This window comes from Podarcis raffonei, chromosome 2, assembly GCF_027172205.1.
Source record: "Podarcis raffonei isolate rPodRaf1 chromosome 2, rPodRaf1.pri, whole genome shotgun sequence".
Lineage (NCBI taxonomy): Eukaryota > Metazoa > Chordata > Lepidosauria > Squamata > Lacertidae > Podarcis > Podarcis raffonei.
The window spans coordinates 122,269,539-122,402,985 of record NC_070603.1 but is presented as its reverse complement, the minus strand read 5'-3'; the positions used below and the strand labels follow the sequence as shown (position 1 = coordinate 122,402,985).

Sequence of the window (133,447 nt, the reverse complement as noted above, 5' to 3'; positions counted from 1 at the left end):
TTTCCGTTCTGTAGCAAGATCAAAGCGAAAGGCATTCAAGCTGTAACTGTTTGAAAGGAGAGTTGCGGGAACTAATAAATCCACCACCAAGCAAAGAACTCCCTCCCCGAAGGCAGGAGGGGGGGGAAGAAGATTTTAAAGTGTTTTCCTGCCATTTTAAAAGAAATTGAGCTATTCACCGCTGCTCCTATACCTGGGGATCGGACTGCCGGAGAAAAGGAACCGGCTAAGGACTGTTGTTACAAGAAGGTAAAAAAGTATCTTTAACTGACTTTGGCTACTCTCAACTTGAAACATTTACTTTGTTGCATAGTAAAGTTACTTGCAGGACATTATTGATTTGGATCCTTTAGAAAGAGAAAAGAACAATTGAAAAGGACTAGGAGGACTTTTGTTTATTTTCTGGAGAGTGTGGGATCAACTGGAAGGTAAAGAATTGACTTTACGCCCTCTAGAGGACTTATAAATTGTTTCAGCAACAAGTGGAGTTTAAAATTTGAGAATTTTTGTCTGACAGCTCAAGAGTGTGGGAATGACCTTGAGTAAAAGACTTTGTTATGACAGATGGTAAAGAGAAAATTCACAAGAAAGAGGATTTACAAGAAACAACCTTGAGGTCTGGCAGACAATACAAAGTTGATCTTTCCATGCAAAGAAGGGCTTCTGTATCAGGAGCCCCTGGAACCACAGTTGTCCCAAAGGCAAAAGTGAAAATAATGTCTTCAGAAGAATCTTTTGCTAAGGTATTGGAGAAGATAAATGACTCTTTAGAGGAACTAAAAAAGCAAGGCACAGAAACTAAAGTACAAGTTGCTGAAACAAATAAGAAAATTGAAGAAATCTCTGGGAAAATTGATTCAAACACAAAAAGTATAACTGACCTTGGGAACAAAGTGAACTCAAACGCAGAAGCAATTGGGAAATTATTGGAAGAATCATCTACAACAAGAAAGATAGCTGAGGAAGCTAAAGAAATTGCATCTGCTGCTGAGGGAAAGTTTCCACCAGTGTTCAAGAAACTAGATGAGTATGAACTGGCACTTTCTATGCAGGATATGCAGCGCAAGGAGAGGAACCTAAGGATCAGACTTGTGCTGGAAAAGGAAGGAGACAACCTGGTGGACTACCTGACAAAAGAATTTTCTGACTTTTGGAAGCAGGAGCTGGACAAAGAAGAATTTAAGATAGAAAGTGCATTTAGACTGGGAGCAAGGCAGAGGAAGAACAGACCCAGAGACTGTCTAATAACTCTAAGATCAAAGGAGGAACGGGACAAAATATTGAACCTGCATTACCAAACAACCCTTCGAATTGAAGATTTTTGCATTGAGATCTTTAAAGACATTCCCAAAAGTATTTTGGACGCAAGAGGACACTACAAGGACCTGGTGATATTGCTGAAAAGGAACTACATACAATTCAGGTGGGAGTTTCCCCAAGGCTTGTCTTTTAAATACAAGGGGAAGAAAAGAAGAATAAAGACAGTGAGTGATAAAGACAAGTTCTTAGGAGAACACGAAGAAGACCTACAGAAAGAGACGTTTCCAGGGCAAGGGCATCCTTCACTAGATACGGATACGGAACCACCGACAAACGAGGAACAAAAATTGGGAGCTGTAGGAGGAAAGAGTAAATAACCCCATCATGGCTCTGCAACTTCTAACCTGGAATTGTAACGGTTTGAACATTCCCAGAAAAAGGAAAAATATATTTCATGCTTTAAAGAAAGACCAATTGGACTTGATTTGTTTACAAGAGACCCATGTGACAAGAGCACATAGAAAATTATTAATAAATAAAAGACTGGGACAAGAATTTATATCTTCAGACAGAGTAAAAAAGAGAGGAGTAGTGATTTATGCAAAGGAAAAGTTGCAACCGAAACAAATCTTTAAAGATGACCAAGGAAGATATTTGGCAATTGAAATCCAATTTCAAGGAGAAAAGTATCTGATAGTGGGAATCTATGCACCAAATGAAGGGAAAGCTGAATTTTTAAAGAAGTTGCATGAGACTTTGATGGACTATATGGATTATAATCTAATCATGATGGGAGACATGAATGGAGTAGTTTCAACAAATATGGACAAAGCACAAAGACAGGTAGTAACAAAAGATGGAAGACTACCAAAGACTTTTTTTGAAATGACTGACAATATGGACTTGATTGACATTTGGAGAACAAAACACCCATTAGAAAGAGAGGGAACCTTCTTTTCTGAAGCCAAAATGACATGGACAAGGATTGACCAAATCTGGGTGACTAGCGGTATGGCATCGAGTATAAAGAAAGTGGAAATCTGCCCAAAAACTTTCTCCGACCATAACGCAGTAAAGATGGTGATGAAGCAAACAACAACTGGTTCCTTCAGATGGAGAATGAATGACACCTTACTTGGAGATGAGGAGACTTGCAAGAAGGCCCAAAAAACTTTGAAAGACTACTTTGAAATCAACCTAAGGACTAAAGTAGAAAAAAGAATAGTATGGGACGCAAGTAAAGCCGTGATGAGAGGGTTTCTGATACAACAAAATACATTAAAGAAAAGAAAACAAAATGAGAGGAAGGAAAAAATTCTGGAAAAGATAAAAGAAGGGGAAAAGAAACTAAGATTGAAGCCAAAATCACAAGAGATTTTAAGAGAAATCAAACTTTATCAAACACAATATATGGAACTGACGAATCAAGAATTAGAGTGGAAAATTAAGCAAATGAGACAAAAGACTTTTGAATCTGCTGACAAATGTGGCAAGTTATTGGCTTGGCAAATAAAGAAGAGAAAAAAACTCAACACGGTTACAAATATAGAAGTGGAAGGAAAGAACATAAGTAACCCAGCGGAAATTAGGAACTGTTTTCAGAACTACTTTAGACAATTATACACACAAGGGCCGCAGAAGGAAATGGATATACAACAATTCCTCGAGGAAAATGGGCTGAAAAAGGTCTCGCAGGAAAGCAAGACGATTTTGAACCAGGAGATATCAGCACAAGAAATAGAAGATGCCATTCAAGGTATGACGCTGGGCAAATCCCCAGGACCGGATGGACTGACTTCCAAATACTACAAAGTTCTGAAGGAAGGGCTGATACAACCTTTGAAGGAAGTCTGTAATGAGATTATGGAGGGGAAAAGGGCACCCGACACGTGGAGAGAGGCCTACATTACACTTATACCAAAGACAGAGACTGAAAAGACCCAACTTAAAAACTACCGACCCATCTCGTTATTGAACGTGGATTACAAAATCTTTGCTGACATTTTAGCAAAGAGACTGAAAAGAGTTTTGATGGAGGAGATTCATGGGGACCAAGCAGGCTTTCTCCCGAAAAGGCATTTGGTGGGTAATGTAAGGAATATAATTGACATTTTGGAAAAGTTGGAAGTGAGTATAAACACTAAGGCTGTTTTGATATTTGTGGACGCCGAGAAAGCCTTTGACAATATTTCTTGGAGCTTCATGTTGAAGAACCTCCGGGGGATGGGGGTAGGCCAAGGGTTTGAGAATGGTATAGGTGCAATATATTCTGAACAGAAAGCAAAATTAATTGTAAATAATGTGGTTACAGAAGAGTTCAAGATTGAAAAAGGGACACGACAGGGGTGCCCTATCTCCCCATTACTTTTTATATCGGTTCTGGAGGTTTTGCTTAATATGATTAGGAGGGACCAGTTGGTTAAAGGGATTCAGGTCGGAGCTAAACAATACAAACTGAGAGCATTTGCAGATGACCTAGTACTTACATTGCAAGAGCCAGAAGCTAGTACGAAAAGAGTTCTGGAAATAATTCAAGAGTTCGGTCAATTGGCAGGATTCAAATTGAACAAGTTAAAGACAAAGGTATTGGAGAAAAACTTAACACAGGTTGAAAAAGAAAGGTTTCAGAATGAGACAGGGTTGACTGTGGTTAAAAAAGTGAAATATTTGGGTATAAATATGACAGCTAAGAATGTGAATCTATTTAAAGATAATTATGAAAAAACTTGGACAGAAGTGAAAAAAGATTTGGAGATTTGGTCAAACTTAAAGCTTTCCTTGTTAGGTCGAATTGCAGTTATAAAAATGAATGTATTGCCAAGAATGTTGTTTTTGTTCCAAGCATTGCAAATAATGGATAAAATGGACTGTTTCAAGAAGTGGCAAAAAGATATATCTAAATTTGTCTGGCAGGGCAAAAAGCCCAGAATTAAATTCAAGATACTAACGGATTCAAAGGAAAGAGGGGGGTTTGCCCTGCCAGACTTTAAACTGTATTATGAAGCGGCAGCTTTCTGCTGGCTGAAAGAATGGCTGCTTCTTGAAAACACAGACATTTTGGATTTGGAAGGCTTTAATAACATTTTTGGGTGGCATGCATATTTGTGGTATGACAAGGTTAAAGCACATAAAAGTTTCAAAAACCATATTGTCAGAAAAGCATTATTAAATGTCTGGATTAGATATAAAGACTTGCTGGAAAATAAAACTCCAAGGTGGCTATCGCCAATGGAAGCAAAGGCAGTTAAAAAGTCTAACATGGAGTCGAAGTGGCCAAGATACTGGGAAATTCTGGAAAAGGAAGGGGACAAACTGAGATTGCAGAGTTTTGAGAAATTAAAAGGGAAGGTGAGAGACTGGTTGCACTACCACCAAATAAATGAAGTGTTTAAAATGGACAGTAAAATTGGCTTCCAGGTGGAAAAATCAAAATTGGAGACAGAATTGTTAGAACCCAGTACTAAGAATTTGTCAAAAATGTATAATCTGCTGCTGAAATGGAATACACAAGATGAAACGGTTAAATCAGCTATGATTAAATGGGCTCAGGACATTGGTCATAATATTTTGTTTGCTGATTGGGAAAAGTTGTGGACCACCGGGATGAAATTTACGGCATGTAATGCCTTAAGAGAAAATATTATGAAAATGATATATAGGTGGTACATAACCCCAGTCAAGCTTGCAAAGATTTACCATTTGCCTGATAATAAATGTTGGAAATGTAAAGAAAAGGAAGGTACATTTTTTCACCTTTGGTGGACGTGCCCGAAGATTAAGGCATTCTGGGAAATGATCTATAATGAACTTAAAAAGGTATTTAAATATACTTTTCCTAAGAAACCAGAGGCCTTTCTCTTGGGTATTGTCGGCCAGGGGGTGTTAAAGACAGATATAACTTTCTTTATGTATGCTACAACAGCAGCTAGAATACTCATCGCGAAGTACTGGAAGACGCAAGATTTACCCACACTGGAAGAATGGCAGATGAAGGTGATAGACTATATGGGCTTGGCAGAAATGACGAGCAGAATCCGAAACCAGGGAAGAGAAGCAGCGCAAGAAGAATGGAAAAAGTTCAAGGACTATTTAAAGAAATATTACAAAATTAATGAAAGCTAGAATGATGTTGGACTGGAAAGTAAATGGTTACTATCAGTAATGGTTAAGACAAGGAGAATAAGGAAGATTAGTTTAAATTATAATTAAAATAAGGGAAGATTTGCTGAGTAATTGATAAGAACTTGGAATACAGAAAAGGGAGGCATGAGAAAGTCGGGGAAGAAAGGTATAAGAAACTAAGATATGAAATGGTACATGTTTTTTGTTTTGTTTTTGTTTTTTGTTTGTTTATGTATTTGTTATATGTTTGTGTTGTTATAAAATCTGTAATAAAAAATTATTATAAAAAAATAAAAAATAAAAAAAAATAGAGATGCTCCTTTGGGTCTACAGGACCAAGCTGTTTAGAGCTTTAAAGTCAGCACCAACACTTTGAATTGCACTTGGAAACATACTGGGAGTCAATGTAGTTCCTTTAAGACCTGTGTTATATGGTCCCGGCGGCCGCTCCCAGTCACCAGTCTAGTGGGAGAGGGCATTCAGGGGCGATTGTGTAAATAGCCTGTGTCAAACCCCCTCCCCCAGAGCTGTTTGGAATCCCACTGGATTCATCAGCCTCTGATAGCAGACCTTCCTTACAGGTCCCCCGCCTCCTAAATTTCAACAGGAAGTGATCTGACCATGACAAGGGATTGATGTCAATGTCCCCCACCTTTAAATCACTCTCTTCCTGCCCATTCGAGAAAACAAGGTCTAGAGTGTGGTCTGCCATGTGTGTTGGGCCGGTGACAGGTTGGGACAGCCCCATGGTTGTCATGGCAGCCATAAAGTCCTGAGCCACCCCAGAGCCAGCTGCCTCGGCATGGATGTTGAAGTCTCCCTGAACTAGCAGTCTGGGAGTCCCTAACACTGCCTCTGAGACCAGCTCTGTCAGCTCAGGCAGAGACACTGCTGGGCAGCGAGGCAGGTGGTAAACCAGTAGAATCCCTAATCTGTTCCGATTGCCCAACGCCAGAGACGCACACGCTAGATTCACACACCCCGAACTGGACAGGGAGCCTGGAGACAGAGAATCTCTATAGACCACAGTAACTCCCCCTCCCCAACCCTTGATTCTGGCCTGATGCTGCACTGAGTGGGTACAGCTGGGTGAGACCAACCCCACCCTGTTCACCCACCCAGGTTTCAGTGATACACACCAGATCAGCTTCCTCATCCATAATCAGATCATGGATGAGGGAGATTTTATTCTGGGTGGACCTGGCATTCAGCAGTAGCAGTCGCAGACCCAAGGGCTGGCTGATATGACAACCACAATTCCCCAGGATGGGGGGCAGGGCGGGCCTGGCACACCGTACAGCCACTAACTACCTGTGCTGTGTGCCCTTTACCCAGGCTGCCCCTCCTCCCACACCATACCTCCCCCTACCCAGAACCCCTGAAATTGGGCCTCCCTCTGCTCATCCCATCCTAGACACACCCCACAAAATGCCCTTATAACTGTTAAAAACAGTTTAAACACTAAAAAACAAAAACAAACCCAATTCCAAAGCATATAAAAAACAGGCTCTCAGCAGGGGGGTTTCTTTTATCTCTCACAGCCCAGAGCTCTGGCCCTTTTTTTGCCAGATTGCTTTCCCACAGCCAACATCCCTCCATGTCCCCATCTCCCCTCCCCTGGGACTCACCAGATCTCTCTGAGGGTCCTGGGAGAGAACAGTCAGAGGTTGTGGGGAGGGATGCAGGAGGCAGCCTGACCAGGTCAACCGTCCATCTTCCTCCTTCCATCCTCGCTAGGTTTGCAGGACCAGTCTCTTCCATCCTTCCTGAGGAGCTCAGAAGCTGCAGGTTCCTGGGAGGGAGATAGAAGCAAAGGCAACCTCAGAGGCCCTGCAGCCATTTTCCCACCCAATACATTTTGCTGGTGAATGATAACCCAGCCTAGGTGTGGTGCTCCCACCTGCAGTTTCCATGGGAAAAGAGGGGCCCCTTCCTCCTGGACCCCACCATGCGAGGAAAGTGGAGTCATGCCTGAAAGAGGATCTTCTTCCCACCACCATTAAAAACATCCCTTCCCTTTTTTGCCAACCTGGAGCTGTGACACGGCTGCCTCCCTCTGTTCCTCCTTGTTCTGCACCCCCACTTGAGGGGAAGGGGCTGTAGTTTGAGGGCAGAGCATCTTCTCAGCAGGCAGGAAGCCCCAGATTCAGTCCCCAAGCAGGGCTGAGACTCCGCGTCTGAAAACCCGAAAGAGCAATTGCTGCCGGTCCGTGTCGACAAGAGTAGCCCAGGTGGAGCAAGGCTAAGTGTAGGCAGCTCACTGCGCTTGGAGCCCCCAGTTCTGCTGCAGCAGTTGCTGGTGGTGAGAAACTGATGACATTTTAGGGCCAGTGGTTCTCCTCTTCCCATCCTTAAAGTCGTCCCTCCTCCATCTCTCCCAACACCTTGGTTCCTTCCTAGGGCTGGTCTGCTATACAGAGAGAGTGCGCCCTCCTTGGGGGCTTTCCTCCTGAACCCCCCCAGACAGGAAAGGCATCTAAGATAAAAGAGCCCATGCCTTTCTAGAGCTGAAATGAATTTACCTACCCCTCTTTTTCCAAAACATGAATGTCTCCCTCCTCCTCTTCCCAGAGCCATCCTGCCTCCTTTCCTTTGGGGGGTTTCATAGCCCACCCTAAAACTGCCTCCCCCCCGCCCTGCCTTCTTGCCGTGCTCTCCTCCTGGGGCACCCCTGCACCCCTAAAAGCCTTTTACACTCATCGCAGCTCTTTGGGGGCTGATTTGGGGGTGCAACCCCACGCATGCGCCCTCCCACCGCTGCCCCTTTGCAAAACTGCCCTCTCCTGGAGGGCTTCTCTCCTGCGAAGCAGCTGCTCTGACACGGGAGCCCCCCCAATATATCCCTCTCTTTCTTACCTTGCAGAAGGCACAGTCTTTGGTGCTGCAGACTCTCCTCCCTGGATGTGACAAACGAAGGAGGAAGTGAAGCTTTCCCCCTCCCCCAGGAAGTCCTCTGTGGTTAAACCACAGAGCCTAGGACTTGCTGATCAGAAGGTCGGTAGTTCGAATCCCCGCGACGGGGTGAGCTCCCGTTGCTCGGTCCCTGCTCCTGCCAACCTAGCAGTTCAAAAGCACGTCAAAGTGCAAGTAGGTAAATAGGTACCGCTCCGGCGGGAAGGTAAACCGCGTTTCCGTGTGCTGCTCTGGTTCACCAGAAGCAGCTTAGTCATGCTGGCCACATGACCTGGAAGCTGTACGCCGGCTCCCTTGGCCAATAAAGTGAGATGAGTGCCGCAACCCCAGAGTTGTCCGCGACTGGACCTAATGGTCAGGGGTCCCTTTACCTTTACATACATACATACATACATACATACCCCAACCACCCATCAGACTGGGTTTCCCCAGCTCCTATGTGCAGCTTCCAACATATAAAAACACAATTAAGCATTAAACATAAAAAACTTCTCTATACAGATGTTTTCTAAAGGTTGTATAGTTTCTTATCTCCTTGGCTCAGGGGTCACATAACTCCAGATCCTCCATCATAAGGATGTCCTAAGGAAAAGTGGGACATTATTGGATCAAATCAGAAACCGCGGCGGCTTCTGTAAATCCGGGACTGTCACTGGAAAATAGGGACACTTGGTGGGTCTGTTTGGTATCTGATACACCTTTTAAAGAGACTGATGAATGTATAAATTGTCTTTTGGGTGGGTTGTGTTGTTGCAAGCAAAAATCCCTTAATTCTTGTATCGAGCCAAAAAGACACAAGAGATTGAAGAGGATGAAGAATCCTGGTGGCTAAGTACTGGAAAGGGAATAAGTTACCCACTAGGGGAGAGTGGCTATGTAAGCTCTCAGAATACTTAGAATTAGCCAAATTGACAGACATAATAAGACAAAAACCAAAAAGTGAACTAAAAAAGAATGGGAGTGCCTAAATGAATACCTCAAAAGTCAAGGTTCGAGGGCAGAAATCTGGCTGAGTCTGGAATAACCTTGTGAAGTGAAAGGATATGAAAGAAGGATTTATATCTAGATGTTAGGATAGAGAGGATAAAGAAAACAGGAAAACAGGAAGACAGAATGAGAGATAGAGGAGGTGCTGTGGGATTGGTGGAAGTCAATGTTTTGTTGTTGTTGTTTTAGTGTTTATAATATTAACTTGTAAGATATGGATTTGTTTGTTTGTTTTGTTTTGTTGTTGTCTTTTTTAGTTTTTGAATGTTGATTTTTGTGTGTTGTGCATCGTTATCTTTTGATATATTTCGTGTTCTTGTTGTGTGGAAAATACTAATAAAATTCATTTTTTTTAAAAAGAAGAGGATGAATTCCAACATTGTTTATTGCAAAGCAATAGGTTACAATAGGATAGCTCTGCAAAAGTTGCAACCGCGCCCAGTGGTATTTATAAAGTTTCAAACAAAGCAGTCCAGTTTCCACCAATCATATACACTGTTACCTTATTTAAATTGTTAGACCAATCATATGCATAAGAATTGGCTGTTTCTGCTGACTAAGCTCTGATTCCCACTGTGTTCTGCTATGACCTTGCATGAATACATTTTGTTAGTGTGCGTGTTGGGAACCTGTGTTACGTGTCGCCATTTGCATCATGTAGCAGCTTATGTTCTAGCTTTGTGCTGTATCTTTGTGATTTACATATTAGCTGTATTTCTACCCCAATGGGGGGGGGGCAACTTGCAAAATCAGCAGTGACAGGCTACCATAACTTTTCTATTAAAAGGACGTTTAAGGATTTACAGGGGTACACATTATCACATTTATTGTAGCCATTTGGGCCACTCCCACAGTGCAACCTCTCTATGTGGTCATCTCACTATTTAAATAAACCCCCAATAAACCTAAATGTTGTTTTCTGCGTGGATTGTGATCGTGGACAGCCAGATATACTTGCCTCGGACTTCAGAGATCTAAGCTGGCCAGGGGGGCCTTGCCAGGGACCAACTGCTTTTTTGTTTGAGTTTATAACTTTATTCTAACAATGGGGGGGAAAAAGATAAAGGACCCCTGGACTGTTAAGTCCAGTCAAAGGCAACTATGGCATGTGGCGCTCATCTCGCTTTGAGAGTGAGGGAGCTGGTGTTTGTCCACAGACAGCTTTCTGGGTCATGTTGCCAGCATGACTAGACTGCTTCTGGAGCAATGGAACACTGTGACAGAAGCCAGAGCGCACGGAAATGCCGTTTACCTTCCAGCTGCAGTGGTACCCACTTATCTACTTGCACTGGTGTGCTTTCAAATGCTAGGTTGGCAGAAGCTGGGACACCACCATCAAGCGGATTCGAACCACCGGCCTTAGAATCGGCAAGCCCAAGAGGCTCAGTGGTTCAGACCATAATGCCACCCGCATCCCTTATTCTAAGAAGACTGCCACCCTGAGCCTCAGACATGCTCTGCATGGGCCTGAACTCCTCTACTATTGCCAGATGCCTAAAGATATGTAACGACAAGTCACATTGGGGAGAGCATTCCACCAGTGGAATCAAGTGTGACTCAGGTTATGATGAAACCATGCACGTTGAACATTAATCCTAAAGGGTGTGTGGCTGCTGGAGTCATTCTGTATTCATTTTCATCATTTATGATTTATGCAAAATAAAGAGAGATTGAACTTCAAGGAGCTATATTCTACAGACAACTACATAGCTAGCATTACTGTTGTGCTCATCATCAACTGTCAAAACAGAATACAGTGGTTCTCAAATGGCTTGGCTCCTGAACAAATTGACTCCCGAACGCCACAAACCCGGAAGTGTTCTGGTTTGTGAACATTTTTTGGAAGCCAAATGTCTGACATGGCTTTCACGGCTTCTGATTGAGTGCAGGAAGCTCCTGCAGCCAATCGGAAGCTGCACCTTCATTTTCGAATGGTTCCAGGATTTGAACGGACTCCCGGAACAGATTAAGTTTGACTACCAAGGTTGGTAGAAGGCTGATCGCCGAAGAATTGATGCTTTTTAATTCTGGTGCTGGAGGAGACTCTTGAGAGTCCCATGGACTGCAAGAAGAACAAACCTATCCATTCTGAAGGAAATCAGCCCTGAGTGCTCACTGGAAGGACAGATCGTGAAGCTGAGACTCCAATACTTTGGCCACCTCATAAGAAGAGAAGACTCCCTGGAAAAGACCCTGATGTTGGGAAAGATGGAGGGCACAAGGAGAAGGGGATGACAGAGGACGAGATGGTTGGACAGTGTTCTTGAAGCTACCAGCATGAGTTTGACCAAACTGCAGGAAGCAGTGGAAGACAGGAGTGCCTGGCGTGCTCTGGTCCATCGGGTCACGAAGAGTCGGACACGACTAAACGACTAAACAACAACAACAACCAAGGTACCACTGTACATTAAGAATTAGATGCCATCTTTACTTTTTGTCGTCAGGTGCTCCTTTGTATTCAGATCAGGCCTGAGTATGATAATGTAGCATTTGGGAAGGAAGATGCAGCCCAGAAGCCCAGCACTGGAGGCCAACATAGAGAAGACCTGCACGGCCACCATGTACTTCCCCTTTGTGCTCAGGTAGGTGGGCACAAAGGACACCCAAACACTGCAGAAGACCAGCATGCTGAAGGTGATCAGCTTGGCTTCATTGAAGGCCCCAGGCAGCTTCCTGGCTAGGAAAGCCACCGTTAAGCAGATGGCAGCCAGGAAGCCCATGTAGCCAAGGACAGTGTAAAACATGGCAACAGAGCCTTCATTGCATAGAAGGATGATCTTTCCAGCTTGGGAGTGCATGTCAGAATCTGGGAATGAGGGAGAGATACCTAGCCAGATGGTGCAGATGACAACTTGGACACTGGAACAGGAAATGACAATGGAGTTGGCGAGACTCTTCCCCAGCCATCTCCTCACCTTGTTCCCTGGCTTTGTGGCCAGGAAGGCCAGAACCACAGTGATGGTTTTTGCCAAAACAGAAGAGACGGCAACCGAGAAGATGATACTGAAGGCTGTTTGTCGGAGAAGGCAGGTCACTTTCCTTGGCCTCCCAATAAAGAGGAAGGAGGAGAAAAAGGAAAGTAGAAGGGAGAAGAGGAGGATATAGGAGAGGTCTCGGTTGTTGGCTTTCACTATGGGAGTCTCCCTGTATTTAACGAGGATTCCTAACACAATGCCTGTTGTTAAAGACAAGAATACGGTAACAGAAGTTAAGATGATCCCCAATTGTTCTTTATAAGCCAGGAAGGTGATAATCTTGGGGACACATTGATCTTGGTCCTTGTTTGGATGCTGATCTTCTGGGCATTTGATGCAATGGTCTGCATCTGAAGGGGGCAAAGAATGGCTTCAGCATCATGTACAACCAAACAATATATCCTATTACTTTTTTTGGGGAAAAGAGTCTTATGGGGGAGGTGACACCTGTTTATTAGGGAAGGGGAGGCAAAATTCTTTATAAATGCTCATAAATGTTTTTAGAATCTTCACTGAAAGTCTCTCTAAGTGATTCTCCACCCTATTTATATTCTCCTAAGGAATTTCCTAACCTTCAATTCACTCACCTTCCTCAGTGGAGATCATCCCTTCCGCACATGGAGCACAAGCATAGCAGCAAAGTGGTTGTCCTTCTTGAACCACCTTGGTATAGCCCGGCAGACAGCTTTTGGTACACCTGGAGAGAGGCACAGCCTAGCCATGCAGAGAAGAAGGTGCACTGAGGAGAAAGTGTTAGGAGCATCTGTGCCTATGGAGCACTGACGGGGACCTCACTGAGTCCATGTGCTTTTTTTCAGGGAAGCACTTTTGAAGCAAAACAGCATGGAAGCGAAACCTCTTTGTGTCAGGAGCTCAGCCTACACTCTAGTAGGACCCTGGTAGAGACACATGCCCGACTGGCATGTTCTCTCCCTCCTGGTCGATTGTTCGGGAGCTTCAAAAGCTGTCTTCAGCCCGAACATCACAGCGACCGATGCCAACTGACACTGGCACACTTAGGGATGGGCAGAGTTTGTGCACCTTGCGTGACAGACCTCAGCAACTCAGCATTTTGGCTAATCTACTTTATTTACATATAAACACACACAGAGCACTGCAATATGGTTCCCTCTCTCTCTAGCATTAGACAGCAAAGAGAAAAAGAACAAAGGACAATAGTTCCACTTCATGGAACACAGTAGCACAAACATCCTGTCTCCGTCACTTCCCACTCTGTGGAAGTCAAAACATACCACAGCATGTGAAAGACAAAAATCCCATGACTGCAATCATGGAGCAGGAATTCTAACACCTTGGTGTGTCTGGTTTCAGCATTTATACCTATCATTTCTAAAGAAACTTACGCTCAAGGCAATGGACAATATAACAATGGCAGAATAATAGCACAAAACAAAATGCTGCAATGAAACACACTGATAAAGAGCAGAAATTAAATATACCATCACCTGATGATGCTAACTAAAAAACTGTCTCCTGAATTATTATTATTATTAGTTCTGGGTCCCGGGAAAGAAGGGGAAGATGAAACTATTATGGGATGTCACTACATTGTGGTAAAGGGCCTTTCTCTTCTACCACTATATTAATACTGTGACTATTGTTACTACGGTGGTACCTCGGGTTAAGAACTTAATTCGTTCTGGAGGTCCGTTCTTAACCTGAAAGTGTTCTTAGCCTGAGGTACTACTTTAGCTAATGGGGCCTCCCGCTGCTGCCACACCACCGCCGCACAATTTCTGTTCTCATCCTGAAGCAAAGTTCTTAACCCGAGGTACTATTTCTGGGTTAGTGGAGTTTGTAACCTGAAGCGTCTGTAACCTGAAGCATCTGTAACCTGAAGCATCTGTAACCTGAGGTACCACTGTAGTAACATTAACACCACCTTTCTCCCAATTAACTAAAAAAGAAAACTATTATATCCACCCCTAAAAAGAACCTTGTGTGCTATGCTAGGCGGAGATACTATAACTAGCCCAAGGTCACGCAGTGATGTTCATTTTGGCTGAGCAGGGATTTGAACTATGATTTCCCAAGTTGTATCCCCTACACAATTATGCCCTACTAAGTACTAATTGGATTTTAATATTTGTCATGTGACATAAGGAGTCTCATACCTTGTTAAACTGTTGGGGCCAGACAATGGCTTTTGCGTTAATGGTAAACTTTACGTCAGGGGAGGCGCCCCTCTCTATGCTCCCAATTTTCCCTCTAACACGAGACTTATTGGGAAACATAATCCAGTTCTCAATATTGTAGGTGCCTGCCAGCTCTCCATTCTCACCCAAATATAGCCTGCCCATTGAAGTATTCAGAAATGGAATTTCTCTTAAAAAAAGGTGGAGCTGAAATGGAAAGGATACAGTAGCATTAAGGAAATATAAAACTATACTGACTATCTCAGCATTGCTCACTTTGAGCTGTTATGAATTGGGGCCAGGGGTTGGGTCTTCCCAATTTCAGCAGCACCCTGTGGAAGCCCAAAATTTGGTGCCTCTCACTTCTCACCTTCCATTCTGCGTGTGCCCAGCACAGGGGAACCAGTTACATTGCCCCAAATCTGCCTCTGATAGCTCAACTAAACTATATCCCCTTTTCAGGCATTCTATTTATTTAAACATTTTTAGACCACATTTTATATAAAATCACAAATCTTTTTACACAATAGGTTCATTACACAAAATAAAGTTTAGATCTTGATATAACACATTTAGCATTTAGATCTTTTTGTATTATATTATCTGTAGTTTCAAAAAATGATTTGAGCTGTATTTTATTATCTTGTTTTACTGTATCGAGAACTGTCCTGTGCTCTTTTGACAAATAGCTGTATATAAATGTTTAAGGTCTGTATATAAATGTTTGAGGTCCAGCACCAAGGGCCTTCTGGCGGTTCCCTCACTGCGAGAAGCCAAATTACAGGGAACCAGGCAGAGGACCTTCTCGGTAGTGGCGCTCGCCCTATGGAACGCTCTCCCACTAGATGTCAAAGAGAACAACTGCCAGACTTTTAGAAGGCATCTGAAGGCAGCCCTGTTTAGGGAAGCTTTTAATGTTTGATGCATTACTGTATTTTAATATTTTGTTGGAAGCCACCCAGTGTGGCTGCGGAAGCCCAGCCAGATGGGTGGGGTATAAATAATAAGTTATTATTATTATAAATATAAATTTACTTGGGCACGGTGGAGGAAGCATTGCACTGGGAAGAGAGTTCCCATATAAGCATAATGAGTAATTATTATTTTTTTACCTCTACCAGGAGCCTCACGAATTGGATTTGCCTCAGAAATGGGTCTCACTTGTAAATTTGATGTCACTTTTGGGGCAATGTACTGCAGTTTGCAGAAAGGGGGAGAAAATACCTGCCATGGCTGTAGCCTTTGATGTTCCAACCTGTCTCCTCCACCAGCCACCAACATCCACTTTGATCTAGCTGAATATGCAGCATGTAAGGCATGTGCCACAGCTTGGATATTGAAGTAATTGATGTAGCTGTTTTGAGACAGGGCTCTCTGTAGCTCCTCTTCAGGGACCATCTCCAGTTTCTTGTTCTCTGTGCATCTTCTCCAACCTTTCACAGCCAGCACATGTTTTGAATATGAACAATGAAACGCTTTCTGCCAGAAGTGATGAAGAATATAGGAAGATGGGTTATAGTAGTCACGCTTAGTCCTTTCCCCCAACTTCATTATGAAGGACAAAGAGCCATGGATGTACTGGAATAAATCAGGAGGATAAGATAAAAACACATTGATGTCCTTTAAACCTATTGTGATCCAGACTTTTGGCCCAATTTGTTCCCCAAGTGCTGCTTGTAGTGTCATGATTGGGAGCCACCCCATGCGAGTATTTTCATAGTAAACAAATACACCCAGTTGTCTCCATAGGACAAAGGGTTCATTCAAACTGAACATTTGATGTGGATTCTTTTCTGGAATTCTTTTTGACAGAGCAATGCAAATCCCATTGCTGATCATCAGAGGTGTCAAGCCACTGATAAATCTTTCTGCATCATCGTTCTCTGGCGCTAAGAGGCCAATCCATGTCCATCTGAAATGCAGGAGCAACTTGATAATACCCAAGTATTGACTTTCTTCTTTGGGGACCATTCGGTATAGAAAAGGGAACTGAGTTTTATCATCAAGAACTTGAGGAACCAACCCATAACTGATCTAGCAAGAAAAGGAAAAGATTAGTGTTTCGTTTTGCTTCCAGGATAAAGACCAGATATTTATTAACCTGAAATGATTAATATCTAACAACATTTGTGCTGGCTGTGACAAATTGGAGTTGTAGTCCACAAAATCTGGATGATACCGGGTTGGTGAAGGCTGGATTTGGGGGGGGGGGAAAGACCCCTGAACTTTTCCATACTTTTCTCACTTTCTGATGCTCTTTCTTAGCATTCCCTTCATACCTGTGGGATTTTGTAGATGCCTGACATGGCAGAAATCTCTTTTGAGAGTGTAGAATCGGCCCCCTCCAGAACAGCCAGAAGGTTATTCCATTTCCTGCACTTATAGTTGGGAATGTTGCTCCTGCCACCTGCAACCAGGTCTAGCATGGCCTCAGAAGTGATCCTGGCATCAAAATAGTTCTCATAGAGGTTGTAGCCCAGGGTGATGTTGGGTAAGAACTGGGGATTGTGGTTTATCTCCTGGATGGTGAACAAGAACGACAAGATGTGCCAGTGGAACCTATATGATGGACTGCAAAAATTGAAGCAATTAAAAACCGTCAAACTGCTTATCAGCATTTAATGAAAAAAAGAAGTCGTCACATCTAAGGGGCTATTTAGGCAATATGAATCTCATAATTGCTGACCCCAAAATAATTGTCTTCCTGTTGGTGGCAGTGTGTGAGAGGGACTTATCCTTTTTGTAAGGTGAAAACTCACGGACCACTTAAGAATAAAAATGGGGAAATTCACGCTTCCTTGCAGAAGAGGAAAAGAACACAGTCTTGAAAAAAGAAAATTATGATAAGGTCAAAGCACATAAAGCGTTTAAAAACCATATTGTCAGAAAAGCACTGTTTAATGTTTGGATAAGATATAAGGACTTGCTTGAAAATAAAACCCCAAGGTGGTTGTCACCAATGGAAGCGAAGGCTCAGAGAAAGCTCAATATGGAGGCCAAATGGCCGAAATATTGGGAAATTTTGGAACAAGAGGGAGACAGATTAAAACTGCAGAGTTTTGAAAAATTAAAAAATAGAGTGCGAGACTGGCTTCATTATTACCAGATAATGGAGGCATATAACTTGGATAAAAAAATTGGCTTCCAGGTGGAAAATCAAAATTGGAAACAGAACTGCTAGATCCTAAAATTAAGAAAATTAATAACTTTTTTTTGGAAGACTCGTGAAATTTCCACAAAGGCTGCAGTTTATTCCTTAGTCTTTGTTGTTTCAAAGGGCTGTTTCGTAAGTTCCACTTTGTTAAAATAGAGAACTTTGTCCATACTCTAGAAGGGGAATAAGACTGCAACCCCAAATCCATATACTTAGCAGAAAGCTCTATTCAATCAGTTGGACTTAGGACTTGTTCATACTTCTGCCTGTCCTGGTCCACCCGCTTACAATCTAATGATACAAAAGGAAAGGGGGTTAGGAGGGGGGCGTAAAGCTTTCATTTAGCTAAGCAGGATTTTAAAATAAGCTTCTGGGCTAGGAAGGAAGACCTCCCACATTCAAATCCTGGCAGCTACTTGCCTGTAGCAGCCACTCCACCACCCACCTGCCAGTGCTATAAGTCAATGTGTCACTTTGATCTGCGATAAGGTTGAATTGCATTCTAGCACTACATCCTTCAAAAGGCATCACGGTAGCACAGCACAGATAGATCACTTCACCAGGGACGACCAAGGGAACCAGAAAGTAAAATGGGTGGGAATATTAGAACACCAGCTGTGCTTTGACTCCAACTCCCATCTGCCCCAGTCAGCATGCAGTGGACAACCTTGGAGTCTCAAATGCCAGTGGCACCCCATGCAATGCCAAATTTTGGTGCCCCTCCACCTCTCACACTCCATTCTGATCAGCGGTTGAGGCATCCAAACTGGTCGTGTGCTCCCCTAAATCTGCCTCTGCAGCATGGCCAATGTTCAAGGATAATGAAATATCACCCCCCAACAATATCTGGATTGCTACAGGTTCCCCTTTCCAGGCTATTTCCTTGGTAAACAGGAAACATTGGAGGCAGAGAAGCATAACCTGCACATAATTACTTACACATGAAACCTGGCGAATGGAGGCTGGGAAAAGTTGTATGGTTGCTGTTCAGAGAAATATTTTGGAGATATGATCCCACTAATGAGGAAGTCTCCTGGCCGGTAATAATTGTGTGCTTCATTTTCTTCCCTGATCAGATTCAAGGGGCATTTTGTCTTTAGGTCTCCAAAGACTCCATGGGGCATCAGCAGAAGAAGTAGCAACAGAAGCAGCAAGGATCTCATTCTGGCTCTGCTTCCTTACACGCTTCTTGTGAGTGGATCCTCTCACCTCCTGAACCAGCTAATCAGAAGAAGACAGAACGTCTTGCAAGACCAAAGCTGCACCACCAATATGGGTGGTGTTCAGCTATGGCTTCAGAGCCATTGGACTTCACGTAGTATTTCCCACATCCCTTCTGCCAGTTCTCACTCAATGTATCTCTGACACAGGAGATGTTCTGTGTGCCACATTACCAAGGCTCAGTAAGTAACATCACACCGATCTTGATTCTGATGTTTAGACAGTTTCCCAAAATGTCTCTTGAGCTTTGGCAAGAATGAGGATAGATCACTATGATTTTCATAATGATAAGGGGAATAAGGTTCACTTCTGTAATATACTGGAGCCCTTGTGTGGCTTGAGGGGCAGGTGCAGAGGTGTTGAAAAACATGTCTGCAAGAAACCACAGATGTTTATCCAAAATTTGACATGAGTTGAAGGTTGGGGGAGTTGGCCTGGACTTTGATGGTGAGGATCTGGACATTCTGATGGAGGATACCAGAGGTCATTCTAATTTGGTGTTCTGCTTCCCACAGTAGCCAAGACCCTGAGATCCTTTTTACACATACACCTGGCAAGCCAGGTGTCCCCCACCTTATATTTGTAACCTTACATTTGTCCCTATTGAAATTCATTTTGTTAGGTTGGGCCTAGTTCTCCAATTTGTTAAGGTCATCTTGAATCCCGATTCTGTCTTCTGTGGCATTAGCTACCCTTGCCCTACTCTTAAATTCCTGAATCATATCTCCTGAGTCTTGGGATTGCAGATGAGGTTCTACCAATGATTTGCAGAATAACAAACCCTTTCTTGCATACAAGTATCAATCAATCTTTATTATTGCCATCACAGAGCAGCCACCAAGTTACAATATGATTTACAATTTGCAATTTTCAGGCCAGGAGAAGGCCATAAGGAATTAAAACCATGACAAAAGACAAGGCTATATGTGGGCATTGTTACACATTCACATTCAATTCATAGTTAGAATAGATTACTGAGTACTAGTGTGGTTGTAAAGAAATTTAACCATTCAATTCCTAGTTATCCATTTTGATGCATGTAATTCAGCCACTTGTGGGTGAAGTTTGACAAAAGGAGGGAGGTATAAAAATTATCATATCTGTCTAGGAATTTTGTTCAGATGGATGTAATATGTAAGGAGTGAATGTCTTCATAGTATGAATAGTATAGTACTATGTGCTCAACTATTTCCACACCCAATTAACAACAGATGGCACGTTGGTTAAGGAGTGTGTGAACATCTCCCATCCAAAGTGCACATGGAAAGGCGTCAAAGTGGGCCTAAGTCAAATTCCAAAGCATAATCTGCTGGAACAAAGCTTTTGCTATAATTTCCCTGAATCATACATCGTAAAAGGATAGAGTGAACCTGACTCAGATGAGGATTAGCAGCGTAAAAGTCAACGTGGCTAATCAGGTATCTAATGGGAATCAGGGAGTGACAAAGCAGTTATAATACATTCATTTTAATCATTCATAATTTATGCAAAACAAAGAGAGCTATATGGAACTATAATCTGAAGACTACGTGCTCACAGTGCTACCCATTGTCAGCCTGGAATGTTTCAAGCATTAGGTGTCATCTTAAATTTCTCTTGTCAGATGCTGCTTTGTATTCAGATCAGGCCTCAGCAAAATAATGTAGCATTTTGGCATGAAGATGCAGCCCAGAAGCCCAGCACTGGAGGCCAACATAGAGAAGATCTGCACAGCTACCGTGTATTTCCCCTTGGTGCTCAGGTAGGTGGGAACAAAGGACACCCAAACACTGCAGAAGACCAGCATGCTGAAGGTGATCAGCTTGGCTTCATTGAAGGACCCTGGAAGCTTTCTGGCTAGGAAAGCCACCACGAAGCAGATGGCAGCCAGGAAGCCCATGTAGCCCAGGGCAATATAGAACATGGCAGCAGATCCTTCATTGCATTGCAGGATGATCTCTCCAGCCCGGGAATGCATGTCAGAGTCAGGGAATGGAGGAGACAAGCACAGCCAGATGGTGCAGATGACAACTTGGACACTGGAACAGCAAATGACAATGGAGTTGGCCAGACTCTTCCCCAGCCATCTTCTCACCCTGTTTCCTGGCTTCGTGGCCAGGAAGGCCAGCACCACCGTGATGGTCTTTGCCAAGACAGAAGAAACAGCAACTGAGAAGATGATGCTGAAGGCTGTTTGTTGGAGAAGGCAGGTCCCTTTCCTTGGTTGCCCAATGAACAGGAAGGTGGACAAAAAAGAAAGCAGGAGGGAGAGGAGGAGGATGTAGGAGAGGTCCTGGTTGTTGGCTTTCACTATGGGAGTCTCCTTGTATTTAATGAAGATTACTAACACAATGCCTGTTGTTAAAGATAAGGAAAGGGCAATGGACACTAAGATGATCCCCAAATGTTCTTTATAAGCTAGGAAAGTGATAAACCTGGGGACACATTGATCTCTGTTATTGCTTGGATGCTGATCTTCTGGACATTTGGTGCAACCTTCTGCATCTGAGGAAGAGAAGAAGAGTGGCTTCAGCATAAGGGCATTATTTGTTTTTCAAAAAGATGTTGAAGCGGGGGAGGTCAAGGAGTAAGACAGTTGAATAGGGAAAGTTTGGCAAAAAAAAAATGCTTGTTCAATTGCTTATTGAAAGTTTACATTTGTATCCTGACTTTCCTCTGAGGAGACAGTGGTGGGGCACAAAGTTTTCCTCAGGTTTTTATTGCCAAAACAACCTTGTGATGTAGGGCAAAGCTTTGATGCAGTGACCTCCCCACAGATGTGTGTCCAGCAACTTCACCAAACATTTTTTTTGCCTAAGAATAAAGACGCACCTCTTTACATTGACCTGTGACAGTTTATTATTATTTGATTATTTATTTTTACATTTATCCACTACCTTTCCTACAAAGGGTTCAAGTTAGTGTACATGAATATCCCCCTGCCCTTTTTATATTTACAACAAACCTGTGAGGTACGTTAGGCTGAGAGAGACTTGTCTAATGAGCAATTTGCTACTGTGTTTTTAAAAACAGTGTAAATGATAAATTTATCCAACATCTCAGGTAATTTTTATGTTAGCTGGACTGGAAGAAGATTGTTATAAGTTTAACTGCCTTCTCATATTTCACTTTTTCTGTATGATTTCTTGTTATATCTTTGGTAGCTAATGCAAACGGTTTCCTCTTTTTTCTGTGCAATGCTCCTGGTAGTCAGATCAAAATTGTCCACCGCTTGTTTTGTAATCATTTTCATATAATGCATCATATATTTTTTGTTTGTGTTTCTGCTTTACTGTTTCAAATATTTCCTTTTAAAAATTATTCCCCTTTTGTCTTCTATTACTTACACACACACACACACACACACACACTTTAAAAATAAATTTCCTTTATTGTGTGATTCAGTTTCTTTGATCATTGAGAGCATAGCTGAAAATAGTCAAAGACTATGTACAGTGGATTGGATGCTTGGGTTGCAAACGTGATCCGTGCGGGATCACGCAATGTTTGCAACCTGCAGTGGCGTATCTGTGCACGCACAGGTTGCGATTTGTCGCTTCTGCGCATGCATGCATGTATACTAAGCTGTCTCCCTGTTACCCACATGGTTCTGCAATGATTGCTTCCTTACTTTCAGCTTAATTCCTGGAAGAAAGGATGGTGATTGAAAATAGAGAAACCAATAAAACACCTATGTTCAAAAATGTATTACTGGTCTGCACATAGTATTTCTGAGTGACTCTTTTCCCTGTTTCTATTCTCTAAAGGAATGCCCTCTCCCTCGGAATGACCCACCTTCCTGAGTGGAGATGGTCCCTTCTGCACATGGAGCACAAGCATAGCAGCAAATTGGCTCTCCTTCTTGAACCACCTTGGCGTATCCAGGCTGGCAGCTTTTGGTACACCTGGAGCGAGGCACAGTCTAGTCATGCAGAGAAGAAGGTGCACCGAGGAGAAAGTGTTAGAAGCATCTGTGTCTATGGAATTCATAGGGTTTGGCAAGGACCCAACAAGATCTCTGGTTCCACTGAACCCATTTATGTGCCTGCCTTCTGTACAGAAATATGCTCAAGGAAGAGGACAAACTATACCAAAACAGCTTTCTGACCATGAAAGCTGTTTACCGTATTTTTCGCACCATAGGACGCACTTTTTCCCCTCCAAAAATGAAGGGGAAATGTGTGTGCGTCCTATGGTGCGAATGCAGGCTTTTGCTGAAGCCTGGAGAGTGAGAGGGGTCGGTGCGCACCGACCCCTCACGCTCTCCAGGCTTCGCACACCTCTCTGCAAGCAGCGGGAGCCCAGCGCTGGGCTCCCGCTGCTTGCGGAGAGTTGCCTGCATGCTCAGGCCTGCGCGCGCTGAGCTCAGCGCATCCAGGCTTCGCGGACCTCCCCCGCAAGCAGCGGGAGCGCTCCCGCTGCTTGCGGAGAGTTGCCAGCATGCCGAAGCCGGCGCGCGCTGAGCTCAGCGCGCCCAGGCTTCGCGGACCTCTCCGCAAGCAGCGGGAGCGCTCCCGCTGCTTGCGGAGAGTTGCCAGCATGCTCAAGCCTGCGCGCGCTGAGCTCAGCGCGCCCAGGCTTCGCGGACCTCTCCGCAAGCAGCGGGAGCGCTCCCGCCGCTTGCGGAGAGTTGCCAGCATGCCGAAGCTTGCGTGCGCTGAGATCAGCGCGCCCAGGCTTCGCGGACCTCTCTGCAAGCAGCGGGAGCGCTCCCGCTGCTTGCGGAGAGTTGCCAGCATGCCAAAGCCTGCGCACGCTGAGATCAGCGCGCCCAGGCTTCGCGGACCTCTCCGCAAGCAGCGGGAGCGCTCCTGCCGCTTGCGGAGAGTTGCCAGCATGCCGAAGCTTGCGTGCGCTGAGATCAGCGCGCCCAGGCTTCGCGGACCTCTCTGCAAGCAGCGGGAGCGCTCCCGCTGCTTGCGGAGAGTTGCCAGCATGCCAAAGCCTGCGCGCGCTGAGATCAGCGCGCCCAGGCTTTGCGGACCTCTCCGCAAGCAGCGGGAGCGCTCCCGCTGCTTGCGGAGAGTTGCCAGCATGCCGAAGCCTGCGCGCGCTGAGATCAGCGCGCCCAGGCTTCGCAGACCTCTCAGCAAGCTGTGGGAGTGCTCCCACGGCTTGCAGAGAGCTGTCTGTTTGGGGGCTGGGGGGAAAATAATTTTTTCCCCTTTATTTCCCCCCCAAAAAACTGGGTGCGCCCTATGGTCCGGTGCGCCCTATGGTGCGAAAAATACGGTAACTATGGAAGACTCTCGCAAGAGATTGTTGTCTCTCCAAGCAGAGGTTGGATGGCCATCTCCCATACATGATTTTGTTGAGATTCCTGCATTGCAGGGAGCTGGACCAGATGACCCTCAGGGTCTCTTCCAACTCCACAGTTCCATGATTCTAATCATAGCAATAAGAAAACACTGATAGAGAGCAGTTATTAAAAGTACTGCCACTTCAAAGCAGTTACAGTGGTACCTCGGGTTAAGTACTTAATTCGTTCCGGAGGTCCGTTCTTAACCTGAAACTGTTCTTAACCTGAAGCACCACTTTAGCTAATGGGGCCTCCTGCTGCTGCCGCACCACCAGAGCCCGATTTCTGTTCTTATCCTGAAGCAAAGTTCTTAACCCGAGGTACTATTTCTGGGTTAGCGGAGTCTGTAACCTGAAGCGTATGTAACCTGAAGCGTATGTAACCCAAGGTACCACTGTACTTAAAAATGATTCCTGGATTATTATTAAAAGGACTTTGCGTGCGGAGAATATCCTTTTGAACTATATACACCTATTGTATGGAAGCTGACAACTGGACAATGAAAATGGATTCTACATGCCCTAACTGTGGCCAAGAGACTGATATTTATGAACTGGAAGAATGAAGATAAGATACCCTTTAATCAACGGATCAGTAAGATGACACTCACAGCTTATGAATGGATCACTTAGAGGTGTTGACTACATGACTTACATTCTGTATATACTCATTCCAAATATCAATTTATTTGTCAAAACAAAGACAAATACATTGATATTTGCAATGAGTATATACAGAATGTAGTAAGTGATGAATAACTACATTTGTATCAGGAGTATAACATTTATTTCTATAGAACAACGTACAGAAATGTACTTATTTTATCTATTGTATTACTTTTGCACCTTTGGCCAGACATTGTAGCAAGGGCGCTGACTTGGGCCCCAGCTTATGGGTGCCCAATGGCGCCCACGACATAATGTGACGTTATGACGATGTGACGTCGTGATTTCATGACGTAATGTTATGTCGGCACACCGTAGCGGCGCTTTCAAGGCCTTGCGGGAACTCAGAGGTCATGCTGGAAGTCTCATGAAGCCTCCAAAGCAACTTCCAGTTTCTACCGGAAGTTGCATTGCACCTAGGGCCCCCTAGAGTTGTCGTAAAGCCTCCTGTGAACCCTGAATTTCCAGGGTTCCAAAATATGTGGAGATATAAGATGCTCTCCACTTCACATAGTCACATGCAAATTATTCAAAAATTATTAGAGCTCCACAGATTTTTTATGCTGTGAACTGCCCTGATATATATATGGTTTGACTTCACCCCAAAGGTGCCATTGTCTCCCTAGACAGAGTAAATTCCCAACTCCAGAAGTAAATTGAGAATGATCTGGTGTCTCTTCTCAGGATCCCAGGGCTCTATCTGTTCCTTCAGAACGCCAAATTCCCTTCCTGTCTCAGCTGCCGTGGCAAGAGGGAGTTGTTGTGGCAGCTGTTACTGGATAGCTGAGACACAATGGATTCACCTTCTAATACCGTTTTGCAGCACTTGCTCAAGGAAGAGTGTAAACAGGCTCTCCTAGCCTCCCTGCTCCTTTACATCCCCTACCTTCTTAAATTGGTTGGGCCACTCAATGTCTTTTGAGTCAATGGTGAACTTCATGTTGGTTGATGCCGCTCCCCTTATATTCCCAATTTTCACTCTAGTACGAGAGTTATTGGGAAACATCAGCCAGTTCACAATGTCGAAGTCAGGTGGCAGCTCCCAGTTCTCATCCAAACATGGTCTGCCCATGGAAGTATTCAAACACTGGATTTCTTTTAAGAAATGGTAGAGCTGAAATGGCAAGGAAAATACCAGCATTAAGAAACAACGAGACAATGTGGAATATGTTGGTGGGCGGGAAAAGATACAGAAAGGAAAAATCCAGGAGGCAAGTGTGGTTTGGTGAGAGAACTCCAGCAGAGATTTGAAATCACAAAACATGCAGCAAAGTAAAGCATGGAAATATAGGCTGTAAAACCTTTAAAATATGTTCCTCCAAAACGTCCCCTTTAAAAGTATCTTTCCAAAATTCCCTTCATCCCACAGCATAGGAAAATACCACATGTTTGGTAAGTTTAAAAATGGTTTACTTACAAACTCCCCAAAGGTCAGATTCATGTGCTTCAGAAATTTGCACAGGAAGTAAAGCATAGCTTACTTACAAAGTGGTGCAAGTTCCTAAATCATTGGTATAGCAACTCAAGAAGTAACCAGCTCAAACCTCTTCACACACTGAGCTTCCCAAGTGGAGGGTGTATGTGAACAATAGGCTTGATTACCTATTTCCTCCCAAAGTGAGGAGAAGTGACCTAGGCTAAGCCTGGCAGGACCATTAATTAGACTTAAGCATGTTGGTTATATGAGGCTGGTTATCCCACAAATCCACTCACTTCAAGCTCTTATAAATTGGGGCCAGTTTGCATCTCATCTAGAGCATAAGTCCTATTCATGCAATCTTTTCTTAAATTGATGATAACATTTATAGAGCACCTTTCATATAAAATAACAAGGAGCTTTGCAGAACAAGATTAGTACAAAGGACAATATAATTCTTGTTTTAAACCGAATAATAATAATAATAATAATAATAATAATAATAATAATATTTATACCCCAACCATCTGGCTGGGCTTCCCCAGCCACTCTGGGCAGCTCCCAACAGAATATTGAAAACACAATAAAACATTAAAAACTTCCTTGAAGTCTTCTAAAAGTCAGATAGTTGCTTATTTCCTTCCACAGGGCGGGCGCCACTACCGAGAAGGCCCTCTGCCTGGTTCCCTGTAACCTCACTTCTCGCAATGAGGGAACTGCCAGAAGGCCATCAGCGCTGGACCTCAGAGAGGTCCTAAAAATCAGTGCTCAGGAATGTGGTTATGTATAGGCATATTGGAACTAGCTGACACCCATTTTATCTCTAGTGAAGATTATTCCACAGTACAGGGCCCACTGCAAAGAAGGCAGACACAGGTCTATCCAAAGTCAACATCATCATAGGTGTAGGACATGCATCTTTGCCAAGAACCTCCTTTGCCTCATGCAAAGATATTTAGGGAAGGGGTTTTTCTCACGTACAGGTTTCCATGTGACCTGGAACCCCGAAAGAGCCATTTTTTTTAAAAAAATCTCACTACTACATTGTATTCCACAGTTGGACTACTGCAATGAACTCTATGTGGGGCTACCGTTGAAGTTAACCCAGAAACTACAACTAATCCAGAATGTGGCAGCTAGACTGGTGACTGGGAGCGGCTGCCAAGACCACATAACATCGGTCTTGAAAGACCTACATTGGCTCCCAGTACGTTTCCAAGCACAATTCAAAGTCTTGGTGCTGATCTTTAAAGCTCTAAAGGGCCTCGGTCCAGTATATCTGAAGGAGCGTCTCCACCCCCATCATTCTACCCGGACACTGAGGTCCAGCACTGAGGGCCTTCTGGTGGTTCCCTCACTGCGAGAAGGCAAGTTACAGGGAACCAGGCAGAGGGCCTTCTCGGTAGTAGCACCCTCCCTGTGGAATGCCTTCCCACCAGATGTCAAAGAGAACAACAACTACCAGACTTTTAGACGACATCTGAAGGCAGCCCTGTTCAGGGAAGCTTTTAATGTTTGATACATTGCTGTATTTTAATATTGTGTTCTCTCGGCAGAACTCTATTAGCCTTTGCCCTGCTTCATTTTGAACTCCAAGGCCAAACTTGCCAGTTGTTCCTTTTATCTCTTGATTCCCTACTTTAGCATTCCAATCCCCTATAATGAGAAGAACATTTGAATTATGGTGTTTGAGGAGACTCTTGAGAGTCCCATGGACTGCAAGAAGATCAAACATCTCCATTCTGAAGGAAATCAGCCCTGAGTGCTCACTGGAAGGACAGATCGTGAAGCTGAGGCTCCAATACTTTGGCCACCTCATGAGAAGAGAAGACTCCCTGGAAAAGACCCTGATGTTGGGAAAGATGGAGGGCACAAGGAGAAGGGGACGACAGAGGACGAGATGGTTGGACAGTGTTCTCGAAGCTACCAGCATGAATTTGACCAAACTGCGGGAGGCAGCGGAAAACAAGGAGTGCCTGGTGTGCTCTGGTCCATGGGGTCACGAAGAGTCGGACATGACTAAACGACTAAACGACTAAACAACAACAACAACAACAACAACATTGTGTTGGAAGCCGCCCAGAGTGGCTGGGGAAACCCAGCCAGATGGGCGGGGCATAAATAATAAATTATCATCATCATCATCATCATTATTATTAAGACAATGGTTTGTGGCTTGCAAAAGCAGGAAGAAAATACTTGCCATGGCTGTAGCCTGTGATGCTCCCATTCATCTCCTTCACTCAGCACCATCATCTGCTTTGACCTAGATGAAACGGCAGCATTTAAGGCCTGAGCCACAGCATGAACATTGACGTAAGTGCTGTAGCTGTCTTGAGACAGGGCTCTCTCCAGCTCCTCCTGGGGCAAAGTCTCAAGTCTCTCCTCCTCTCTGCAACTTTCCCAGCTTTTCATGGACAAAGTATGTTTTGAATAAGAGCAATGGAATGCTTTTGCCAAAAAGTGATCAAGAAGCGGGGAGTTTGCTTCATAGTAGTCACGTTTGTTGCTCCTTATTTTGGTCTTCATTACAAAGGAGAGAGAACCATGGATGTACCGGAAGTAAGCAGGAGAAAATGACGAGCCAGAATTGATTTCCTGAAAAGTTGTTGTGATCCAGACTTTTGCCTGTGTTTGCTTCTCAAAGAATTGGTTTACTGCCATGATGAGTGCCAATCCCTTGAGACTGGTTACATAGCAAACAATTACACTGACTTGTCTCCGCATGAAAAATAGCTCACTCAGGCTCATGAATAGATATAGATTATTTTCTGATATTCTTTTTGAGAAGGCGATGCAAACCCCACTGCTGATCATCTGAGGTGTCAAAGCACCCACAAACCTTTCTCCACTGTCATCCTCTGGAGCAAGGAGGCCGATCCATGTCCATCCAAAGTACAGGAGCAACTGAACAATCCCCGTGTACTGAGCTTCTTCTCTGGGGAACATCTGGTATACAGAAGGAAACTCAGTTTCACCCTCAAGAAGCCGGGCGGTGAAGCCATAACTGAGCTAGTGAGGAAAGGAAAATATTAGTGCTTTGTTTTGCTTTCAGGATAAGCACAAGATATTTAATGGTTGCATAGCTGCCAGCTTGCTCCCCCCTTAAGAACCTAGCTGCTGCATCTGATTGGCTGGCATCTATCTGTCTCAGGAGACAATGGAGAAATGCGCCTTTGGATGTGAAGTCAAACGGTTGGAAGGTTACAGTGCTTGCTGTGGCTGTGAAAACCAATACAGGAGAGACATGTTTTGTTGCAGCTGGGGCAGATGCACCATTGTTGCAGGTAAAAGCTTGCTCTATCTCATGGATATGCCAGTAAACCACATGAGACCATGAGTGAAAAAGTAGTCCAAAGTATTTATTTCTTTTCTGTGCAGAAAGGACCAGCAGGGATATTTTCCCAAATTACGTGGCCACGCGCCAATGGATTCCATACCATTTTATACATTGACAATGCACATTCCATACATTCCATTAAGTTTAAATTTCCTATCCAGTCAAAATACTGAGTTTCCCTCACCCTATTTCCTTTCAAGGCACTTCAAGCATATGCCATGCTATCTCTCTATGGCTGGTCCAAAGGACAAACAGTGTGAGCATGCGTACTAACTATCCTCTTAAACAAAGAGAGCATTGTGTGATTGGTTACCCTTACCAAATTCTTTGGGCATGCTCAGTATGCCAGGATCTTATTTCGTAAGTGCCCCACCCCCGTTGCGCTGCCGCATTTATAGGTCCCCAGGATCACGCCACTCGCCCCAATTGGCCCAAACAGCCAAGTGCGATCCTGGGGCCCAACAGACAACGCTTGGGCCATGCCTAGCAACACACACCCCATGGGGGTGGCTTAAGGGTCTTGAGCACAACCAGGACCCTTGATTTAGGAGGATCCCATTTCTACTCCCCTCAGACTGTCCTCCTTCCTCTTTGGATTCTTCGCTGTCTGAGTGGGAACGCCCCTGACAGGAGGCTTTGAAAGTCTCCTAAATTAAAACGCAAAAGCCCACAGAATGAGGCACCAAGTCTCTGGTCTTCAATCACACACACACACACACACACAGAGAGAGAGAGAGAGAGAGAGAGAGAGAGAGAGAGCATCTGATTCCTCATTTGAACTCAGGACCCAGACACTGATTCAGGGGTTTTCGTTGAGGGAGGCGCAGATCCGGCAGGGGGATGAGGGTGGGGAAATCACAGTGGGAAGACTTGCCCACCCAAGCGCTGGAGATGGATAGGGAGATCAGCCACATCTCCCAGCTGGCCGCCTTCACGGGAACAATCCAATTGGCTTTCAAGGAGACTGGCGCTGGTGCTCTTCCTGGTGAAAGCAGCTTGGTCACGCCCCATCAGGGATGCTGACATTTCAGCACCCATCACTGGAGTGGCACGACAAAAATGGGAGGAAGAGCTAATTTGGCTATGGGGTGCAATCTGGACGGTTCTGCCAGGGGTGCAAGATCACCTAGCTGTGGTTCTGGTTGGGTGGCATCTTTTGTGCTTCCTTCTGGCAACTCCTAGTGCCAAGCTAGTGCCAAATGTATTGCTTTCCTTTCCTTTCCTTTGGACACATCAGCGAGGCCATGGGGGTGTGTGTGTGTGTCTTGTATTCTGGGCAGCCCAGATATTCATTAATCTGAAATAATTACTATCTAACAGTCAGAAACACTGGAGGGTACAAGTTGCTGAAGGGTTTCGGAAAAAAGAGCCTTGGATCTATAGCTCAGGATTTTCTCCCCCACCCTGCCCCCACGTCCCACATTGACTGGCCTGAAGAGAAAGTGGAATTTTATGCAGTTAACTTTTTATTCTGCCCTTGCATGCCACACCTTCATACCTGTGGGGTTTTGTAGATGCCTGACATGGCTTGAATCTCTTTTGCAATTGCAGATTTCCCCCTTTCAAGGACAGCCAGGAGGTGATTTTTCCTCCCACAGTTATAATTTGGAATATTGCTATCCCAGCCTCCAAGCAAGTCTATCATGGCATCGGAAGTCATCCTTGCATCTAAATAGTTCTCATAGAGGTTGTAGCCCAGGGTGATATTGGGTAAGAGTCGTGGATTCTGGTTGATCTCCTGGATGGTGAACAAGAAGGACAAGATGTGCCAGTAGTACCTAACTGTCCCACTGCAATAAATAAACCAACAAAAAGTGTCAAACTGCTATTCATCATCATCATCATCATCAAATGACAGAAAAAAAGAAAGGACTTGGATTGGAGGAGGAACGCTTTCATTTCACTGAGGAGTTGCCCCATGATCTTCTGTATGTTTACTGTTGCATTCCTAAAGGACAACTGTGGTCAGGCAGTTTATATATTGCCCAAATAGAATAATAATAATAATAATAATAATAATAATAATAATAATAATAATAATAATAAAATAAATAAACAAATAATTTTATTTATACCCCGCCCTCCCCAGCCAAGACTGGGCTCAGGGCAGCTGACACCAGGTATAAAAACAATTGATTGAAATACAACTTAAAAGCAAGATTAAAATACGACATTAAAACATTAAAATGCAGCCTCATTTCAGTAGGAACTCAAATCAAAAACTTTTGGGGTGATGAAAACGTCAAGTCTTCACCAAGGCCAACTATCCAGACTGGTCCTACGTGGGCCAGAAAAAAGCCAGGGAAGTCCCCAAATAGGAGCTCCATCACAGAAAGAGAAAGGAAAGAGGGGGAAGGGATCAAGTTGATTCCAAATAAAACCTTGTCACCTTGGAAAGTGCATGAGTTCCATGCCACCCTCATCTCCCTCCTGCAGGTGAGATCATTTAATGTTTCCTTTTCATTCCTGACCAGATTCATTTGTATTTTTGTGTCACCATCTCTAAGGGGCAACACAGCAACATTGATAGAGTTATTTTACTAGGGAAGACCCAGGGGGTGAGGAAATAGGAGAGGTGGTGGTGGGGAACCTGTTGCTAGATTCCCAACTCCCATCAGCCAGAGCCAGCAAGACCAGTGGTTAGAGAAAATGGGAACTGTGGTCCATTGACGTCTGTAGAGCCACAGGCTTCACAGCCCTGAAATATGGGCAATTTCATCAAAAAATAGGAACCATTGGAATGATACATGATACTGGTCTGCATATAATTACTCACCCCTCAAACTTGACTACCGGGGTCTTGGAAAAGTTGTATGGACGTTGATCCATAATAATATTTGGAGATATGATCCCACTAATGATGAAATCACCAGGCCGGTAGTAATTGCGTGCATCAGTTGGTTCCCTGATCAGATTCAAGGGACATATTGCCTTCAGGTTCCCAAAGACTGAATGGGGCATCATTAGCAGTTGGAATAGCAATGGAACTAGGAGGAATCTCATTCTGGCTCTGCCCTCTACACTTCTCTTGTCACCTCCAGAGCCAGCTAATCCAAAGAAGCCAAAAATTCTTGCAAGACCAAAGCTGCAATGGCTTTCCTAATCGAGGAGGTGTTCAGCTATGACTTCAGAGCTATTAAACACTATGCAGGCGTATCCACTCCCCATCCAGCATTTCATCTGTTATAAATCTTGACAAAGTCTGTCTCTGACACAGGAGATATTCTCTGCAAAGACTACCCCGTCTGGCACTGTGCAATTAATAATGGCATCCTGTTGTTGATTCTGATGTTTTGGCAATCTCCAGAAACATCTCTTGATCTTTCAGAAGACTAAATCACTATGATTTTGATAATTAATAGCAGAAGAAGTTTTGCATTTGCAACTTCCTAGGGTGTTTGCATGACTTAATGGAATAGAGCAGAGCCAGAGAAAAACATGTTTGTGATATGCATCTCGAAAGTTTGTCATGAGTCCAAGTGAGGGGAAGGGGGAGTTTGGCCTGAACTTTGTTCGCAAGAACCTTTGAAGAGCCCTGCAGCTGGATTAGAACAAAGGCCAGTCTTGTCTTGCAGCCTCCCATTGGTGCTCTGGAATGCTCACAAGCAGGGCAGAGGGTTCAAAAGGGGCTGGTCACATTTTCTCAAGGGATGGGGTGGGCTTTAAAGTTATTAATGGCCAATAGCCACAATGGCCACACTCTTCCTCTCCAGTTAGCTTCTGAACCCAGTTGCTGCAAACCTTGTTGTTGTTGTTTAGTCGTTTAGTTGTGTCCGACTCTTCATGACCCCATGGACCAGAGCACACCAGGCACTTCTGTCCTCCACTGCCTCCCAAAGTTTGGTCAAACTCATGTTGTTAGCTTCGAGAACACTGTCCAACCATCTCGTCCTCTGCCGTCTCCTTCTCCTTGTGCCCTCCATCTTTCCCAACAGGGTCTTTTCCAGGGAGTCTTCTCTTCTCATGAGGTGGCCAAAGTATTGGCGCCTCAGCTTCAGGATCTGTCCTTCCAGTGAGCACTCAGGGCTGATTTCCTTAAGAATGGATAGGTTTGTTTTTCTTGTGGTCCATGGGACTCTCAAGAGTCTCCTCCAGCACCAGAATTCAAAAGCACCCATTCTTTGGCGATCAGCCTTCTTTATGGTCCAGCTCTCACTTCCATACATCACTACTGGGAAAACCATAGCTTTTACTATACGGACCTTTGCTGGCAAGGTGATGTCTCTACTTTACTTTGCTGCAAACCTTAGGAGTGGAGAATTCTGTTCTGCTCAGGGGCTGGTAGTGATATTTCAAATGAAGCACTGGGTTGGCTGCTGTGAGAGCAGGCTGTGGAATGATGATGATGGACCATTGAACTGATCTAGCAGGCAGGATCTTATTATATTTGAGCAGACCATGCCTTACATTAATCCATGAGTTCAGTCCATAATTGCATTGCCTTGCTTTGTCGTTTTCTGCCCTGGACTCTTTTGAGAGGAAAGGCAGGATAGGAATGTTAATAATAACAATAAGAATTAGAATAAACATTGTGTACAGATAAAACTTTATTCGCATTAGCCAATGGCCATAGCAGCAGTAAAACATTACAGTATATGCAGAATTTTTTTTATATATAAGAGCACAATTTAAAGTCCTGAATCAGCAGTCAGTTAGTGGCCCTTATTCTGATTGCCCCAGCTATGAACCTAGCAACCTTTGCTGTTATCTGCTCATTTTGATCTGATAGAAGAAAGGACATTGTGGCAGTGGTGGATAATAGCAATAAGAATTAGAATAAATATTGTGTAGAATTATCATAAGAAAAAAGGAGTCCCTCAGCCTATTAAAGGATTGAGATGCATGCAATGTTTGGTGCCCGATGGAGGTAGCTTCTATAGTTCTGTGTTCAATAAGGAACCAAATTCTGCCTTATTTTTGGGTGGGCAGTGTGGGATAACCAGCCTCATATAACCACAATGCTTAAGTTTAATTTATGCATAAAGGGGTTAAGAGCATAAAGTAAGCTGTCCTGCTAGGCTGTGTCACGCCCCCTGAAGCCTTTGTTTCTCTCAGTCCGCATGCAAACTCCTACCTCCACGAAATTAAAAGGCGCCTGCTTCTTAGGAGGTAAGTGAAGACAAACCTAGACAGCATCTTAAAAAGCAGAGACATCACCTTGCTGACGAAGGTCCATATAGTTAAAGCTATGGTTTTCCCAGTAGTGATGTATGGAAGTGAGAGCTGGACCATAAAGAAGGCTGATCGCCGAAGAATTGATGCTTTTGAATTATGGTGCTGGAGGAGACTCTTGAGAGTCCCATGGACCGCAAGAAGAACAAACCTATCCATTCTTAAGGAAATCAGCCCTGAGTGCTCACTGGAAGGACAGATTGTGAAGCTGAGGCTCCAATACTCTGGCCACCTCATGAGAAGAGAAGACTCCCTGGAAAATACCCTGATGTTGGGAAAGATGGAGGGCACAAGGAGAAGGGGATGACAGAGGACGTGATGGTTGGACAGTGTTCTCGAAGCTACCAGCATGAGTGTGACCAAACTGCGGGAGGCAGTGGAAGACAGGAGGGCCTGGCGTGCTCTGGTCCATGGGGTCACAAAGAGTCAGACACGACTAAACGACTAAACAACAAAACAACACAGTTTAAAGGTCTAGCAACCTATGTTTCCACATTTTACAGTGGTACCTTGGGTTAAGAACTTAATTCGTTCGGGAGGTCTGTTCTTAACCTGAAACTGTTTTTTATTATTTACATCTCTGCTGCGGTTTTAAACCCAAAAAGTAGTTGCCCCAAATAAGGATCTTGGCATCCAGGAATTCTCGTTTATACCTATTTTTCCTTACCGACCACTGGGCAGGAGAAGATTCATGGATGAAGGATGCTGAGAAATACCATCCTTGCAACTGGGAATGGAAGATGCAGAGAGGGCTGAGGTTCAGAGGGAACTTGGTGAATCTGCAGAAACTCTACTACAAGACCAGAGCTAAGTTGTGTGCAGGAGGGGCACAGATTCCACTCTCCACATCCTTCATCCTAGGGGTTCACAAATTCCATGGAATGAAAGAAATCAGAATATTTGGAAGGGCAGTGGGACAAAAAAGTGTACCTCCAGGGGTGAAGTCAAACCACTGTGATAGCAGCACCCAAGTGACCTCCCTGGGCCACAGGCTTGCGAAATGGGTATGGAGGTCCTAGGCTGTCCAGATGACAAGACACCCCTCTTGGCCCCATTGATGTGGTCCAAAGGAAAGCAGAGCAATGTGTTCCAGCTTGGCTGCAGGAGTTGCCGGAAGGAGGCGTACAAGACATCATCCATCCGTCTTAGGGACTCCGGATTTGTGTAGGGTTTCCTCCTGAGCCTTTTCCTAACCTGAAGATGTCCCACAAGTCAGGACACACAAAGACATTTATGAGGCCCGTGGAGCCTAGCTGGACTTTTTACCTTCTCTTTGAAAGAGGAGAACACATATTCTTTTGAAAATGTCTCCCCTTCAGCTGCTTTGAAGCTGCTGTTGTCCATATGTATACCTGAAGGAGCGTCTCCAACCCCATTGTCCAACCCAGACACTGAGCTCCAGCTTCGAGGGCCTTCTGGTGGTTCCCTCACTGCAAGAAGTGAGGTTACAGGGAACCAGGTAGAGGGCCTTCTTGGTAGTGGTGCCCTCCCTGTGGAACGCCCTCCCATCAGATGTCAAGGAAATAAACAACTATCTGACTTTCAGAAGACATCTGAAGGCAGCCCTGTTTAGGGAAGTTTTCCATTGTATAAGTAAAGGTAAAGGGACCCCTGAATGTTAGGTCCAGTTGCAGATGACTCTGGCGCTGCTGCGCTCATCTCGCTTCACTGGCCGAGGGAGCCGGCGTACAGCTTCCGGATCATGTGGCCAGCATGACTAAGCCACTTCTGGCGAAACCAGAGCAGGGCACAGAAACGCCGTTTACCTTTCCGCTGGAGCGCTACCTATTTATCTACTTGCACTTTGACGTGCTTTTGAACTGCTAGGTTGGCAGGAGCAGGGACCGAGCAACGGGAGCTCACCCCGTTGCAGGGATTTGAACCGCTGACCTTCTGATTGGCAAGCCCAAGGCCCAGTGGTTTAGACCACTGTGCCACCCATGTCCCATTGTATAGGAACATACAAATAGAAAAAAGCAGGGATTCAGACACAATATATGGCAAACAAAGTACCATGAATGTATTTGTCACAGTATACCCACTATTTCAAGGCATGCAGTACATGCAAGTGGTACTCCATAAGAATCAAAATAAGTACAACATTACAATAAATGATATGTTTTCATTATCTCTGATGCAAGGAATTATTGGAAGTGGCAGAGCAGCTGTAGCAAACATGACTAGAACCCGGTGATCCAAGTTTCGAAGAGAAACTCCTTCTTCAGCTGACGATGCAAAAGAAAATGGTAGCAACCCAAGCCAAGCAATATAGTGTAAATGTTTCCAGACCATAAGCAGGCTGACTTACCCTGTGAAGTTAACAAGGTTAACTAGCAGAGCACAGAGAAAGCCCACTAATGGACATTTGAGAGTAGAGCAGTGGTTCCCAACCCTTTTTTTGGCCATGCCCCATCAAAGCATCTCTAAAATCCTGATGCCCCACCCTGTGACATATAAATGTTATTATTCAAAAAGTGAACTCCTATTCATGTCGAGGAAGCCTAAAAGGCCATTAACTTGGTCTAACTCATTTTTGAATTGCCTCCCATAAAATTAAAATTGCCCTCCCTTGGTGTAGAGACTGTAAAGCTTCCTTCATTAGTTCTACTTGCTGAAAGTTTTTTTTTTAAAATTGACGTTTTACTACAATAAACATCCCGTCAAAAGATGTGTTCAGCCCATGTGGTGTGAGTGTGTTGAGAAAATGAAGCACTTTTATGGTGATGGCTACCAACTTAGATGGGACGCGGGTGGCGTTGTGGGTTAAACCACAGAGCCTAGGACTTGTCGATCAGAAGGTCAGCGGTTCGAATCCCCGCGACGGGGTGAGCTCCAGTTGCTCGGTCCCTGCTCCTGCCCACCTAGCAGTTCGAAAGCACGTCAAAGTGCAAGTAGATAAATAGGTACCGCTCCAGTGGGAAGGTAAATGGCGTTTCTGTGCGCTGCTCTGGTTCGCCAGAAGCGGCTTAGTCATGCTGGCCACATGACCCGGAAGCTGTACACCGGCTCCCTTGGCCAATAAAGCAAGATGAGTGCCGCAACCCCAGAGTTGGTCATGACTGGACCTAATGGTCAGGGGTCCCTTTACCTTTTACCAACTTAGATGGTTTTGAAAAAGAATCCTAGGATCAGAGGCTCCCGACTGTCAGTTACTGTGGAATAACACTAGAAGGGGGCTGTTCCTCTTTTGCATCCAGGGCTGTCAGTTTTCTCTCAGCAAAGTTCAGGCCAAACTCCCCCCCCCCCACGCCGACTCACATCATACTTTGAAGCCACACCTGTGATTTCTCACAAATACATTTTTTCCTCCAGCTCTACACCTGCTCCTCAAGCCACACAGAGTCTCCAGGATATTGAAGGGACGAGTTGCCTTGGCTTTATAATTATTACAATCATAGTAATTATTATTTCTGAAGCTTGGAAGACATTGCTGGAGGTTTCCTACACATTAGGATCAAAGGCAGCCTGAGGTTAATTTTTGCACTGCGCCTTGGGAGGGAAAAAGTTGGAACCCGGAATATCTTTTGCATCAGAGACAGAGTCAAGATTTAGAGTAGGGAAAAGGGTGAGTGGGTGGGGAAGGCTTGCATAAATTTATTGCCACTGCAGCTTTGGTCTTCCAATAGCTTTTGGCTTCTAATCAGTTAACTGAGGAGGAGAGAGGAGGGCTCACAAGAAAGGTGCAGAAGGCAGAATGATCTCTCTGGTGGTTCTGCTTCTACTTTTGCTGCTAATGCCTCGTGGAATCTGTGGTCACCTGAAGACAAAATGCCCCTTGAATCTCATCAGGGATGAAAATGATGCAAGCAGTTACTACCGCCCTGGAGACTTCCTCATCAGTGGAAACACATCTCCAAATAAAATTCTTCTTCATCCATACAACTTTTCCCAAACCCCATTAATGAAGGTTAAGCGGTAAGTTAGTAGGTGCAGGTGGATGTCTTTGTTTCTGCAGCCTCTGCTCCAGGTGTTCCTATTTACAAGGGAAACAGTCCCTATTTCAGCTTTCTCCACAATCACCAGCATTACTACCTAATACAAAGATTGCAAGTGTGGTTGAATGTGTGCAGACCCTCAGAGTGTCTCTGTTTTCCAGGGAAAGTCCTGGATTTACACAAGATGTCTCAGTTCCTGTTTTGATCCAGGAGTGTCCCACTTTTCCTTAGGATGTCCCAATTTTCATCGGAGAACTGCTAGAGGGTATGGAATTATCTGACCCCGAGCCAAGGAGATAAGTAACCATACAACCTTTAGAAGACATCTGAAGGCTGCCCTGTATAGGGAAGTTTTAAACCTTTTGCCGTGTTTTTATATAGGTTGAAAGCTGCCCAGAGTAGCTGGGGCAACCCAGTCATTCTAATACTAATACTAATAATACTACTAATAATGGTCGTCCCTATTTTCATTGGAGAAATGTTGGAAGGTATGTGTGTGTGGATTATATGTATTCTATAGCAAGAAGATCTGCATGCATTGTACAACTGAACATTTGGAGAGAGGGGAAGGGAGGGTGAGAGCTCAGCCAGTGCTCATTGATGTGTTAGTTACAAAGTATTTTGTGCTGATAATGTGGGAGGGGATGTGATTTTTTTTTATTTAAAAAAAAATGTTCCTCAGTCTGAAATAAAGTCCTGGATCAGCCATATTCCAGTATCCTGCTCTCACCAGTGTGGTGTAGTGGTTAAGAGTGGTGGACTCGTAATCTGGTGAAGCGGGTTCGATTCCCCGCTCCTCCACATGCACCTTGGGCCAGTCACACTTCTCTGAAGTCTCTCAGCCTCACACACCTCACAGAGTGTTTGTTGTGGGGGAGGAAGGGAAAGGAGATTGTTAGCCGCTTTGAGACTCCTTAGGGTAGTGATAAAACAGGATATCAAATCCAAACTCTTCACAATGGCCAACCAGATGTGAGCAACCAGAAAGCAGGATTTGAGCAGAAGAGCCCTTTCCTCCATGAATTTGTCTAATTCCCTTTTAAGGCCATCCAGGTTGGTGTGAGTTCTATAGCTTATCTATGTGTGTTGCACAAAGTTTTCTCCTTCTACCGATCTCTCCATTATAGCTGGGTCAGTTTGAGAGAACATTTTTTCCCCCATTGCATGCTTAGGCAAGTGCAATGCATCTGGTGAATATATTTGGGTCTGAGTATCAACCCACTTTCTGCTCACTATTGACTTCACTTGCACAAAGGAGACTCAAAGTAAGAGCAAAAGAAGTCCTTCTGGCCTCATGATATCTTTTTATTTTTAAACCGAAGGACTCAACCGCCCACAATTTGCTGGGCTGAAAGTGATATTTACTGACTTACAGTGCAATCAACCCATGAAAAATAAGTCTGAATGATTGAACAGGGTTTCCTGCAAGGCAAGTGGGTTTGGGATTGCATCCTTATTCCCTTTCTAGAACACAAACTGAGCACTCAAAGGGGCATTTATGTGCCCACATTGTTCAGAGTTGTGATGTGACATTTTGTTTTCATGTACTGGCGAATAGCAGCTTCACACTTTTTAACGTATCTTTTTATTACAGCGCAACGAAAAAGTTCTACTGGCACATCTTGTCCTTCTTGTTCACCATTCAGGAGATCAACAGTGATCCCAGGCTCTTACCCAACATCACCCTGGGCTACAACCTCTATGATAACTATTTTGATGCCAGGATCACTTCTGATGCCTTGCTAGACCTGGTCGCAGGCGGGGAAAGCAATATTCCCAACTATCACTGTGGAAGACAGAATAACCTTTGGGCTGTTCTTGAAGGGGGCAATTCTGTAAACTCAAAACAGATTTCAGCCTTGTCAGGCGTCTACAAAATCCCACAGGTATGAAGGGTGGGGCCTGGAGGGGGAGAGGAGAAGCTCGACTGCAGAAAATTCCACTTTCTTTCCAGTGAAGTCGAGACAGAACCCCCCCCCCCAAATTAGATAATGCTTAGCTATAGCCAGTGCTTTTTTCTAGAAAAAGAGGTGCTCACAATGAACTTCTCCCTTGTTCTCTTAGAATGGCAATGGCTCCCACCTGAGAGGTGCTTGAGCTGAGCTCTGATAAATTCTGGTGGGGTGGGGGGGAAGCCCTGGCTATAGAATAAGATGACTGCAAGAAGATCAAACCTATCCATTCTGAAGGAAATCAGCCCTGGGTGCTCACTGGAAGGACAGATCCTGAAGCTGAGGCTCCAATACTTTGGCCACCTCATGAGAAGAGAAGACTCCCTGGAAAAGACCCTGATGTTGGGAAAGATGGAGGGCACAAGGAGAAGGGGACGACAGAGGATGAGGTGGTTGGGCAGTGTTCTTGAAGCTACCAGCATGAGTTTGACCGAACTGCGGGAAGCAGTGGAAGACAGGAGTGCCTGGCGTGCTCTGGTCCAGAGGGTCACGAAGAGTCGGACATGACTAAACAACTAAACAATAGCATGACTGGATCCAGGAATCTTACTTTCAACCTTCACCCACCTGGTGCCCTCCAGATCTTTCTTTTTTTAATATAATTTTTTAATTTTGGATTCCCTGAATCCTTAGACTTTCCTCTACCCCTCCATGGTTTTCATGGAGGTACCACTGTACATTAAAATCCTGTCAAAGTTTTTAGTTGTTTACAGTATTCTCTTAAGTAATATATCCCCCCCCCATTCCTTATTAAAGTTTCTATCTTCCTGGTTTCTGATTTTCCCGTCATTTTCACCATTTCGGCATAGTCCATCAAATTCATCAACCATTTGTCTCTGGTCGGGTCAGGTGTCATTTCCCAGAATGCTTTTGTTATTTTGCACGTCAAAATCTTTCAGCCTACAACTCCAGCCAGCTGAACCAGGACAAATTGTGTATTACAATGATAATAATAATTTCAGGTTAATAAATATCTGTTCATTATCCTGGAAGCAATACAAAACACCAATCTCTTCCTTTCCTCACTAGATCAGTTTTGGCTTGGTTACTCAACTTCTTGATGACAAAAGAGAGTTCCCGTTTCTCTACCAGATACTCCCCAGAGAAGAAACTAAGTGCTGGGCGATTGTCAAGTTCCTCCTCTATTTCCGATGGACGTGGATTGGCCTCTTTGTTTCAGACAATGACAACGGCGAAAGGTTCTTGAGTGCCTTGACTCCTCCGCTGATCAGCCATGAAATTTGCATTGCCTTGTTAAAAAGACTACCAGAAAAGTATACAATAGACATGCTCATCCAGAATGAACCCTTTGCCAAATGGAGACAAGTCAATGTATTTGTTTACTATGAAAACACTCACTTGGCATGGGTAACCATCACAATACTACAAAGAAAACTGGAGGAACAAATTGGGGCAAAAGTCTGGATCTCAACAAATTTTCAGGACATTAATTTGAATTTTTCTCTTCCTCCTGATTACTTCCAGTACATCCATGGCTCTTTTGCCTTTGTCATGAAGCCCCCAATAAGGAAAGAATATCAATTCTATAAACCAAATTCTGTCCTTCTTAAACAGTTTTGGGATAAAGCATTCCATTGTTTCTATTCAAAGCATTTGTTGGCTGTAAGAGGTTGGACAAGATGCACGGAGAATGAGAAACTGGAGATGGTACCTGAAGAGGAGCTGGAGAGAGCCCTGTCTCAAGACAGCTACATCACTTACTTCAGTGTCCAAGCTGTGGTTCAAGCTTTGAATGCTGCATATTCATCCAGATCTAAGGTCATGCTGATGGCGAGTGGAGGAGACAGGTTGGAACATCTAAGGCTACAGCCATGGCAGGTATTTCCTCCCCCCCCACTTAATTTATTTATTATTAATGTTGCAATACATATATGAAATCTTTACATATTGATACATATACATTATATTCGTAAATTCACATTTCATTATGTACCAACATTTATCCATTTCTTATTTCTTGCCCTATGTCTTCCCTCCACCCGTGCGTGACTTCCTTGTTATTATTTTGTAACTTTATTATTGATATTGTAATTCTGTATCTTAATAATTAAGCATTCAATCTTATGTATCTGCTTAGCTTAACTTGACTTAACTTTGTGAAATCAGTCTATACATATCAATAAGTTCTTGTTGGAGCATCTTTTGGTTATGTATTCTTCTAGACATTTCCATTCTCGTTTGAGATTTTGATTAGATTGCATTCTAATTGTTGCCGTCATTTTTGCTAATTCAATCATTTCAAATAATAATAATAATAATAATAATAATAATAATAATAATAATAATAATTTATTATTTGTACCCCGCCCATCTGGCTGGGTTTCCCCAGCCACTCTGAGCGGCTTCCAACAAAGATGAAAAATACACTAAAATGTCACATATTAAAAACTTCCCTGAACAGGGCTGCCTTCAGATGTCTTCTGAATGTCAGGTAGTTGTTTATCGCTTTGACATCTGATGGGAGGGCGTTCCACAGGGTGGGCGCCACTACCGAGAAGGCCCTCTGCCTGGTTCCCTGTAACTTAGCCTCTCGCAGTGAGGGAATCGCCAGAAGGCCCTTGGAGCTGGACCTCAGTGTCCGGGCAGAACGATGGGGGAGGAGATGCTCCTTCAGATATACTGGACTGAGGCCGTTTAGGGCTTTAAAGGTCAGCACCAACACTTTGAATTATGCTCGGAAACGTACTGGGAGCCAATGTAGGTCTTTCAAGACCGGTGTTATATGGTCTCGGCGGCCGCTCCCAGTCACCAGTCTAGCTGTCGCATTCTGGATTAGTTGTAGTTTCCGGGTCACCTTCAAAGGTAGCCCCACGTAGAGCGCATTGCAGTAGTCCAAGCGGGAGATAACCAGAGCATGTACCACTCTGGCGAGACAGTCTGCAGGCAGATAGGGTCTCAGCCTACGTACCAGATGGAGCTGGTAAACAGCTGCCCTGGATACAGATTTGACCTGTGCCTCCATGGACAGGTGTGAGTCCAAAATAACTCCCAGGCTGCGCACCTGGTCCTTCAGGGGCACAGTTACCCCATTCAGGACCAGGGAATCCTCCACACCTGCCCGCCTCCTGTCCCCCCAAAACAGTACTTCTGTCTTGTCAGGATTCAACCTCAATCTGTTAGCCGCCATCCATCCTCCAATCGCCTCCAGACACTCACACAGGACCTTCACCGCCTTCACTGGTTCTGATTTAAAAGAGAGGTAGAGCTGGGTATCATCCGCATACTGAAAAAAATTACATTGCCAATCTTTCAATGTTGGTGCTTCTTCTGATTTCCAATTTTTTGCAATCCATAACCTTGTGGCAGCTGTTGCATATAAAAAAGATTCACTTCATGTCTTTTGGGATGTCATTTGTTATAATTCCTAAAAGGAATGTTTCTGGCTTCTTACCAAGTGTTGTTTTAAACATTTTTTTTTCAGTTCCTCGTGTATATTTCCTCATTTTTTTTTAAATTTTATCACATCCCCACCATACATGATATAAGGATCCCTCTGATACCTTACATCTCCAACACAGATTCGATTTTAGTTTATAAATTTTAGCCAGGGCAGGTATTTCCTTTCCTTTGTTGTTTCCTTTGTTTCCCATTGCAATATTTTCCCATCTCTGGAATCAAATTTGGTGGTGAAATATTTTTTGTTTTGTTTTGCCCATTTTGGACAAAAATCTAAATAGTGACACACTTGGTGGAGGTAAACCTTTCTGCCTATTCTGGTTATGACAGAACACTCCCCTACAATCTAGTTCTTGCACTCTGGTGCCCTGAGAGAGATGCAAGTCGTAAATGGCCTCAGCCTAGTATACCTGAAGGAGCATCTCCACTCCCATCGTGAGATCCAGCACCAAGGGCCTTCTCACTGCGAGAAGTGAAGCTGCAGGGAACCAGGCAGAGGGCCTTCTTGGTAGTGGCACCCACCCTGTGGAACGCCCTCCCGTCAGATGCCAAGGAAATGAGTAACCATATAACCTTTAGAAGACATCTGAAGGCAGTTCTGTATAGCGAAATTTAACGTGTAATTTTTATTATGTTTTTACATATGTTGGAAGCTCCCCAGAATGGCTAGGGCATCCTAGTCAGGTGGGATAAATAATAAGATTTTTATTTTTATTATGCAGCCTTCGTATATGACAGTCTACAGGGCTGAGATATTCAACACGGTTTTCTATTTCCTTAATGCTGGTGTTTTTCCTGCCATTTCAGCTTCATCCTTTCTTAAGAGAAATCCAGTTTTTGAACACTTCCATGGGCAGCCTCAGACTGGACGAGAATGGGGAGCTGCCAGGCAACTTTGATATTGAGAACTGGGCCATGCTTCCCAATAAGTCTTGTTTCAGAGTGAAAGTTGGGAGTATAGAGAAAGAGACACCTACTTATTTCAAGTTCACCATTAATTCAGAAGCCATTGTGTGGCCCAAGGGTAGTAACAAGGTAGGAGACAACTCAAGCCACATGGTAAGTGTTGAAGCTCGAATAACCTGTCGAGTAGTTCCAAGGGAACTTCAATCGTAACCCAGGGCACACTTATCTGGGCGTAAGTCCTTTTGAATAGGTAGAGCAGTGGTTGGAACCTGCAGGCCGCCTCATATAGCAAATCAGAACTCTTTGGTATATTATTATTAAGAACAACAACAACAACAACAACAACAACAACAACAACAATAATAATTAATTCAGAAGGCATTTTAAAGTCAACTTCTTCAGGTGATGGCTTGTTTAGCTACTGCTCTTCGTAAGTGTGTTTGCTTATTGCAGTCTTGGATTGCTATATTGTTTTTGTATCTTTTGTTCTCTACTTTGATGCAAATAGGGACACGTCTCACTCCCCTCCAACAGGCTCTTCTCAACCGCCCTATCTTTGTCTCCACCCAACAGGACACAGCACACACCCTCCACCGTCATGAGAAAACCCCTTAATCCATGTTTTAGTTTATTTTACTCTTTGGTAGATTTACAAAAAGAAACACACACCCCCCAATAAATACATTTTAGAAAGGGGCAAGATTAGACATGGCATTTCTTTTTGACTACTGCAATGCACTCTTTGTGGGGCTTTGAAGGTGACCCAGAAACTACAACTAATCCAGAATGCTGCAGCTAGACTGGTGATTGGGAGCGGCCGCCGAGTCCATATAACACCGGTCTTGAAAGACCTACATTGGCTCCCAGTACGTTTCCGAGCACAATTCAAAGTGTTGGTGCTGACCTTGAAAGCCCTAAACGGCTTCGGTCCAGTATACCTGAAGGAGCATCTCCACCCCCATCATCCAGCCCGGACACCAAGGTCCAGCTCTGAGGGCCTTCTGGCGGTTCCCTCCCTGCGAGAAGTGAGGTTACAGGGAACCTTCTCTGTAGTGGTGCCCGCCCTGTGGAATGCCCTCCCATCAGATGTCAAGGAAATAAACAACTATCTGACTTTTAGAAGACATCTGACGATAGGCCTGTTTAGGAAAGTTTTTAATGTTTGATGTTTTATCGTGTTTTTAATATTCTGTTGGGAGCTGCCCACAGTGGCTGGGGAAACCCAGCCAGATGGGTGGGGTACAAATAAATTATTATTATTATTATTATTATTATTATTATTATTATTATTAAAGACTATTTGTGCTCCTCTCCACTTCTACTTCCTTCCTTCCCAGGGCATCTCTGCCCTCTGCCTTCAGCAAGAGCCAGCACATCACACAGGGCTGGGCCTCAGTGGTGGCAGCCTCTCCTCCTCCTTGCCTGCTCTTCAGAAGCCGCTACGAGCTGCCAAAGGGCTGGCAGAGGCAGCCATGGAAAGGCCACAGAGAGGCAGCAGGATGCTCCCTCACTGCCGCCCCCACTCAGAACAAGCACTGACTCATTCTCTTCCCTGAGATCGGCAGCAGTGGCACTGGCGGGGGAAATTAGGACATTCCAGGATTAAATCAGAAGCCAGGGTGGCTTTCGTAATTTTGGGACTGTCCCTGGAAAATCGGGACACTTGGAGGTTGTGATAGAAAGGTCAGATACAGTGGTACCTCGGGTTAAGTACTTAATTCTTTCCGGAGGTCCGTTCTTAACCTGAAACTGTTCTTAACCTGAAGCACCACTTTAGCTAATGGGGCCTCCTGCTGCTGCCGCCGCGTGATTTCTGTTCTCATCCTGAAGCAAAGTTCTTAACCCGAGGTACTATATCTGGGTTAGCAGAGTCTGTAACCTGAAGCGTATGTAACCTGAAGCGTCTGTGACCCAAGGTACCACTGTATATAATTTTGGAACAAGCAAGCAAACACAGCCAGGAGGTTTCCTTACCATGTCATTCTGCATCAAAAGTGCTTCCCTGAAAAAAGTGCATGTGATAAGAAGGACAAGAGATCCTGTAGCGTCATTTCCAAACTCTGTAAGTGAACTCTGTAGACACAAATACTCCCTTTATTGTCCCTTTAATGCAGCATCTTCTCTTCATGATTAGACCAGGCCTCGGTCCAGGTGCACTGAAAGCTGTCGCCCGGGATACGCCAAAGTAGTTCAAGAAGGAGAGGCAGTTTGCTGCTATGGTTGTGCTCCATGTATGGAAGGGACCATCTCCACTTGGGAAGGTGGGTGACTCCAAGGGAGAACTAGAATGAGGTCAGCAATTAATTCAGAGGCATTTTCTGATAGAGCTATTTTTAAATGTGGATCGTTTCTTGACATCTCTATTTTTAATCACTTTCATAAATTATAGGAAGTAGGCTGAAACAAATGACCTCAAGGAAGCGAACTGTGGGCTACAAACTGGTGATCATGGAGAGGGCATTATTCCCCTGTTTTAAAATTCAGTGGCCAGATATAATTTATATTAAATGAATCTGTTTCAGGTGGAACAGGGCAGTATAACAACAACAACAACAACAACAATTTATTATTTATACCCCGCCCATCTGGCTGGGTTTCCCCAGCCACTCTGGGCGGCCTCCAACAAAACACTAAAATACAATAACCTATTAGACATTAAAAGCTTCCCTAAACAGGGCTGCCTTCAGATGTCTTCTAAAAGTTTGGTAGTTATTTTTCTCTTCGACATCTTGTGGGAGGGCGTTCCACAGGGCGGGTGCCACTACCGAGAAGGCCCTCTGCCTGGTTCCCTGTAACTTGGCTTCTCACAGCGAGGGAACCGCCAGAAGGCCCTCGGCGCTGGACCTCAATGTCCGGGCAGAACGATGGGGGTGGAGACGCTCCTTCACGTATACTAGACCGAGGTCGTTTAGGGCTTTAAAGGTCAGCACCATCACTTTGAATTGTTCAGTGGAACAGTTACGCCCCACAAAACAAAACACCATAAATGTCAAGGGTCAAGGTAAAGAGGTGTGTATTCAGCATTTGCAAAAGCTGTACAATCAAGACACCAGAAGCATCTCTGGGGGACAGTCACTGCCTTTCATCTTTATCTACGTCACAAGGAATTTCTGGCAATAAAATTTGAGGAAAAAATTATGTGCCACCTCTGTTACCTGAGGGGAAAGGAATGGTACAAGGGTAAACAGTAAATACGCAAATTAAGAAACCAATGTCATTCATTCCTTATTGCACATCTTTACCTCCTGACTTCAGCATATTTTGTCAAAATGGAATAGAACAAAGATAGTAATGGATGTAAATGATGCTAAGGCACCCTTTTTCTTCCCCTCAGATGCAAAACATTGCACCAAATGTCCAGAAGATCAGCATCCAAACAAGGGTCAAGTTCAATGTGTTCCCAAAGTTATCACTTTCCTGGCCTATGAAGAATCTTTGGGGATCCTCCTGGCTTCCTTTGCCTTCTTCTTTTCCATCACCACAGGCTGTGTGCTAGGAATCTTCCTTAAATTCCTAGAAACTCCGATAGTCAAAGCCAACAACCGGGACCTCTCTTTCATCCTCCTCATCTCCCTCCTGCTTTCCTTTTTGTCCTCCTTCCTGTTCATTGGCCGGCCAAGGAAAGTGACCTGCTTTCTCCAACAAACAGCCTTCAGCATCATTTTCTCAGTTGCCGTCTCTTCTGTGTTGGCTAAAACAATCACTGTGGTCCTGGCCTTCATGGCCACAAAGCCAGGGAACAGAGTGAGGAGATGGCTGGGGAAAAGTCTGGCCAACTCCATTGTCATTTCCTGTTCCAGTGTCCAAGTGATCATCTGCGCTATCTGGTTGGGATCCTCTCCCCCATTCCCAGACTCAGACATGAGGTCCCAACCTGGGCAGATCATCCTGCAATGTAATGAAGGGTCTGTTGCCATGTTTTATGGTGCCCTTGGCTACATGGGCTTCCTGGCTGCTATCTGCTTCATGGTGGCTTTCCTAGCCAGGAATCTGCCTGGGGCCTTCAATGAGGCCAAGCTGATCACCTTCAGCATGCTGGTCTTCTGCAGTGTTTGGGTGTCCTTTGTGCCCACCTACCTGAGCACCAAGGGGAAGTACATGGTAGCTGTGCAGATCTTCTCTATGTTGGCCTCCAGTGCTGGGCTTCTGGGCTGCATCTTTGTTCCCAAGTGCTACATTATTGTGCTGAGGCCTGATCTGAATACAAAGGAGCATCTTATAACAAAAAGCAAACAGTGAAACAAAACGCCAGGAGGTTTTATTTCATTCAGCTACTCTTTTGCAAGTGACACCTGTTGAGGGGCACAACAGTGCAGGAGGAAATCTTAGGAAACTGGCTTGACGCTGCAGGTGAGAGAACTCCCCAGAACCTAATTGATCACCCAGATACATTATACCTGCCTAACCATGCAATTGCCAATACCAACTGGGTATCTGGGATCTGGCGGGTAGGTGGGGATTTTTGTGTATTTCTAATTGGGAATGTTCTCTCAAACTAACATTGCATCCAGTTATAAAGCAGAGACAAGGAGTTCCTGTCATTAATGATCCCACCTGTGTGATCTGTTGTCTCCTCAATTTCATTGCAATGACAATTGCAGTTTGTGGAATAACTAGCCACATATAACTGACCCAAACACTTTGTTCATCATCTGAGGCCATTCTTTGTTTTCCCACTCCACGAGAGATCTGGTAGTTGGCAGCATGAGAACAGGTGTTTTCTGCAGTGACTCCCCTTTTGTGGAAAGCTGTCCCCAGGGAGGCTTGCCTGGTGCCATCACTGTATATCTTTACCTTCCAGGCAAAAACTTTCCTCTATAACCAGACCTCTTTTCTTTAACTATCTGCGGTCTTTTAAATGTCGGTGGGATGTTTTAATGTATTTCTTTTTCCTCTTGGCTTTAATGTATTTATGTGGGGTTTCTCCCCTCTTTTGTTTGGTTGTAAGTCGTTTTGGGTTGTCCTGAGCAAGATAAAGTGACTAACAAATTTAATAAATAATAAAAATCGTAAAAATCACAATACTGGCTGTGTTTGATGATGTTTGCAATCAAAATCTACTACCAGCATCATAGCCCCTCCTGGTCTTCTCTTCCTAACGGTTCAGCTTGCTCAGAGCTAACCACCAATTCTGGTACACTATGAACCACTGATGCAGTTGCTTTGGATACTGGCATATCTTGTATCAAATCCTGGCCACACTCTGAACATAAGCCTTTCATAACAATAGGATGGCTGCATCCTCCTAGCCACACCAGAACACTTCTGATTCTCCCCTTTCCTGAATTCAGTGCCAGATCCATTGGATTTCCTAATGTGCTTCAGTGGAGACCCAAGGAGGGCAGGTGGGCTGAAGGGCCGGTGGAAACCATATTGCATTGGGACCTTTTAAAAACTGGGGGTGCATTGGGGTAGAGGAGGGATCTGGGCTGTCACAGGAACCACAGTGGAAGAGAGTGAGGAAGAGACCGACTCCTCTTCATATAATTTCCTGCCTCTCTTCATCTTGTCCTGCAATCCAGACCTTTGGAGGAAAGGGAAGGGTGGGTGCTGGTGCGCTTCAAGCTGTCATCCCAGATACAGGAGGCACCTCCCAAGTCCAGGTGGAGAAGTTAGATGCAGAAGTCATCATCACTTTGAGGAACCAAAGGTGGAGCTTTCCCCTGCCCAACCCAAGAACCAGCTGTCCCCTCTGCCACCAGCGCCTTCTCACTTTGTAAATCCAAATGTTATATGTAGGGTCACCACTAAAGATGAGGTGGAAACTGGGAGATTTTTCAGTCAGACCTAACAGCGCATGTCTATGCTAGTTAGTAAATGAAAGGGTTAAGGACCACAGAGCTGTAAATTTATAGAGGTGGCATGGCCTGGACACCCCCCCTCATTTGGGGAGGGAGGGAGGCATTACAGTGGTACCTTGGTTCCTGAACAGCTTTGATCCCGAATAAATCGGCCCCCAAACACCGCAAACCTGGAAGTAAGTGTTCCGGTTTGCGAACGATTTCTGGAAGTTGGATGTCTGTTTCGGCTGTCGGCATTGTTTCCCAGGCCAATTAGCCAATCAGAAGCTGCACCTTGCTTTGCGAACAGATTGAGTTCGAGAACCAAGGTACCACTGTATTTGTTTCCTGTTCCTCTCTTTTTCTTCTTTTTGACCCATGTAAGCTGAGCAGGCATCTGAGGCAGGGGCTCCAGACTCTAGACTCATGCTGAGACTAACGTCTGTATTTTGCAGCAAAATTATCTTCTTGTTTCTGCTGTAGCATTGAACTGTGTTGTTTCTGCTGTAGCATTGAACAATGTGTGAGTGAGACTTCTGATTACTGTAAGTAAAGCATTTAAATTTACTTAGGTTTGCAGGAATTACCAACGATTGAGGAGTGGCAGACGAAGATGATGGACTATGCGGAATTGGCCAAACTGACAGGCAGGATCCGGAATCAAGACAACCAAAAGTTTCAAAGAGATTGGAGTAAATTTATTTGGTATATTGAATAACTATTGTAAAAATGTGAAGACACAAGTGGGATTGATATAAATTCTGCAACGAAAAAACTGAAATCTCAAAACTTTATAGACCATTGAGGCAGAGTTGATCATAAGGATATAAAGGTCTGAAGCAGAGGATATAAAGTGCGACACAAAGATTCAAAAATTAAAAACCGGTTGAAGGGATGGAGGGAAGTCACGAGCTCAGTGGAGCAAAGAATTTATTTGTTTTGTTCTTGGTATGCTGAAATATTGTGTTAAAAAAGAAATTAATAAAAATCATATTAAAAGAAAGAAAGAAAAGAAATGTCAAGTGAAGGGTTGTTGGGGTGACACAGATTGACCATAACAGCCATACAGGTCAAAAGGGGAGGGGGATATAGAGCAGAGTTTCCTCCCCACTGTCTGAAAACCAAATGTTGACCCTGACTCTTGTGAATGTGCTTTTCCACAAAGTTTAGATATGTTCAGCTGTCACTTCCCTTCGCCATCTCAGAGTCTAGAGTGACATCTGAGGGCTGTTGCAAAACATGTTTTTCTCCAGCCCTTCACCTGAGCATGGAGCCATGTAAAGATTGCAGGATGTTGCAGAGCCAATGCTTATCTGCCTTATGATTATCAAAATCGTAGTGATCCTCCTCATTTCTACACACCAAAACTCCTGGGATTTGTCCAAAGATCATATCTGATGGCATTAAAATAAAAACCAAAAACAAGAGCTACGTGAGGTGACATTGTGCATTCAAGGTGGAAAGGACAGGGACATAAATGTCATCAACAGCTTGGACAGAGGTTTAGGGCAGGTGAGTCAGAATATATAGTCATGAGCTTGTCTTCTATACCTTCAGATGTGAAGTCTTGTTTGGACTCCATCAGCTTTACAAGAAGGGTTTGGCTTCATTTAATGAACTGAGGGGAGAATACACAACAGAGAGGGCTGTTCCAGGCAGTCCCAGAATGACAGTGATTCTTCTTCTTGTTGTTCTTTTGCTGCTGCTGCTACTGCCTTATGCAGACTGTGAGATGCAGAAAGCAAAATGCTCATTAACTTTGGAGAGGAGTCAGATAGACCCATTCAACTATTACAGGCCAGGAGACCACCTCATTAGTGGGATCATCTCTCCCACAAAAGCCATATTTCATGAACCAACCTTCAACAGGACTCCCTCTTCCAGCTTTAAATGGTAAGAGATTTTGTGGGGATGGAGTTATTTCTTTTCCCCACAATCATACCTTCGAGCTACATTTGATTATAGACTGTAGGTTCATAAACATACTAAAAATCAAAGAAGAGTCAGATGACTGCCAACCAAGATTTGTCCTAGAAAACAAATCAACCCCAAATGTCCCCAAACAAAATAAATACAATACGTTTATTCCTTTTTAGCAGTGCAGTTCCTTCACAAAGGCTATCCTCTCCCTCTTCCAATGATATATAATTAGGTGAGCTTTTGAGCTGCTGGCTTTGGTTCTGAATCAGTGTAAGCACAAGTAAAATTCTGGAAATAAAATCCAGGTTTTTATATCACCGGTTAAAGCTTGCTTTAAAAATCCCTCAGATAAATCTGCTACATCACACCTGCAGGATGACGACACAATCTGTATATTTTTGCAGGAAAGGGAGCACAAAGTACTGGGAGTTGCTCTCCTTCTTGCTTGCCATTCAAGAGTTCAGCCAGAATGCCAGGCTCTCCTTCAACATCACCCTGGGCTACAGCATCCATGAGAACTTTTTTGATGGAAGGGTGACCTATGACGCTTTGCTAGACCTGCTGTCTACTGGGAAGGCAAATATTCCAAACTACAAATGTGGAAGACGGAATGATTTACTGACTGTTCTGGAAATGGCTGACTCTCAAAACTCCATCTTGCTTTCAGGCACATTGGGCATCTATAAAATCCCACAGGTAGGAATGCAGAGGGATATGGCATTTTCTGGCCGAGCCTCATTGCAGAGAACTAAAAGAGGGGGTAAAAGAGATGCGCAAAGTGAGACAGAAGAGTGATTTGGGAGGGATTTCTCTTGGTGGACAGACACATATCTAGATTCTCTCGAACGAGCATCTCTTCTCAAAGGAGTTCTTTCAGAATTTGTAGCAGAATCACGATACTGACTTTATAAAAATAAACAAGATGATATCCCATTGGTGATAGTTGTGCTGCACACTCCTTTGGAGACATACCACTTCAGTGGCTTTGAGGTTCCTGCTACATTCATTTCCTCTCGCCTATCTATTTTCCCTATGTTTTTAGCTGTTTGTATCTATTAAAAATGAAGCTACAAGACAATCAATCTCATTAATTTGAATTATTATAGGTATCTTGGGCACCATTAAAGGCTTAGTTATATTCTTTAAAAATTCTATTAAATCCAACTTCTACTTCAAATCAAAATCATAGGTACAGTGGTACCTCTGGTTAAATACTTAATTCATTCTGGAGGTCCATTCTTAATCTGATACTGTTCTTAACCTGAAGCACCACTTTAGCTAACGGGGCCTCCTGCTGCCGCTGCGCAACTGGAGCACAATTTCTGTTCTCATCCTGAAGCAAAGTTCTTAACCCGAGGTACTATTTCTGGGTTAGCGGAGTCTGTAACCTAAAGCATATGCAACCTGAAGCATATGTAACCTGAGGTACCACTGTATGGTTTTATTTTTTTTTTCTCAATACATTTTTATTCAAATTTTTGTAAATAAACAGATTCTTATAAATGTAGGGTACACAAATAAACATGCTAATAAATCTTACAATATATGTACATATCTTTCATTTACATAGTTTATTATATCCCTTCCCTAAACAAGCAAACAAAAAACCTTTGGACTCCCCTCTACCCTTTTGGTAAGTATCAAATAAAAATTCTATAATCATGTACTTTGTTTTTAAACTTATATATTAGCTGCTGTTAGCGTTACTCCATCCCCGCTAATATCATCTACAAATTATTTCCAATATATTTCCAATATTTGTTCCAGTTTTTATGAAATTCCTGTTCATCTTGATCTCGTATTCTTGCTGTTATCCTGGCAAGCTCTGCATAATTTACCATTTTAAGCTGCCATTCATTTATATTAGGTATAACTTCCGTTTTCCAGTTTTGAGCCAACATAATTCTTGCGGCTGTAGTGGCATAGAGAAATATTATCTTATCTTCTTTTTTGATTTCTTTACCCAGAATTCCTAACAAAAAGGCTTCGGGTCTTTTGGGAAATGTATATTTAAGAATTTTTTTAAGCTCATTATATATTAGTTCCCAAAAACCTTTCACTTTATTGCATGACCACCATAGATGATAGAGATCGCCCTCCGCCTCACCACATTTCCAACAACTTTTGTTCTTTAATCTATACATTTTGGCCAATTTCACCGGTGTATGGTACCACCTATATATCATTTTCCATACGTTTTCCCTCAGTGCCGTACACGCTGTAAACTTTATATTTTTATTCCATAATTCCAGCCATCTTTCAAATTCAATATTATACCCGAAATCTATCGCCCATTTGGTCATTGCCTCCTTCACCTCCTCGTCTTTTGTATACCACTCGAGTAGTATATCATATATTTTAGACAGTATTTTACTCTTGCCTTCAACAACCTCCACATTAAACTTAGATTTTTTATCCTCAAAACCTGCCTTCTTTTTGTCTTCTTTTAGCAAATCATTCACCTGGTGGTATTGCAACCAACCAGTAAGTGAGTCTTTTATTTCTTCATACGGTCTAAGTTTAATACCTTGTTCTGTTTTACTTATGAGATCTTCATAGGTGGCATTTTTTTCTTCCATATTAGATTTCTTAATAGTTAGCACCTCTATTGGTGAGATCCACCAGGGGGTCTTCCTTTCCAATAAGTTTTTATTTCTCTCCCATACCTGAAATATTGGTCCCCTGAAAATGTGATTTAGAAAGCCCTTGTGCACCTTCACCTTTTCGTACCATAGGTACGAGTGCCACCCGTACCTATTATCGAAGCCCTCCAGATCCAATATATCTCTATTTTCCAGTCTAATCCAATCTCTTAGCCATAGTAGACATGCCGCTTCATAATATATGCTCAAATCCGGTAGAGCAAAGCCCCCTCTTTCCTTTCTATCAACCAATATTTTCATTTTTATTTGTGGTCTTTTTCCCTGCCAAACATACTTCCCCAGGGCTCTCTGCCATTCTTTACATTGTCTTAAACCTTTGAGTACGGGTATAGTTTGAAATAAGAACAGCATTCTGGGGAGGACATTCATTTTCACCACTGCTATCCTCCCCAAGAAGGATAGCCTCATTCTCCCCCAGATTTCAAGATCTTTCTTAATATTCCTCCAAGTGACCTCATAATTATCTTTATAGAGATTAATGTTCTTTACCGTAATCCACACTCCAAGGTATTTCACTTTCTTAGCTATCATAAGTCCCGTCCTTTGCTCTAAATCTAACATTTCTTCCTTTGTCAAATTTTTAACCAACATTTTAGTTTTGTTCTTATTGATCTTAAGTCCTGACACTGCACCAAACTCTTCAAATTTTTTTAAAGCTTCTTTTACACTGTGTTTTGGGTCTTCCAGTGTTAATACAATATCATCGGCAAAAGCTTTTATTTTGTGTTCCTTCTTTCCTACTCTGTATGGTTTTAATGATTTTTTCCTATGTTTTTAGCTGTTCTTATTTTATCTGGAAACTACCTTAAGTTCTCATCAGTGAAAAAGATGGATAATTAAAATAGTAGTAGTCATACTGAGAACACAACTGAGGAGTTCATGTAGAAGAAGCAATTTAGACTAAGCTCTGCTTCAAGGCATTCTTTGGTTCAAACTAGGGAACTCGCCATGAAAATAATACATGGCTGGTACTTCATACCACAGTTAATATCTTTTGCACAAAGGAGTGCTTTCCCCTTATGCTGTAGGGGCTGTCAAAACATTATAACCTAGTGGCATGCGTGGTAGGACTGCTCCAAAGTAAAAGAAATCTGGACAAAAGTATTTTCTGTGATCTCCTTCATAACTAGACACCCCACCGCTTCTCTGGGTCTTCTGAACTTGTTTGCAGATTCAGATGGATACCTAGAAACATTGTGGTACAGGTGTCTTTGTATCTAAATACTAAGGAAAGTAGACTGGTTTCCTCTGAGTGAAACACTGAATTTTTATTTATTTAAAACGTTTATAACCCACTTCATTTTTTAAAAAAAAAATCCACTTCATGTTTTAAAAATATCTTTGTGTTGCCCAACATCAAAACGGTAACAATATCATTATATTAAAAATGCAAGATGAAAGTAGTATAAAAGCATATAAAAACAGAAATTCAAGAAATCCATACTAAAAGTGGGCTTCTATGTTCTGGATCTGGGAAGATTTATCTCTACATGGGAAGTGTTTGCTATCTGGTGTAAGAAATATGTGGGCTTTGAGCCAAAACAAGCCAACAATCTTTCTTTTCTTGCCAGGTCAGCTATGCTTTTGTCTCTCATGGTGTGAATGACAAGAGCCAGTTTCCTTTTTTCTACCGGATGGTCCCCAAAGAAGAAGCTCTGTATCCAGGGATTGTCAAGCTGCTCCATCACTTCAGATGGACTTTTATTGGCCTCCTTGTGCCAGAAACTGACAACGGAGAGAGGTTCAAGAAGACCTTGATGCCTGTTCTCATTGAAAGGGGGATTTGTGTTGCCATCCTACAAAATATCCCACTGGGGAATAAGAATGGTGCAGTGATCAATTATCTTTCCTTCTTCAAGTGGAGACAAGTCCATGTATTTGTTTACTACGTGGACACGAATTATATCTTAATTGGAATACAAATGATACAATTTGTATTTGGTATGTTAATAAAACCTCTTGCAGGGAAAGTCTTGATCACAACAGCTATGGGGGAACTCACTTTGGACTTAATGCACAGTAGCATATCTTTCCAACATATCCATGGTTTTCTTTCCTTCCCTATTATGATAAAGGAATGGAGAAACTATGATATTCTCCCTCACCTTTTCCCTGTTATGAAAAAGATTGTGGAGACAGATTATAATTGTTTCTATTTAAGGCATGCACCATCTGTGAGAGGCTGGACCAGATGCAGAGAGAGAGAGAAACTGGAGATGCTGCCACAAGATGTTCTGCAAAGAATCCTCTCTCTAGACAGCGGCAAGATTTACAATACTGTCCAAACTGTGGCACATGCCATAAATGCTGCGTATTCTCAGCAGAGGGCGATGAAGCTGGAAGCTCAAAGGCTACAGCCATGGCAGGTATTCCCTTTTCCAATATAGACACTTGTCACTTTTTTTCAAGATGACAAGGAGCCATTAATGAGCTCTCTTTCGGTACAGTCAGTCAATCAGCTCCAATCACACCTAACAGTTAGCTCAGCCAGCCCACATTTAATGCTGAAGGAAGAGAGTTGTGTCTTGCCGTGTAATAAAAGTACAGGTTTTCCTTCACATTGCTGTGTAATAAAATTACAGGTTTTCCTCCTGGCAGCCTTAGTCTTTCTTACCTGTATGTTCCCTTGAATTAATGTAGCCAACTTTTTAAGGACACACAACTCTCAGCCACTGTTCAAAGGAGAGCCAAGCAAGAAATGGGCGAAATGGAGTAGCCAAGGTGGGTTCCTGTCTTCTAAATGCTGCTGTTCTCTTTGCCATTCTAGCTCCACCCTTTCCTGGGAAACTCCCAGTTCTACAATTCTTCCATGGACAGAGTGTACTTGGATGAGAATGGAGAGTTGGCAGCTGACCTGGACATTGTGAACTGGATGAAGTCTACCAATAAGTCCATTTCTAAACTGAAGCTTGGGAGTATCAGCAGACAGGGATCCTCAGATGTACAGTTCACCATCGATCAGAACGCCATTGCATGGTTCAATTGGAACAATAAGGTGGGACAAATTATCTCTTTCATTTCACAGTTTTTCCAGTTCTTCAAGGTCTAATAAGTGTACCAGGTTGTTTGTTTGTGTGTGTGTGTGTGTGTGTGTGTGTGTTCCTTCAAATGCTTTCCAATGCCAACATTCAAGATCTAACAGTGAGGCTTGGGGCAGGGTGTCTGTTTATTTAGGATGCGTGTAAAATAGGTAATGAAATATTCTATTGAATGCAAACTTGAAAATAGCAGTTTCCACTGTGTTCACCCTGACCACATCTATTTTGACCTTAGAGGACAGATATGCACCATAAAATTGGACCCAGGAGAATCAACAGAAGAAGGGAAGTGGACACAGGAATGAACAGGGAAGCAGTATAATTATTTATTATACTTTTAGCTTGCCCTTCCTTAGAATTCCCACATCCAGGATGCCACAGAAGACAAGGCCCTGTTGTGTGTTAGCATGCAGATTGTTCTGCTAGTCTGTTGGACAGCAAGCAAGGCTTCTCTTATACATCTCCTTTAAGTCCTTGGGTCCTGAACATTTAAGGACCTTTCATACAAGTTCCAGCAACATGGATTGGGTTCCATACCAAACAGGCAGCCAATGCAGCTCTTGGAGCACTGGGGCCCTGTGACCCCATTTGGCTGCCCTGCACTGAACAGACCTCAAGTGACAATGGAGTTGTTATATTTTTGCACACTTACCAGCTTATAGGTAAACCATGGTTGTGGAGTCCACATTGAATCCTTACCAACTCTGTGCCTTATTTCAATAGATAAATTAGCTCTAACACATTTCGCTTGGCACTCCTTGTTTTTATGTCTAGCCCCTGCCGCCTTCCAGGTGTGTGGAAAGATGTCACCCTGGGTTCCTCAGGATGGTTCAGGAAGGAAAGCCACTTTGCTGCTATGACTGCATTCCCTGCCCAGAAGGGGCCATCTCCACTCAGGAAGGTGGGTGGCTTCAGTGTAAAGGACCACACTTCAGGAAGAGGGCATAGGTCTGAAGTTACTTATGTCTATTTTCATGATCTCTTCTGAGTTGGATTAACACTGGATAGCCACCATCTATAGGAAGAGTTTTCTTGATTTCTAAAATGGCCTTATGGACTTGGAATGCAGTCCACTTCTATACAGATTAGTATTTTATTTGTTTGCTAATATTGCAATCTGCTTGAAAAGCAGGATAGAAACACATAAATCAATAAATGCCTGTCCATCGAGAAGCAGGAATGAATGCATAAATTCACAAAAGCCTACGTTTCTCACTGTAAATCACCTGATGGAGTTATTGTGAGGTGTGCAGAAAAACCCTCTCAATTGTGATACCATTATGCATGCCCCGCCCCAAGATTTCCTTCTATAAAGTAAAAAAGGTCCCGTTAGATATAAGGCTGTTATTAGTCTTGTTTTTTGCAGATGCAGAGCGTTGTGTCAAATGTCCAAACGATCAACATCCAAACAAGGCCCGAGATCAATGTGTCCACAAGATTATCACCTTCTTGACTTATGAAGAAAACGTGGGGATTGTCCTATCTTCCTTTGCCCTCTTCTTGTCCTTAACCATAGGCTTTGTGTTAGGGATCTTCATAAAATACCAGGAAACTCCCATAGTCAAAGCCAACAACCGGGACCTTTCCTACACCCTCCTTCTCTCACTCCTGCTTTCCTTTTTGTCCTCCTTTCTCTTCATTGGCCGGCCAAAGAAAGCCACCTGCCTTCTCCAGCAATCTGCCTTCAGCATCATCTTCTCAGTTGCCGTCTCTTCTGTGTTGGCCAAAACCATCACTGTGGTGCTGGCCTTTCTGGCCACCAAGCCAGGGAACAAGGTGAGGAGATGGCTGGGGAAGAGTCTGGCCAACTCCATTGTCCTTTCCTGTTCCAGTGTCCAAGTGATCATTTGCGCTATCTGGTTGGGAACCTCTCCCCCATTCCCAGACTCTGACATGAGCTCCCAACCTGGGCAGATCATCCTGCAATGTAATGAAGGGTCTGCTGCCATGTTTTATGGTTCCCTTGGCTATATGGGCTTCCTGTCTGCCATCTGCTTCACGGTGGCTTTCCTAGCCAGGAAGCTTCCTGGAGCCTTCAATGAGGCTAAGGTGATCACCTTCAGTATGCTGGTCTTCTGCAGTGTTTGGGTATCCTTTGTTCCCACCTACCTGAGCACCAAGGGGAAGTACATGGTAGCTGTGCAGGTCTTCTCTATGTTGGCCTCCAGTGCTGGGCTTCTGGGATGCATCTTCATGCCAAAATGTTATATTATTGTATTGAGGCCTGATCTGAATACAAAAGATTACCTGACAAGAACATCTAAAACTGGTACCTGAGTCAAAGTATTCAGTTTTAACCCTTTATGTTCAGCATAGTAGTAATAAAGCTCACATACTTGTCCAGAGTCAGAAAAAGGTAAAATAAATTGGAAATATTCATTTAGATGAAAGCACAGAAATAATGACACCAGAAATCTTCCTGCTGGGATGTATGGATATATAATTAGGAAAAGATTATCGAACTTCGTTGTAATATATGATTGCTTCTGTGAGACTTTTATATGCACACAGATAGAAGGACACATCATTACCAACAATGGAAGAATGACTATTAAAACTAACAGACTTATCTGAGATGGTAAACTGACATGTTTAATCAAAGGAAAATTAATGTTAACACACATCATTACCCTGGCTCCTTCAGATGGAGGATGAATGACACCTTGTTTAGAGATGAAGAAGTTTTAAAGAAGGCCCAAAAAACCTTGAGAGACTATTTTGAGATAAATATGAATACTGATGTGGAAAAAAGAGTAATCTGGGATGCTAGTAAGGCGGTGATGAGAGGGTTCTTGATACAACAGAATGCACTAAAAAAGAGAATCCAGAATGAGAAGAGGGAAAATTTTTTGGAGAAAATAAAAGAAGGCGAAAAAAATTTGAGAGTTAAACCCAAGTCGCAGGAGATATTGAGAGAAATAAAGTTATACCAAGTGGAACTCATGAAAATGATGAATCAAGAGATTGAATGGAAAATTAAACAAATGAGACAAAAGACATTTGAGTCAGCCAATAAGTGTGGGAAACTCTTGGCTTGGCAAATGAAAAAAAGACAAAAACAAAACACAATTACAAACTTAGAAGTGGAAGGAAGGAATATACAGAACCCAGCTGAAATTAGAAATTGCTTCCAGAGGTACTTTAAACAACTATATACACAAGGGCCACAGAGAGAAATTGATTTAGACCAATTTTTGGTGAAAAACGGATTACAAAAAATCTCTCAAGAAAATAAGTTAATGTTGAGCGATAAAATAACTGAACAGGAGATAGAAGGTGCCATCCAGAATATGCAATTGGGTAAATCTCCAGGACCGGATGGACTGACTTCTAGAAACTACAGATCTTTAAAGGAATGGTTAGTGCAACCTCTGAAAGAAGTCTGTAATGAAATAATGCAGGGGAAAATGGCACCAGAGTCGTGGAAAGAAGCATATATTACACTTGTACCGAAAACAGAGACTGAAAAGACTCAGCTCAAGAACTACCGTCCCATATCACTGCTTAATGTGGATTATAAAATATTTGCAGACATTTTAGCAAAAAGACAAAAAAAGGTGTTAGTGGAAGTGATACATAAAGACCAAGCAGGTTTTCTCCCAGGAAGACATCTTTCTGATAATGTGAGAAATATAATTAAAATTATAGAGAAATTGCAAGAGAATATAAACACTAAGGCAGTTTTGATATTTGTGGATGCGGAGAAAGCCTTTGACAATATTTCTTGGACTTTTATGAAAAAGAACTTACAGGGTATGGGGGTAGGCCAGGGTTTTGAAAATGGTATAAGTGCAATATATTCAGAACAAAAGGCAAAATTAATTGTGAACAATGTGGTGATGGAAGAATTTAAAATAGAAAAAGGGACACGACAAGGTTGCCCAATTTCCCCATTGCTTTTTATATCGGTTCTAGAGGTTTTGCTGAATATGATCAGAAGGGACCAGTTGGTCAAAGGTATACAGGTCGGAGTTAGACAGTACAAACTGAGAGCATTCGCAGATGACTTAGTATTGACTCTACAGGAGCCAGAATCTAGTGCTAAAAGGGTTTTAGAGCTGATACAAGAATTTGGTCAGGTCGCTGGGTTTAAACTGAACAAGTCAAAAGCCAAGGTTTTAGAGAAAAATTTAACACAAACCGAGAGAGAGAGGTTTCAGAATATGACAGGTTTAACAGTGGTCAAGAAAGTTAAATACCTGGGGATCAATATGACAGCAAAAAATGGGAATTTATTTAAAGATAACTATGAAAAATGCTGGGGCAAAGTGAAAAAAGATCTAGAAATATGGTCAAATTTGAAACTTTCTTTGCTGGGCCGTATTGCAGCTATAAAAATGAATGTATTGCCGAGAATGCTGTCTTTGTTTCAGGCATTGCAAATTGTGGACAAGATGGATTGTTTCAAGAAGTGGCAGAGAGATATTTCAAGATTTGTCTGGCAGGGCAAGAAACCTAGAATAAAATTTAAAATATTAACGGATGCAAAGGAAAGAGGCGGATTTGCCCTGCCGGACCTTAAACTTTATTATGAATCAGCAGCTTTCTGCTGGTTGAAAGAATGGCTACTTCTTGAAAACACAGACATTTTGGATTTGGAAGGTTTCAATAATGTATTTGGATGGCATGCATATCTGTGGTATGATAAGGTCAAAGCGCATAAAGCATTTAAAAACCATATTGTTAGGAAAGCATTGTTTAATGTTTGGATAAGGTAAAAAGATCTATTGGAAAATAAAATCCCAAGGTGGTTGTCACCGATGGAAGCGAAAGCTCAGAAAAAGCTCAATATGGAGGCTAAATGGCCGAAATATTGGGAAATTTTGGAACAAGATGGAGATAGATTAAAATTGCAGAGTTTTGAGAAACTAAAGAATAAAGTGCGAGATTGGCTCCATTATTATCAGATAATGGAGGCATATAATCTGGACAAGAAAATTGGCTTCCAGGTGGAAAAATCAAAATTAGAAACAGAACTGCTAGATCCCAAAACTAAGATACTTTCAAGAATGTATAACTTGCTGTTAAAATGGAATACGCAGGATGAAACGGTTAAATCTGCAATGATCAAATGGGCACAAGATGTTGGACATGACATAATGATTGCTGACTGGGAACAGTTGTGGACCACAGGTATGAAATTCACGGCATGTAGTGTCTTAAGAGAGAATATTATGAAAATGATTTATAGGTGGTACATGACCCCGGTCAAGCTTGCGAAAATTTATCATTTGCCCGATAATAAGTGTTGGAAATGTAAAGAAAATGAAGGCACATTCTTTCACCTTTGGTGGACGTGCCCAAGGATTAAGGCTTTCTGGGAGACAATATATAATGAACTGAAAAAAGTATTTAAATATACCTTCTTGAAGAAACCAGAGGCCTTTCTTCTGGGCATAGTTGACCAATCGGTGTTAAAGAAGGACAGAACTTTCTTTATGTATGCCACAACAGCAGCAAGAATACTTATTGCAAAATATTGGAAGACACAAGATCTACCCACTTTGGAAGAATGGCAGATGAAGGTGATGGACTATATGGAATTGGCGGAAATGACCGGCAGGATCCGAGATCAGGGGGAAGAGTCAGTGGAAGAAGATTGGAAGAAATTTAAAGATTATTTACAGAGATATTGTAAAATTAATGAATTTTAGAATAATGAAGGTTTTGTTGGCATAGTATGTAATGAATTTTAATATTTTTAACTATTGTAGTGTTGATGTTTGTGCACAGGCATGGTCCTCACAATAAATGGATTTGATTTGATGTTGGATTAAAATTAAGAGGTTTCTAGCTGTAATGGGTTAAAAGAATATGAAAAAATGGGTTTATAAAAGCAAAATTTCAAGATCACAACAATTTAAGAATAAAGATTTGGGTAGAATAAAGAGGGAAACAAATTGCTGAGTTAATAAATTGAATTGGAATACAAAATAGAGAGGTATGAGGAGGTCCAAGAAGCAAGTAAATGAAAAATAATGTGATGGAAAGATTTTTTTTCCCTGTTTGTTTTTATTTTTTGTAATGTAAAAATCTTAATAAAAATCTTATAAAAAAAACCACACACATCATTACCAACAATGGAAGAATGACTATTAAAACTAACAGACTTATCTGAGATGGTAAACTGACATGTTTAATCAAAGGAAAATTAATGTTAACAGTGGTTAAAGATTGGTAACTTCTCACAGACTTTTTACGAGAAAAAAAGACATCTGGATTTGAGGATTGAACATAATGTTTGTTTATAAAAATGGCTTTGTGGGGTTTATAGTCAATTGGATGAAGTAAATATTGTTTTGTATGACGAAGTGATGAAGAATCAGAAGTTTTCTTTCTGAATCTTATTCATCGATCTTTCTTTTAAAACTTCTTTTCTATTCTTAAAAACATTTCTATCTTTTCCCTTCTTTATTCCTCCTCCCTTTCTGTGTCTTTATTGTATCTATTTAAAGTCTTGGCTTGGTAAAGAAATGTGAATATATATCAGGTTTTGTATTTTCTTCTATAAACCTTAATAAAACTTACAGAAAATGAAAAGAGCACAGAAATAATGTAACCATATGGACTTGGCAATCACTGAAATGTAAGAAAGTGTTCATGAATATAAAGGAGCCATTTATAAATGGAAAACTGTATTTGATTGGCATATAAAAACAATTAACCAACGGTACTGAATGAAACATGATCATTCCTAAGCTCAGATTGCATCTCACTGAAACTTCCACAAGCTCTAACTATTTAAAAGCTTAATAAATGCCCTCCCTTTTCACAATTTAATCAAAATATTAAGTGGGGTGTCAGGAGGATGAGTCAAGGAAATGGCTTCTGGGGATTAAGGTGGGAAGTTTTGGAAGATGAATGCAGGATCCAGAGTGATCCAAATGAGAAGGAAGTTCAAATAAGAATAACAGGTAATGTGAAAAATTAGAATAGGAAGTCTGAAACTCACAAGGGAATAAACAGCAAGCAAAACATCAGGTAGATGCCTTCACTGCACTCCTTTTGGTGCCTTATGAAAACATTGATCCCAGTGAAGAGACAATTCAGATGGTTCTCTAATGCAATTGCCCATCCAGACATGCAGAATGTTGACATGTTGTTTTTCAGTGTTGTTTTCATCTGCCCTAGATCTTAATTAATTTCACCATTTTATTCTTTTGTAACCTACTTTAATTTTATTACAATCAAGTGGTATATGAATCCAGTGAAATAAATAAAATATCCCAGAATAAAACATATTTGGTAGATATGTATATATATTCTGGAGTGTGGGATACTTCAATTATTCTTTCACACCGATTCTTTCACACCTTCCCTGTACCTTCCAAAGTTGATGAACCGCATCTGCCCTATTTCCCTCTATAGCCTTTGCACTAACCGCCTTTTGACGGTCTTGTCAGCTCAATGCACCAGAATCCCTAACTCAGAGTGGCTCATAGAATATGTCAAATTTGTGCACCCCAGTGGCCAGCATCTTAGTCAACTAAATCATAACTCTTCTTGAGAAAGATCTGTGTCTTTCAGAGAAATATGTAATTCTCTTTACAACCTCATTTTTATATTTCCAGATGCCAACAAGTTCCAAATTGTCCATCATTTAAAGAAAAAAACTTTCTTTAGTTTATCCAGGGATGTTTTAATATTTTTATGTGAAGTTCTGTCCTGCACTGAAGACTCCACTCCATTTCTGTCTTCCATGAGGCACCAATTTTCAGATGCAAAATCCGTCAACCTATCCATAAGTCCCTTATACTGGTTTGTCTTCATTGGGAGCATATATGCCTACAACCAAAATTTAATTTCCTTGGATATTAACTTCCATCTCAACATATCTACTTTGTTCATCAGAGAATATCCATTTGGGGCAGAATTGGGAATGTGTATATAAAGAACAACTCCATTTACCCCCTTCAGTCCTGCAAAGATAAATTCCTCACCTAATCTATCTTAATCAAATATCTGATACCCTTTTTCCTAATGTGTGTTTCATATAAACAAATTTGAACCAAATTCAGTGTTTTCCCCCCAATAACTAAATATCTCTTTTCTCTTTTGAGGAGCATTTGCATCATTTATATTCCATGTTAAGTATTGGTAATCCATATCTGAGCAGATTTCTTTGTGACACCTGTACCTGCATCCCACATTTTTGATTGGCTAGTGAAATCTGTTCATCCAGAAATGGAGGTGTAATTGAGGAGGTCAAGTATGGGAGAGGAGTTGGGGGAGATCCTTCTCAGCTTGAGATCTCAATTACCTCCTGTTCGTCAGAGCAGACAATATTGATTCTTGATGGTTCCATGTTCTGACTCGAGAAAGCAGGGCTGTGGAACCACTGGCCAAGGTGGTCCTCTCTATCTGGTCCTCTGTAGGCCACATACCCCTCCCTAGCCATGCCCCTTATTGGTCCTGCTTTGTGACATTCTTGTGTGTTTTTGCATGACTGAAGTGCTGCCTTGAACTCTTATATTGCTCCTTGCTTGTCTGGATAGAGGATAGAGAGGGGTGTGCATATGTATGCAGGAACTAGGCTGCAGCAGAAAAGGTCAAAGGGGGGTTTTCATTGTGCTTTCCACTTTTCCCTTTAGCAATACCCGCCATTGGCATATCCCCCCCCCCATAAGGTTGCCCAGAAGGGACTGTGGCCTGGTTTCATGAGCTCAAAGTAGCTACTCCATGTTGTGTGTGTCTGTGTGTTCACGTACATCCTAAAGGAATATCTTGGTCCTGGCGCTTATGAAGGTACTTGGTTAGTTCAAGGCCAAGCTGACCTTTTCCCCACACTGACCCATGTCAAAACCAGGGAGCTATTTCTGTGAATTCTCATAAACATGTTTTCCTTCACCTCTGCACCTGCGCCTCAAGCCACATAGAAAATCTATGGTGTTGCCAAGGTGACGTTTCCTCTCGTACAATTATCCTTACTCTAACCAAAGCTCTAAGGATTTAGCCAAAGAATGCCTGTGAGAAAAACCAGCCCAATATCGAAATCAAAGGCAAGGTAAGATAATTCATTGCATTGTGTCTGAAACTCCTGGTGTGTTAAATAGCCCCTCTGCTGCTGAGAGTCTGTCTGGTCCATTCCCCAGTGCCACGAATGATCATGTTTGAGCATCTGAGGTCTAGACTTTGAGTTTTGATATTTCTTTTCAGCTGCATTGGGATGAGAAGTTTTCTTTGTTTCCGAATTTTGTCCCATCATATCCTAAGTAGTTTTGCTAGTAAGAAAAATAAAGTACATGCTCTGTATCACAAACAAAAAGCAAGCAGTGCTCCTCACTGCAAGTCTCACCCCTTGTTAGGATTGTGCTTGTCTTTAGGAATCCTCAAATGGGCTATTTTAGGGTGTCAACACAAACATTTTGGGGGGATCCATGAAGAAGGGGAGCTGGGTCATTCAAATTGTCAGATCACCCACATCCACAGAGGGAAACACCACATCTAAGGAATGTCCACAGCGATGGCACAGGCCAGATTTATTCAGGGACAGCCCCATGGAGGCCATGTTTTCCGCGAAGTCTGAGCAGTCCCTTGTAAGATCGTGTCAGCATGCATGTTAAAATTCCCTTGGACCTCCAGATGAGGTTTTTCCAGGAGAACATCTGACACAACCTGAAGCATCTCAAGCAGGGAGTCCTTGGTGCAGCAGGGAGGCTGGTACACCAACAGGAATCCTGCACTGCCCCTATTGCCAGAGTTCCAGAACATGCACTCAGAAAACTGTGTCCTCCTAATAGGTCGCTTGGTGAAAACTAAAGACTTCCTAAAATATCTCTGCAACCCCACTCCTTGCCAACATGACCTGAGTTGCTGTGCGTAAGAGAAACCTGCCGGACAAGCAGTGGCAAGAACAGGCCAAGCTGCTGTGTCCAACCAAACCTGGGTTACTCATACCAGGTCATTTCCCCCATCCATGATCAAGTCATAGATAGCACCGGTCTTATTGGTGGAGAAAAGGTTAACCTGCAAAAGAAGTCTTAACTGAGGGTGGGTAGGGTGGGAGAAGCTCTGGAGCCAACTGACGATTCCCAGATAAGATCCTCCCCCTATTGTGTGGGCAAGTATTCCCTCACCCTACCTGGCCTGGTCACCTTGGCAACGCCTCCCCAGGTGGGATTGGGCAACTGACTGAGGTAGGTGGAGACCTCTAGGTATCCCATCTGGGGGGAGGCGAAGCCAAGCCTGTGCTAATGGTGCCATATAGGGTCCAGGGGACTACATGTGACCACCCAAAGGGCGCCCCCCATTTAATGTGGGGAGCGGTCATTGGGGTTTTCACAAACCCTGTAGCCCTAACACATGCACTTTTATTCAGGTTTATTTCCTAAATTGTACCCTAAATATATAAGTTAAATAGGACAATCAGCCTCTATAAATTTCAGATAGGCTAACTTTTGTCACCTTGCCAACAAAGACCTGTTTGGTTAAAGCTATGGTTTTCCCAGTAGTGATGTTTGGAGATGTATGGTAGTGATGTATGGAGTAGTGAGAGCTGGACCATAAAGAAGGCTGATCGCCAAAGAATGGATGCTTTTGAATTATGGTGCTGGAGGAGACTCTTGAGAGTCCCATGGACTGCAAGAAGATCAAACCTATCCATTCTGAAGGAAATCAGCCCTGAGTGCTCACTGGAAGGACAGATCCTGAAGCTGAGGCTCCAATACTTTGGCCACCTCATGAGAAGAGAAGACTCCTTGGAAAAGACCCTGATGTTGGGAAAGATGGAGGGCACAAGGAGAAGGGGATGATAGAGGATGAGATGGTTGGACAGTGTTCTTGAAGCTACCAGCATGAGTTTCACCAAACCGAAGGGCATGATGAGATACTCAAACGCCCCCAGCGGGGTGAACATGGTGGTCTTCCACTCATCACCCTCTCGCACTCGGATGAGGTTGTATGCCCCCCGGAGGTCCAACTTGGTGAAAATCTTCCCTTTCCGCAGCCGGGCCAGAACATCGTCGATCCTCGGCATTGGGAAAGCCATGGGTTCTGTCAGAGAATTCAAAATGCCAAAGTCCATGACCAATCTGCGCTCGTTAGTCGATTTCTTGTCCACGAAGAACACGGGGCTCCCACCTGCCGCCTTGGATTCCCTGATGAATCCCCTTTTTAGATTTTTCTCAATAAAATCCGTCAGGTCCTTGATCTCTCCCTCCAACATGGAGTAGGTCTTTCCCACCGGCAACGTGGCCCCCGGGACCAGGTTGATCTGACAATCATATGGTCGATGAGGCGGCAATGCGTCAGCCTCCTTCTCGCTGAACACCTCCTGTAGATCCCTGTAACACGACGGGATTTCGGTCATCCCCGCTCTGCATGCTGCTGCCATCCTGGCCTCCGTTTGTCGAGGTTGCTCTAGATCCAGGCAGTACTCCATGCAGTGCGTCGAACCGAACGTCAGGGACCGTTGATGCCAGGAAACCACCGGATCGTGCAAAGCCAACCAGCTCATGCCCAGTATGATAGGCGGACCTGCCAGCGTGGCCACGTGAAAGGCGATGACCTCGGAGTGGGTAGACACCCGCATCCGCATTGGAGGCGTTCGATGGGTCACTTCACCTCCCAGCAGTTCTCTCCCATCAACTGTAGTGACTTGCAGGGGGAAATCCAAAGGCCTCAGGTTCAGTTGGTGCTGCGCTGCAAACTCCTTGCTAAAAAAGGAGGCAGAGCTCCTGAATCCACTAAGGCGAACTCCTCCACCGCCTGGCCATTTGGCAGCTCTAGGACCACCTTCAACATTATGCTCGCTTTGGGGTGTCCGAGCCGAGGACTTTCGCTGTTGTTCCCACCTGGCTGTTGCCCCGGTTCACCACCAGCCAGGCTTCCCCGTTTCCTGAGGTCTGGGGTGCCTCTGCCTCTGCCTGTTGGGTGGCCCTCGCCATCCCCTGCCAGTTACGATGCTCCGGACGCACTCTGGCAAAGTGCCCTGTTTTCTGACAGACAAAGCATCTCTTGGCCGCTTGCCAGTCTTTTTTCTCCTTGCCGCCTGACCGTTGAGCTTTCAAACTCTCCCGTGCGCGGGCTGTGCCTATTTCCATGGGCTCTGGCTCTTGTTGACGTTCTGAGGCAGCTGCCGGCATTTCAGGAATGCGGTCACCATGGAAACACCGCTCTTTGCCCTGCTTCCTTTCCTGCCATCTGGCTTCCTGTCTCAAACCCACCGCAAGAGCAGCTTTCGTTAACTCATCCATGTCTTTAGGGCGGGGGCCCCTCACAAGCTCGTCCTTAATTTCAGCGTTCAAACCAGCCTTAAACAGCCCTTGCACAGGCTCTGATTTTAAGTCCCATCCCAGTTTCTGCACGAGCATAGCAAATTCTGACCAGTAACTACATACCGTGGATTTGCCTTGTCTCAAAGCCAAAAGCTCCTCCTGCGTCTTGTCAATTAAACTTTGATCTGCGTAGATAAAGTCCATCGCTTGCCAAAACTTGGGCAGATTTCGGAGCGCTTCATTATTAGAGGCTATTAACGGCCGGATCCAACTTCTAGCCCCCCCCCGACAGGTGGCTAATTATGTGAGCAACTTTCTGAGCATCGCCTGCAAACTGAGCACTTTGAAGCTCCAAAAAATATCTCATTTCCGTTTTAAAATCCAAATAAGCCTCCGGATCGCCATTAAACTTTTCCACCCACGCAGCCTTGCCCTCATTTGCCAGGAGCCCACCTGTGGCTCCTTTCTGAGCAGCTCTGGCTTCCTCAAGACGGGACTGCAAGTCTGAAGCACGCTGTTCCAGCCCAGCATTTCTCTTCCTCAGCTCCAAAATCTCTTTCTCCATTTTGGGACATATTCCTTCTTTCACTAGCTTTCAGCAGCAATGGATTCGAGGCATGCTGTAAGGGGTTGGTGCTGCCAAAGCTAGCATAGATAAAGCTCCAGGCTCGCAGCCAGTTTCTGTCTTTACGATTTATTTACAAAGTTCAAACGGTTCCAAGAGCCTCAAAGGCATGTCCGTGCCTGTCTCACTCAGATGCCTCGAATGGCTTTTTCTTACTCCTCCTCCCCCAGCAGGCCAATCGTCGAAAGACCCGTCTCTTGTTTCCTCTGTTCAGTGAATAGCTAGTTCCGGGCTCTGAATCCCCCCTTCCTGTCTCTTCTTCCGATTCAGATGAGAAACTGCTAATTAGCTCTTTTGGCTCTCTATAAGTGCTAGTCTCCCCCCTCGGCTCTCTAGCCGTTTGCACTTCCCTGACAGCGCAGTTGACAAATAGCCTGAGAGGCAGCTCAAACATTTTTTTTTATGGAAAAGTGGGATAGATATAAGATATATGTTCAAAAATACAGTAAAGGTTCACTATCCATGCTAGCATTCAATTGACGTTGGAGAGAGACGGAATTGAGAAATAAGACCAAAGGTACATATTGATACAGGAATGTATTAGATAAAACGTAAAGAAATATACAATAATAAGAGTACATTCGTTTGTAAAAAAGGGAATATACAAAGGGATAGACAGGAAATCCAAAGTATTGGTACATATATGATTTTGGAATAGTTTTTTGTCCTTGTTTTTGCTTCTTCTTCTTATAGTATATAAACTTTGTATACATGTTGAAAATTATAGTACAATAAGCCTTGTGATGTAATATGATAATATTTACCGATGAAACATAAGAACTTTAATAAATAAATAAAATTCAAAAATAAATAAATAAAATGTTTCATTTGCAGCTGTGTAGCTGAGCCCTTAGAGAATCATATGGTATCTTTAATTTGAGTTGTCAGATGCTGCTTTGTATTCAGATCAGGCCTGAGTACAATAATGTAGCACTTGGGAACGAAGATGCAGCCCAGAAGCCCAGCACTGGAGGCCAAGATAGAGAAGACCTGCACAGCTACCATGTACTTCCCCTTGGTGCTCAGGTAGGTGGGCACAAAGGACACCCAAACACTGCAGAAGACCAGCATGCTGAAGGTGATCAGCTTGGCTTCATTGAAGGCCCCAGGCAGCTTCCTGGCTAAAAAAGCCACCATAAAACAGATGGCAGCCAGGATGCCCATGTAACCCAGGGCGCTGTAAAACATAGCAACAGACCCTTCATTACATTGCACAATGATCTGTCCAGCCTGGGAGTGCATGTCAGACTCTGGGAATGGAGAAGAGATCCCTAGCCAGATGGTGCAGATAACCACTTGAATACTGGAACATGAAATGACAATGGAGTTCATCAGACTTTTCCCCAGCCATCTCCTCACTCTGTTTCCTGGCTTAGTAGCAAGAAAGGCCATCACCACAGCGATGGTTTTTGCCAACACAGAAGAAACTGCAGTGGAGAAGATGATGCTGAAAGCTGTTTGCCGGAGAAGGCAAGTCGCTTTCTTTGGCTCTCCAATGAACAGGAAGGAAGACAAAAAGGAAAGCAGGAGAGAAATGAGGAGGATGTAAGAGAGGTCCCTGTTGTTGGCTTTGACTATGGGTGTTTCCTTGTATTTAATGAAGATTCCTAAGGCAAAGCCTGTTGTTAAAGACAGGAATAGGGAAAGGAAAGCTAAAACGATTCCCAAGTAGTCTTCATAAGCCAGGAAGGTGATAATCTTGTGGATACATTGATCTCGGTCTTTATTTGGATGTTGATCTTCTGGACATTTGATGCAATGATCTGCATCTAAGGAGGAGGAGAAAAGAGTGTCCAAACATCATCCATATGAATAACCATCTGTGTTCTATAATACCAGGAAGAATAATGCAAGGATGATCAGGGAAGGAGGCATTGTAGGGAGGGAGAGGCAAAAGTTTGTTTATTTCCTTTTTCAATGTTTACCATAGCATCCTGACTTTCTTTCAAGGAGAGAGAGGGTTTCCTTGCTTTTTATCACCCAAACAACCTTGGGATATAGGTATAGCTGAGAAACTCTCACCTCCACAGACATGTGTCTGGTGTCGACATTGTACAGCTTTCACCAAATACCAACGACATGCCTCTTTACCTTGAGCTTTTACCGTTCATATTTTGTCTTCTGGGGCCCATATCATTTGGGTGTGTTTTTTCACTTTTATTCTTCTGGTCTATTTGCAATTATTTACTTTTATATATTTCTGATATATACGTTTCCGAGCACAATTCAAAGTGCTGGTGTTGACCTTTAAAGCCCTAAACGGCCTCGGTCCAGTATACCTGAAGGAGCGTCTCCACCCCCATCATTCTGCCCGGACGCTGAGGTCCAGCGCCGAGGGCCTTCTGGCGGTTCCCTCCCTGCGAGAAGCAAAGCTACAGGGAACCAGGCAGAGGGCTTTCTCGGTAGTGGCACCCGTCCTGTGGAACGCCCTTCCAGCAGATGTCAAAGCGATAAACAACTACCTGACATTCAGAAGACATCTTAAGGCAGCCCTGTTCAGGGAAGTTTTTAACGTGTGATATTTTACTGTATTTTTGGTTTCTATGGAAGCTGCCCAGAGTGGCTGGGGAGGCCCAGCCAGATGGGCGGGGTATAAATAATAAATTATTATTATTATTATTATTATTATTATTATTATTATTATTATTATTTATCCAACACCTCCAGCAACATTTCAGTTAGCTGGATTGGAGAAAATTTGTTAGAAGGATAATTGTTCACTATTAAGTTTGTACATATGTCTTTAAATAGGTAGCACAAACATTTTTGTATTTCTTCCATGTAATAATTTTAATATGATTTATTTTATTTTGTATTGTGCTTTCACTAAGTGAACATTTACTATTGTATTTTTAATATATATATTTTAAAAAAACCTCATTTTCTTTTTGGTGTGGTTTTGGTTCTTTACTCACTGAGGGCACCGTTTAATAGCCCTAAATAAATGCATTGTGGGCACTGCACCCAAAGTTCTCCACTTTGCTCTCCGCTTTTTGGCCAGAGATTCCTACTCCTATTCTCCTTCTAACTTGGAGTCACCCACCTTCACAAGTAGAGATTGTCCCTTCTGCACATGGAGCACAAGAATAGCAGCAAATTGGCTTTCCTTCTTGAACCACTTTGGTGTATCCAGGCAGACAGATTTTGGTACACCTGGAGAAAGGCACAGTCTAGCCATAAAGAGAAAAAGGAACATCAAGGGGAAATTGTTAGGATTTTTTGTGTCTATAGAGGTTATTCATAGAGTTTGGAAACAAACCAACTGGAACTCTGGTTCCACTGGCTCCGAACACTTTGTTCACAAGAGTGCTTCTGTTGCAGAACAACATGGCAGGGAAATCTCTTTGGTGTGTTTCCTTCAACATTCATATCCCAGATAAGTATATTTAAGGCAAAAGATACAGTAACAATCTCTGAACAGCAGCAACAACAAAACAACAGCAATTAAACAGGCAATAAAACATACCAGCTACTGAAGGTGCTAGCTTAAAAAAAAAAGATTCTAGATTCAGGTAGGTAGCTGTGTTGGTCTGACGCAGTCGAAATAAATAAATAAAATCAAAAAAATGTCCAGTAGCACCTTAGAGACCAACTAAGTTTGTTCTGGGTATAAGCTGAAGTGTGCATGCACACGAAAGCTTATACCCAGAGCAAACTTAATTGGTCTCTAAGGTGCTACTGGATAATTTTTTAATTTTATTATTTTTTAAAAAATGCTTCCTGATTTGTTTTTGTTCTTTGCCCAATCATGGAATCAAGTGTCCCTTACCTGGTTAAACCGTTTTGGCCACACAATGGCTTCTGGGCTAATGGTGAAGTTGATATCAGCAGATGCCTTTCTCTGTATATTCCCTATTTTCACTCTGACACGAGACTTATTGGGAAACATCACCCAGTTCTCAATATCAAACTCAGCTGGCAGCTTCCCATTTTCATCCAAATGCAGTCCATCGATGGAGCCATTTGAAAACTGGATTTCTCTTAAGAAAGGGTGAAGCTGCAGTGACAGGGAAACATCAGATATCCTGCCTGTATTCTGTACGGTGTTTTATACTATATTCAGTTCTTTTGTATCATTTTTAAAAACTGTTTTGTTTTGCTTTACTGTATTGTAAGCTGGCCTGGCAGCTTTTGACAAATGGCAGTATATAAATGCTGAGATAAAAATGAAAAGAGAGCCCATCTCAACCAAGTGTAGAATCCTATGGCCAGGAGACCTTGTGCCTGTGCAGTCTGTTTTCTAGGTGCTACTAACTGTTGATGGGCATCTTCAAGACTCAGCAGGGACAGAGGAAGAGGTGAGCAGGGCCCAACTCCAGCTGAGAAGGCTGGATCTCTCTGTGGGCAGCAAGGAGGAACCACCAGAAAGTGTGGGGGTCTTCTGACAAAACTTTGACCTCTGCCAGAAGCCTCACAAAACTGGATTTGCTTCAGAGAGCCAGTGTGGTGTAGTGGTTAAGAGCGGTAGTCTTGCAATCTGGGGAACCGGGTTCGCGTCTCCGCTCCTCCACATGCAGCTGCTGGGTGACCTTGGGCCAGTCACACTTCTCTGAAGTCTCTCAGCCCCACTCACCTCACAGAGTGTTTGTTGTGGGGGAGGAAGGGAAAGGAGAATGTTAGCCGCTTTGAGACTCCTTTGGGTAGTGATAAAGCGGGATATCAAATCCAAACTCTTCTTCTTCTTCTTCAGTAACAGACAGACATTTTGTCTCACTACTCAATTTGATTCCAGTTGGTTTTGGGGTTTTTTAAGTGTATACAAAATGTGGAGTTGGGCGGGGGAATGTCATACAGTTGGAGTGCTGCATTTAAGAGGCAGTCAATGTTAGGGACAGTACGTACACAACTTGTTTAAGGGTAGAATTCACTGGAGTGTGTGGTGTGTTAGGGAAGGTAGTTTGTCCACCTTTGATCCTCAGCTCTCCCTCGTGGCTCCTAGAAGCTGTCAGCATGTGACAGCAGCCACACTCTGGGAAATGGCTTTGACTAAACCAGGTGAGGGGGGCTGATGGCTCTCAAGCTCTTGGTGAGTTAGGGACCTCCTCTGTATACAAAAAACCAGGCTCTGGAGGATTGAGCGGGTGAGACCAAGAATGGGTCCTATAGTCAAGAAGGTGGTTACTGCATGTGCTATAGAGGGAAATGAAAGCTGGATGGGGTTTTTGCAACCTGAGAAAGTAGCCAGGGCCGTCTTAAGTATATCTGGCGCCGTGGTGCAAAGATCCCTCTGGCGCCCCCCCATCACCCCATATCCCAGAGTTGCTGACCTTTTTACGGCGCTGCCAGTAGCTTTGTGGGGCTGAAGGAAGGGGGCAGCGGCTGGAGGGGGCTCCTCTGGCGGGGAAGAGATGGAGGCTTCGGGCGCGGCGCTGCTTCAGCGAGACAGGTGAGGGGAGTGAGCTGATGCCGGGAGGCCCAAACAACCTCCACCTCTTCCTTGACGCCCTGGTGCCCCACACCACTTTCCTCTATGGGCAAGACGCCCCTGAAGCCAGCCCTTCTAGGAGAAGGGAAGCTTGGATGCAGCCTTACAGCCATACACATTTGTGAGAAATGTTTCAGGAGTATACCCTGAGGAACAACCCATAACTGCTGCCCTGTAAGGCATCTTCAGGAGAAGGAAAGGCTAAGGAGTAAACCCTACACAAATCTGGAGTCCCAAAGCAGGTTAGGGGGCATCTTGTGTTCCTCCTTCTGCCAACTCCTGCATCCATCCTAGTGCCCAACATATTGTTTTCCTTTCCTTTGGACCATAACAATGAGAGTGAGAGGGGTATTCTTGTGCTCTAGGCGGCCCAGGACCTCCAAACACACTGTCCAGGCTTGCATAGTAGATGTCAACCAGTACCTCCTACTGATAAAGGGTGTAAGTAAGCAGAAACAATGCTTTCCATTCATTTGGCTTTTGTTTTCTATGTATGTTGAGATGGGGAACTTGTGCAGTTGGAATTTATTATTGTAGTTATTAGTAATATTCCATTTCATTTCATTTCATTTCATTTCATTGTACCTTGCCCATCAGACTGGGTTGCCGCAACTTCCAATATACAAAAACACAACAGAACATCACCCATTTTGTAAAAAAACAAAAACCTGGCTGGGACAATGAAGTTCGGTGTGAAAAAATGGGGAAAGAATTACCTGCCATGGCTGCAGCCTTTGATGTTCCAACCAGTCTCTTCCACCTCCCATCACCATCCACTTTGATTTAGATGAATAGGCAGCATTTAAGGCATGTGCAACAACTTGGACATTGAAGTAAGTGTTGTAGCTATCTTGAGACAGGGCTGTCTCCATCTCTTCTCTGGGCAGAATCTCCAGTTTCTCCTCCTCTGTGCATCTGGTCTCGCCTTTTGCAGCCAACACATGCTTTGAATATGAACAATGAAATGCTGTGTTCCAAAATTGTTGGAGAGCAGATGAGTATGGACTATTGTAGCCACAGCTGATCCTTCTTTGAGCCTTCATTACAAAGGATAATGAACCATGGATGTACTGGAACAGAACAGGAGGAGAGGACATATAGGTATTGGTGTCCTGAAAAGCTGCCGCAATCCAGATTTTTGCCCCAATTTCTTTCCCAAATGTCCCTTGTAGTGTCATGATTGGAATCCATCCCATTCGATTTATTTCATGGTAAACAATGACACTGACTTGTGTCCAGGTAATGAATGGTTCAATTAGACCAAGCATTTGATGACCATTCTTTTCTGGAAATCTTTTTGATAATGCAATGCAAATTCCTTTCTTGATCATTAAAGACCTCAAGGCACTTGTGAACCTTTCTCCATTGTCATTGTCTGGAGCAATGAGGCCAATCCACATCCATCCAAAATGCAGGAGCAACTCAACAATCCCTTGGTACTGAGTTTCTTCTTTGGGGACGATCCGGTAGACCAAAGGGAACTGAACTTCTTCAAGTGCCTGAGCAATAAAGCCATAACTGATCTGGTGGGAATGGAAGAGTTTGGTGTTTTACTTTGCTTTCAGAAGAAAAGACCAGATACTAACCTGGGATGATCAATATCTAACAAAATGTGTGCTGGCTGAAGCTGAGAGTTTTATTCTGAAGCATTGGGAGTGTGTGAGGTGGTGGGGGCTTGGTTTTATTAAATCAATCAATCAATCAATCAATCAATCAATCAATCAAGCTTTGAAGAAAAACCCATGGAGCCATGGCTCAGGATTTTCTTGCTCCTGTTATATTGCTGAACTTCTCCACTATCCCTCCATTCCAGCACCCCCACCCCTGCAAATACCTGAGGGATTTTGTAGATGCCTGACAAGACTGAAATCTCTTTCGAGATGACAGAATTTGCTCCTTCAAGAACAGCCAGGAGTTTGCTTTGTTTTCCACAGTGATAGTTGGGAATATTGCCTTCCCGGCCAGCAAGCAGGTCTAGCACGGCCTCAGATGTCCTCCGGGCATCAAAATAGTTCTCATAGAGGTTGTAGCCCAGGGTGATGTTGGGTAAGAGCCTAGGATCCTGGTTGATCTCTTGAATGGTGAACAAGAAGGACAAGGCATACCAGTAGGAAACAGGGGTGAACCTGCAATTCAATAATAATCATTAATCGTCAAACTGCTGTTCAGCATTTAATAAAACTAAACACTATTTGAACCCCAAATAATGGTCTGTATGCTTGTGTGAGACATATCCTTGTTGCAAATGTGAAAACCCATTTGCTGCTTAAGAATAAAAATGGGCGAATTCACACTTCATTGCAGAATAGAAGCACACAGCCTTCAAATAACTAAACACAACACCCACACCCACACCCAAAGGCTGTGATTGCTGCAGTAGTCTTGGCTGCTTCAAAGGGAGTGGGGAAATACCCCTTTCCTGAAACAGAGAACTCTTGCCTGTGGAATAGGGGATATAAGGCTGCAATCCCCACCCTGCTTATCTACTGCATCCATAGCATTTTCTTTTCAGCAGGCATGGATTGTGCTGTCAACAAAAGTCACTTTTAGCCCCACCAATGACGGGCAGTGCAGCTCTTTTCTGAAGCAAGCCATCAAGATGCACATCTTGTACCCTTTCTCTGAGACTGTCTTGGGTCCATGAGATTAGCTGGCAGACACAGCAGTGAGGAAGGATCCTTAGGAATATGGTTCCATGCCCAGAGCCAAATTGAGTCCCAAGATGCATTGTACTTGACTGCATACATTACTTTGTATTGGGGCATTGGGGGGGGGGGTTCATGTCGTTCCAGTGGGGGGGGGGGAGTTCTTTTAGATTTGATAATGTTTTAAGAGCACATATATAGTAGTTGTATAACCAGAGGATTACTGCAGCAGAACTTCAAGATCATTACTCTTTACCATTCCCGGCCATTTCTGGGTTGACAATGAAGAAAATTCCTTTCCCATACAGTTCTATTTACATTTTTTTTTATTGCCTCAGGTGATAATTCCTGCATTGCAGGGGGTTGGACTAGATGACCCTTGGGGTCCCTTCTAACTCTACAATCCTATGTTTCTGTGATTCTAAGAAGACAACTATTAACAGTATATGCATACAGTTAGAAGCTACTGGCGTATCATGAGCTACACACTATAAACTAACTAAGTAAAGTAGATTAAAACTTGGCTCAGTCTGTATCAGAGTCTGCAGTCAATGAGGTTGTTGTAGTCAAACTGGAAGCTTGACTCAGTCTGAAGGCTGAAAGGCTAATGGATGCAGAAGACTATAAATTAGCCAACACACACACACACACACACACACACACAAACAGAGTTTTCTCCTTCAGCGAGAAAAAACTGGGGGGACGGACCCTTTCATAATGAGTCATGACAGATGTCTATATCCTTGACCTGTTTTCAGGAGGTCCACCTCAGCTGGCCTTCTAACCCTGAACAGAAATCAGAGGATAGGCAAGAGACAGGCCCAAGCACAATTGATGCAATTAACACCCATATTTAAATGACACTAACACGACTAACATTGCTTTCTGCTATAAAGGAGAGACCCACGAAAGGAGAGTTGCCTTGTAATTCATTTTTTTATCCCTGAGGAAATTGTTCTCTTCTCAATCTCATTATACTTTGACACCAATTATGCCAACATTTTCCAGGAGTAAGCTCCAGAAGGCGGAAGGGGAAAAGAATGACAAAGAATCTAATTTTCACCCAAATATCAGGAGAAAATATTTGTAACTGTCACCCAAGTTCTTACACCTACCAACACTGTCTGAGTGCCTGAGGGAACTTGATCCATTTTCTTTCCACCTATATTCCTATTAAACTTGGGGGTACGTTTGCCAAAAATAGTCACCTTTGATTTTGCATAATTAATTCTGAGTTGCTCTGGTTGGCAAAATTTGTATAGTTTGTTCAAGTTTGTTACAATACTATTTATATAGAGGTTGAATAGGAGTGATTCTAGCAGGCAACCTTGTCTGACTCCTTTATTAGTCCTGATTTCCTTTGTCAGGAACAAATGGCGTGGAGGTGCTGAAACATGACCTCCACCTGCAAGTACTTACTTACCCCTCAAGTCTGGTTAGCGGGGTGTTGGAAAATACATATGGAAGTTGCCTATGAAAATTTCTTGGGGATATGATTCCGCTGATGAGGAAGTCTCCAGGCCGGTAATAATTGTGTGCTTTATTTTCATCCTTGATCAGATTCAAGGGGCATTTTGCCTCTGGGTTTTCACAGACTTGAAAGGGCATCAGGAGAAGCAGCAGAAGCAGCAGCAGCAGGACTCTCATTTTGGCTCTGCCTTCTAGACCTCCCTTGTGAGTGGCTTCTCTCTCCTCTAGAGCTAGTAAATCAGCAAAAGAGAAAAAGAGTTCTTACATCACCCAATCTGCTGTGGTTTCACCAATACGGTTCTTCTTCAGAACCATTAAACTACATGCATATCTATCTTGACTCAATCACACTCTTATTCTGGGCACTAATCCTCCCGCTCCTGCTGGTACAGTGTAATAAATAACCTTGTGCTACCCTTGCTTCTGATGTTCATGCAATCCCTAGAAATATCTCTTGAGCTTTGGCAAGAATAAGGATAAATTACCATGATTTTGATAATTATAAAGGGGGAGGTTCACTTCTGCAACATCTTGGAGTCCTTGTGTGACTCAAGGGGCTGGGGCAGAGCAGGGAGGTGGGGGGAAACATGTTTGTGAGAAATCAGAGGTGTAGCTCCCAAGTTTAACAAGAGTCAGTTGGAGTGGGGTGAGTTTGGGCTTAATTTAGTGTGGGAATGTTCAGGGTGGAAGAAGAGGAGCTATTGTTTATTAATATCCATGCTTACCTGCGCTAGCAAGTTCCTTTAGTTAGCAAAGTTACATTCCCATTCTCAGGCATAGCAGAAATCTGGTTACAGGCTCGTTAGAACCCCTTGTTGTTGTTGTTTAGTCATTTAGTCATGTCCAACTCTTCGTGACCCCATGGACCAGAGCACGCCAGGCACTCCTGTCTTCCACTGCCTCCCGCAGTTTGGTCAAACTCATGCTGGTAGCTTCAAGAACACTGTCCAACCATCTCATCATCCCCTTCTCCTTGTGCCCTCCATCTTTCCCAACATCAGGGTCTTTTCCAGCGAGTCTTCTCTTCTCATGAGGTGGCCAGAGTATTGGAGCCTCAGCTTCAGGATCTGTCCTTCCAGTGAGCACTCAGGGCTGATTTCCTTAAGAATGGATAGGTTTGATCTTCTTGCAGTCCATGGGACTCTCAAGAGTCTCCTCCAGCACCATAATTCAAAAGCATCAATTCTTCGGCGATCAGCCTTCTTTATGGTCCAGCTCTCACTTCCATACATCACTACTGGGAAAACCATAGCTTTAACTATACGGGTCTTTGTTGGCAAGGTGATGTGTCTGTTTTTAAAGATGCTATCTAGGTTGGTCATTGCTTTTCTCCTAAGTAGAACCCCTTACTATTATGCAATTCAATCTCCCTCAGATTGAATTGTATGTTCCTGGTAAGATCCCTTTTCAAATCCCTCCTAAAAAAATAAAGACACCACAGTCTTATTCATAAGCAATAAAAAGAAAGTTTACTCACAATCAGGCAGAGCACAGTGTGCTCCCTGAAGGCAGGCATAATGTTACAAGCATATACAAACTGTTTTACCCCATATGTAGGTTGACCTAGTGACTGCAGTTAGCAGTCTCGGAAGTTCGCAGGACAAAATGAAGATCAAAAAGAGAGTGAGTGGCGGCATTCCTTGGCCTTTTACCAGGTCTAGAAAGGTCACGCCCACTCAGGAGTCACATGCAAGGAAGGATGTTCCAGGCCAGGAGGAACAGGAAGTTTTGACTGGCTGGACCAAACATTCCCTTGCATGTCCACTCTAGCAAAACAAGGAATGTTGTATTTGACTGCTCCCAGTGGGTTTCTTTATTTTATCCTGGGAAGTTTTGATATTTTTATGTGAAGTTCTGTCCTGCATTGAAGTGTCCACTCCATTCCTGACTTCCATGAGGGACCAATTTTCATATGCAAAATCCATCAACCTTTCCATAAGTCCCTTATAAAATATTGGTTTGTCTTCCTTGAGCGCATGTACACCTACAACCAAAATTTAATTTCCTTGGATATTTTTTTTATATATATATAAATTTTTTATTAATTTTCCAACATAGATTAAAACACATTACAACTTACAATACAAAGACAAACAAACATATAAACATGTATAATTTCATAACCTCTTTTTCTTAAACCCAATTTCAACGACTTCCCCATGCCTCCCTTTTCTGCATCCCTGTTTTAAACTTTTTCAGCAACCCCTAATATCAATTACTTGTAATTCACTTTCTTTAATCCTTTTTCTCTTACCCAATCATTTACCGCTGCAAATCTGTTTTACCTTACCCATGACATTTTAGCACTCATTAATTTTACAACAGTTCTTAAGGTAAAGTTTGAATTTCTTCCAATCTTCGTCCACCGTCTCTTTTCCTTGGTCACGGATTCTGCCCGTCATCTCAGCCAGTCCCATATAGTCAATCACCTTCGTCTGCCACTCTTCCAGCGTGGGTAGTTCTTGTGTCTTCCAATACTTTGCTAAAAGAACTCTTGCTGCTGTTGTAGCATACATAAAAAACATCCTATCTTTCCTTGACACCAATTGGCCTACCATGCCCAGGAGAAAAGCCTCTGGTTTCTTATGAAAGGTACACTTAAGAACCTTCTTAATTTCATTATAGATCATCTCCCAGAAGACCTTAATCCTTGGGCACGTCCACCAAAGGTGATAGAAAGTACCTTCAGTCTCATTACATTTCCAGCATTTATTATTGGGCAAATGATAGATTTTTGCAAGCTTGACTGGGGTCATGTACCACCTATAAATCATTTTCATAATATTCTCCCTTAAGGCATTACATGCCGTGAACTTTATACCGGTGGTCCATAACTGCTCCCAGTCAGCAAACATAATGTCATGACCAATGTCTTGTGCCCATTTAATCATAGCTGATTTAACCGTTTCATCCTGTGTATTCCATTTCAACAGCAAGTTGTACATTCTTGACAAATTCTTAGTATTGGGTTCTAACAATTCTGTTTCTAATTTTGATCTTTCCACCTGGAAGCCAATTTTCCTGTCCTGTTTGAATACTTCATTTATCTGGTAATAGTGAAGCCAGTCTCTTACTTTAGACTTCAATTTCTCATAACTCTGCAATTTCACTCCCCCCCCCCCCGTTCTATAATTTCCCAATATTTTGGCCATTTGGATTCCATATTAAGTTTTTTCACTTCCTTTGCTTCCATTGGTGACAACCACCTGGGGGTTTTATTTTCCAACAAGTCTTTATACCGAATCCAGACATTATATAGTGCTTTCCTAACAATATGGTTCTTGAAACCTTTATGAGTCTTTACCTTGTCATACCATATATATGCATGCCAACCAAACCTGTTATTGAACCCTTCCAAGTCCAAAATGTCTGTGTTCTCAAGAAGTAGCCAGTCTTTCAGCCAGCAAAAAGCCGCTGATTCATAATACAGTTTTAAGTCTGGCAGGGCAAACCCCCCTCTTTCTTTTGCATCAGTTAATATCTTAAATTTTATTCTGGGCTTTTTGCCCTGCCAGACAAATCTAGATATATCTTTCTGCCACCTCTTGAAACAGTCCATTTTGTCCACAATCTGCAATGTTTGAAACAAAAATAACATTCTCGGCAAGACATTCATCTTAATAACAGCAATTCGACCTAACAAGGAAAATCTCAAACTTGACCATATTTCTAAGTCTTTCTTAATTTCTGTCCAACATTTCTCATAATTATCTTTAAATAAGTTTATATTTTTAGATGTTAAATTGATCCCCAAATATTTCACTTTCTTTGCTACCATTAATCCAGTTTCCCTATGAAACCTCTCTCTTTCCGCTGCTGTTAGATTTTTTTCCAATACCTTCGTTTTTTGTTTATTCAGCTTAAAACCTGCTACTTGACCAAATACTTGTATTAACTCTAAAACTCTTTTTGTACTAGTGTCTGGCTCTTGTAAAGTTAATACTAGATCATCTGCAAACGCTCTCAATTTATATTGTTTAGCTCCGACCTGAATCCCTTTGACCAGCTGGTCCCCTCTAATCATGTTTAGTAAAACCTCCAAGACAGATATAAAAAGTAATGGGGATATTGGGCACCCCTGTCGTGTCCCTTTTTCAATAGCAAATTCTTCAGTAACCACATTATTTACAATTAATTTTGCTTTTTGTTCAGAATAAATTGCACCTATACCATTCTCAAAACCTTGGCCTACCCCCATCCCTTTCAGATTCTTTTTCATAAAGCTCCAAGAGATATTGTCAAAGGCTTTCTCCGCGTCCACAAATATCAGTACTGCCTTAGTATTAATATTAGCTTCTAGTAATTCCATAATATCTATTATGTTTCTTACATTGTCAGATAAATGTCTTCCTGGAAGAAAGCCGGCCTGGTCTTTATGAATTTCACCCACCAAAACCTTCTTCAATCTTTTTGCCAAAATGTCTGCAAAAATTTTGTAATCCACATTAAGTAACGATATAGGGCGGTAGTTCTTAATCAAGTTCTTCTCAGTCTCAGATTTTGGTATAAGTGTAATATACGCTTCTTTCCACGATTCGGGTGCCTTCTTCCCCTCCAAAATTTCATTACAGACTTCTAATTTCCTTGGATATTAACTTCCATCTCAACATATCTACTTTGTTCATCAGAGAATATCCATTTGTGGCAGAACTGGGAATGTGTATATAAAGAACATCTCCATTTAGCCCCTTCAGTCCTGCAAAGATAAATTTCTCACCTAATCTTTTAAAATCAAATATCTGATACCCTTTTTCCTAATGTGTGTTTCTTGTAAACAAATTTGATCCAATTTCAGTGTCCCCCAAAAAACCCCCAAAATACAGTGGTACCCCAGGTTACATACGCTTCAGGTTACAGACTCTGCTAACCCAGAAATAGTGCTTCAGGTTAAGAACTTTGCTTCAGGATGAGAACAGAAATCGTGCTCCGGCAGCGCAGTGGCAGAAGGAGGCCCCATTAGCTGAAATGGTGCTTCATTTCAGGTTAAGAACAGTTTCAGGTTAAGTACAGACCTCCGGAACGAATTAAATACTTAACTTGAGGTACCACTGTATCTCTTTTCTCTTTTGAGGAGCATTTGCATCATTTATATTCCATGTTAAGTATTGGTAATCCATAGCTGAGCAGATTTCTTTGTCACACCTGTACCTGCACCCCCCCATTTGTGATTTGCTAGTGAAATCTGTTCATCCAGAAATGGAGGTGTAATTGAGGAGGTCAGGTATGGGAGAGAAGTTGGGGGAGATCCTTCTCAGCTTGAGATCTCAATTACCTCCTGTTGGTCAGAGCAGACAATATTGATTCTTGAGGGTTCCATGTTCTGACTCGAGAAAGCAGGGCTGTGGAACCACTGGCCAAGGTGGTCCTCTCTATCTGGTCCTCTGTAGGCCACATACCCCTCCCTAGCCATGCCCCTTACTGGCCCTGCTTTGTGACATTCTTGTGTGTTTTTGCATGACTGAAGTGCTGCCTTGAACTCTTATATTGCTCCTTGCTTCCCTGGATAGATAGAGGATAGAGAGGGGTGTGCATATGTATGTAGGAACTAGGCTGCAGCAGAAAAGGTCAAAGGGGGGTTTTCATTGTGCTTTCCACTTTTCCCTTTAGCAATACCCGCCATTGGCATATCCCCCCCCCCATAAGGTTGCCCAGAAGGGACTGTGGCCTGGTTTCATGAGCTCAAAGTAGCTACTCCATGTTGTGTGTGTCTATGTGTTCACTTACATCCTAAAGGAATATCTTGGTCCTGGCGCTTATGAAGGTACTTGGTTAGTTCAAGGCCAAGCTGACCTTTTCCCCACACTGACCCATGTCAAAACCAGGGAGCTACTTCTGTGAATTCTCATAAACATGTTTTCCTTCACCTCTGCACCTGCGCCTCAAGCCACATAGAAAATCTATGGTGTTGCCAAGGTGACGTTTCCTCTCGTACAATTATCCTTACTCTAACCAAAGCTCTAGGGATTGAGCCAAAGAATGCCTGTGAGAAAAACCAGCCCAATATCAGAATCAAAGGCAAGGTAAGATCATTCATTGCATTGTGTCTGAAACTCCTGGTGTGTTAAATAGCCCCTCTGCTGCTGAGAGTCTGTCTGGTCAATTCCCCAGTGCCATGAATGATCATGTTTGAACATCTGAGGTCTAGACTTTTGAGTTTTGATATTTCTTTTCAGATGCATTGGGATGAGAAGTTTTCTTTATTTCCGAATTTTGTCCCATCATATCCTAAGTAGTTTTGCTAGTAAGAAAAATAAAGTACATGCTCTGTATCACAAACAAAAAGCAAGCAGTGCTCCTCACTGCAAGTCTCACCCCTTGTTAGGATTGTGCTTGTCTTTAGGAATCCTGAAATGGGCTATTTTAGGGTGTCAACACAAACATTTTTGTGGGGATCCATGAAGAAGGGGAGCTGGGTCATTCGAATTGTCAGATCACCCACATCCACAGAGGGAAACACCACATCTAAGGAATGCCCACAGCGATGACACAGGCCAGATTTATTCAGGGACAGCCCCATGGAGGCCATGCTTTCCAAGAAGTCTGAGCAGTCCCTTGTAAGATTGTGTCGGCATGCATGTTAAAATTCCCTTGGACCTCCAGATGAGGTTTTTCCAGGAGAACATCTGGCAGAACCTGAAGCAGCTGAAACAGGGAGTCCTTGGTGCAGCAGGGAGGCTGGTACACCAACAGGAATCCTGCACTGCCCCTATTGCCAGAGTTCCAGAACATGCACTCAGAAAACTGTGTCCTCCTAATAGGTCACTTGGTGAAAACTAAAGACTTCCTAAAAAATCACTGTAACCCCACTCCCTGCCAACATGACCTGAGTTTCTGTCCGTAAGAGAAACCTGGCATACAAGCAGTGGCAAGAACAGGCCAAGCTGCTGTGTCCAACCAAATCTGGGTTACTCATGCCAGGTCAATTCCCCCATCCATGATCAAGTCATAGATGGCACTGGTCTTATTCGGGGAGAAAAGGTTAACCTGCAAAAGAAGTCTGAACTGACGGTGGGTAGGGTGGGAGAAGCTCTGGAGCCAACTGACGATTCCCAGGTAAGATAATAATAATAATAATAATAATAATAATAATAATAATAATAATAATAATAATAAATTTTATTTATATCCCGCCCTCCCCAGCCGAAGCCGGGCTCAGGGCAGCTAACAACAATAAAACAATACAAAAGTACAACACAAACAACACTCTAAAATCATTCATTATAAAATTAATTAAATTCAAGCCACTGGCCACCATTGGGCCAGAGCTCCGTGAAGATTGCCAAGGGAGGGAGTCAGGCTGTGCCCTGGCCAAAGGCCTGGCGGAACAGCTCTGTCTTGCAGGCCCTGCGGAAAGATGTCAAGTCCCGCAGGGCCCTAGTCTCTTGTGACAGAGTGTTCCACCAGGTCGGAGCCACAGCCAAAAAAGCCCTGGCTCTAGTTGAGGCCAGCCTAACTTCTCTGTGGCCTGGGACCTTCAAGATGTTTTTATTTGAAGACCGTAAGTTTCTCTGTGGGGCATACCAGGAGAGGCGGTCCCGTAGGTACGAGGGTCCTAGGCCGTATAGGGCTTTAAAGGTTAAAACCAGCACCTTAAACCTGATCCTGTACTCCACCGGGAGCCAGTGCAGTTGATATAGCACCGGATGAATGTGATCTCGCAGCGAAGACCCCGTAAGGAGTCTTGCTGCAGCATTCTGCACCCGCTGGAGTTTCTGGGTCAGTCTTAAGGGCAGCCCCACGTAGAGCGAGTTACAATAATCCAGTCTGGAGGTGACCGTCGCGTGGATCACAGTGGCTCGGTCAGGGCGAGAGAGGTAAGGAGCCAACTGCTTAGCTTGGCGGAGATGGAAAAATGCCGCCTTTGTTATAGCTGCAATCTGCGCCTCCATGGAAAGGGAGGTGTCGAAGATTACACCCAAACTCTTAACGGACGGTGCTGGCACTAACTGCGCCCCCGCAAGAGATGGGAGTCCTCCCCCTATTGTGTGGGCAGGTTGTCCCTCCCCCTACCTGGCCTGATCACTTTGGCAACGCCTCCCCAGGCGGGATTGAGCAACTGTCTGAGGTAGGTGGAGACCTCTAGGTATCCCATCTGGGGGGAGGCGAAGCCAAGCCTGTGCTAATGGTGCCATATAGAGTCCAGGGGGCTGCACGCGATCACCCAAAGGGGCGCCCCCCATTTAATGTGGGGAGCGGTCATTGGGGTTTTCACAAACCCTGTAGCCCTATCACATGCACTTTTATTCAGGTTTATTTCCTAAATTGTACCCTAAATATATGAGTTAAACAGGACTATCAGCCTCTATAAATTTCAGATAGGCTAGCTTTTGTCACCTTGCTGACAAAGACCCGTATAGTTAAAGCTATGGTTTTCCCAGTAGTGATGTATGGAAGTGAGAGCTGGACCATAAAGAAGGCTGATCGCCGAAGAATTGATGCTTTTGAATTATGGTGCTGGAGGAGACTCTTGAGAGTCCCATGGACTCCAAGAAGATCAAACGTATCCATTCTTAAGGAAATCAGCCCTGAGTGCTCACTGGAAGGACAGATCCTGAAGCTGAGGCTCCAATACTTTGGCCACCTCATGAGAAGAGAAGACTCCTTGGAAAAGACCCTGATGTTGGGAAAGATGGAGGGCACAAGGAGAAGGGGACGACAGAGGACGAGGTGGTTGGACAGTGTTGTCGAAGCTACCAGCATGAGTTTGACCAAACTGCGGGAGGCAGTTGAAGACAGGAGTGCCTGGTGTGCTCTGGTCCATGGGGTCACGAAGAGTCAGACACGACTAAATGACAAAACAACAACAAACTTTTGTCACAGAGCATCTGGTTGTTCTTTGACAATTATCTCATAGGATCTAAAAGATTCCCCACCAGAGATTCATAATAATAATAATGATGATCATCATAACAGTGAGTCTCTGTTTTTTCCACAAATGTTTGGATATGACCACCTTCCTGCTCCAGTGTCCTGCTCAGAATTTAAAGCCACAGATGGGAGCCTTTTGCAAAGATGTTTTTCTCCAGCCCTGCACCTGTGCATGAAGAGTTCAGGATGCTGTGAAGGCAATGCGTCTTTCCCTTATAATTTTCAAAATCATAGTTATCATTCTCATCTTCTTCTCAACAAAACTCCAGATGTTTGTCCAGCGATCACCTTTGAGTCCATTAAAATGAACCTCAAAATTGAGAGCAACAATTGCATCTGAGCTAGAAATGCCTTCTGCACCTCTGGGATTTTGGGCTGAGATTTAGGTAGGTTGGACTACGTGGGTGTGAGGTTTCAGGTGTGAAGTCTGGGTTGGGCTCCATCAACATTAAGAATGCTACTGATCATTGAAGAAAGAGTTTGGCTTCATCTAATGTTTCTTTGAGAGGAGCAGTAACGAGGGAAGGGGCTGTTCCAGGAAGACACAGAATGGCACTGCTCCTGCGGCTCCTGCTGCTGCTGCCTTTTGCAGATTGTGGGATGGAGATGAAATGCCCCTTAACTTTGGAGAGAGATTGGCTAGACACATTCAATTATTACAGGCCAGGAGACCACCTCATCGGTGGGGTCATCTCTGCCACAAGGGCTTTATTCAATCCACACAAATTCAATGAGCCTCCCTCAACCAGCTTTTACCAGTAAGTCATTTTATAGGCATGGGTTTACTGCTGCTCCACTAGCCACCAATTTTGTGAGCCCCAAATACCAGGCACTCTCCAGCTTCTCTTAAATCCCTGTACTCCTTTGGTAGATGCTACAACACCATCAGCCGCCAGCCTTTTCAGAAACTGCTGCTAGTAAAGTCCCTTTTCAACTGAAACACGTAGTAGGTGAATAACAACAGACAGTGATCCCGGTTATTCAGTGGTCATTTTTCTAATCTATGGGTTGTGCTAAAGAAGATTCCAGCGAAACAGATTATCTGGGATCACTGTCCATTGTTATTCACCTACTACTTTGGCACCATGAACACCTAAAAAAAGTTTTACCGCTTAGCCAACAGGATAGGATCTATTACTTTGTTTCAACCATAGACTTATTATACTTCTGCAGACTTTCAAAGATTGACAGACGTGTGTTCAATTGATTTCAAATATATTAGAGAATTTACAAGTGCACACATTTTGTTTTTGTTACTAAATCATGTTTATTATGCAATAAGAATTACAGTGCTGTCTAGTATACTGGTTTGCGTGTTGCTTGTACTGTTTGTTTGTTGTGTCAAGTTTGCAACACAGGGGTTTGTTGTTCTGTATTATATGACATTGCATCAAGCAATTGTCATCCTATACTTTGCAGTGCATTTTCCCTTCACCTTTTTTTACTTTTCTTGGAGCCATGTTTATTGCCCCATGCCTGTTAGGCTCCTATCATTGGGATGAACTGGCCTCCCAACTAAGCAATAGTGGGGAGTGATCCTTTCCTTCTGAAGGCATCACTATCTGGATTTTTTTTTAAAAAGCAACACACCTGTACTTGGTCAACTCCTTAGACATGTAAAAAGGATGCTTAAGAGGCTGGGCTAGGATTACCAACTTAACAAAGCTACTGTTTTGACATCTTCAGCACTGTTCTCTACTACAGTCTCCCATCTTACAGAAAAGAAACACAGGCTTGGAAGGACCCCATTTAGAAAAGTTTTTAAGGTTTGATGTTTTATCGTGTTTTTAATATTCTGTTGGGAGCCACCCAGAATGGCTGGGGAAACCCAGCCAGATGGGTGGGGTATTAATAATAATAATAATAATAATAATAACCAAAAGTTATTTTACGAACCAACTAACCTCCTGTCCCTGCCATCTCATGACATTGCAAAATAAAAATATAAAATAAAAATAGGAAAACTAGAGAAATACTAGCCAGAATGATCATCTGCCTTAGCTTTGTTTTCCGATGGATAATGGCTATTGATTAGAAAAGGCTATCCGGTCTCCCAAACATTAAGTGAGGATTGGCTTTCAAGTTTACAGCTTTGTCTCTGGATCAGTAATATTCTTGAACTTGAATCCAGAAATTTATATTACCCGTAAAAGCTTGTAAAAAAAGAAAGAAAAAAGCCAGAGTAGAAACTTATCTATTCATTGAGTGTTGGATGCTTAAGATGTTGGAATATGTATGCTTTTGCAGGAAAGCATCCACAAAATATTGGCAACTCCTGTCCTTCTTGTTTGCCATTCAAGATATCAACCAGAATCCCAGGCTTTTACCCAACATCACTCTGGGGTACAGCATCCACGAGAACTTCTTTGATGGGAGGGTAACGTGCGAATCTTTGCTAGACCTGCTCTCCACTGGGCAGGCAAATGTTCCAAACTACAACTTTGGAGGACAGAATAACCTGCTTGCTGTTCTTGAAGGGGCTGACACTCAAAACTCCATCCAGATTTCGAACATGTTGGGCACCTATAAAATCCCTCAGGTAGGGACGGAGAGGGCGTGGCATCTTCTGGCTGACTGTGTGGTGTGGATGTTAAATGAAAATGGAGACAGACACTTGCTTCTAAAACAGTATTGCAAAAGTAAATAAATTTATTTACTTATTTGTATTGCAAAAGTGATTTGAGAGAGCTTTCACTGCTCCTGGAGGACAGCATACATCTTTCTTTTATCACATACTCATCTTTACTCAAATGGGATACTCAGAATTTGAAAACAACACAAGGGAGCATCCCACATACCGGTTTACTGTAGACTTGATGCGAAAGATTTGTGAAAGATTGGTGTGAAAGATTTGTGTGCTCTTGACGTCCAGTCGTCCTCATCAAAATGATGAAGACCTGGGATGTCAAGGCTCTGAATAACATCAGGTGGTTATGAGAATCAAAGGAAACTTATGAAACAACTATTATGAATATTGTAATGAAATGATCTGTGTTCCGTTGCAAATAGAATCTGGTAAAATAATAATAATAATAATAATAATAATAATAATAATAATAATAATAATTCTCAAGCAAAGACAGACATTGACAGTTTTATTTTCGTCCCATTTCTTAATGATCCCTAGCAAGGAATTTGCTTTTTCACAGTTGCCACATGCTGAGTCAATATGAGCTACCTGCTAGGACCTCATGGTCTCATTCCTGGTCTGTCAATACTAGTTCAGACCCCATGAGTGTATATAGCAGATAGTGGGTTTGGGATTGCAGGCTTGAGCCACATTGGCTTTTTTCAGTGAATAAGTAAGAGAATGGTGAGCAATGCTGACAAAAAGCCAGCAGGGCTGTTCCCTTTGGGCAAAACAGCAGAATGGGAATGGTGGTGACTCCAAGTATGCTGTGTGTTTGTAAAAGAGCAGAGGAGACCAGCCATAGTCATGGTGGTTGTATCCCTAATATTGGGGGAAACTGATACATTAAGTGAAACACAGAAAGTTTTGTTTTATTAATAAAATAATAATAATAATAATAATAATAATAATAATAATAATAATAATCCACTAGATATTTTAGAAATCTCTGAATTATGTACAACATTAAAATAGTAACAAAATCATAACAACAAAGGTACAATATAAATCCAGTGAAACAGTAGTATAAAAGTATGTAAAAAATAAATAAGAATAGGGATTTGAGGAACATGGTCCTGCTGAAGAAATGCCTAGGCAAAAGAATTTGTTATTTTGGGCTATGAAATCAGCTTTGATTTGAAATGTAACAAGCCAACAATCTTCCTTTCCTTGCTAGGTCAGTTATGCTTTTGTCTCTCATGTTCTGAATGATAAGAGGCAGTTTCCTTTTTTCTACCGGATGGTCCCCAAAGAAGAAGCCCTGTACCCAGGGATTGTCAAGCTGCTCCATCACTTCAGATGGACCTTCATTGGTCTCCTTGCACCAGACACTGACAACGGAGTGAGGTTCATGAAGACCTTGACGCCTGTGCTCATTGAGAGTGGGATTTGTGTTCCCATCTCGCAAATCGTCAAAGGAGGACTGAATTTTGCACCAATAAATTTTCTTTTGTTCTCTAAGTGGAAACAAGTTAATCTATTTGTTTACTACGTAGATAATATTTATGTCTTAAATGGAATATTTTTTATAGAACTGATGTACAAGTTGATAAAACCCATTGAGGGGAAAGTCTTGATCACAACAGCAATGTGGGACATCTCATTGGAGTTGATGTATGGAGGCTTATCTTTCCAACCTATCCATGGTATTTTTTCTTTCTTAATTGAGACAAATAAACAGACAAACTATGGTGATTTCCCAGCCCTATTGTTTGCTATTGATGAGTTTGTGGAGGAAGGTTTTAATTGTTCATATTTAAAGCATGCATTGGCAGTGAAAGGCTGGGCAAGATGCAGAGAGAGAGAGAATGTGGAGATGCTGTCACAAGATGATCGGGAGGGAATCCTCTCTCTCGACAACCACAGGATCTACAACACGGTCCAAGCTGTGGCACACTCCTTAAATGCTGCAGATTCATCAAGATCTAGGCAAAGAGTGATGGACAGTTTGAAAATTCAAAAGCTACAGCCATGGCAGGTATTTCCATTCTCATCACAGATATCTCTACCAAATATGGAGACTGACTGTAAAGTCAATTGACTGTGGGGAGGTGAAATTTTGGAAACCCCTTTGTGAAGTGCCCTGAACTGGTCCCTCTTTATGCCCCCTTGCACTGGCGTCTAAGGATGTGAACCCTCTGGTAACAATGCCAAACATTGGCCTAACCACCTGCTTTGTCTTCTGTGACTCATTTTAATTAAGACCCTTGCCTTTTACATATATGTTCCTTTGTGAATGGAATATCATACCCTCCAACATTTCTCTGAGGAAAATGTTATTGTTTAGTTGTTTAGTTGTTTAGTTGTTTAGTTGTTTAGTTGTTTAGTTGTTTAGTTGTTTAGTTGTTTAGTTGTTTAGTCGTTTAGTCATGCCCAACTCTTCGTGACCCCATGGACCAGAGCACGCCAGGCCCTCCTGTCTTCAACTGCCTCCCGCAGTTTGGTCAGACTCTTGTTGGTAGCTTCGAGAACACTGTCCCACCATCTCGTCCTCTGTCGTCCCCTTCTCCTTGTGCCCTCCATCTTTCCCAACATCAGGGTCTTTTCCAGGGAGTCTTCTCTTCTCATGAGGTGGCCAAAGTATTGGAGCCTGAGGAAAATAGGGAGGCCAATAATAATAATAATAATAATACTCTGCGCATCTAACTGGGTTCCCCCAGCAGCTCTGAACAGTTTCCAACATATATGAAAACAATAAAACATTAAATATTAAAAAGCTCCCCTATACTTGGGTGCATTCATATGTCTTCTAAAGGTTGTATAGTTGTTTAGCTCCTTGGCTCCAGGGTCACATTCATCCATACCCTCCAACATTTCTCTGATGAAAATAAGTACGTTCTAAAGGAAAGCAGGACATTCGGGGATCAAATAAAAAACCAGGGCAGCTTCTGTAAATCCGGGACTGTGCCTGGAAAATAGGGACACTTGGAGGGTCTGGGATATGTCATTGCACAAGCTCTCCCTGAGCTATCTTCCCTCCTGACTGATGTGCTACTTGGGCACCTACCAACCTCCACTAAGCTCCATCCTTTCTCCTAATGGGCTGTGTGTTGCTGGAGCCTGAATCAAGCAAGTATCTGGTTAGCTTAGGTTCTCATTATGTTAATGTCTGATATATATGGATATATGTACAGTGGTACCTCGGGTTACAGACGCTTCAGGTTACAGACTCCGCTAACCCAGAAATAGTACCTCGGGTTAAGAACTTTGCTTCAGGATGAGAACAGAAATCGTGCTCTGGCACGGCGGCAGCAGGAGGCCCCATTAGCTAAAGTGGTGCTTCAGGTTAAGATCAGTTTCAGGTTAAGAACGGACCTCCGGAATGAATTAAGTTCTTAACCCGAGGTATCACTGTAATATTTCTGGTGTCTTTACATTGTTGACCCATTAATATGCATTGAACTAACCTATCCCTCCTTTTATATATCAATATTTATTGTATTTGTTTTCATACAAAGCATATAATAGCTATGTGCAGGGAATATGTTTCGATCAAGGAGCACAAATTAATGTTGAAGCAAGAAAGTCTGCTCCAACTACATAATAAGGACATCATATTTTACAGTGCTACCCTAAGACTTGCTCGCCAGAAGTCCCATTAAGTTCAATGGGTTATATTCTTAGATAAGCATGCATGGGATGGGAGCCTAGGCTTTTTGACTTGGGTGTGAGCCCCATTGGGCAAAAACAGTGAAAAAGACACACAGCTACTTGAGTCTGCACAATGTTGTTTCACATATTCTGAGCATTGCCTTTTTCTTGGCTATTCTAGCTCCACCCTTTCCTGGGAAACGGTCAGTTTTACAATTCTTCCAAGGAGGGAGTGTATTTGGATGAGAATGGGGAATTGGCAGCCGATTTGGACATTGTGAATTGGGTGAGGTTTCCCAATAAGTCCATCCTCGGAGTCAAGTTTGGGAATATCAAGAGACAGGGATCCCCACTTCGAGAGTTGACCATCGACCAGGATGCCATTATGTGGCCCAAATGGTTCAACCAGGTGGGTGAAACAATCTCTTTCATTTTATTGCATCTCCCATCTCATAAGCTTTTATAATGACGCCATGTTTTTTTGTGGGGCTACCTTCAAAGGCTTGTCAACATCAAAATGCCATATTTCTTAATTATCTAATGGTGGGTCCCTATGAAACTCTGCATATATAGGCCCCATAATTTGGGGTGCAATTTTAAGGGGGTTGTTTAATTTAGCAACTAGATGCGGTGTCCCAAAGCTTCCACACACCCTCTCCTATTTATACCATAAAGAAAATATATCCCTCACATACAAAAAACCCCCCTCCCAACCCTTTTCTACTTCAAACACAGGTTGTGGGGAAGTGGAAGCACTTCACTTTATACTATTTATTCTTATTAAGCGTGGCTAGCCCAATACCCTTATCCAGACTTTTAGAAAGTTTCATGTGGCTCCCAAGAGCCCCCTCCTCCTTTTTTAAATAGCATTTATTGGAAAAGTCTTTATTGACTTCTCCAGTAGAACTACTGTTGCTATACTGCCCAAATGTTTTGTGATGCACGCCCAGCAAATAAAATTCCCTGGGTGAGTGATAAGGAAAGTAGAAAAATTAATTCCTATATTGGTGCCAATGCAACAGAGAAGGCCCTTCTCCATGCTTCAAGAAAAAATGCTATCCTAGCCTACGTAGCTCAAAGTTCATCTTTGCAGATATTGGGGAGGTCCTCCTCTAAGAATTGCGTTCTGGGCCATTGAGATCTTCATACACACATGCCAACATGCTAAACTAGACCGCAAACATACAGTCTTTATTTCTCACTGGGTTCAGTTCTCCCCATTTCTCCATCAGCTTTACGTTTTTTGTTTGCCTGTTTGTTTTTAGAAAACTCATCTTCACCATAATTTTGGCACAACTTCCTCCTAACTTGTATGTTTTTATAGGCAATCCTAAAATCTTTTGGAGGATTGGTGATAAGTAATCCCATTTGGCTGCTTCCTCATTGAGCAGCCCAGCAGCTGCATTTTGTACCAGCTGCATTTTCCAAACTGTCTTCAAAGGTATCCTGATTATAGGACAGCCAGACGGTTGTCAGAGCTTAGATAACAGAGACCAGACGTATCCTGTCCTGGAACAGCCATGGCAAGTGAAGCTGCCAGGCCCGGAAAGAGCCACTGTTTCCCACTGATACCATCTGGGTCTCAAGCAACTATGCAGCATAGGTGCCATTTCACGCCAAAGATTGTGGGTGCCCACAAGAAAAGGGCTTCAGCTTTGCCCATTAACTTTGTAGCTGCCCAGCCCGACAAATATATTATTGTGGGCGCTGAAGTGTCAGGAATGAGCCAGCTCCTAGTGGAACTTTACAGCTGGCTGCAGAACGCAGTCTGAACAGTGGTCAGTGCCCACTGCTACTCCCCCGCCCCTTGGAATGCTGGTTGCCGAGGGAACGACTGAGAGCATCAAAGCTCTCAGGAAGCTCAAACAGGTGGGAACAGACACAGAGATAGTCTGTCAGAACAGGAAGAGGCTGGAGCTAATCCAATAAGTCCAAAGAGTTGGCGAATGGGAGGGCTGCTAGATAGGAAGCAAAACAAGAGACACAAGGGGCGACGGTTCAATATATTCTGCAGACACCGGAAGGAGTCTTCAGAAGGGTCATCTTGAGTGATAATGCCAGTGGCTGCGTTAGAGCTGTCCGGAGCTATCTGTTTGTTTTTGCAATAAATCCTCCTTTTTAATTACCTATGCTTACTGTGTTATCAAGCTGGGAACCTGGACTCCTGACACGAAGCACTGATGGCCCCCGGAGTTGGCTCCAGCGCTATGCAGTTGTAGTTTTTAGTAACAAGCTTCAAATTAAAATTGTGCCCTTCCCAACCCTGTGCCTCATTTCCATAGCAAAAATTAGGCCTAACACATTTTCCTTGACACCCCTGGTTTTTATGTTCAGACCCTGCCTCCTTCCAGGTGTGTGGAAAGTTGTCGGCCTGGATTTGTCAAGATGGTTCAGGAAGGAAAGCCACTCTGCTGCTACGACTGCATTCCCTGCCCAGAAGGAACCATCTCCTCTCAAGACGGTGGGTGACTCCAGTGGCTTTTTATAGGGGAAATTTAGAACTGGCTATAATCTGTGCACAGAGTGTGACCCTCTACAAAACACCTGTGCATTTTCCTCCTGTGTGTGCATACATGCTTTCTTATTTAGAGTCACATTCCATGACCTTCAGAAATCTACACAGAGTTGGAGAGAATAATCAGAACTGGGAAATCGACAGCATGCATGCAGAAGACTGTTCATCAAGCTTTTCACAGGAGGCACCATGCACTCCGACATGTGGCATTATTTTCAGGCAAATATGTTTCATAGAATTCTGCCCCTTCCAGAGTGTCATATTGGATATTTTTGGGAGCAGGAGCCTATTCATAATATGGACATATTCTCTTTTTTATATATATATAGATTTTTATTAAGTTTTTCTTTTACAAATAATTCATACAACCATAATTACAAATTTGCTGTTTTTTGAACTTCCACCGGCACCTCCCTCAATCATCCATTTTTCTTATCTTCACGCATTTTCTATATAATATTGCCAATTTAATATTAACCTTCCATCTCTGTTTCTTTTTTACAATATACCTTGTATTATCACAAAGCCTCCTTAAAACCCACTAGCGTTGTCTGTTCATCACATATAGTTTTCAGATAATCCGTAAACTTTCCCCAGTCCTCAATGAATTTGTGATCTTTCTGGTATCTGATTTTTCCAGTCATTTTATCCAGTTCTGCATAGTTCATAAGTTTCATTCTCCACTCATTCAAGGTCGGTAATTCCTCTTGTTTCCACTTTTGGGCCATTAATGTTCTTGCTGCTGTTACTGCGTACTGAAAAAGTTTATAATCACTTCTATTTATCTCTCTTCCTGTTATTCCTAACAAAAAGGCTTTGGTTTTTTAACAAATGTGCATTTAAACATCTTTTTCAATTCATTATATACCATTTCCCAGAAACCCTTTACCTCCTTACATTCCCACCACATATGAAAAAATGAACCTTCTTTTTCTTTACATTTCCAACACTTATTACATGTTTTATACATTTTTGCTAACTTTACGGGTGTAATGTACCATCTGTATACCATTTTCATAATATTCTCCTTTAACGTCGTACATGCAGTAAATTTCATATTTTCATTCCATACCTTTTCCCAATCATCCAATTGTATATTGTAACCAAAATCTCTGGCCCAATGTATCATAACCCACCTTATCTCCTCATCTTTTGTTTGCCATTCCAAAAGTATTTTGTACATTTTTGACATTGTCTTAACATCATTATCAATTATCTCTGTTTGAAATTTCGATTCTTTCTCTGTATATCCCCTCTCTTTAAGGTCCTTTTTGAACCTTTCATTTACTTGAAGATAATGCAACCAATCATAGACATGCTCTTTAACTTGTTCATATGGCTTCATTTTCCATTTCCCCCCCTCTTTGATTCATAATATGGACATATTCTCAAGAAACATTGGTGAATGCTGTGTGGAGAGTGGCAGTGCAGTCCACAGAAACTCAAGGTGTGATCTTCAACTTGGGAAACCTGAGTTCTGCCCAAAGTTTCACGAGTTTCATAACGGTTCCATATTTTAAATTGTTGTCCTGATGATGATTTATGGTATTTCTTTGAAAATTGCTTGGAATGACAAGATAGAAATACATCAATATATAAATACCTGCTAAGCAAGGAACAGGGATAACTAGAAGACTTTAAGCTAGTCCATTTTCCTTCCCTGAAACCACATGACAGTGTTATTGTGACTTTAAAGGGGGGCCTTCTGCATTGTGGTGCCTAGCAGGTGGAATGTCCTCCCTGTTGACTTCACAACTAATGCAAGACACACCTGTTGCCTGAGGTTTTACCTGACACGTAATATTCGTAATACTGTTTCCTGATCCCATTCATCACATATGAATGTATTGAATTTTTTAATGTTTTCTAATAGTGTGAACCAGTTTGGCATTACTTTCTGAAAATGGAAAGCAATTTAGGAGGATATAAGATCGATAATACTCTTGTTTTTGCAGATGCAGAGCATTGTACCAAGTGTCCAGAGAATCAGCATCAAAACAATGACAAAGATCAATGTGACCCTAAGGTTATCACCTTCCTGACTTATGAAGAACACGTGGGGATTGTCCTATCTTCCTTTGCCCTCTTCTTATCCATAACCACAGGTTTTGTGTTAGGAATCTTCATTACATACAAGAAAACTCCCATAGTCAAAGCCAACAACCGGGACCTCTCCTACATCCTCCTTTTCTCACTCCTGCTTTCTTTTTTGTCCTCCTTTCTCTTCATTGGCCAGCCAAGGAAAGTGAACTGCCTTCTCCAGCAAACTGCCTTCAGCATCATTTTCTCAGTTGCTGTCTCTTCTGTGTTGGCCAAAACCATCACTGTGGTACTGGCCTTCCTAGCTACAAAGCCAGGGAACAGGGTGAGGAGATGGCTGGGGAAGACTCTCACCAACTCCATTGTCATTGCCTGCTCCAGTCTCCAAGTTGTCATCTGCACCATCTGGCTGGGCATGTCTCCCCCTTTCCCGGAGTCTGACATGCACTCCCAGCCCCAAGAGATCATCCTGCAATGTAATGAAGGATCTGTGGCCATGTTTTATGGTTCCCTTGGCTACATGGGCTTCTTGGCTGCCATCTGCTTCACAGTGGCTTTCCTGGCCAGGAAGCTCCCAGGGTCCTTCAATGAAGCCAAGCTGATCACCTTCAGCATGCTGGTCTTCTGCAGTGTTTGGGTGTCCTTTGTGCCCACCTACCTGAGCACCAAGGGGAAGTACATGGTAGCCGTGCAGGTCTTCTCCATCTTGACCTCCAGTGCTGGGCTTCTGGGCTGCATCTTCCTTCCCAAGTGCTACATTATTTTATTGCGGTCTGATCTGAATACAAAGGCATATATAACAACAACTAAATTAGAAATCTGATTATTCAAAGACTTCCCCCCCCAAAGGTGTCATTTCGTAAATTTAATGCCAAACCTCAGTGGTGTTGTTGTTGCTGCTGTTGTTTTACGTTAGAGAAATATCCTCCATCTTACCACTATGTTCATACACTGTTCTAGGGCCTTTCCAGGAATTAATGGTTATGCCGAGAAATAAGAGCTGAGTATCTTCAGCATCCTGATGGCACCTTGTTCCAAAATTCGTTCCCCCCCCCTTTTCATAAATCTTTTATTAAATCTTTTTTATGATACAACAAAATAAAAAAACAAAGTTATATAAAAACAAAAGTAGAAAAATAAACAGGAAGAGAAAGATGTACATTTTTAGGGGGAGAAGGGGAGAAGGGAAAAGAGAACGAGAGAAGTAAAGCAAAATAATTTCTGATTCTCTGCCTGCCAGTTACATAAAAATAATTATTCAAACCATTTGCTTCACAATAACATCCCACTACAAACCAGTATTGTTCAAACTTAAATCCCAAGTTCATTTTCCTTTTCACACAAAAAGTCCAAAAGGGGGTTTCTTTTAACAAATGTCAGCAATAGTTTTTCTCTAATTGAATGTATCAACTTTGTCTCCAATGATTTTAGCAACCATGCCTCAATATTAAATAATGGCGATTCTTTCCCTCTTTGGACATATGAGTCTCTCCGCTGTGATCATATATTGAGACAATATTCCTTTTCTTATTATGTATCTATTGGTCTTCACCCAGAAAGGATCTTCAGTTTCCACTTCCTCTTGTATTTGGGTGGTAAAAACCTACCATTCTGTATCCAAGCCTTTTTGTATAAATACTGGTCTCTGATCTGGGCCTAATGGCCCCCATCTGAATGAAGTATCATGCATGACAAGAACCAACTGTGTCTGACTGTAGCTCACTGGCCAGGTCCGTGACTCTAACAATTGGTGTTAGGGTGGGGCATGCTAGACTTTACACTGTTAGCTTTCCTTGACTGTCTTTTATTGGTGAAAGATTCTTATTCTACGCCACAATCGCCTTAATAAAGTGTTTCATGTATTCCTCGTGCAGTTTCTTTAAGTACAATTGGCTTTGAATTTGGTTCCTGAATACAGTGGTACCTCAGGTTAAGTACTTAATTCATTTCGGAGGTCCGTACTTAACCTGAAACTGTTCTTAACCTGAAGACCACTTTAGCTAATGGGGCCTCCTGTTGCTGCTGCACCGCCGCAGCCCGATTTCTGTTCTCATCCTGAAGCAAAGTTCTTAACCTGAAGCACTATTTCTGGGTTAGTAGAGTCTGTACCCTGAAGCGTATGTAACCTGAAGCGTATGTAACCTGAGGTACCACTGTACTTGGAAATATGCCACTAAGTAATCCAGGCATGGAGGACGTGGGTGGCGCTGTGGGTAAAAGCCTCAGCGCCTAGGGCTTGCCGATCGAAAGGTCGGCGGTTCGAATCCCCGCGGCGGGGTGCGCTCCCGTTGCTCGGTCCCAGCACCTGCCAACCTAGCAGTTCGAAAGCACCCCCAGGTGCAAGTAGATAAATAGGGACCACTTACTGGCAGGAAGGTAAATGGCGTTTCCGTGTGCTGCGCTGGCTCGCCAGATGCAGCTTTGTCATGCTGGCCACGTGACCCGGAAGTGTCTTCGGACAGCGCTGGCCCCCGGCCTCTTAAGTGAGATGGGCGCACAACCCTAGAGTCTGTCAAGACTGGCCCGTACGGGCAGGGGTACCTTTACCTTTACCTTAATCCAGGCATAGGCAAACTTGGCCCTCCAGCTGTTTTGGGACTTCAACTCCCATCATCCCTTGCTAACAGGACCAGTGGTCAGGGATGGTGGGAATTATAGTCCCAAAACAGCTGGATGGCCGAATTTGCCTATGCCTGAAGTAATCTATGAACTTGGGACTTGAAAAACAAGGAGTGGGCTGTTTTGCAAATTCCAAGGATGTCAGGAAAAAATCTGAAATTCTCCCTCCTCAGGACTCAGGGACTACAGAGGTGGTAGCAGTACTACTGGGCAGAGTTGATTTTTCTTGGTTCATTTTATGACATCTGCAGGAAAAGGAAATTCTTCACATTCTGGAAGTGGTGAGATGAAAAAATCAGCCACAACTTCTTTACATAGTGGCAGTATAGAATGACAAAATTTTAAGGCTGCTTAATTGGGATATAACAGATATCAGTTCTATTATACCAGGCATGTCCAACTTCAAGTAGGCTCTAGATTCAGGTAGGTGGCCATGTTGGTCTGGCACAGTCAAAATAAATAAATAAAAATTTAAAAATGTCCAGTAGCACCTTAGAGACCAACTAATTTTTTTTCTTGGTGTGCATGCTTTCGTGTGCCTGCACACTTCTTCAGATACCTACCTGAATCTTAAATATTAACTGTAAGAGCTCAAAGTAAAGAGGCTTGTGGAGGTTTTAGGCAGATGCAATTTGGGGCTTAGGAATGCCCATGTTTTATTTGGTACTGTTGAGCAATTGTTTTTATATGCCAATCTAATACAGTTTCCGTGTGCTGCGCTGGCTCGCCAGATGCAGCTTTGTCACGCTGGCCACGTGACCCGGAAGTGTCTCCGGACAGCGCTGGCCCCTGGCCTCTTAAGTGAGATGGGCGCACAACCCCAGAGTCTGTCAAGACTGGCCCGTACGGGCAGGGGTACCTTTACCTTTACCTTTAATACAGTTTTCTATTTATAAATGGCTCACTTATATATCTTCAGATATCTCAAGGGCTGTCACATGGAAGAGGGAACAAGCTGGTTTTCTCCTGCTCTAGAAGGTAGGACTCAAACCAATGGCTTCAAGTTACAGGAGAGGAGATTCCAGCTAAACGCCAGAAAAAGCTTTCTGACAGTAAGAGCTGTTCAGCAGTGTGTAGGAGATTTTTCAGCAAAGGTTGGATGGCCATCTGTCATGGATGCATTGCAGGGGGTTGATTTATACCATCGGGTCCCTTCCAACTCTATGATTCTATGATGAGCACACTCTTACATTTCAATTATTTCCAAGTTCATCCAGTTCACAATGTCCAGGTCAGCTGCCAACTCTCCATTCTCATCCAAGTACACTCTGTCCATGGAAGAATTGTAGAACTGGGAGTTTCCCATGAAAGGGTGGAGCTAGAATGGCTATATATATATAATTATAAATAATTTGGGTGAAGGAATTGAGGGGATCCTCATCAAATTTGCAGATGACATCTATGTGGGAGGGGTACCAATGCCACAGAAGAAAGAATCGAGATTCAAGATAGCCTTAACAGATTGGAGAACTTGGTCCAAACTTACAAAATGAATTTCAGTAGGGACAAATGTCAGATTCTTCACTTAGGCAGGAAGAACCAGCTGCACAAATATAAAACAAGGGACACCTGGCTTGAAGCTATTGGTTTTGGTCCTACCCTCTGGAGAGGGGAAAACAAGCTTGATCCATCTTCCACGTGACAGCCCTTTAGATATTTGATGATGGCTATCAAATCTTCTCTCAGTCCCCTCTATTCCAGGCTAAATATATCAGAATTCCTCAACCATTCCTCATAAGGCTTGGTTTCCGGACCCTTCATCATCTTAGTTGCCCTCCTCTGAACACGTTAGAGCTTGTCAATATGCTTCTTATATTGTGGTACCCAGAACTGGACCCAGAATTTCAGGTGTGGTCTGACTAAAGCAGAAAAGAATGGTACTATTACTTTCCATGTTCTGGACACTATACTTCTGCTGATGGAACCTAGAAGTGCATTAGCTTTCCCTCCCCTCATGCATCACACTGTGGACTCATATCAAGTGTGTGGTGGAGGAGCTGTTCAACAGTGAAACACACTCCCTCAGAAGGTGGTGCACTTTCCTTCATTGGAGGTTTTTAAGCTGAGGTTGGATGGTTATCCATCATGTTGTTGTTTAGTCATTTAGTCGTGTCCGACTCTTCGTGACCCCATGGACCAGAGCACGCCAGGCACTTCTGTCTTCCACTGCCTCCCGCAGTTTGATCAAACTCATGCTGGTAGCCTCGAGAACACCGTCCCACCATCTCGTCCTCTGTCGTCCCCTTCTCCTTGTGCCCTCCATCTTTCCCAACATCAGGGTCTTTTCCAGGGAGTCTTCTCTTCTCATGAGGTGGCCAAAGTATCGGAGCCTCAGCTTCATGATCTGTCCTTCCAGTGAGCACTCAGGGCTGATTTCTTTCAGAATGGAGAGGTTTGATCTTCTTGCAGTCCATGGGACTCTCAAGAGTCTCCTCCAGCACCAGAATTCAAAAGCATCAGTTCTTCGGTGATCAGCCTTCTTTATGGTCCAGCTCTCACTTCCATACATCACTACTGGGAAAACCATAGCTTTTACTATACAGACCTTTGATGGCAAGGTGATGTCTCTACTTTTTAAGTGATGTCTCTACTTTTTATCCATCATAGATGCTTTAATTGAGATTCCTACATTTCATGAAATTTACGGCATGTAATGCCTTAAGAGAAAATATTATGAAGATGATCTATAGGTGGTACATAACCCCAGTCAAGCTTGCAAAGATTTACCATTTGCCTGATAATAAATGTTGGAAATGTAAGGAAAAGGAAGGTACATTCTTTCACCTCTGGTGGACGTGCCCGAAGATTAAGGCATTCTGGGAAATGATCTATAATGAACTGAAAAAGGTATTTAAATATACCTTCCCTAAGAAACCAGAGGCCTTTCTCTTGGGTATTGTCGGCCAAGGGGTGTTAAAGACGGATATAACTTTTTTTATGTATGCTACAACAGCAGCAAGAATACTTATTGCGAAGTACTGGAAGACACAAGATCTACCCACTCTGGAAGAATGGCAGATGAAGGTGATTGACTACATGGGTCTGGCAGAAATGACGAGCAGAATCCGAAACCAGGGAAGAGAAGCAGCGGAAGAAGAATGGAAAAAATTTAAGGACTATTTAAAGAAATATTATAAAATTAATGAAAGCTAAAATGATGTTGGACTAGAAAATAAATGGTTACTATTAGTAATGGATAAGATAAGGAGAATAAGGAAGATTAAACTAAAATTAAAATAAGGGAAGATTTGCTGAATAAATGATTAGAAATTGGAATACAGAAAAGGGAGGCATGAGGAAGTCGGTGAAGTAAGGTATAAGAAAATAAGATCTGAAATTGTACTTGTTTCTGTTTTTGTTTGTTTGTTTGTTGTGTTTATTGTATTGTATTGTTATGTTTCTGTTGTTATAAAAAACTCTTTAATAAAAAATTATATATAAAAAAAATAATAATAATTGAGATTCCTACATTAGTGATGGTTGGACTAGATGACCCGCAAGATCCCTTCCAACTCTGTAGTTTTATGATTCCTTGACTCTATTACTTTATGCTGCGAACGTCCCTGAATTTTTTGCTGAAGGATGGTATACAAATTTAATAAATGAAAATAATAAGCATTCCAGGCACATAGCTATTATCTGCTCTCTCTAGAAATACTCTGCTGCCTTTAAAGTGATTTTTAAAAGTTCCAACTAAACACCTATTTTTTATTTTTAAATAATTCAAACAAGATTTGTAAGCTTTTTAATTAACAAAAAAAAGTTTACAAAAAACAATATAAAATATTATTAGTAGAATGACAATAAAAGCAACATCACATTGATCAAAATATCAATAAAGTCTGTTGTGTTAAAACGCATACTATCTGACTAAATATACAAAAACAAATACAGCCACACCTTGGTTCTTGAACGGAATCAACAACCAAGGCACAGCTTTCGATTGGCTGCAGGAGCTTCCTGCACGCAATCAGAAGCCATGGAAGCCTCGTCGGACATTCGGCTTCCAAAGAACGTTCGCAAACCAGAACACTCACTTCTGGGTTTGCAGTGTTCGGGAGCCAAAACGTTCGACTCGCAAGGCATTCGGCTTCCAAAGTACGACTATACAAGAAACTCTGAAATATACAAAGTAAAAAAGATAAATTGAATGCATATTAATGGAGCAACAATATTAATATGTCAGAAATTTTACAAATGTATATAAATATTAAATGTTATTTTAACGAGCCCATGAGCCATCTAGACACAGGTTCCAGAAAAAAACAAAACCAGAAAAACTAAGCTAGAGCACAGTTGTGCCAGGCAGATGCCCAAATAGCACCCTGTTCTGGAGGGAAGGCTTATGGAGAGTCTGTGCAACATCAGCTTCCTTGCTTAGGGGAACTCTAGGGTACGGGTCTTACTCCAAACAGGCTATTAGTTCCTAAGGGCCAGTAATGCCTGTGAAATGGTTGTGTCCCATGAGATAAGTTTAAGGGGGAATAGAGAGAGGCTAACTTGGGGACCTTCCTCACATGTTCTCAAATTGTAATTCTAGGACAATGATTCTTGCATTGTACAATCAATTATCATGTTCAGCAGAGATGTCTACGTTGGAAAAGGGAATACCTGCCATGGCTGTAGCCTTTGAGCTTCCAGCTTCATCACCCTCTGCTGTGAATACGCAGCATTTAAGGCATGTGCAACAGTTTGGACAGTGTTGTAGATCTTGCCGCTGTCAAGAGAGAGAATTCTTTGCAGAATATCTTGTGGCAGCATCTCCAGTTTCTCTCTCTCTCTCTGCGTCTGGTCCAGCCTTTCACTGATGATGCATGCCTTAAATAGAAACAATTATAATCTGTCTCCACAATCTTTTTCATAACAGGGAAAAGGTGAGGGAGAATATCATAGTTTCTCCATTCTTTTATCATAATTGCGAAGGATAAAAAAAGGGATTTGTTGGAAAGATATGCTACTGTGCATTAAGTCCAACGTGAGAACTGTTAACATTAATGTCAGTTTGCCATTTCAGATAAGTCTGTTAGTTTTAATAGTCATTCTTCCATTGTTGGTAATGATGTGTCCTATCTTTCTGCGTATAAAAGTCTCACAGATGCAATCATATATTACAACAAAGTTCCATAGTCCTTTCCTAATTATATATCCGTACATCCCAGCAGGAAGATTTCTGGTGTCATTATTTCTGTGCTTTCAAGTAGATGAATATTTCCAATTTATTTTATCTTTTGTCAGACTCTGGACAAGTATGTGAGCTTTATTACTACTATGCTTAACATAAAGAGTTAAAACTGAATACTTTACGATTCAGGTATCATCTTTAGATGTTCTTGTCAGGTAATCTTTTGTATTCAGATCAGGCCTCAATACAATAATATAACATTTTGGCATGAATATGCAGCCCAGAAGCCCGGCACTGGAGGCCAAGATAGAGAAGACCTGCACGGCTATCATGTACTTCCCCTTGGTGCTCAGGTAGGTGGGCACAAAGGACACCCAAACACTGCAGAAGACCAGCATACTGAAGGCGATCAGCTTGGCTTCATTGAAGACTCCAGGAAGCTTCCTGGCTAGAAAAGCCACCGTGAAGCAGATGGCAGCCAGGAAGCCCATGTAGCCAAGGGAACCATAAAACATGGCAGCAGACCCTTCATTACATTGCAGGATGATCTGCCCAGGTTGGGAGCTCATGTCAGAGTCTGGGAATGGGGGAGAGGTTCCCAACCAGATAGCGCAGATGATCACTTGGACACTGGAACAGGAAATGACAATGGAGTTGGCCAGACTCTTCCCCAGCCATCTCCTCACCTTGTTCCCTGGCTTAGTGGCCAGGAAGGCCAGCACCACAGTGATGGTTTTGGCCAACACAGAAGAGACGGCAACTGAGAAGATGGTGCTGAAGGCAGATTGCTGGAGAAGGCAGGTGGCTTTCTTTGGCCGGCCAATGAAGAGAAAGGAGGACAAAAAAGAAAGCAGGAGGGAGAGAAGGAGGATGTAGCAGAGGTCCCGGTTGTTGGCTTTGACTATGGGAGTTTCCTGGTATTTAATGAATATCCCTAATGCAAAGCCTATGGTTAAGGACAAGAAGAGGGCAAAGGAAGATAGGACGATTCCCATGTTTTCTTCGTAAGTCAAGAAGGTGATAATCTTGTGGACACATTGATCTCGGGCCTTGTTTGGATGTTGATCGTTTGGACATTTGATACAAAACTCTGCATCTGCAAAAAAACAAGACTAATAACAGCTTTATATCTAACGGGACCTTTTTTACTTTAAAGAAGGAAATCTTGGGGCGCGGCATGCAAAATGGTGTCATAATCGAGAGGGTTCTTCTGCACACCTCACAATAACTCCATCAGTGATTTACAGCAAGAAATATAGGCTTTTGTGAATTAATGCATTCATTCCTGATCCTCGGTGGACAGGCATTTATTGATTTATGTGTTTCTATCCTGCTTTTCAAGCAGATTGCAATATTAGCAAACAAATAAAATACTAATCTGTAAAGAAGTGGACTGCAACCCAAGTCCATAAGAAAACTCTTCCTATAGATGGTGGCTATCCAGTGTTAATCCAACTCGGAAGAGATCATGAAAATAGACATAAGTAACCTGAGACCTATGCCCTCTTCCTGAAGGGTGGTCCTTTACACTGAAGCCACCCACCTTCCTGAGTGGAGATGGTCCCTTCTGGGCAGGGAATGCAGTCATAGCAGCAAAGTGGCTTTCCTTCCTGAACCATCCTGAGGAACCCAGGGTGACATCTTTCCACACACCTGGAAGGCGGCAGGGGCTAGACATAAAAACAAGGAGTGCCAAGCAAAATGTGTTAGAGCTAATTTATCTATTGAAATAAGGCACAGAGTTGGTAAGGATTCAACGTGGACTCCACAACCATGGTTTACCTATAAGCTTGTAAGTGTGCAAAAATCTAACAACTCCATTGTCACTTGAGGTCTGTTCAGTGCAGGGCAGCCAAATGGGGTCACAGGGCCCCATTGCTCCAAGAGCTGCATTGGCTGCCTCTTTGGTATGGAACCCAATCCATGGTGCTGGGACTTATATGTGTTACGATATGGATGCAATGCTGCTGCAAACTGCTAGCTTGAAAAGTAAACATGATGGGAATGTTGGGACTGTCCGTGGGAAACAGAGGGACAGTCATTTCACAGTGCGAAGCACCGGAATTAGCTCAGAGTGTAATATGAGCTCTTCCGGTTGTTCCTGTCCAGGAAGTGCAGGAAGTGTTTGTCTCTACACTGCTGGAGTTTGAAGAGAGCAGTCATGTTTTTTGTAATGTTGCAAAGACAGAAATAAAAGCATGTAAATACATTTCTGTCTATCTCTTTCCCCTGCCAGGGGGCAGGAAAGAGGGGGTGTGTTCTTCTCACGTTTGAGAAGAATCGCCTATCGAGACCTTGCCTGCGCTTGCTGGGAATGCAGCCAGGGAGGTCAACTGGGAATCAAGCCGGGTGCATGGGATTGTTGCCAGTTTCTCCTGATATGGGCTTGAATTCCCGACATCATGGAAGGTCCTTAAATGTTCAGGACCCAAGTACCGTATTTTTCGCTCTATAGGATGCACCGTTTCCCCTCGAAAAATGAAGGGGAAATGTGTGTGCGTCCTATGGAGCGAATGCAGGCTTTCGCTGAAGCCTGGAGAGCGAGAGGGGTCGGTGCGCACTGACCCCTCTCGCTTTCCAGGCTTCAGGCAGCTATACGCTTGCGGACAGCAGCCTGCAGCCTGAAGCCTGACGAGCGCTGCGCCAACTCCCACTGTGCTCGCCGGGCTTCAGGCAGCCACAAGCCTTCTGAGGGCGGTGGGAGTTCCCTCCTGGTTCTGAAGGCTTGCGGATAGCAGGCTGCAGCCTGAAGCCCGGCGAGCGCAGCGCCAACTCCCGCGACCTGTTGGGGGGCTGGGGTCGGGGGAAGCTCGGGTTTCCCCCGTCCCAAGCGCCGCAAGCTCCGGAAGCGACGGCGAGGTTGCGTGCAATCTTGCCGCCGCTCCTGGACCTGGGGTGGTGGTGGGAATAATTCCCCCCTTTATTCCCCCCCTGAAAACTAGGTGCGCCCTATGGTCCGGTGCGCCCTATGGAGCGAAAAATATGGTACTTAAAGGAGATGTATAAGAGAAGCCTTGCTTGCCGTCCAACAGACTAGCAGAACAAGCTGCGTGCTAACACACAACAGGGCCTTGTCTGCTGTGGCATCCTGGATGTGGGAATTCTAAGGAAGGGCAAGCTAAAAGTATAATAAATAATTATACTGCTTCCCTGTTCATTCCTGTGTCCACTTCCCTTCTTCTGTTGATTCTCCTGGGTCCAATTTTATAGTGCATACCTGTCCTCTAATGTCAAAATAGAGGTGGTCAAGGTGAACACAGTGGAAACTGCTATTTTCAAGTCTGCATTCAATAGAATTTTCCATTACCTATTTTACACACATCCCAAATAAACAGATACCCAAGCCTCACTGTTAGATCTTGAAGAACTGCTGGATGTTGGCGTTGGAAGACATTTGAAGGAAGCCCCCCCACACACACAACCTGGTACACTTATTAGATCTTAAGGAACTGGAAATACTGTGAAATGAAAGAGATGGTTTCTCCCACCTTATTGTTCCATTTGAGCCATGCAATGGCATTCTGGTCAATGGTGAACTGTACATCTGAGGATCCCTGTCTGCTGATACTCCCAAGCTTCAATTTAGAAATGGACTTATTGGTAGACTTCATCCAGTTCACAATGTCCAGGTCAGCTGCCAACTCTCCATTCTCATCCAAGTACACTCTGTCCATGGAAGAATTGTAGAACTGGGAGTTTCCCATGAAAGGGTGGAGCTAGAATGGCAAAGAGAACAGCAGCATTTAGAAGACAGGAACCCACCTTGGCTACTCCATTTTGCCCATTTCTTGCTTGGCTCTCCTTTGAACAGTGGCTGAGAGTTGTGTGTCCTTAAAAAGTTGGCTACATTAATTCAAGGTAACATACAGGTAAGAAAGACTAAGGCTGCCATCCTGTATATGCGTATCAGGGAACATGTTTCACTGAACCTAAAGTGACGTTTTGCTAAACCTACGTAGTAATTTTATTACACAGCAAGACACAAATCTCTTCCTTCCTTCAGCATTAAATGTGGGCTGGCTGAGCTAACTGTTAGGTGTGATTGGAGCTGGTTGACTGACTGTACCGAAAGAGAGCTCACTAATGGCTCCTTGTCATCTTGAAAAAAAGTGACAAGTGTCTATGTTGGAAAAGGGAATACCTGCCATGGCTGTAGCCTTTGAGCTTCCAGCTTCATCGCCCTCTGTTGAGAATACGCAGCATTTAAGGCATGTGCCACAGTCTGTACAGTGTTGTAAATCTTGCCGCTGTCTAGAGAGAGGATTCTTTGCAACAAATCTTGTGGCAGCATCTCCAGTTTCTCTCTCTCTCTGCATCTGGTCCAGCCTTTCACTGATGATGCATGCCTTAAATAGAAACAATTATTATCTTTCTCCACAATCTTTTTAATTACAGGGAAAAGGCGAGGGAAAATATCATAGTTTTTTTGTTCTTTTATCATAATAAGGAAGGAAAGGAAAGCATGGATATGTTGGAAGGTTATGCTACTGTCCATTAAGTCCAAAGTGAGTTCCCCCATAGCTGTTGTGATCAAGACTTTCCCTGCAAGAGGTTTTATTAACATGCCAAATACAAATTGTATCATTCGTATTCCAATTAAGATATAATTCATGTCCACATAGTAAACAAATACATGGACTTGTCTCCACTTGAAGAAGGAAAGATAATTGACCACTGCACCATTCTTATTCCCCAGTGGGATATTTTGTAGGATGGCAACACAAATAAAACCCACTGACAAATACCCCTTCCTCTTGGTTCATGTGGGAACCAATGACACTGCAAGCAATAGCCTCCAGAAGATCAAAAGAGATTACGAGGCTCTGGGCAGGAAACTGAAGCAATTAAATGCACAAATTGTCATCTCATCTGTCCTCCCAGTTGAACGACGTGGCCCAGGGAGAGAGGGAAAAATAGTGGAAGTGAACAACTGGCTTCGCAAATGGTGTAAACAGGAACGGTTTGGATTCTTAGATCACGGAATGCAGTTTCTTGAAGATGGACTTCTGGCAAGCGATGGGCTGCACCTCACAACGGTTGGGAGGAATGTTTTTGCAAAAAATCTCAGAAACCTCATCAGGAGGGCTTTAAACTGACTAATGTGGGGGAGGGAGACAGTGCTCCTGAAGGTAGGAGTCTATCAATTGATGAAGATGATCATCCAAATGTCATAGACCGAATGGAGCAAACAGCACGCAGACCTAGTGGTGGGAGGAAAAAATCCTTAAATAAGAGACACGGGGGAATGATTAATGGACTTCAGTGTCTGTACACTAATGCGCAAAGCATGGGAAATAAACAAGATGAGCTTGAGCTCCTGGTACAGCAAACTAAATATGACATAATAGGAATCACTGAAACCTGGTGGGATAAGTCCCACGATTGGAATGTAATAATGGAGGGATACAATCTATTTCAGAGAAACAGACCAGACAAGAAAGGAGGAGGAGTGGCGTTATATGTCAGGGATGTGTATACCTGTGAAGAGATCCAAGATTTAGAACCTCAAAGCCAAAGTGAGAGCATTTGGGTCAAAATTAAGGGAGAGAAGAATAACAGTGACCTCATTGTGGGAGTTTACTATAGATCCCCAAGCCAAACGGAGGACATAGATGATGCCTTCCTGGAACAGATGGCCAAGCATGCAAAAGGAAGGGAGATAGTAGTAATGGGGGACTTCAATTACCCGGATATTTGTTGGATGTCAAACTCAGCCAAGAGCATAAGGTCAAACAGATTCCTCACTGGCCTTGCGGACAACTTCATTGTCCAGAAAGTGGGAGAAGCAACAAGAGGAACAGCCATTTTAGATCTGGTCCTAACCAATGTTGATGACCTGGTTAGTGGGGTAGAAGTGGAAGGATCATTAGGCGCGAGTGATCATGCTCTTCTGAAGTTTACTATACAGCGGAAAGGAGCAGCCAAGCATACTAGGACTCAATTTCTCGACTTTAAGAAAGCCAACTTCATAAAACTTAGGGAAGTGCTTGGTGAGATCCCATGGACAGTAATACTAAAAGGAAAGGGAGTTCATGATGGCTGGGAGTTTGTTAAGAGGGAGATAGTAAAAGCACAACTTCAGGCAATACCAATGAGACGGAAACATGGAAGGTGCCTAAAGAAGCCAGGGTGGCTATCTAAAGAACTTTTAACTGAGTTAAGATTAAAAAAGGATGTGTACAAAAAATGGAAAAGGGGGGAAACCACCAAAGAGGAATTCAAACAAATAGCCAGCACGTGTAGACACAAAGTCAGAAAAGCTAAAGCACAGAATGAACTCAGGCTTGCTAGAGAGGTTAAAAGCAACAAAAAAGGCTTTTATGGGTATGTTCGTAGCAAAAGGAAGAACAAAGAAACAGTGGGGTCACTCAGAGGAGAAGATGGTGAAATGCAAACAGGGGACACAGAAAGGGCTGAACTCCTCAATGCCTTCTTTGCCTCAGTCTTCTCCGATAAAGAAAACAATGCCCGACCTGAAGAATTTGGAGCAAATGATTCAGCAGAGGAAACACAGCCCAGAATAACTAAGGAGATAGTACAAGAATACTTGGCTAGTCTAGATGTATTCAAGTCTCCAGGGCCAGATGAACTGCATCCAAGAGTATTAAAAGAACTGGCAGATGTGATTTCAGAACCACTGGCAGTCATCTTTGAGAATTCCTGGAGAACAGGCGAAGTCCCGGCAGACTGGAGGAGGGCAAATGTTGTCCCTATTTTCAAAAAGGGGAAAAGAGAGGACCCAAATAATTACCGCCCAGTCAGTCTGACATCAATACCAGGGAAGATTCTGGAGCAGATCATTAAGCAAACAGTCTGTGAGCACCTAGAAAGGAATGCTGTGATCACCAATAGTCAGCATGGATTTCTGAAAAATAAGTCATGTCAGACTAACCTGATCTCGTTTTTTGACAGAATTACAAGCCTGGTAGATGAAGGGAACGCAGTGGATGTAGCCTACCTTGATTTCAGCAAGGCATTTGACAAGGTGCCCCATGATATTCTTGTAAAGAAGCTGGTTAAATGCGGTCTTGACTATGCTACCACTCAGTGGATTTGTAACTGGCTGACTGACCGAACCCAAAGGGTGCTCATCAATGGTTCCTCTTCATCCTGGAGAAGAGTGACTAGTGGGGTGCCACAGGGTTCTGTCTTGGGCCCGGTCTTATTCAACATCTTTATCAACGACTTGGATGATGGACTCAAGGGCATCCTGATCAAATTTGCAGATGACACCAAACTGGGAGGGGTGGCTAACACCCCAGAGGACAGGATCACACTTCAAAACGACCTTGACAGATTAGAGAACTGGGCCAAAACAAACAAGATGAATTTTAACAGGGAGAAATGTAAAGTATTGCACTTGGGCAAAAAAAATGAGAGGCACAAATACAAGATGGGTGACACCTGGCTTGAGAGCACTACATGTGAAAAGGATCTAGGAGTCTTGGTTGACCACAAACTTGACATGAGCCAACAGTGTGACGCGGCAGCTAAAAAAGCCAATGCAATTCTGGGCTGCATCAATAGGAGTATAGCATCTAGATCAAGGGAAGTAATAGTGCCACTGTATTCTGCTCTGGTCAGACCTCACCTGGAGTACTGTGTCCAGTTCTGGGCACCACAGTTCAAGAAGGACATTGACAAACTGGAACGTGTCCAGAGGAGGGCAACCAAAATGGTCAAAGGCCTGGAAACGATGCCTTATGAGGAACGGCTAAGGGAGCTGGGCATGTTTAGCCTGGAGAAGAGGAGGTTAAGGGGTGATATGATAGCCATGTTCAAATATATAAAAGGATGTCACATAGAGGAGGGAGAAAGGTTGTTTTCTGCTGCTCCAGAGAAGCGGACACGGAGCAATGGATCCAAACTACAAGAAAGAAGATTCCACCTAAACATTAGGAAGAACTTCCTGACAGTAAGAGCTGTTCGACAGTGGAATTTGCTGCCAAGGAGTGTGGTGGAGTCTCCTTCTTTGGAGGTCTTTAAGCAGAGGCTTGACAACCATATGTCAGGAGTGCTCTGATGGTGTTTCCTGCTTGGCAGGGGGTTGGACTCGATGGCCCTTGTGGTCTCTTCCAACTCTATGATTCTATGATTCTATGATTCTATGATTCTATGAAATCCGCCTTTCAATGAGAACAGGCATCAAGGTCTTCTTGAACCTCTCTCCGTTGTCAGTTTCTGGCACAAGGAGACCAATAAAAGTCCATCTGAAGTGCTGGAGCAGCTTGACAATCCCTGGGTACAGAGCTTCTTCTTTGGGGACCATCCGATAGAAAAAAGGAAACTGGCTCTTGTCATTCACACCATGAGAGACAAAAGCATAGCTGACCTGGCAAGAAAAGAAAGATTGTTGGCTTGTTTTGGCTCAAAGCCCACATATTTCTTACACCAGATAACAAACACTTCCCATGTAGAGATAAATCTTCCCAGATCCAGAACACAGAAGCCTGCTTTTATTTGTATGGAGTTCTTGAATTTCTGTTTTTATATGCTTTTATACTACTTTCATCTTGCATTTTTAATTTAATGGTATTGTTACCATTTTGAGCTATTGATCTGAACCTGCAAACAAGTTCAGAAGACCCAGAGAAGGGGAGGGGTGAGCTGTCAGGTACATGGGTCCCCCGAGCACACCGGGAGAGTCACCCTCGGAAGTTAAGCTGAGTGAGGAAGCTGTCTGTCTGATTTCTGAGACAGCAGCATGGGGGCCCTCCTCATTTCCAGGGAAGGAGCGTTTCATTTCCAGGAAGAGGAGGAGGAGTTGGACATCAGCCAAGACATTGCCAGGCAATCATCAGATAAGACTTGTGGATCTTCGGAGGGGGGTTTGCATTCAATCTGAGAGTCCAAAAACTTGGTTAGAAAAGGTTAGAGAACAAAGGAGGGGGGAATAAGGAAGGTGGGGTTTTGGCGTTCCTCCTGTTGGAGAGAGTGGGACAATCTCAGACTGGAGCAGCTAATCAGAACATGGCAGTCTGCCCTGCTCTGAATGTGTTTCTTTCTTTGTTTTTAATAAAGTTGTAACAAACTGACAGGAGAGTCTTCTCTGCTTTATCAGGCTGCTTGCCTGCAGAGATCATTATATGAACCATTTGTCTAGTTATGAATGAGATCTCAGAAAATACTTTTGTCCAGATCTCTTTTACTTTGGAGCAGTCCTGCCACGTATGCCACTAGGTTTCGATGTTTTGACAGCCCCTCCAGCATAAGGGGAAACACCCCTTTGTGCAAAATATATTAATTGTGGTGTGAAGTACCAGCCATGTATTATCTTCTTGGAGAGTTCCCTGGTTTGAACCAAAGAATGCCTTGAAGCAGAGCTTACTTGAAATTTCTTCTTTCACATGAACTCCCTGGTTGTTTTCCCTGTATGACTACTACTACTACTACTACTATTTGAATTCTCCATCTTCTCCCCTGACAAGAGCTCAAGTTGGTTTCCAGATAAAATACAAACAGCTAAAAACATAGGGGAAATAAATAGGCAGAAAGGAAATGAATGTAGCAGGAACCTCAAAGCCACTGAAGAGGTATGTCTCCAAAGGAGTCTGCAGAACAACTATCATCAATGGGATATCATCTTGTTCATTTTAATAAAGTCAGCATTGTGATTCTGCTACAAATTCTGAAAGAACTCCTTTGAGAAGAGATGCTCATTCGAGAGAATCTAGATATGTGTCTGTCCACCAAGAGAAATCCCTCCCAAATCACTCTTCTGTCTCACTTTGCGCATCTCTTTTACCCCCTCTTTTAGTTCTCTGCAATGAGGCTCGGCCAGAAAATGCCATATCCCTCTCCATTCCTACCTGTGGGATTTTATAGATGCCCAATGTGCCTGAAAGCAAGACGGAGTTTTGAGAGTCAGCCATTTCCAGAACAGTCAGGAAATCATTCCGTCTTCCACATTTGTAGTTTGGAATATTTGCCTTCCCGGTAGACAGCAGGTCTAGCAAAGCGTCATAGGTCACCCTTCCATCAAAAAAGTTCTCATGGATGCTGTAGCCCAGGGTGATGTTGAAGGAGAGCCTGGCATTCTGGTTGAACTCTTGAATGGCAAGCAAGAAAGAGAGCACCTCCCAGTACTTTGTGTTTCCTTTCCTGCAAAAATATACAGATTGTGTCGTCATCCTGCAGGTGTAGCAGATTTATCTGAGGGATTTTTAAGGCAAGCTTTAACCGGTGATATAAAAACCTGGATTTTATTTCCAGAACTTTACTTGTGCTTGCACTGATTCAGAACCAAAGCCAGCAGCTCAAAAGCTCACCTAATTATATCTCATTGGAAGAGGGAGAGGATAGCCTTTGTGAAGGAACTGCACCGCTAAAAAGGAATAAACGTATTGTATTTATTTTGGGGGGGGACATTTGGGGTTGATTTGTTTTCTAGGACAAATCTTGGTTGGCAGTCATCTGACTCTTCTTTGATTTTTAGTATGTTCATGGACCTATAGTCTATAATCAAATGTAGCTCGAAGGTATGATTGTGGGGAGAAGAAATAACTTCACCCCCACAAAATATCTTACCATTTAAAGCTGGAAGAGGGAGTCCTGTTGAAGGTTTGTTCATGAAATATGGCTTTTGTGGGAGAGATGATCCCACTAATGAAATGGTCTCCTGGCCTGTAATAATTGAATGGGTCTATCTGACTCCTCTCCAAAGTTAATGAGCATTTTGCCTTCTGCATCTCACAGTCTGCATAAGGCAACAGCAGCAGCAGAAGAAGAACAAGAAGAATCACCGTCATTCTGGGACTGCCTGGAACAGCCCTCTCCCTTGTGAATGCTCCCCTCAGTTCATTAAATGAAGCCAAACCCTTCTTGCAAGCTGATGGAGTCCAAGCAAGACTTCACATCTGAAGGGATAGAAGACAAACTCATGACTACATATTCCTACTCACCTGCCCTATATCTCTGTCCAAACTGTTGATAACATTTATGTCCATGTCCTTTCCGCCTTGCATGCACAATGTCACCTCACGTAGCTCTTGTTTCTGATTTTTATTTTAATGGCATCAAATAGTATCTTTGGACAAATCCCAGGAGTTTTGGTGTGTAGAAATGAGGAGGATCACTACGATTTTGATAATCATAAGGCAGATAAGCATTGGCTCTGCAACATCCTGCAATATTTACATGGCTCCATGCTCAGGTGCAGGGCTGGAGAAAAACATGTTTTGCAACAGCCCTCAGATGTCACTCTAGACTCTAAGATTGCGAAGGGAAGTGGCAGCTGAACATATCTAAACTTTGTGGAAAAGCACATTCACAAGAGTCAGGATCACATTTGGTTTTCAGACAGTGAAACTCTGCTCTATAGGCCAGATTAGGCCCATCATATCCCCCTCCCCTTTTGACCTGTATGGCTGTTACGGTCAATCTGTGTCGCTCCAACAACCCTTCACTTGACATTTCTTTTCAAGGGGTGCTCAAGGAAGTAATTAAGGTGAATCTTACTCAGTACGTCTTCTGATAAGACCTACCAAGGCTTGCATACTTCACTCTCTTATTCGCACTCACACAGAAGAACAGCTCTCTACCATGTATACCTTGGTCAAGAAACCAGTCCTAAAGCTCACCCAAGTTCTGGTTGGTGCCAGGAGTGCCCAGAGGTTCTGCTGTCAATGTGAGCAGCAAAGATTGGCAATGCTGCTTGAAGCTCCTCTTGCCAAAGAAGAGTCTTCTGGGACTGGCCAGAGACTCATGTAGTCCAGTATCCTGTTCCCATGTTGGCCAAGCAGACATCTGGGATGTCCACAGACAGGTCCTGAGCACAACAGTGCTGTCCCTCCCTACAGTTTCCAACAAAGGGAATTCAGAAGCATGCTGCCTGCAACAGTGGAAAAGCAGGGAGGTAGGGAGGAAGTTTCATACCAGATTTAGGGGACCTGCACAGGGGTCTTGCCCAGCCCTCTTGGACTCACTACTTTAGGTCCTAGATTTCCCTCTTTTGGTCCCTTTGATTTCCCTCTATACGTCAATGTTGGTTTTGAACCCCCTTATTATGGAAGTGAGAGCTGGACAATAAAGAAGGCTTATCGCCGAAGAATGGATGATTTTGAATTATGGTGCTGGAGGAGACTCTTGAGTGTCCTATGGACTGCAAGAAGATCAAACGCATCCATTCTGAAGGAAATCAGCCCTGAGTGCTCACTGGAAGGACAGATCCTGAAGCTGAGGCTCCAATACTTTGGCCACCTCATGAGAAGAGAAGACTCCCTGGAAAAGACCCTGATGCTGGGAAAGATTGAGGGCACAAGGAGAAGGGGATGATAGAGGACGAGATGGTTGGGCAATGTTTTTGAAGCTACCAGCATGAGTTTGACCAAACTGCGGGAGGCAGTGGAAGACAGGAGTGCCTGGCGTGCTCTGGTCCATGGGGTCACGAAGAGTCGGACATGACTAAGCGGCTAAACAACAACAACAAATTGATTCAAGGGCCTAATGAACCCAAATATTTTGGGTGGTGTCATATAAAATCTCTATGGCTCTGTCCTACTGCACCTGATCCTAAGAGGCAGGTTTCACGTCCTTCCTGCCATCTATGGGCTCATGAAACATAGGGGGCCCTGGGGGGGGGGAGAGACATTGCTTTGGAGTATCACTGTATGTCAGACAGTTAACAAAGGTCAGCAATACTATACTGCACTGGGACATAGTAGAACAACTATGTACAACACAGTTCTTTTAGCGTCCCAAGGAAAGTTGGAATGCAGTTATTCACATTCAGTATTGTAGCTGAAAGTGATTCTACCTTTGTCTGCCTCTCAATCCGGACAGATAGCTTATTGAATGGAGCGACCAAGATTTTCCAGCAAAACAGTCTCCCAGTCAAACTTCTGCATTTAGTCAGAATGTTGCCATTCAAACTTTCTTCTAAGCTTGTTCTGCTGCCTAACATGGACCTCGGAGAGCACAACCCCTCTACTAATCACCACCACCACTGGCCTAACCCTGTTTTGTCTGTAGTGGCCCATTTCAAGTAAGACCTGCTCACCTCCCACTCAAGAGCTCCCTTGGGCAGGGAGAGGTGGTGTTGCCGAGGCTCCCCCTAACACTTCCTTTAGTGGAGTTCTACTTTCATTTGCCTCTGAATCGCACCTCACAAGCTCCTTGAGCTGCATGTGCAAGCGAGTATTCTGAATTAACCCTTCCTTGGCTTTTTATCTGCAAGGATAAACTGACACACTCTGGCACATTCTGACTCTGCAGTGGCCACAGGTCCCCTGTGCATAATGTACTGCTTTCTCAGAGACAAGTCACAGAAAATACCTGATCAACCAAACCATTGCGACTAATGCTCCTCTGGGGTCACCTTGACTTGTCTTTTTTGCTAGCAGATGATAAACTGAGGGACAGTTTCGCCATTGCAATAGTCAGTCACATAGATGCACCCACAAGATGTTAGGATATAGTTCCATTTCACCTTAAAAGGGTACAGGCGTGATGTTTGTGTATCACATGCGTGTTTACTCCCAGCACTGTCTGCTGGGAGCTTCCGTTGTATGCTGCTTTTGTATTACAGCTGTTTTTCCTGGAGACGAAGGGATGCAGTCATGTTTTCCTTTGTTCCTGAACTATGCTGAATAAAGCTGTAAATATGCTCTCTCTGTATGCATCTTCCATTGTGGATGATTTATACACTCTGCTGACAGAGTGTGCACGGGTCTCAGAACATACCTGAGGCTCGTGTCGCTAATTGACTGATGCTGTTCCACGGGAGACCGGTGATCGTCTGGAGCCAGCTGGGGGCCTGCCTGATGCCCCCGTCTCCCTGGCAGTATCCCAACACAAAATTCCCCATGAAGGGGCTGAGCAGCCACAAATTTCAGTGCCAGGGCCATCCATGCTGCCTGGCAGCAATGGCGCCGGGCACCCCCTATCGTGGCGCCAAAATGGCACTCCTGCCATTCAAACTTTCTTCTAAGCTTGTTCTGCTGCCTAACATTGACCTCAGAGAACACAGCACCTCTACTAACCACCACCACCACCGGCCAAACCCTGTTTTCTCTGTAGTGGCCAATTTCAAGTAAGACCTGCTCACCTCTCACTCAAGAACTGCCTTGGGCAGGGAAGGTGGTGTTGCAGAGGTTCCCCCTAAGACTTCCTCCCCCTTCGTTGGAGTGCTACTTTGGCCCTTATCAAGCTCCACTAAGCTCCAGTCTTTGTTGAAGGATCTGTGTGTATTGCTGGAGTCTGAATTAAGTGTCTGGGTGGCTGATGTTACTGTTTGATTTGTATGGAGATTTGTAAAGTTTCTGTTCCATTGATACACATGAAACCAATCTATTCCACCAGCATATACACCAGCATTTTATATTTTATATACACCAGCATTTCTTGTATTTCTTCTTCACTTTATTTTTTCAGTTTCTTTTATTTGTTGTTCTAAAGATCAGGTATTGGCTGTGTGCTGGGAATCTGTTTCTATGAACCTGCACAATTTGATGCTGAGCCAAGAAGATATCTCCCAATTCCATAAGAAAGATATATTTTCTGGCACTACCCTATGGCTTGTTAGCCAGATTTCCCATTAAGTTCAATGGGACACAGAGATAAGAATGTACTGAATGGGAACCTGGACTTACTTACCTGGGAGTAAGCCCCATGGGCCATATGCCTCAATGAAAAAAGCAGTTCCTAATTCTTAATGAATTAATGGTGAGTGGATTTCTGTGGAGGATCAGAGGCTTGCATGTCTCTGAATGTCATTTGTTGGGGAACAAGACCACCAAAGGTCTTGTAGTAAAACAGAGGGGACACTTATACATGTTTGGTGGACCTGTGAAAAAAATCAAAAGCTTCTGGAACGCAGAACACAGTATGTGACGAGCTTAAAAAAAAGTTTAAGTATAACTTAATGAAAAATACATAAGCTTTTCTATTGGGGGAATGGACACAGGTATAGCAAGAGAAGATCAGAAAATATTCCTCTATGTCACGGGAGCAACAAGGATCCTAATTGCTAAAAACTGGGGGGGGGGGGGACCTGTGCCAACAAAAAAGGAATGTCAAGACAAACTGTTAGAGTATATTGAACTGGCTAGATTAACAGAGGCAATTAGAGATCACACAAGAGTTTCAAAAAGCATGGTGAAAATGCAGAGAATACTTCACAAAACAGTGCCCTAAAATACATACCTGTACTTGTTTTGATTAATGTCTGCAGGAGACTTTGTGGATATTTAACTTATTATAAGAAAAATCTTAATAATTATTCATAAAGGAAACAGTTTAGAAGAAGAAGAAGAAGAAGAGGAAGAAGAGGAGTTTGGATTTGATACCCCGCTTTATCACTACCCGAAGGAGTTTCAAAGCAGCTAACATTCTCCTTTCCCTTCCTGCCCCACAACAAACACTCTGTGAGGTGAGTGGGGCTGAGAGACTTCAGAGTAGTGTGACTAGCCCAAGGTCACCCAGCAGCTGCATGTGGAGGAGCAGGGAAGCGAAGCCGGTTCCCCAGATTACGAGTCCACCGCTTTTAACCACTACACCACACTGGCTAAATAAGGAGGCCTGATACTGGATAAAGGAAGTCTTTTATTTCGTTGTTTGTATTGTTGTATGTTATGTTCACGTTTAATGAGGGTGGATTGTGTATTGGGGGGTAGGGGGTTTATGTTATGTTGCAAATAAAATTCCAATAAAATTATTAAAATTAAAAGACCACCAAAGGTCTACTGCCCCCATGCCCTGCTTGTGAGCTTCTCAGGTTGTTTTCTGCTGCTCCAGAGAAGCGGAGCAGGTTGTTTTCTGCTGCTCAGGTTGTTTTCTGCTGCTCCAGAGAAGCGGACACGGAGCAATGGATCCAAACTACAAGAAAGAAGATTCCACCTAAACATTAGGAAGAACTTCCTGACAGTAAGAGCTGTTCGACAGTGGAATTTGCTGCCAAGGAGTGTGGTGGAGTCTCCTCCTTTGGAGGTCTTTAAGCAGAGGCTTGACAACCATATGTCAGGAGTGCCCTGATGGTGTTTCCTGCTTGGCAGGGGGTTGGACTCGATGGCCCTTGTGGTCTCTTCCAACTCTATGATTCTATGATTCAAAGGTGTGTGATCAGCCACTGAAATATACAGCATGCTGTAAATCTGAAAACTACGGTGGAAAAAAGAACAATCTGGGACGCAAGCAAAGCGGTTATGAGAGGGTTCCTGATTCAACAGAATGCAATAAAAAAGAGATCTCAAAATGAGAAAAAAGGAAAAATTTTGGAGAAAATAAAAGGAGAGAAGAAGCTAAGATCCAAACCAAACTCAAAAGAGATTTTAAGAGAAATTAAGTTATATCAGGTACAATATATGAAATTGATTAATGAGGAAGTAGAATGGAAAATTAAGCAAATGAGACAAAAGACTTTTGAGTCAGCTAATAAATGTGGAAAACTATTGGCGTGGCAGTTGAAAAAAAGACAGAAGTTAAATACGATTACAAATCTTGAGATTGACGGGAAAAATATACAGAACCCGGCGGAGATTAGAAGGTGTTTCCAGAGATACTTTAAACAACTTTACACGCAAGGGCCGCAGAAAGAAACTGATATAGACCAATTTTTAAGAACCAATGGATTACAAAAAATATTTCAAGAAAATAAAACAACATTAAATCATCAAATCACAGAACAAGAAATTGAAGGTGCCATTCAGAATATGCAACTGGGCAAATCTCCAGGACCGGACGGACTAACCTCCAAATATTACAGGACTCTGAAAGACTTTTTAATTCAACCATTAAAGGAGGTTTTCAACGAGATTATGGAAGGGAAGAAGGCGCCGGAATCGTGGAAAGAAGCATACATCACATTGATACCCAAGACAGAAGCTGAAAAGACACAATTAAAGAACTACCGTCCCATCTCCCTTTTAAATGTGGATTACAAAATCTTTGCAGACATCTTAGCTAATAGACTCAAAAAAGTGTTAACTGAAGTAATACATAAGGACCAGGCAGGCTTTCTTCCAGGCAGACACTTATCTGATAACACAAGGAATATAATTGACATTTTGGAGTTGTTGCAAACGAATATTAATACGAAGGCAGTATTAGTTTTTATTGATGCGGAGAAGGCCTTTGATAATATTTCTTGGAGCTTTATGAAGAAAAATCTTAAAGGGATGGGAGTGGGACAGGGGTTCGAAAATGGTATAGGAGCAATTTATTCAGAACAAAAAGCAAAATTGATAGTAAATAATGTGGTGACTGAAGACTTTATGATAGAAAAAGGAACACGTCAGGGCTGCCCTATCTCTCCATTATTATTTATTTCGGTCCTGGAGGTGCTGTTGAACATGATCAGAAGGGACCGGTCTATTAAAGGAATTCAGGTCGGAGCTAAACAATATAAATTGAAAGCTTTCGCAGATGATTTGGTTTTGACAGTACAGGAGCCAGAATCTAGTATGAAAAGAGCTTTGGAATTGATTAAAGAATTTGGTCATGTGGCAGGATTTAGATTAAACAAGTTAAAAACTAAAGTATTAGAGAAGAATTTAACACCAGTGGAAAAGGAAAGGTTTCAGAATGAAACAGGTTTAATTGTGGTAAAGAAAGTGAAATACCTAGGGATTAATATGACTGCGAAAAATTTGAATCTATTTAAAGACAACTATGAGAAATGTTGGTTAGAAGTTAAAAAAGATTTAGAAATTTGGTCTAATTTGAAGCTTTCCTTGTTGGGTCGAATTGCAGCTATAAAGATGAATGTTTTGCCAAAAATGTTATTTTTGTTCCAATCTTTGCAAATTTTGGACAAGATGGATTGTTTCAAGAAGTGGCAGAGAGATATCTCTAGATTTATCTGGCAGGGCAAGAAACCTAGAATAAAGTTTAAAATTTTAACTGATGTAAAAGAAAGAGGTGGATTTGCCCTGCCAGACCTTAAATTGTACTATGAATCAGCATCTTTTTGCTGGTTAAAAGACTGGCTGCTTCTTGAGAACACGGACATTCTGGATTTAGAAGGTTTTAATAATGTTTTTGGGTGGCATGCATATTTGTGGTACGACAAGGTTAAAGCACACAAGGCGTTTAAAAATCATATTGTCAGGAAAGCATTGTTTAATGTCTGGATAAGATATAAAGACTTGCTGGAGAATAAAACCCCAAGGTGGCTGTCGCCAATGGAAGCTAAGTCTCAGAAAAAGCTCAATATGGAGGCCAAATGGCCAAAATATTGGGAAATTTTGGAGCAAGAAGGTGACAAATTGAAATTGCAGAGTTTTGAGAAATTAAAAGATAAAGTGCGAGATTGGCTTCATTATTATCAAATAAGAGAGGCCTATAATTTGGACAAAAAAATTGGCTTCCAGGTGGAGAAATCAAAATTGGAAACAGAATTGCTAGAACCAAAAACTAAGATTTTGTCAAAGATGTATAACTTGCTGTTAAAATGGAATACACAGGATGAAACGGTCAAATCAGCGATGATTAAATGGGCGCAGGACATAGGTCATAACATTATGTTTGCTGACTGGGAGCAGTTGTGGACCACCGGTATGAAGTTTACGGCATGTATTGCCTTAAAGGAGAATATTATGAAAATGATTTACAGGTGGTACATGACCCCAGTTAAGCTTGCAAAAATTTATCACCTGCCTGACAACAAGTGTTGGAAATGTAAAGAAGCTGAGGGAACATTCTTTCACCTTTGGTGGACGTGCCCAAGGGTTAAGGCTTACTGGGAAATGATATATAATGAACTGAAGAAGGTATTTAAACTTACCTTTCCTAAGAAACCAGAGGCCTTCCTTTTGGGCATAGTTGGCCAATTGGTGCCAAAGAAAGACAGAACATTTTTTATGTACGCAACAATAGCAGCAAGAATACTTCTCGCTAAGTATTGGAAGACACAAGATCTACCCACCGTGGAAGAGTGGCAGATGCAAGTGATTGACTACATGGAGATGGCAGAAATGACTGGCAGAATCCGTGACCAGGGAGAAGAATTGATGGAACAGGACTGGAAAAAGTTTAAGGGCTATTTACAAAAATATTGTAAAATGTCTGAGTGTTAACATGATGTGGGAAGTGAAGGTAACAGGGCATGTGGGATTTGGTTAAAAGTGATATGAAAAGAAGAATTTTAAAAAGGAGAAGGGGGATATGAACAGAATAATATTATGTCATAGTATATAAGGTGGAGTAATGGGCTAAGACAAGGGAAATTTGAGACATAATAACTGGAAATGTATAATTATAAGTAAGGTTTGAAAAAGGGTTAGAACTTGCTGAATTTGATGGAACAAAGAGGAACACAAAAAAGAGAGATGTGAGGAGGTCAGGACAGAGGGATATGGAATTTTGAAATTTAAAAGTGGATTTTTCTTTTTTCTTCTTTTTCTTTCTTTGTTAACTGTGTACCTTTTCTTGTTTTTCTGTTCTTTGTTTTTTGTTTGGGCTTTATCTGATTGATTGATTTATTTGAAATGATGACTTTTTTTTTGTAAAATCTTAATAAACATTTATTTTTAAAAAATGAAATATACAGCATGCTGGACTAGATGGGTCTTGGTCTGACCTGCCTGTAGAGCTTTCCTAATGCTGTTGAAGCCAAACTTGCTGTTGAGGCGCACACACACACGTCAAACTTTGGCACTGCACCTGTGATTTCTTGTAAACATGTTTTTGTTCATCTCTGCACCTGCCACTCAAGTTGCGCAAGGACTCCAGTTTGTTACAGTGGTCAATTTTCTTCTCCTTATAATTGTCAAAATCATAGCTATTCATTCTTTCCAAGATCAGGATATATTTCTAGACATCACAATCAAGGGTAGCATGAGGTTATTCCTAGCTCTGTGCCTGGGGAGAAAAGTGGATGCACAGAATAGCTGATATGTCAGACACAGTCTGAATGAACAGCTGAGGGATACCTGAACGCTACCCATACTGGGAAAGTCACTGCAGTTCTGCTCTTGCAAGAGTTTTTTGGCTTCTGATTATCTGGCTGGGGAGGAGAGACGAGCAGCTACAAGAGAACTGTGGGAGGTACAGGCAAAATGATTTCCCTCCTGCTTCTCCTGCTAACGCCGCATGGAGACTGCAAAAATCTTAGAAAAATATGTCCCATGAATCTGATCTGGGAAGAAAGTCAAACACTCAATTACTACCGGCCTGGAGACTTCCTAATTGCTGGGATCATATCTCCACGTTCATTCAGTGAAGAAGACCCATACATTTTTTCCCAGACTCCCTCAAAGAGGCTTGCATGGTAAGTAATTAGATGCAACTGGATGTCATGCTTCTCCAACACCACTCCAATAGTTTCTACTTAATTTATAATAATAAAAGCAATTTTCCACATTGAAGGCTGTGTGCTTCTCTGTTTCCTTTCTTTCTTTGCAATGGAATTTGCAATCTCCAAGTTTTTATTTTTAAATGGCCAATAAATTTTTACCTTGTAACAAAGTGATCCTCAGATGTATGTAGAGCGGTATATAACTTTATTAAATAAGAAATAAAATAAAATATGTCTTGTCTCAGTCCAAACTACAAACATACATATCATTGTTTGGGGATCAGCGACTTTGAGATTGCCTAGAAATAACATTTGTTTTCTTTACATGGTGAATAGGTTTCTGACATTTTTAATTTGATGTTTCATTGCAGTTTTACACCTAGGTTCTACTGGCACATCTTGTCCTTCTTGTTCTCTGTTCAGGAGGTCAACCAGAATTCCAGGTTCTTACCCAACATTTCCTTGGGCTACAACCTCTTTGAGAACTTTTTGGATGCAAGAATGACTTCTGATGGCATGATAGACTTGCTTGCAGGTGGTGAAAGCAATATTCCAAACTATAGCTGTGGAAGATGGAATAACCTTCTGGCTGTTCTTGAACGGGCCAATTCTGCCATCTCAAAAGTGATTTCAGTCATGTCAGGTATCTACAAAATTGCACAGGTATGAAGGGAAGGGACAAGAAGGGTCTATGAAAAAGTGAGAAAACCCTTAGCCATAGAAGAAGACTGGATCCAGGGATGTTTCTTCCAGCATCCACCAATCTTGCACTCTTCAAATTTTTCAGACTAAAACTCCAATCAACTCCAGCCATAACAGATAATAAGTACAGTGGTACCTCGGGTTACATACGCTTCAGATTGGTATAGGATTTAAGAGATTTAAATTTTAATAAAGATTCTACAGTGTTACATACGCTTCAGGTTACAGACTCCGCTAATCCAGAAATAGTACCTCGGGTTAGAAACTTTGCTTCAGGATGGGAACAGAAATCGTGCTCCAGCGGCGCGGCAGCAGCAGGAGGCCCCATTAGCTAAAGTCATGCTTCAGGTTAAGAACAGACCTCTGGAACGAATTAAGTACTTAACCCGAGGTACCACAGTAATAACAGACAATAAATACAGTATCTATTCCTTTTACTGAAAGTCAAACAAATCACTAATCTATTCCTTTCCTCACTAGATCAATTATGGCTTTATGACTCAGACACTGGATGAGAAAACCGAAGTCCCCTTTGTCTACCAAATGGTCCCCAAGGGGGAAAGTCAGTATTGGGGGATTGTGAAGTTGCTCCTGAATTTTGGATGGACATGGGTTGGCCTCTTGGTTTCAGACAATGATAATGGAGAAAGGTTCTTGAGTGCCTTGACACCTCTGATGATCAACAATGGAATTTGCATTGCCTTATTAAAAAGAATACCAGAACATAACTTAAATCCATATCTCATTCCAAGTGAACCATTTATCATATGGGACAAAGTCAAAATATTTGTTTACTATAGAAGCAGTCAAGCGGCATGGATTGATCTCATGATAATACAAAAATTTCTTGAGAAACAAATTGGGGGGAAAGTCTGGATCTCAACATGTCTTCAAGACATTAATGTTAATTTGAATAGTGATTCTGATCTTCTCCAGTACATTCATGGATCTTTGTCCTTCATAATGAAGCCCCAACTAAGGAAAAGATACCAACCCTATGATCCATCTTCCAAACTCCTTATACAGTTTTGGGATAAAGTATTTCATTGTTTATATAGAAAGGACACATTGGCTGGAAAAAGTCGGACAAGATGCACAGAGAATAAGAAACTGGAGATGGTGCCAGATGAGGAGCTGGAGAGAGTCCTGTCTCAAGACAGCTACATGACTTACTTCAGTGTCCAAGCTGTGGCTGAGGCTTTGAATGCTGCATATTCATCCAGATCAAAGGTCATGCTGATGGCGAGTGGAGGAGACAGGCTGGAACGTCAAAGGCTACAGCCATGGCAGGTATTTCCTTTTCCTTGTTGCAAATTGCAACTCATTTTCCCACCACTGGAATCAAATTTAGGGCTGAGGATTCCCCCACCCCCCCCTTTTGCTCATTTTGGTGGAAAATCTCATTAGTGAGTCTTGTGGTGGAAGTAAACCTTTCTGCCTATTGTGGTTATGTCAGAACAGCCCCCCCATCATCTAGTTATTCCTCTCTGGCGCCCTGAGAGAGATGCAGCCATCACGGCAGAAGTTGGTTCCTCCTCATCTTCCACTGTTTCTCTGCTGGGACTTGAAATTGCCCATCAACTGTAAAATAGAAAGAATTTTTAATTCTATATTAATGTCTAAATTTTTACATGATAAAATTGGCCTTTGTCAAAAGAGTGCAGGGCGGTTTAACAACTTGGATAGTATGAAACACATTGTGCAAGTTCTACTGAAAGCGGCTACACTTTGAAGGGAAAGGAGAGACTTCAATTTGCAGGCTTCCAGATTATCTAGAATTCTGAGCAACCAAAGTTTCAATCACATGGGAGTATGTATGTGCAAATTCCCCCTACTTTCAGATAATTTTACCAGGCAGGAGGACTACTCTGAACAGCCACACATCCCACTCCTATGCTCTTGGCTGTGAGCAGACCTGAGTGGCCCCTATTGACAAATAACCTTCCCTGGTGATACAGTGAGCAGCTGAGGAAATGGTGTTCTATTCATAAGGTAAGGGTCTAACTGTGCACTAGGAGTGCCAATATGGCCCCTATGCCTGAGCCTGTAAGTGTCATGCAGCGTGCATGGCTCTGGCACCAAAATTTGTGGATGCCCGACCCCTTCATGGGGAATTTTGTCGGTGCTTGGGCACCTAGGGCCCCATGGAGTTGGCATCTATGCTGTGCACTGATTTGTAGGACCATCTATGTTTAAAAAGTTTGGTATTTGTACTATTTTTATTTTTTAAGAAGTATTTTATTGTCTTTTGTATTTATCTTATTCTCTGGAAACCTTGTTATTTTATACAGTGAGTTGCCTACAAATGTTCTGATAAATAAAATGGAATGGCTGCAAAAGGCTCACAAGTCCAGATGAAATGTGCACAGACCCCAATTCCTAGGAGATTAGAGCTCAAAGTGTAGAGGGCTTATATTCATCTTTTCTGTTTCATAAATGCTGGTGTTTTTTCCTGCCGTTCCAGCTTCACCCATTCTTAAGAGGACTCCAGTTTTTGAATATTTCCATGGGCAGCCTCAGATTGGATGAGAATGGGCAGATACCAGCCTACTATGACATTGAGAACTGGGTGATGTTTCCCAATAAGTCTCGTATAAGAGTGCCGGTTGGGAGTATAGGGAGAGACGGATCCACTGACATGAAGCTCACAATCAACTCACAAGCCATTGTGTGGCCCAAGTGGTCTGAGAAGGTATGGCATTCTACTCTATCCCACATGACATCTGTAAAGCTCTAATCACTAACTGAATCATTCCAAGGGCACTTTGACTACAGCCCCGTGCACACCTGCTGGGGAGTAAGGGCTCATTGACACTTCCATTTGTGCCACAATGCGACTTATAGGTCCTGATCTGTGTCTGAGTAGGCTTTTTGTTTTGGGAAGGAAGGGAGGAAGGGAGGAAGGAAGGAAGGAAGGAAGGAAGGAAGGAAGGAAGGAAGGAAGGAAGGAAGGAAGGACTGCTTTGACATGGAGCTTTAAAGCATGGACCTGTGACTCGAAAGATGGCCCAAAAGGAAGTGTGGATAAGCCCTAATCAGTGGAGTGCAGGATTTCCAAAGTCAGCCCAGGGGGTGAATGAGATCCATGTCCAGATTTCAGGAAGCAAGGAGTGGAAAGGAGAGCTCTTGCTACTTGGAATCTTGATGGCATCTCCTGGCCTGAGTGCTTAGACGGTTAACAAGCATGGTGGCAGCATACTACCGTGCGGGGAGGGGTTGATTGGAAACTGAATGCCATACTCTTGACACCAGGGATTCCACCTTAAGCAATTAGCATTAGTACCAGCAGCAACGGCATTAATAGAGGGATGGGAGACAGAAGGTCTAAGTGGAAGAAGCTGTCGCAAGCGACTCATCTCTCTATTCTTTGCCAAGACTCAAAACACTTTGGAAAAAGAATAATAATGTAACCATAATTCAGGAGGCACTTTTTGAAATTGGAGTCTTCAGATGGTGGTATGTTTAACTGCTGCTCCCGTTGCTGTGTCCCAGCTGCTGCCAACCTAGCAGTTCAAAAGCATACCAGTGCAAGTAGATAAATAAGTACCGCTGCAGCAGGAAGGTAAACAGAGTTTCTGTGCACCCTGGCACTCATCACAGTGTCCCATTGCACCAGAAGGGGTTTGGTCATGCTGGACACATGACCCGAAAAGCTGTCTGAGGATGAAAGCCGGCTCCCTTGGCCTGAAAATGGGGATGAGCACCGCATGCCACAGTCAAGTTTCACTAGATTTAACCATCTACGGGTCCTTTGCCTTTACCTTCATGTATGTTTTATTGCTGCTGTTTTGTTATCACTGTCATTCTAGGGTTTTAAAATTGCTTTTTTAATATATACTTTTGCTTAGAATAAAGGTAAAGGTAAAGGAACCCCTGACCATTAGGTCCAGTCATGATTGACTCTGGGGTTGCGGCGCTCATCTCGCTTTACTGGCCAAGGGAGCCGGCGTACAGCTTCCGGGTCATGTGGCCAGCATGACTAAGCCGCTTCTGGCGAACCAGAGCAGCGCACAGAAACGACATTTAACTTCACGCCAGAGCGGTACCTATTTATCTACTTGCACTCTGATGTGCGTTCGAACTGCTAGGTTGGCAGGAGCAGGGACTGAGCAATGGGAGCTCACCCCTTTGTGGGGATTCGAACCGTCAACCTTCTGATCAGCAAGTCCTAGGCTCTGTGGTTTAACCCACAGCGCCACCCACGTCCCAACTTGCTTAGAATAGTCAGATATAATGGTCTGAAAAAATTATCTGAACACCAAAGAGTTTTCCCTGCCATGCATCAAAATGCTTCTTTGGAAAAGTGCCTGGGGTCAGTGGGAATAGGGACCCTTGTTAGGTCCATTCCAAACTCCATAAATGAATTACAGAGACACAAATAGTTCTGGCACTTTCTGTTTGATGCATGTTCTTTATGTTTAGACTGTACCTAGCTCCAGGTGTACCAAAAGCTGTCAACCTGGATACTCCAAAGTGGTTC

The 133,447-nt window shown here is 43.0% G+C and overlaps 6 protein-coding genes across 6 annotated transcripts; 3 read left to right on the top strand and 3 right to left on the bottom strand.

The window, feature by feature from the left end:
- Nucleotides 1-11,696: 11,696 nt before the first annotated feature.
- Nucleotides 11,697-32,449, bottom strand: LOC128408853 (vomeronasal type-2 receptor 26-like). The gene is made up of 13 exons (XM_053378875.1): nucleotides 32,265-32,449; nucleotides 30,987-31,278; nucleotides 28,991-29,160; nucleotides 28,348-28,555; nucleotides 25,618-25,845; nucleotides 22,563-22,689; nucleotides 20,863-21,122; nucleotides 18,301-18,449; nucleotides 16,693-16,984; nucleotides 15,638-16,447; nucleotides 14,393-14,620; nucleotides 12,845-12,971; nucleotides 11,697-12,607 (listed from the first exon to the last, which is right to left on the bottom strand). Exons 1-13 carry the CDS (start codon nucleotides 32,447-32,449, stop codon nucleotides 11,697-11,699), a joined length of 3,987 nt encoding a protein of 1,328 aa, XP_053234850.1.
- A 5,905-nt stretch (nucleotides 32,450-38,354) lies between these two features.
- On the top strand, nucleotides 38,355-49,109 carry LOC128408852 (vomeronasal type-2 receptor 26-like). Its single transcript, XM_053378874.1, has 6 exons — nucleotides 38,355-38,575; nucleotides 40,190-40,481; nucleotides 41,577-42,386; nucleotides 44,772-45,023; nucleotides 46,208-46,361; nucleotides 48,205-49,109. The coding sequence occupies exons 1-6, from the start codon at nucleotides 38,355-38,357 to the stop codon at nucleotides 49,107-49,109; spliced, it is 2,634 nt and encodes an 877-aa protein (XP_053234849.1).
- A 2,154-nt stretch (nucleotides 49,110-51,263) lies between these two features.
- On the top strand, nucleotides 51,264-60,548 carry LOC128408851 (vomeronasal type-2 receptor 26-like). Its single transcript, XM_053378873.1, has 7 exons — nucleotides 51,264-51,342; nucleotides 52,375-52,543; nucleotides 52,975-53,266; nucleotides 56,805-57,599; nucleotides 58,001-58,228; nucleotides 59,046-59,172; nucleotides 59,638-60,548. The coding sequence occupies exons 1-7, from the start codon at nucleotides 51,264-51,266 to the stop codon at nucleotides 60,546-60,548; spliced, it is 2,601 nt and encodes an 866-aa protein (XP_053234848.1).
- A 10,212-nt stretch (nucleotides 60,549-70,760) lies between these two features.
- Nucleotides 70,761-80,828, bottom strand: LOC128408850 (vomeronasal type-2 receptor 26-like). The gene is made up of 7 exons (XM_053378872.1): nucleotides 80,605-80,828; nucleotides 78,371-78,662; nucleotides 77,253-78,059; nucleotides 74,881-75,108; nucleotides 74,155-74,281; nucleotides 72,471-72,880; nucleotides 70,761-71,078 (listed from the first exon to the last, which is right to left on the bottom strand). Exons 1-7 carry the CDS (start codon nucleotides 80,826-80,828, stop codon nucleotides 70,761-70,763), a joined length of 2,406 nt encoding a protein of 801 aa, XP_053234847.1.
- A 9,240-nt stretch (nucleotides 80,829-90,068) lies between these two features.
- LOC128408848 (vomeronasal type-2 receptor 26-like) lies at nucleotides 90,069-101,117 on the top strand. Its single transcript, XM_053378871.1, has 6 exons — nucleotides 90,069-90,277; nucleotides 91,767-92,058; nucleotides 93,326-94,126; nucleotides 95,921-96,148; nucleotides 98,074-98,200; nucleotides 100,210-101,117. Exons 1-6 carry the CDS (start codon nucleotides 90,069-90,071, stop codon nucleotides 101,115-101,117), a joined length of 2,565 nt encoding a protein of 854 aa, XP_053234846.1.
- A 7,103-nt stretch (nucleotides 101,118-108,220) lies between these two features.
- LOC128408847 (vomeronasal type-2 receptor 26-like) lies at nucleotides 108,221-118,783 on the bottom strand. Its single transcript, XM_053378870.1, has 7 exons — nucleotides 118,563-118,783; nucleotides 117,845-118,136; nucleotides 116,176-116,367; nucleotides 112,177-112,782; nucleotides 111,524-111,751; nucleotides 109,579-109,705; nucleotides 108,221-109,131 (listed from the first exon to the last, which is right to left on the bottom strand). Exons 1-7 carry the CDS (start codon nucleotides 118,781-118,783, stop codon nucleotides 108,221-108,223), a joined length of 2,577 nt encoding a protein of 858 aa, XP_053234845.1.
- Nucleotides 118,784-133,447: the final 14,664 nt, after the last annotated feature.

What these genes read in the sequence shown, in the direction of transcription:
- LOC128408847 (XM_053378870.1), bottom strand. Translation starts at nt 118,783, where the DNA reads ATGACGGTGATTCTTCTTGTTCTTCTTCTGCTGCTGCTGTTGCCTTAT. An exon ending in CCCTCTTCCAGCTTTAAATG is followed by an intron (nt 118,137 to 118,562) that starts GTAAGATATTTT and finishes ATATTTTTGCAG; the next exon opens with GAAAGGAAACACAAAGTACT. An exon ending in GCATCTATAAAATCCCACAG is followed by an intron (nt 116,368 to 117,844) that starts GTAGGAATGGAG and finishes TTTTCTTGCCAG; the next exon opens with GTCAGCTATGCTTTTGTCTC.
- LOC128408850 (XM_053378872.1), bottom strand. Translation starts at nt 80,828, where the DNA reads ATGAGAGTCCTGCTGCTGCTGCTTCTGCTGCTTCTCCTGATGCCCTTT. An exon ending in GCATCTACAAAATCCCTCAG is followed by an intron (nt 78,060 to 78,370) that starts GTATTTGCAGGG and finishes CATTCCCACCAG; the next exon opens with ATCAGTTATGGCTTTATTGC. An exon ending in GGCCAAAACGGTTTAACCAG is followed by an intron (nt 74,282 to 74,880) that starts GTAAGGGACACT and finishes CTTTATGGCTAG; the next exon opens with ACTGTGCCTTTCTCCAGGTG.
- LOC128408853 (XM_053378875.1), bottom strand. Translation starts at nt 32,449, where the DNA reads ATGCCCCATTCAGTCTTTGGGAACCTGAAGGCAATATGTCCCTTGAAT. An exon ending in CCGGTAGTCAAGTTTGAGGG is followed by an intron (nt 31,279 to 32,264) that starts GTGAGTAATTAT and finishes TATTTATTGCAG; the next exon opens with TGGGACAGTTAGGTACTACT. An exon ending in GGCCCAACCAATTTAAGAAG is followed by an intron (nt 22,690 to 25,617) that starts GTAGGGGATGTA and finishes CTGCATGACTAG; the next exon opens with ACTGTGCCTCGCTCCAGGTG.
- LOC128408851 (XM_053378873.1), top strand. Translation starts at nt 51,264, where the DNA reads ATGATGGACTATGCGGAATTGGCCAAACTGACAGGCAGGATCCGGAAT. An exon ending in AAAGTTTCAAAGAGATTGGA is followed by an intron (nt 51,343 to 52,374) that starts GTAAATTTATTT and finishes TGCCTTATGCAG; the next exon opens with ACTGTGAGATGCAGAAAGCA. An exon ending in CCCTCTTCCAGCTTTAAATG is followed by an intron (nt 52,544 to 52,974) that starts GTAAGAGATTTT and finishes ATATTTTTGCAG; the next exon opens with GAAAGGGAGCACAAAGTACT.
- LOC128408852 (XM_053378874.1), top strand. Translation starts at nt 38,355, where the DNA reads ATGATCTCTCTGGTGGTTCTGCTTCTACTTTTGCTGCTAATGCCTCGT. An exon ending in CCATTAATGAAGGTTAAGCG is followed by an intron (nt 38,576 to 40,189) that starts GTAAGTTAGTAG and finishes TTTTTATTACAG; the next exon opens with CGCAACGAAAAAGTTCTACT. An exon ending in GAGACAACTCAAGCCACATG is followed by an intron (nt 45,024 to 46,207) that starts GTAAGTGTTGAA and finishes CTTCCTTCCCAG; the next exon opens with GGCATCTCTGCCCTCTGCCT.
- LOC128408848 (XM_053378871.1), top strand. Translation starts at nt 90,069, where the DNA reads ATGGCACTGCTCCTGCGGCTCCTGCTGCTGCTGCCTTTTGCAGATTGT. An exon ending in GGCCCAAATGGTTCAACCAG is followed by an intron (nt 96,149 to 98,073) that starts GTGGGTGAAACA and finishes TTTTATGTTCAG; the next exon opens with ACCCTGCCTCCTTCCAGGTG. An exon ending in AACCATCTCCTCTCAAGACG is followed by an intron (nt 98,201 to 100,209) that starts GTGGGTGACTCC and finishes TTGTTTTTGCAG; the next exon opens with ATGCAGAGCATTGTACCAAG.